Source organism: Phocoena sinus, chromosome 1 (assembly GCF_008692025.1).
Source record: "Phocoena sinus isolate mPhoSin1 chromosome 1, mPhoSin1.pri, whole genome shotgun sequence".
NCBI lineage: Eukaryota > Metazoa > Chordata > Mammalia > Artiodactyla > Phocoenidae > Phocoena > Phocoena sinus.
In genome coordinates, this window is record NC_045763.1 from 169,232,310 (window position 1) to 169,376,488 (window position 144,179).

The 144,179-nt window shown below is 38.4% G+C and overlaps 1 protein-coding gene and 1 long non-coding RNA gene across 4 annotated transcripts; one reads left to right on the top strand and one right to left on the bottom strand.

Moving 5' to 3' along the window:
• Positions 1-4,890: 4,890 nt before the first annotated feature.
• Positions 4,891-52,066, bottom strand: RRP15 (ribosomal RNA processing 15 homolog). 2 transcript variants are annotated; one of them, XM_032651003.1, is made up of 6 exons: positions 51,664-52,066; positions 38,819-39,093; positions 36,308-36,405; positions 33,700-33,901; positions 22,208-22,273; positions 4,908-5,408 (listed from the first exon to the last, which is right to left on the bottom strand). In XM_032651003.1, exons 1-6 carry the CDS (start codon positions 51,869-51,871, stop codon positions 5,265-5,267), a joined length of 993 nt encoding a protein of 330 aa, XP_032506894.1. In that variant the 5' UTR covers positions 51,872-52,066; the 3' UTR covers positions 4,908-5,264. The 2 variants fall into 2 exon arrangements, with proteins under 2 accessions (XP_032506905.1, XP_032506894.1); XM_032651014.1 differs by lacking the exon at positions 22,208-22,273 and having other exon boundaries at positions 4,891-5,408; positions 51,664-52,044.
• Positions 52,067-52,343: 277 nt separating this feature from the next.
• Positions 52,344-108,113, top strand: LOC116763388. 2 transcript variants are annotated; one of them, XR_004352500.1, is made up of 4 exons: positions 52,344-52,477; positions 53,246-53,310; positions 86,089-86,203; positions 107,338-108,113. It is a non-coding gene; the product is annotated as an uncharacterized LOC116763388 (long non-coding RNA). The 2 variants fall into 2 exon arrangements; XR_004352501.1 differs by lacking the exon at positions 86,089-86,203 and having other exon boundaries at positions 107,338-107,968.
• The last annotated feature ends 36,066 nt before the right edge of the window (positions 108,114-144,179 follow it).

Sequence of the window (144,179 nt, forward strand, 5' to 3'; positions counted from 1 at the left end):
ATCTATCCAGCTGGCCAAAATTCAGACTCCTGCTTTCTTGGGGAAGGAATGAGAGAGCTTTTTGTAAGCATGGAAGAGTTCTCTCTCCCTTTTCCAAAATTTGTTCTAACTGCCAATTCACCTCAAATAGTCTTCGTACTCATAGTATCTGCAGGACTCAACAGACTCACTACCTATCACAGATATACTGAGTGGAGACAAACATCAGTCATGTTGATCCTAACAGATAAATTTAAGGAAGGAGCAGTATGAACTCTGCTTCCTTCAACTGAAAACCGTTTCCAAGTAAAAATGAACTTATCATCAACAGAGTACCGACAAATTAACCTCTTCACACCCCTAGACAAGCTTCATTATTCTAGGACTCCTATTACTGTACAATTACTGTACAATTCTGTTACAATAGTTTTTTAATGTACAACTTAGATTCCACTATAATAGTTTTTTAAAAGGTTATCTTTTAACAAACATTTTTAAAGTCATGGCACATAACTGATTTATTTCAAGTTATCACTGTTAATCCAAACTGGCACACAATCCAAATCATACAGTGGGCACGTACTGCAGGAAGTCGACTTTAAAAAGGAACAGGAGATTTGACTTTTTGATTTTTTACAGGAGCAAAATTACCCCTTATTTTGCCATAAACAATATCACTCAAATGATTCTAGTACAGTTCCTGGAACAAGTGCTCAATTAATGCCAGATAAATGCTTCACTTAACCTTCTAATTCTAGTAGGAAAGCTAAGTCAAGAATCAATGGTAGGGCTTCCCTGGTGGCGCAGTAGTTAAGAATCTGCCTGCCAATGCAGGGGACACGGGTTCAAGCCCTGGTCTGGGAAGATTCCGCATGCCGCAGAGCAACTAAGCCCGTGCGTCACAACTACTGAGCCTGCGCTCTAGAGCCCGCAAGCCACAACTACTGAGCCCACGTGCCACAACTACTGAAGCCTGCGTGCCTAGAGCCTGTGCTCTGCAACAAGAGAAGCCATGACAATGAGAAGCCCACACACCACAACAAGTAGCCCCCCCGCTCGCCACAACTAGAGAGCCCGCGCACAGCAACGAAGACCCAACGCAGGCAAAAATAAAAAAACAAATAATTTATCAAAGAAAAGAATCAACGGTAGCTAAAGCTATAAGTTAAAAATGTACCATTTGCTATTTTATGCATTGCTGCGGACTGAATTTTTGATCCCCCACCTTCCACAATTCATATGTAGAAGCTCTATTCTTAATATGATAATATCGGAGGTGGAGCCCTTTAGGAGGCAATCAGGTCATGAGGCCCTTATAAAAGAGGCACTGAGAAAGACAATCTCTCTCTGCCTCAAGTAGACACAGCAAGAAGTCAGTTGTCTACAAACCAGGAAGAGGGTGCTCATCAGACATCAAATCTGCCAGCACCTTGATCTTGGACTTCCCAGCCTCCAGAACCATGAAAATAAATGTCTGTTGTTTTTCCCACCCAGTCTATGGTATCTGGTATAATGTCCTGGACTAAGACACACACACACACGCACACACACACACACACACACATTCACACTTCCTTAAGAAATTACAAATGTTAAAAAGTATCTACTGATTTTTCAAATGTATGTTTTAAAAGTGAAATTCACGTGGCACAAATATATCACTATACTAAGTGCAATAATGGTACTCTGTGATCATTAAAAAAACTGAAAAAATAAAACTTCCATCCCATTTCACTTATGACTCTCTTATATTATATAATTTTATATTAATATAATTTATATATATATTAAAATTAGTATAATATAATTTTATATTAATAAACATCTATAATAAAATAAAATAAGTAAATCTGTATAGGGAAGAAACAAGTTATCCAAAAGATGTAATATCAACTTACTTATCTGACTACCTCCTATCTCTTCTAAATATTTATGCTCTATGATGAGTCCTTTACAGGCAATTCTCTCAGGCCTTACAATTCCGTACAAGGTCCTCAGTTTGTCCATGTTTCTGTTCACACTTCAACCTTAGGACTTCTCTGCTGTTATAGGTTAACTGGGACATCTTTAGGTGTCTAGAAACTGCAATTAAATGGCTTTATGGTTAAGTACTGTATTTACATGTCCTAAAGACCAGCACGGGAGGAAGGATTAGTTTAGTTGGCAGCCACTGAATATTAAGTATGTTCATATGTGCAAAACACAGTGACTGAAAAGCCTTCAGAGGTTTTCCAAAATTTAAACATTCCCTTTCACCCACTTATTCATATTATGAAAGACAAAATATTTTAAAGGATTGGACTTACCCTCAAATAAATCTTCCAGAACTTCCTATGGAGTCATTTCAGGTTCTAAGTACTGAAAGCGAGCCTTTGAATTAGTCCATCCAAAGCGTTTCCAAGATATATTTTTCAACGAGTAGAATAATACTTAATCTATGTAGAAGTCTACTTAACTTGAAAATAAATTCAGTATTCTAAGTTAAAGTACTAAACTACTGTAATGATTCTAAGTTATTGTCAGTCTATAACAGGTATTAATTTTGTGAGATTTCAACGCCTAAAAGCAAAAAATAAGCAACACTAAACTATGCTAATACTGAGAACATTCACCCCAGCCATCTGAATATCCAGATAAGGGAATAAGATAATACCTAGGTACTGGTTACCTGGTTACTATTTTCCATTGTTCTTTTTAAACAAACAAAAATAAAATCTTTTTATTACTCTATTACCCTAAATAGTTACCAAAAATAAAATCCAAATATTGTTATTTTTAGATTACTATGGGGGGGAGGGGTATAGTCATGCTGTTCTTTCTCTTTTCCCTCCTTGAAGAACTCAAAGACAATATCAGAAGTTAGGTGCAGAATTATTTATCTGATTGATGTCAGAATTTAAATGTTGTAGGGGGACTTCCCAGGTGGCGAAGTGGTTAAGAATCCGCCTGCCAATGCAGGGGACACAGGTTCAAGCCCTGGTCCGGGAAGATCCCACATGCCGCAGAGCAACTAAGCCCGTGTGCCACAACTACTGAGCCTGCACTCTAGAGCCCGTGAGCCACAACTACTGAAGCCTGCACGCCTAGAGCCCGTGCTCCGCAAGAAGAGAAGCCACCACAATGAGAAGCCTACGCACCGCAACAAAGAGTAGCCCCTGCTCGCCACAACTAGAGAAAGCCCACACGCAGCAACGAAGACCCAACGCAGCCAAAAATAAATAAATTTTAAAAATAAATAAATAAATAAATGTTGTAGGTAAAATATTTAGGGTAGAGATGACAGAGCTAGATTATTTAAAACATCCATCTAAAGATACAGAGTTTTAAAAATAATATGCTCATCCTTAGATTCATATATGGTGGTATTTTGCTTAAATATTTGATTGCCAATATGCAGAAATATTAATACATATAAAACATCCTATCTTTATGACAAAAATTATTTCACGTGATTTACATATGCTTTACACCTTCTAACATAAGTGATTTTTTTTTCTTATAGCAGCAACTCAATTTTATTTTGGAATAAAATGATTTCTGAAAGAAGAAAATCTGCCAATATTCTCTTCCTTCCTTTCAGTTTGAAAATCTTGCTCAATTTTTCTAAATTAAACTAATGACTACATGATAAGTTTATGTTAAAAAACAACTTTTTTACTAAACAAGAAGTTATTTACCCATTTCTATCACCTGATGTCCTATTCAGAAGAATTTTTGCAAAGCTTTAATATGATTCAGAAACAGATTAATAGCAGGAAAAAAAAAGTAAAATCTTTAATTCTGAGAAGATAAAAGTTTTTAGGTGCTGCAAATTTGTTTCTCAAAATTATCTACGTGTGAGGTTGTACTGAAATATTTATCTGTGTTAAGTTATACTGAGATGTTTAGCATGCTCATGTTACTACAGAGGACTAGTTGTTCACATTTATTTATATTACACTGACAAAATAGCAGTTCTATAATTTAAGAAGACACTAAATTTCAAAAGTTTGGATATATACAAAAATGTACTTTGAGCTCTGCTGGTTTAATCATTTGATATCTTAGATGTATACCTTCCTTTAGGGTAACAAATACCAGGCCATGGACTAATTTAACTTTGGCTACATAATACCTGTAACACCCAAATGGGTTTGCAAATATAAACGTCTCTGCTCTAGCACAGTTTTGAGGGGAGGATTATCCTTCGATATATAACAGATGCAAGCATGTGCAATTTGGTAGTAGGAGGGAACTATTTTTACTATGGAAAGATGGAGTAAGGGATGGACCCTTTTAAAAAAGAACAGATCACTTTTATTAAATAATTCCCCTACAAAGTTTGCATCTTAGGCCCAGTTTCACAGAAATTTCGGAATGATATTAAATAGCCCTGCTTTCTCTTCTCTTTTTGTTTAACACCTAGATTCTGAAAGTCATCCAATTTAATAATCTTTAAGACAACTATAAGAAATCAAGTCTCAAATCAGATGCAGACTATCTGTTGTCTAACTACCATTTCACTGGTCAGCCAGTCCATAAAAAAAGAATTTACGCTAACTCAAATATTTAGGGAAAATAAGGGAAACTAGAACATGTCAAATATGCTTCCTAAGAAATTATGCCTCATTGCATAAGTTAAATATGAGAATTTCCACCTCAGTAAATCTCTCATACAAAAATAACCTAACACTTAAAATAAATCTAAGCCATTATTTATATATATTACTTAGCATATAAAAGGAAATAATATAAAAGTAGAAATTTGATGTTTCTTAAATCATAATTGCCAGAGTGTCTAAAAATAAAATCATCACCCCAAATCAGAAATGTTATAATTTAAAAATTTGCTACATAGTTTTTCTCAATAGCTCACCAAAAAAAACACACCGACGCTTCCCCACAAAAAATATACATATATAGGTCTGTAAGTTAGAGGCTGAAAAATATTAACTTCAAGGAGTTCATTTTAATTATGAATTGATATTGCATTTCTACAACCCTTGGTGATACTTAAATAAAACACCAATATCCAAAAGCAACAGGTAAGCCTATAATGTACTTGGCAAAATGCATATCTCAAGTAGAAATATTTCTACAAACGTTCTAAAGAACAATGCTTAAAATTATACAAGGTCTGAAATATCATTTTAACCAAGTTTACATGAAAAAGAGAAACACCGAAGTTGATAATAGTAAAAGTCTTTTGGCTCTCTTACAAATGGTATCTTTATAATTCCCCAACTTTCAGAGCACGAGTATTTTTCTAGGAAAAATAAAATGGAAACTGTGTTTCTTATATAGCTTTATGTGTCAGAGTCACTTCCAGACCCCAGTCTGTTGTCATCTGGTCCATCACTTCCTTTGTCCCAGTCTTTCATGGATGCTCCCATCATGAAATTATCACGTAGGATAGCCCATCCTGGGCCCTCTTCTGATTTTGCTTCAGTCTGTGGAAAATTATACGATCAAAATATTCAGAAGTCAATTTCATCATAAGGAAATTTTAAAATTCCAAGCTATAAAACAAACCTGTCAACACTTTTATAATAGGAGTGAAATCAAGACATAGACTGACTTTATTTATACACTGTGATCATATATGCACAAATATGTAGTACTATGTTAAAATATTTCAGCCTTATAAAAGAACCATGGAGCAGAATTAAACTTTTTTTTTTTGCAGTGGGGGTATAATACAGTAAAATCTAGGTTTGGTATCAATTTTTAAAATCTTCTGACAATCAAAACAGACTTACAAAATATCGTTTAACATTCAGTGATAACTTATTAGAAAATGTTTGGCAAATTATTTTAACACAAAGAGAAATTTAACAAAGGTTTTTAACCCAAAATAAATTAAAGGCGAGAAAATGAAACTAACCTGATACTGTGCTAGGTTTTAATAGATGCTATCTCATTTAACATTTGATAAAAATTTGAACCAGGGCTTCCCTGGTGGCGCAGTGGTTGAGAATCTGCCTGTTAATGCAGGGGACACAGGTTTGAGCCCTGGTCTGGGAGGATCCCACATGCCGCGGAGCAACTGGGCCCGTGAGCCACAACTAGTGGGCCTGCGTGTCTGGAGCCTGTGCTCCGCAACAAGAGAGGCCGCGATAGTGAGGGGCCCGTGCACCGCAATGAGGAGTGGCCCCCGCTCACCGCAACTAGAGAAAGCCCTCGCACAGAAACGAAGACCCAACACAGCAAAAATAATAAATTAATTAATAAAACTCATTCCAAATTTCAAAAAAAAAAAAAATTGAACCAAATGTTCTTTATTTAGGTTATAATCTCACTGCCTGGCCAAATCATGGACTCAAAAGACTAATCACATGCTAAAACCATAAATATCTGAAACAGGCAATAAACATAATAGGTAGTCAATTCATTTTGTTTATTCATAGGATTTATATAAAACTGTGTAAGAGAGGCTAAGAATTACAGCCTCTTATTTCATGCTACAACAGTACCACCTTGTGGCATTCATTAAGTAATGCAGGATGCTGAACTCTAAACTGGTTTCTTTCCTTCATTCCACAAATATTTACTGAGAACTGCATATCAAATACCTTTCTTAGTGTTAGAAACAGAGTGATGAACAAAACAAAGTCCCTGTCTTCATGGAGCTAACAGTCTGTGCTTTTCTACTTATGCCATTCACAGAAATACACAATGTGGGAAAAATCTCTCTAAATATACGAGAACCCATTTGGTTAGAAAATACTGTTACCTTATGGGAGCCATTAATCATATAAAAAGCAATTATTAAGGGAAAAGATGTTAAAGACGTTTACTGGGTTAAGAGATTACTTATCTAATTCTGCTGAAGCTATCTTTTATTTTAAAAAATATAGCCCTGAAACAGTCACACCATTAAAAAAAAAAAAAAAAAAGGACACTATTACAAACAGGAAAAATCTCCTATTGGCTTACTCCTCAGGGCTTGTCCCTCAGTAGAACCCAAAGACTGGACAGCATATAAATGTGACCAAAGATTTGCAGAAATGACTTCGTGAATCAAACAGTGCACTTTGTACTATAATTTAACCAGCATAAAGAAACAAAAACATCTGTGCTAGGTTACACCCAACAGTAAAACAGTTCCAATGCTTTTCATGCCACACTGATAGAGAGTAATGAAGTAGAAAGGCAATTTATAACGCTGCTCATGGAGGATGCTAACACCTCCCCATCCCTCATCTCTACAGTGTCAAACCTACATTCCTAAAAACGATTTCTGCTTCTGTCAGATTAAATTACCTAACTGGATAAAAGGCCATTTTCCCTGATTCAACTGAAGTTTTCTTTGCCAATCTCTTCACCTTACTTAAGAGAGACAGTTGCTCCCAATGAACAGAGATCCACTCAGAACCAATAACTGTAACACTTCTCCTGCCAAATTAATTATTCAAAGTTTTCAATTAAATTCTAAAAAGTGTATGCTTCCTGGTACAGGCATACACAAATTACTAACTAGTAAAGACAGCCTGACATTAATGTTTGTGTTTACATGCGAGTATGCACAACGTTAATGGTGAGGCTCCACGTTTAAATAACTACACCCAACATGCTATGAACACGTTACCAACCCAGAGCAGGCAGATCCCACGTGACCGACCTCAATGCAGACTGGCTTCTACATGAGAGTTCACCCTGACAGCCAACTTCTGCCGCATCACACAGTTGCAGGCACAAGAAAGGAGGGAAGGAAGAAGGGGAGACGAGGACAAAATCTTAAACAGGCAGTTCAGAAAGAAAGAAAGGAATAACAGTGGACCAAAGGAAAGGATTCATTAATTTAAATGGTGAGACCTACTGTCTCGATCAAGACGATCAAGTAACTGTATGTTTCAGGCAAAGAGAGCGATCACAGCATAAATTCAAAGCTCTTCTCAATTGTCCAACTGGAAGATAATGAAGTAAAGCTTTACTGGGGGTTCTTGGTGGTGGCGTTCTGGTTTTCAAGCACTCATACAGTCTGCTTCAGTCAGTCTCAAAGTGTGGCCCTCACACCAGCATCAGCATCACTTGTTAGGAATTCACAATCTCAGGCCCATAAATACAGAAACATTAAAAAAACAACAACCCCCAAAACTTGGGCCCTGTTCCGGACCTACTGAATCAGAAACTCTGGTTTAATCTGTTTTAATAAGCCAACCAGCGCTTCTGATGCTCACTAAAGCCTGACAACCACCAAATAAAAGGACAAATATTTCTTAGAGACAGTTTTCTTTCACTGCTGTAAGACTAAGTACACTTTACGGCTGAGAGAGAAAAGATTTCAGATTTTGGAATCCAATGTCAGACACAGCACTGGATGCTTGACAGACTGCCATCATTCAAGCTACATTACAGTGGCATTTTTATACCACAAAGCAACAATATGGAGAAAAAAACTGACAACATAAAATTTAGTACGAACAAGTGTGGGTTAATATAGTTTAAAAACAGGTATTTTCTATAGTATCTCTCAAGACGGCAGCTCAAGAAAAAAAACATCTCTCAAGATGACCCTTTAACTTCTAATGCCTCCACATGCTGAAGAAATATGCAGCAAGAAAGAAGGCAGGGGATCCGTGTGAAGGCGGCTGTTTGAGCATAGACGACTAGTCCTGCTCAACCGCGCAGCTGAAGCAACAAAGGAAAGGTGACTGTTGTTGTAAAGACATAATCCACTAGGGCAAGATCCAAAGAGAAAAACAGCCACAGAGCTTTAGACGGTGGAAGCAGATGGACTGGAGGCAACTGTCCTGGCAAAGCCAAGGAAGCTGCGACCGTCAGGCTGACAGCTAACCCAAATCACGCAGCAGAATGTTCAGGGGAAAAAACCCAAAACTTAGAAACGGGCAGTTCTGGGTACTTCTGGAAGTGAGGGTAAGAACAGAGGAACCAAAATAAAGAGAACTGGGTGACAGTTATCTTAAGAAACAATCAGGTCTCTAGAATCCGTTCCCCACCCCACACTCCCCTGGCAGAACATTTGAGGTTTAACCCTGGAGAGGTTATGAGCTAGCACAGATGAAGGCATAGGTGCAGTACCAAAACCAAGGGATTAGGTTACTTACACACACACACACATTCCACCCCCCAACAATGAGTCCCAGCCTTCTTCTCACATTGGGCTCCCAAAAGGCTGGTCAGCAGATCTTTTTTCTCCAGGCAGGAGATCAGGAACACTCTAGAAAATCTGACCAGTTAATAATAAATAACCCACCGAGAGAAGCCTACATTAAAGCTCACACGTCATGTGGACAATATGCACATACCCAGAGTTTCCAGTAACCTTTTTAGGATTATTTGTTCTAGTCATGAACAGACAACTAAGGTTTATAAGAAAGAAGACAGAGAATAACATAAACACAAACATTTAAAAAGCAACTTGCTTGGGAGACTGGATTGACATATATACACTAATATGTATAAAATAGATAATAAGAACCTGCTGCATAAAAAATAAATAAAATAAAATTCAATAAATAAATGAAAAATAAAAAGCAAATTGCAGGAAAAAGAAACTATTCAGGTAGACAGCAGAAGAAGAACTACAATCCTGCAGCCTGTGGAACAAAAACCACATTCACAGAAAGACAGACAAGACGAAAAGGCAGAGGGCTATGTACCAGATGAGGAACAAGATAAAACCCCAGGAAAACAACTGAATGAAGTGCAGATAGGCAACCTTCCAGAAAAAGAATTCAGAATAATGATAATGAAGATGATCCAGGACCTAAGAAAAAGAATGGAGGCAAAGATCGAGAAGATGCAAGAAATGTTTAACAAAGACCCAGAAGAATTAAAAAATACACAGAGATGAACAATACAATAACTGAAATGAAAAATACACTAGAAGGAATCAACAGCAGAATAACTGAGGCAGAAGAACGGATAAGTGACCTGGAAGACAGAATGGTGGAATTCACTGCTGTGGAACAGAATAGAGAAAAAAGAATGAAAAGAATTGAAGACAGCCTAAGAGACCTCTGGGACAACATTAAACGCAACAACATTTACATTACAGGGGTCCCAGAAGGAGAAGAGAGAGAGAAAGGACCAGAGAAAACATCTGAAGAGATTATAGTCGAAAACTTCCCTAACATGGGAAAGGAAATAGCCACCCAAGTCCAGGAAGCGCAGAGAGTCCCATACAAGATAAATCCAAGGAGAAACACGCCGAGACACACAGTAATCAAATTGGCAAAAATTAAAGACAAAGAAAAATTATTGAAAGCAGCAAGGAAAAAACGACAAATAACATACAAGGGATCTCCCATAAGGTTAACAGCTGATTTCTCAGCAGAAACTCTACAAACCAGAAGGGAGTGGCATGACATATTTAAAGTGATGAAAGGGAAGAACCTACAACCAAGCTTACTCTACCTGACAAGCATCTCATTCAGATTCAATGGAGAAGTCAAAAGCTTTACAGACAAGCGAAAGCTAAGAGAATTCAGCACCACCAAACCAGCTCTACAACAAATGCTAAAGGAACTTCTCTAAATGGGAAACACAACAGAAGAAAAGGACCTACAAAAACAAACCCAAAGCAATTAAGAAACGGTAATAGGAGCATACATATCGATAATTACCTTAAAGGTGAATGGATTTAAATGCTCCAACCAAAAGACACAGGCTCGCTGAATGGATACAAAAACAAGACCCGTATATATGCTGTCTATGACAGACCCACTTCAGACCTAGGGACACATACAGACTGAAAGTAAGGGGATGGAAAAAGGTATCCATGCAAATGGAAATCAAAAGAAAGCTGGAGTAGCAATACTCATACCAGATAAAATAGACTTTAAAATAAAGAATGTTACAAGAGACAAGGAAAGGACACTACATAATGATCAAGGGATCAATCCAAGAAGAAGACATACAATTATAACATATACATGCACCCAACATAGGAGCACCTCAATACATAAGGCACTGCTAACAGCTATAAAAGAGGGAAATTGACAGTAACACAGTAATAGTGGGGGACTTTTAACACCTCACTTACACCAATGGACAGATCATCCAAAATGAAAATAAATAAGGAAACACAAGCTTTAAATGATACATTAAACAGGATGGACTTAATTGATATTTACAGGACATTCTATACAAAAACAGCAGATTATACTTTCTTCTCAAGTGCACACGGAACATTCTCCAGGACAGATCACATCTTGGGTCACAAATCAAGCCTCAGGAAATTTAAGAAAATTGAAATCATATCAAGCATCTTTTCTGACCACAATGCTATGCGATTAGAAATCAATTACAGGGAAAAAAAATGTAAAAAACACAGACACATGGAGGCTAAACAATACGTTACTAAATAACCAAGAAATCACTGATGAAATCAAAGAGGGAATCAAAAAGTACCTAGAGGACAAATGAAAATGAAAACGCGACGAACCAAAACCTATGGGATTGCAGCAAGGAAGTTCTAAGAGGGAAGTTTACAGCAATACAATCCTACCTCAAGAAACAACAAACATCTCAAATAAACAACCTAAACCTTACACCTAAAGGAACTAGAGAAAGAAGAAACAAAACAAAACCCAAAGTTAGTAGAGGGAAAGAATCATAAAGACAAGAGCAGAATAAATGAAACAGAAACAAAGAAGACAATAGCAAAAATCGATAAAACTAAAAGCTGGTTCTTGGGAAAGATAAACAAAATCGATAAACCATTAGCCAGACTCATCAAGAAAAAGAGGGAGAGGACTCAAATCAATAAAATTAGAAATGAAAAAGGAGTAGTTACAACAGATACCGCAGAAATTGCAAAAGCATCCTAAAGAGACTACTACAAGCAACTCTATGCCAATAAAATGGACAACCTGGAAGAAATGAACAAAACTTTTAGAAAGGTATAACCTTCCAAAACTGAACAAGGAAGAAATAGAAAATATGAACAGACCAATCACAAGTAGTGAAACTGAAACTGTGATTTAAAAAATCTTCCAACAAACAAAAGTCCAGGACCACATGGCTTCACAGGTGAATTCCATCAAATATTTAGAGAAGAGCTAACACCCATCCTTCTCAAACTCTTCCAAAAAATTGCAGAGAAAGGAACACTCCCAAACTCATTCTATGAGGCCACCATCACCCTGATACCACAACTAGACAAAGATACTACAAAAAGAGAAAATTACAGACCAGTATCACTGATGAATACAGATACAAAAATCCTCAACAAAATACTAGCAACAGAATCCAACAACACATTAAAGGATCATACACCATGATCAAGTGGGATTTATCCCAGGGATGCAAGGATTCTTCAATATATGCAAATCAATCAATGTGATAACCATATAAGAAACTGAAAAAAAAAACCATATGATTCATCTCAATAGATGCAGAAAAAGTTTCTGACAAAATTCAACACCCATTTATGATAAAAACTCTCCAGAAAGTGGGCATAGAGGGAACCTACCTCAACATAATAAAGGCCATATACGACAGACCCATAGCAAACATCATTCTCAATGGTGAAAAACTGAAAGCATTTCCTCTAAGATCAGGAACAAGACAAGGATGTCCACTCTCACCACTATTATTCAACATAGCTGTGGAAGTCCTAGCCACGGCAATCATAGAAGTAAAAGAAATAAAAGGAATACAAATGGGAAAAGAAAAAAGTAAAAACTGTCACTGTTTTGCAGATTACATGATACTATACATAGAGAATCCTAAAGAGGGCACCAGAAAACTACTAGAGCTAATCAATGAATTTGGTAAAGTTGCAGGATACAAAATTAATGCAGAGAAATCTCTTGCATTCCTATACATTAACAACGAAAGATCAGAAACAGAAATTAAGGAAACAATCCCATTTACCATTGCAACATAAAGAATAAAATACCTAGGAATAAACCTATCTAAGGAGGTAAAAGACCTGTACTCAGAAAACTGTAAGACACTGATGAAAGAAATTAAGGATGATACAAACAGATGGAGAGATATACCATGTTCTTGGATGGAAGAATCAATACTGTGAAAATGACTTACTACCCAAAGCAATCTACAGATTCAGTGCAATCCCTATCAAATTACCAATGGCATTTTTTACAGAACTAGAACAAAAACTCTTAAAACTTGTTTGGAGACACAAAAGATCCCAAATAGCCACAGCAGTCTTGAGGGAAAAAAACGGAGCTGGAGGAATCAGACTCCCTGGCTTCAGACTATACTACAAAGCTACAGTAATCAAGAAAGTATGGTACTGGCACAAAAACAGAAATATAGATCAATGGAACACGATAGAAAGCACAGAGATAAACCCACGCACCTATCATCAACTAATCTATGACAAAGGAAGCAAGGATATACAATGGAGAAAAGACAGTCTCTTCAATAAGTGGTGCAGGGAAAACTGGACAGCTACATGTAAAAGAATGAAATTAGAACACTCCCTAACACCATACACAAAAATAAACTCAAAATGGATTAGAGACCTAAATGTAAGACCAGACACTATAAAACTCTTAGAGGAAAACATAGGAAGAACACTCTTTGATATAAATCACAGAAAGATCTTTTTTGATCCACCTCCTACAGTAATGGAAATAAAAACAAAAATAAACAAATGGGACCTAATGAAACTTAAAAGCTTTTGCAAAGCAAAGGAAACTACAAACAAGACGAAGACAACCCTCAGAATGGGAGAAAATATTTGCAAAGGAATCAATGGACAAAGGATTAATCTCCAAAATATATAAACAGCTAATGCAGCTCAATATTAAGAAAACAAACAACCCAATCCAAAAAAGGACCTAAATAGACATTTCTCCAAAGAAGACATACAGATGGCCAAGAAGCACATGAAAGCTGCTCAACATCACTAATTATTAGAGAAATGCAAATCAAAAACTACCATGAGGTATCACCTCACACCAGTTAGAATGGGCATCATCAGAAAATCTACAAACAACAAATGCTGGAGAGGATGTGGAGAAAAGGGAACCCTCTTGCACTGTTAGTGGGAATGTAAATTGATACAGCCACTATGGAGAACAGTATGGAGGTTCCTTATAAAACTAAAAATAGAACTACCATATGACCCAGTTAATCCCACTACTGGGCATATACTCAGAGGAAAACCATAATTCAAAAAGACACATGCACCCCAATGTTTCACTGCAGCACTATTTACAATAGCTAAGTCATGGAAGCAAGCTAAACGCCACCGACAGACGAATGGATAAAGAAGATGTGGTACATAGATAAAATGGAATATTACTCAGCCATAAAGGAACGAAATTGAGTCATTTGTAGAGACGTGGATGGATCTAGAGTCTGTCATATAGAGTGAAGTTAAGTCAGAAAGAGAAAAAACAAATATTGTATATTAATGCATATATGTGGAACCTAGAAAAATGGTACAGACGAACTGGTCTGCAGGGCAGAAATTGAGACACAGATGTAGGGAACAAACGTATGGGACACCAAGGGGGAAAGTGGTGGCGGGGGAGGGGTGGTGGTGGGATGAATTGGGAGATTGCAATTGACATATATACACTAATATGTATAAAATAGATAACTAATAAGAATCTGCAGTTTTAAAAAATAAATTAAATTAAATTAAAAAGAGAATATACTGAATAAACTTAGTCAGTTGCTTTTAGTGTCCTTTACAAAAACAAGAAGCTCTGGGGAAAACAAGATGTTTCTGCTAGGACAAAATGCATGACAGGACAATACTGCCTGGGTGTGGTTTGGTTTTTAGTGCCTGGGGCACAGTCCATATGAATAGTATTTCTCATAATCCTCCTGATATGATCACTGGAGAAGAGTGGGAATTGAGCTTTTTCACTTATTTCTTTTAAAAAAAAAGAAACTATTCAAATAAAGAAAATTTAGGGGAAAATACCATTAATATCCTGAAGAGTTAGAAGATTATATTGCATCCACAAAGAGAGAACAGTTACTATTTTAATATAAACATTAAGAGAATAACAAAGAGCTTGAAATTTAAAACACGATGGCAGAAATAAAAAAATTATTATAGGGGTGAGAAGATAAAGTTAAGGAAATCACGCAGAAAAGAGTAAAAAGAAAAACGTGATGGAAAACAGAAGAAAAAGTAAGATTATTGGAGAACCAGTCCAAGAGGTTAACATACAAATAACAGGTCTACAGACAGAGGTATGCAAAAATGGAGAGGAGGAAAAATTGATGAAATACTTCAAGAAAATTTCCCGAAAAGTGAAGGACACACATTTCCAGAGTGAAAGGAGCCCTCCTGAAAGTCCAAAACACTAAAGAAAAATTGAGCCACATCAAGGACACCATGTACAATTTCAGAAACAAAGGGGTGCTAAAAGAATGTGCTATAAGCTGCAGAAAGCAAACAAATAAATCACATACATACAGATGATCAGAAATCAGAATAAGATTCAGATTTTCCTACAGCACCACTGGAAGCAAAAAGCAACAGATGAATGCTTTCCAAATGCTAAAAGAAAAGAATTTCCAATTGAACATTTAATACCCAGATACACTGTTATTCAAGTGTGAGGACAGAATAGAGGCACTTTCAGACACATGAGGTACCCAAAACTTTACTTCCAATTAAGCCTTTCTCGAGAAAACTACTGAGAATGCCCTCCACAAAAAGGTGGAGTAAATCAAGAAGAGAAAGACCCAGGAAAGAAAAAATAAGGACATCCCAATGCAGGAAAGAGAAGGGCATGTCCAGGATGAGACCTGAATGGAGACTCCAGCACGGTGACTAGTCAGGCAGGGTGGAAAGCTCGCAGCAGTGACTCGGGAAAGGCTGCTGAGAGCTGTCATCACCAGCCAACTGCCACAGTCCCATCATTTTAACTGGACAAAACCCCTAGAGGGTATGCTTTTACCGAAACAGTGGGAGTAAACCAAGAAAGAAGAAGATATGAAGATCCAGGAAATAGGGAATCCCAATCAGCAGACATTCCAAGGATCAGAAGAAATTTACGTCCCAGGATGGACAACTGTGAAGCGGCCCAAGGGAGCAATCAACCCAGAAAAGGAAATAGAGGATTCTAGGAGAGAATGTCTCCAATAAAGTTTTTATAATAGATACATTACCTGAGGTAATTTCATTTTGAAAAACTAATAAATTGTGGACGTTAAATATGAAAATCAAGGCAATTATTCATTTCAGGAAAAACAAATAGAAGGAAGCATAAGTAAGGAATATTACAACCTTCAGCTGTAAATAATACTTGTACAGGCATAATAATATATGTTGAACCCTGAATTAGCAAAAAATTATAAACTAACTATATTGAAAGGACATCCGGGAGGAAACAGAATGTGTAAGAGGAATGAAATATTTGCCTACAATAAGAGAAAGCCAATAGGTAACACCTCAAATTGACAAATCAAAAGATCTGGCTCTGTGATAGTTGGGAATATGAGATGTGTAAGTACCAGCAGAACTAGCCACAGGAGCCAGCTGTCCTGGTTGCCCTGGGGGCAGAGCTGTGCAGAGTAGACAGAATGGGGCAGAAAACTGCTTTATTTGATAATGAACTTTTTGGCAAAATGTGGTCTTTTAAACTATATGCCTAAGTAAAAATTAATCTAAAAAGGAAAAAACAGGACAACAAGGAGAAAACCAACTATTCTTCAATCATTTCCACAAATCCCCAAGTTTTACAAGCCTCCTCCAACATCTTCCTAAAAAAATCTCCCCCAAGAAACCTTTCTGGTTTTATTAACCATAATGATTCTGCTTTCCTTTCTAACTTATTCAATGAAAAAAAGAATTATACTATGAAGCTATTATGTGCCAGACACTTTATATAATATTCCCTTGCTTCTAATTCTCCTAAGTTTCCTAGCCAGATTGCCATCATCCTTCTCATCTTTAATAAGGAAACTAAGGCTCAAAGAAGTGAAGCAACTTATTTAAGTCAGAGTTAATAAACAGCTGAGTCAATACTTAAATCCAGATCCATTTGATTCCAAAGCCCAAGTTCTTTCCATAATACTACACTGCTCTACAACTTAATCAATATGAACACAATATATTACTAAGTCATGTTACAACCTAAAAATTAACACAGTAGAGTGAGTACTAAAGTACACTGAAAACAACTGAATACACTTTCAGATAATTTCTATGAAAGTCAAAACTTGGGCAAATTATCTCACACAACAGATTTACATAATTTCAACTTACTGGATCTTTTCCATAAAGATGACTTAACCATTAAGTAGAAAACCTCTTAAATGCCTGGAGCACCCACAAAGAAAAGGTGGATCAGAGATTAATATAAGAAAAGGAGAAAGCTTGAAGCAAATTCCAAATGTGTCATTTGTTGGTAAAATTTTCCTAGGGTGATCCCTAGATAGATTTCATTAAATGTTAAGACATCACGAGAATTAAAGGTTTTTGTTTTATTTGTAAAATAGAAGTAGTGGCAATATGATGTATTATGTTTACAACAGGAATAAAAAACCAAGAGAGTTCTGGATGTGAATCATTGTTAACCACTGACTACAACACTACAAATGAGAAAGTTTAGATAGAGGTCCGAGACTTGAAAGAAATTAAATGTACTTCCCTTTCTTAACCTTGGTATAAATGTAATGTAAGAGACAGTTAATCATACTGTACATGTGAGGCACAGATATTTACCACCATCAGATGGAAGTTGTTTTGACATCTAAGTCTGGATGTCTTAACATCTAAGACGGGACTGATAAAAATTTAGCAACTTATGAAGTCTGTCAGGGTTACTGCAAGGCGGCAATGACTCAATGACCTAAAGCAACCTACAAGACAACTCTCTGTGCCTACATCAACTGAAAAATAAAACTGACTTAAATGCAAAAAACTTAATGAAAACCATATGACGCAAGGAAACAAAATAGTCCCCACCCTCACTGGCCTGGTTTTACACAAATATTTAATCAAGATCATACAGAAGCAGTCTGTGTTGATTTTGAAGATGAAGACAACCCTTAAAAATGTTAATCAGCTTCCATTTCAAGGTTCAAACATACACTGGCAGCTATTGAAAAGAAAACTGAAAACAGAGGTTTGGAATTATTCATTAGTCTAATACCAAATAATTAAGAGCTTAACCTCATTTTAGTTTTGAAGGGGGAAAATTAAAGTCAAATCCTAAAAAAATAAATATTATAATCATATCTAAATTTAGCAATCAGCAATAGCTGATTTCATTGCTTTCCCTAAGAAGAGCGTTCTGTTTCCATTTTAATTTATTTTCACCTAAACTAAAAAAGGTTCATACCACTGGTTAAATTCATCTTAATACCTTTGTTGTTGCAAATTTTTGTAAGCTATTTACAGCTGTAGTTAGTAATCTCCCCTACATTTGTGAAAGGAAAATCAAAATGGAGTCAGTATTGCTAAGAGAGCCCTCTAAAACACAGCCAAGGGGCCATTAAAGAAGTGTGGCTTACGCACATCTCAGCCTGGATGGAATCTCACCCTTTGACCTGATGAAGCCATCCAGAACATCTACCAGAAGTTTGGGACAGCATAGCCTATCTACTTATTGGACCCTACCCTAAAACAGCTCACGATTTCTTAAGGACAAAAATATTTTCTGACTTCAGTCAGAGTCAATCACAATTCTCGTCGGGTGACTTTTAACAACCTCATGGCTTTTCATCTTTATGATGAAACTTTCTCTTCCCTGGAACACTCTTCTGGGATCAACCGAATCGTCTGCATCTCCCAAACTGCAATTCTTAAGACCCCAAATAAACTCTTTTCTTATTTGCAGACTCCTGCTTCTTTTTTTTCTTTCTGGTTGACATATTAAATCCTATCTAAAAGTTCTGCCTTGAAAGGAAGGGTATATGAGAAATCCCTTTAGAATTTAAATAAGAGCACAAATGATTTTCTAATTGTGCAAGACATTGTAACATCCCTCTAAAGAATTGAAAATTCAATCATAAAGGACTGAAAATTTTCAATCTAGAATATACGAGAATTCCAATGAAGAACCTACTGGTTCAAGTTTATATGAAAGATCCCATATCTAAACAAACTCAAACTTTTCTCTGATTCGCACAGAATTCTTAATAAGCAATTCCTACTTGCCTTTATCAATTTTTGCCTTCTCTATTCCTTCACAAGCTTGTTTAACTCTTACTAGGATGGTATTCCAGGCAACAAGTCCACTGGGCTTCATTTTTGTTAACTTTTTGTTTAGTTTCCAGATTCTTGTATAGTTTACAAATTCAGATGGGTAATTTCTAAGATCCAAGCAAACTAAAAAAGCATTTAATAAGAGATCCCAGGAAAAAAGATCAAGATGCTGAAATCATGTCACCTTTAATTACAGTCCAAGCACATATTACATGTACAGAACTCTCTAAGAAAACCTAATGCTTCCTGGCTTTCCAAGAATTCAGGCCTAATATTCCTGGAAAACAAGCTTTTTTGATGCATTTTTTTTCATCCACTGTACTGTTTTTTGCTTTTATTTCATCTGCTGCCCTTCACTTTACTATGCACTTAACACTTATGTGCTTGTTCAAAGTGGTTCTATTTGGTTTCTTCTGTTCTAACTTGCTATCTACATACATCTAGCTCCACAAAATTAAGTCTTAGGAAACATAGGAAACATTCCTGCATCCCTGATTTTCTTCATTGTTTATATTCTCCTAAGAATTGTTAAAAGCTGACTATACTGCCTAAAAAGACAAACAGAACATCTCAAGGAGCCTTTTGACACAAGTGCTCTATACATTTTCATACTCAATTAGGATCATGAAATATTTAGAATACACTCTGCCAGTCAGTCTCTTAAAGCACATCCTTATTCTTATATCCACTACATTACACAGTACATTATGAGAATTGAGATTTATAAACAAATTAGCAGAGCTATGAATTTATCTAGAAAAGAGACACCAATGTTTTAATATCACAACTTTGTTAAAAGCTTAAATGAAAAAAAACATACATAAGCCCCTTATCCATGTGAGGACACAGCAAGAAGACATGTCTATGAACCAGGAAGCGGGTCCTCACCAGACACCAAATCTGCCAGTGCCCTGATCTTGGACTCCCAGCCTCCAGAACTTTGAGAAATGAATGTCTGTTGTTTAGGCCACCTAGTCTGTGACAATCTATTATAGCAACTTGAATGGGCTAAGACAGCATGTTACCTGACTATTCCCTCTTCTGAAATATGAGGGATGATAATAGTAAATACTCTCTCCCTCACATATCACATACACACACAGCCATAAAGGTCATTGATATAATTAAGGGCTGCTTTTGCCAACAAAAAACTCCTTGTCATTCTTTTAAATGTAATATGTGATTATTATCCCTCCATTCTTCTCCTTAATTTCTTGAAGTACCCAACCCCCAAGGTCCTTGCAGCAATGAAACGTACAGACTTCTTGCTAGTCCGACACTGCAGTTAGTTTATGAGACGGGGTATCAACAAGGAAAAAATTTTTTTCAAAATATGGAAAAGTTCTTTGTAAAACCATGAAAAGCTAGCTGTACAAACAAAACTAAGTTATATCTGGTAGATAATATGCATACTATCAATCAATCTAGTGAAGTCAACAAAAGATTTAAAAATAAATGGATTGTCTCACTAGAGTTCCTTGTACAAATGGGTGATTCCAAGTCTGGGACACAGGAAGTTCAAGGTTTGATCTGGGACATCTTGTTATCCCAGAAGGCAAGAAGTACTCAAAGAAAAATGGGGTCATGTCAAAAGGGCACAAGAGGCAGTTTGCACTGGTTCCCATTACCTCATTTGTGAATTTAAGCATCAAAAAGCATAATGTTTGTAAAATATTGAACAAATAAAAATTCTTATGTCCATGATACTAAACAAAAAACAACAAAAGGCGGGGGGAGAGAAGGCTCTCTTGCCAGCACTGGAGATGACTGCTAACCCAACTCCTCACTCCAGAAAGCAGTAATTAAAGGGAAGGGAACATTAGCCCCCATCTTTAGGAAATTAAATCCATCCCTAGAAAAATTAAATAAATAAAAAATAAATGAGAAAATCGCCATTCTGTAAACTCCAATGACATAACTGTTTTAGGCAAGGATCATCAATTGATGCTAAAAGGCAAAGGAAGGATGGAGAAAGGTATACTTGCTCCTTCCAAAGTTATTCATCCCAGAAATTACTTATAACTGTAGGGGGAAAATGCACTTTTAATAAGGGACTATTTATTACCACTTTAACCAAATGAAAAACTACCATCACTAATATGGATGTGATGCAATAGTAAGTACAGACCATCTAAGTATCACACCTATGAAACAGGCCAAAAGCGTTTAACCTAAATCCTAACCTTTAGTCCTAACTTCCAGCCTACTAAAAAAGGGGCAGAGAGGAACAAGTTAAAAGATATCATGACAAAACCATCAGGCAAATTCAGAATCTGGATTCATTCTTCAAGACAACTGGTTTGTCTCTTTATATATTCTTCTTAAAAAAAGGTGGGGTGGGGTGGGAGAGGACAAGGGACTGGTCAAGAAGAAAAGAGACCAGGATACAAGCAAATGTACGGTGTGAACCTCGACTGGATTCCAGTTCTCGAAGTTATAAAAGAATCCTTTGAATTCTGTGGTATGTGAATCACACAACAATAAACCTAATTTTTAAAAAAGAATCTCTGGGACAGTATAGAGACTACCTTCAAGTAATCAGCCCAAACAAACAAAAACTAGGTGGAGAGAGGATAGGCAGACAGCTATAAAATAAACACATGGACAAGTGCTAACAATTTTAGAAACTAGGTGACAGAAATACTGGTCTTTCACATGTTTTTCCTGTTTGAAAATTTTCTATAAAATAACTGAAAAAAAAAAGGATTCTAAAATTTCTATTAGGCAAACAATGATTAAATGATATCCAATAACTTTAAATTCCTTGATAAATGAATAGAAAGTCAATTCTAACAGTAAACTTATAAAGAATTTTCTTTCTTCTTTTTTTTTTTTTGGCCACACCGCGTGGCTTCCGGGATCTTAGGTCCCTCACCAGGGATTGACCCCGGGCCCACAGCAGTGAAAGCGCCGAGTCCTAACCACTGGACCACCAGAGAATTCCCCAAAGAATTTTCTAAATGAGTCTAATGAGTTTCATAATTCTGAAGTGTTTTACTGTAATATTTTATCTTACTTCCTCCTTAACCAGTTTTAAGGAATGAGGTTTTAAAGTGGGTCATCCCCCAAGTGCTACTACATAACCAGTGAAGGGGAGGTGAGACACAGAACTCAGCAAGCTGCCTTGCTTACCTCTCTGTCTAGTCTGGGCAGGCAACACTGGGGCTCGCCAGACAGCCCCCCTTCTTTCCAGCTCATCTAGGTGAGAGAATGGAGACAGTTTTCTGTTCTGCTTCTAAAAAAGTACCTCACTATTTTAAGCACATGGGCACTAATGGCTGAAAGACAGTTCTGGAGCAATAGAGACTAGGTTTTCATCCCGAGTCTGTCAATTATTATCAGTGTGTCCTGAGGCAAGTCATTTAATCTGACTTTGGGTTTCTCATCTTTAAATGAGAGTTCTAGTATTTCTTAAAATGATAATTATATAAAAACACTTTCCATAGTACCTGGCGCAAAGCGAACAATAATAAGGCCCCTCCCAGCCCATTTACCCTGTCCCCACCACTAATGCCCTGAGTCATCACGTACACACAGAGCCCCCGACTGAGGACATCTGTGATCTTCTAATGTTCTGCGCATTATTCACAAAGTTGAGGACATACAAATAGTAGGAAAGCACCCACTTAGAAACCAAATCCCCCTTGCTAAGGAAAATCTTGTTAAGTTACACAGTTCAACCACAGCTTGAAGTGTGGGGTAAGAGAAAGTGGACACATTTCTAGGTCCTCAAAATCTAGTTTTATTAGTTTGTAAGAAGTATGCATTACTAGGCCAGACACACCTAAATGAGAGAGAACCTTCCAAATCTAAACACAATTTTTATTCAATTATTAGATAATTTTTGGACGATCCAGTAATTCAGCAGTAGTAACAACAGTTTCCTTACAAACTAGCTTCCAACTTCAGATTCATCTTTAACTATTATCTGTTAGGAAAAAATAAGGACTATAAGAAACTCATTCTAATGACATGCTATTGCAAACATTTATATAGTGCTTACTAGATGCCAAGCTTTCTAATTCTAAGCACTTTACATATACTAAATCACTTGACTCTCACAGTGTCTCTGTGAGGTCATTATAACTCCTAGAATGACTGTCTTAAACAGAGAAGTATCCTAGGTTTGGTGTGGGTAAGCAACCCATCTGCAGTTAGTGGCAGACCAAGTATTCTGAACCCAGGCGGTCTGGTTCTCTAGTCTGTGTGTAAAATAATTCTTTTGATTTTTAAAAATGCACCATAAGTGCAAACACATGGGTGTAAGACACATCTTGTGCAGGACATTTAAATTTAAAAAAGAAATCAAAGAAAGAAAGAAAAAGCCTCAGTCTCACTGATGAAAATCCTATGCAAGCAGCCACTTCAGCCCCTTCAAATAGAACATTTCTTCAAAGCAGGCCAGAAGATGTACGGCACCGCTATTAATTTTTATTTTAACAGTAACTAAAGATTTCCACAGCAGCTCCATAATTATATTTTTCACTTATACCCATATTTCCCCCATGTCAAATGCTGTATGTTACCACACTGCCAAACGTAGGTTCACTTTGATTAAAACTGCTGTTCAAATCAGAAACCACCCTATGTTAAAATTAAACAGCATATTTTAAAAGTGAGTACAAAGAGAAACTGGCTTTAGGCTGTTCCCATCAAGAGCAAAGTGTACAATCATGCTCATTCTTACTTCAAACTTGGAGTCTCTCTTTTGTCTAAACTCTAATCTATTTAGGCATTTTCAGTAAACAAACATTAAGCTGAATTATTTACAAAGTGAGCATTCCACACATTCCTGTTAGAGCCGCTTTCATGTGAGAGTAAAACAGTGTTGCCCTGCAATGTAGGGGCAACTTAAGGACAGCATCTTTCTCCACCCCCTTGCCTGCCTTCCACATCCCCAACTCCTTTTAAAAACTGAGGCCTGGAAATGGCCAGGGGACCACCTAGGGACCTGTGTGAGGAGTCCCTCCATTCCTAGGCTTTCTCCCTTGGGAGGAGAATTCAGTAGGTCTATGAATCAACAGGAATGAACAATTTTAAAAGTACACAGCAATTCAGAGTCTAGGTCTAAGTTACCAAGATACCAAAGAAGCCAGGTATTTCAAAAGTATTCCCACCACTAAATACCTAGCTGTGAAGAAATCACATGGTTGTCATTTATGAGAAATGTATGAGAAACAGAGCCCCCTAACTTATCTCTATGCTTGACACTTAAAGCACTCATATCACAAAATCGGAAAAAAGTAAATACCTAGTCTTCTTCCAGTAACTTTCCCCCTTGCTTTTGATTGAAATTTGTTGTCCTGCAATCAGTAAGGAAATTACTTTCTAACAGAAACTAGCTAGCACTTTCTCTTACTACAAAATTATTATTGCGGTTTCGTTTTAACAAAAGCCCAAATTGATATATTGACAATTTCAAATAAATGAAAACACTGCAGAAAGTCTGTAATTTCAAGAGTGTTAATAACATATAGTCAATGATCTCCTAACAGCAGCCAATATACTCTCCTTAGAGACTTAACAGATTTAAATTGCATCACCTTTGCTTCTGTGCCACCTTTAAGGAAACAGGCGCTTAAGTTCCAAGAAATCTGACTGAATTTTAGTCAACTTTTCAAGAAAAGAGCAAAAGGAATAATCACAACTTTGAAAGGTAAGGAAAAAAATTAGCAGCTCTAATTATTAAAATCTTGATTATTCAACATACTGGGAAAACATCACTCTAGACTGGTATGTGTTCTGAATGGGGGAAGGAAGGTACCATTCCCTTAAGGATTAAAACTAATCTCTAACGAAAACTTTTCTTATACAAAATGTAAGTTTTTGTTGCTTCCTTAAACAGAGTGTCCTAAATACAATCTTATCTTAAAAAAAAAAAAAATTCACTCAAGGTCAACATCAAGGAAGCAGCCAACGTGCCCTGCCACATGTTGGTATGTGGCTGGTACATTCAGGGCTGCATTTATTTGGTCCAAGGGAGGGATTTACAGATTCTGGATTAGAGAATTCCCTCTGAATAGGTGACAATTAATTCTTTAAACCTAGAAATGTTTCCATTTCTAAAGTACACTATTCACCTTCCCCAACTGGGTAAACAGACTAACTGTCCTCTGTGTCCGGGACCCTGCAGAGACAGACAGACTCGTGAGCTCCTGCACTAAGCGGCCTTCACACACACTGCTCTTCGGGCCGCCTGTTCCTTTGTGTCAGGCTTCCCGCACCAACCCAGGGCCTCTGCCCGGCGCTTGACGTTTTTGACCTGATTTACTGTCATCCGTCTCATTTCTCATTACAACCTGGAGCAGACATTGCCTCCAAAAGTCTTTACCTCTCAGACATGTTCCACCTTTTACAGTCTTGATTTGGTGAAAGCTGTCACCATTTCTGAATCTCCCAAGCTGTCGTCCACCTCATGGTCACCCACAGTCCCTCCCTCTCCTTCATCCCTCTGAATCAGGTGAGTCCCAGACCCAGTCAACCTCAAAACTGCCTCTCAAATCTGGCTCCTCTTTTCTTCTCACCCCCATGCAACCTTAGCTCACCCGCTTTTAGTTCTCCCCTCCTGCTCTGATTACCACAATAGCCTCCCACTGGTTGGTCTTCTCACACTGGCTTTACATGCTCCAGCCTTCTTTTTCTTAAAAATAATCAAACCTGATCACATCACTTACCTGATGAAAAATTACAACTGGCTCCCAAATGCCTAAAGGATAAAGTCCAAATTCCTTAACTGAAGGTACGAGACTAAAAAATCTGATCCCAACTTACTCAGAATCCCCTTTTCTAGCTCCCCACCCATCAGCAAACACCCTATATTCCAACCCCTATGGAAGAAGAAAAGAGAAAAGAAAGAAAATTATAAAGAATGTGAAAAACTGGAAAACTCTTAGGCTTTTTTCCCTTACAGTAGTACAAAGATTGGCAGTTCTTTTCCTCCTAACCAACTGCTTAAGTGTGCCTTGAAAGGAAGTAAAAATGAGATGCACGGTCTCTTTTTTCCTTGAATTATTACTAGTGAAAATGTCCACTGATTATGGCTTCATTCTCTGATGCTTATTTCATTTAAGTGTTTTCAAAGACTGTCTCAGTATAGGCTGGTTTCAGCAACACTGAACACTTGTTCCAATTTGTGACTTTCTTTACAAAATTCTTTAGCTTGAAGGTAAACACTTCAACAGAAGTATCACTCACTGCTGCCTCCTTCCCTGTTATCATCTGAATTCACCATTATACAATGAAAAATGCTTCTTCAGTTACTCAAAGCACCTTTACCTACAGGCTAGGTTGGTTCAATGGATGAACTAGTGCCACCACTATGTTTGCTTCATGACATTTTAAAATCAAAGCTAAGGTTCTTATATTCTTCCAAAGCACATTCCTCTTGAGAGTCACATTTTCTATGAACATTCTCACATCATACTTTTTCCAACTTTAAAACTTTCTAATTTCATGAGCTAACAACTGTACCACCTGGAACACATACTAAAACAATTTTTCAAATGGTTTCTCTTCTCGTTTCTATTCGATGGACTGATTCATTCAAAGAACCAACCTCCACTGAATTTGACATTCAATACTTTACCCCAAATTTTTATTTTTTGGCTAAGAATCACTCTTTTCTTAGGCTTTCTCACTTCCACTAACAATGTTGCATTTCATAGCCCTATCTCACAAAACATAAATTAAATAAAAAATAAAAATAAACTAAGTCCCCTGTATTGATTTAACAAGATTTACTGTGACATGCATGACATGATAGGGAATAGAGAAAACAATGGGCATAAAAGTGGATACTGGGTAGTGAACTCACCAGTGACATACTTCTGTATATAAGCTTTACAATATGAGGAACTTTTTAAAAAAGGAAAAAGCAAAAAAAACCAGAGTGTTAAATTTGTGAATGCCAAGGTGTAATGTGTTTACATTTGTTAACGTGATACATATCCTCTGTACAAATGACCTGGCTTCACGTGATGAAAGAGATACACAATTATTTATTAAGAAAAAAAATTAAACCATACATATGTAACTGTAACTGAAGAAACAGCTCGTTTTTTTTAGAGATGAAAAATACTTAGAATAATAACTGCCCTAGGCATTAGAGTGAAGGCTTTTTTTGATTTACAAATATTAGCTGTTATTTCTTCTGAAACAAGCCCATCAAGTACCTTTTTGTCTTACTTCACAGTACCCAAGCTCAGCTCCAAGGAGTAAAGTACAGTAATTGGTGACTCAATTGTAATTTAATATATCAGTGTGACATCTTTTAAAATACTTGTAAGTCATTTCAAAATCTCTTTCCCTAAAAATGATCTTTAAAAAGCAATTACACCTTTTCTGCCCTAAGGAGGGGTTTATAACATATGAGTTCCCAAGTACTTTGCTCTAGAAATAATGACTACCTACAACAAAATTAGGAAAGAAAAAGATTTAAAAACTTCTAAGGGCAACAGCATTATCCAAGTCAGCAGGATCAGAGGAGGAAAAATGTCTTGATAAAGAGCTAACGATATGAAAGGCAATCTTGGAACATATGAAAAAGTACTCCAATCTAGGCACCAAAAGCCTTGAAGAAGATCATGGTTTTAAATGATATAAGCAGACTTTAAACAGCTGAAGTTGTAGCTCACAAAAACAGTAAATATAAAAACATAAAATGAAGTAAGTCAAATGTAGATGTATAGTACACAAATACATATCACCCTTAAAAAAGTTATAAATCATAGATATGTGACTTGTAAAGAAATGAATTAGTAATTCTCGTTATCTATCAGATTACATAACAAAAATTAACAGACTAGTCAAAATTTTTAAAAAGCTTATACTCTCTTTTCTTCTTTATTTTCTAAGAAACAATGCTAAACACACATGTGCCAGAGCATGAATCTAAATATCTAAAGACTCTCAAAGGAAGAGAGATAATCACGATTGTTTCCAAAGAAGATGCAAACCCATAGAAATAGAGGTGAATATATCTGCTTCACGTGGACGTTTCCCTCTTTATATGGCTAAAATTTTAGGAAGTATGCCTGTAATGTATTTTTCAAACAATTCACTTGAAAACATTAAAAATGTCAAAATTTAAAGGTTTATTGTTTGTGAAATACTTTATAATCAACTTAAGACTATGAGTAATTCCATTAAAGCAATAGGAAGCTACAATAGATGAACCTTTTTGCTTTTAAAATAAAAAGGAGGTCTTCCAATTAACCCCCAGACATGCATTTATCTCCAATTCTTACAGAAAAGCCTACAAAAATTAAAATAAAGGTATAAAAGTTATAAACATACAAGGAAACAATACAGAAGGGAAAACAATAGGAGACACAATACGCCAGCAAATTTTGGGGGGATGAAAACTAGATAGAGTAGTAGCAACCAATTAACAGAGAAAAATAAGCTGATGTTTAAGTGGCAAACAGTGGATCCATGCTCAGGAACTGGGGGCAGTGGGCGGAGGTAGGGGTAATGGGTGTGATAAAAACAGAAGAATGGCTGATAGTCCGTGTAAGCAGCAGTTATTAGACCTCTTGGCCCCCTCGCCTGCTTATGGAGGCAGGTGACTGACACTAGCATGGACAGTAGTTTACTCCCTGAAAATATTAAACCAGAGAGGTCCTGGACTCTGGAGCACCGGCTAACACAAAGAGCTTGTACTGGATAAGTCTACATACTGAATGCTGGAGCCCCAAACACTATTCCTACATTCTGCTCCAAGAATACTGGCAGCAAGTTCTTACCCCATACATAGGCAGAGGATTCTTAAGAGTCTTCTCTAGAAAAGATATAAAGTTCCAGAAGAAAGTCCTAAAGAAACTGACATTTGGACATTCCCCAACAAAAGCACCAACTCTCTTGATTCTTCTACAGCTGAGCTCACCAACCAGTAAAGCCTGGGCTCATGCTGGGATGCTCAATCCATTCTCTAGTACTTTACTCGTAAATATGAGTAGACACTGAGGATCGCCATGTACTAAGGAAGGCCTCCAACTGGAAAGACTGAGGCCAAAGCAAACAGCAAAAATGAGCTCAGAAGAGACTAAAACAACGCAGAGTAGAAGACAAATTTAAGATGCCTATAATTAATTCCCCAAAGAGAACAGATAGTGCATTCGTGAAACAATAATAGGATCCCAAGAATAAAACAAAAGAACAAAAACTGTTCTTCAAAATTAAAAAATATGAAGTCATGTATTTTTAAAACTCGATTTAAGGGCTAGAAATCAAAGAACTTTCCCCCAGAAAGGTGCCAGAGAGAGAGAAAATTAGAGGGGAAAAAAGTTATGAAAATAAGAGGATCAATCCAGAAGATCTAACAACCAATTAGCAGAAATTCCAGAAAGAGAACACAGAAAAAAAAAAAAGGCACAAAAATCATCAAAGATATTAAATCCAAGAAACCAAACAACGTGTCTAGAAGGGAGGAACGTGAACTTCTCACTGGGTTGAGAGAGCCGCCACGGGCTCAGCACAGGGAGTGAGCAAGCCGCCCGGCGCATTTCACTGCAGAGTTTCAGAACAGCAGAGATAGAGAGACGAGCCCAAAGGTTCCAAGGGGTAAAGAACCAGAAATCAAAACAGCACAGGGCCTCTCACTGGCAAAAAAAAAAAAAAAGAAAAAGAAAACGAAACAATAACTTCAAATTTCTGAGGGAAGATTATTTCTAAGACACATCTATACTATATTAGTTTCCCATGTCTGCCATAGTATCACTACCACCAAGTGGGTGGCTTAAAACAACAGCCATTTAGCATGCCACAGTTGAGAGTGTGGCCAGGCCCCCCTTCCTGAGGGCTGTGGGAGAGACGCGCTTCTGTGCTTCCTCCAGCTCCTGGGGGCTGTCGGCACTCTGACTCGTGGCTATCACTCCAGCCTCTGCCTCCGCTGTGACACTGCCCCTTCTGCTTCTGCCTGTCAGATCTCCCATGTGTCTCTTAACAAGGACACTTGTCACTGGACTTAGGGCCCATGCAGATAATTCAGTATGATCTCTTCATCTCAACATCCTGAACTTAATTACATCTGCAAAGACCCTTTTTCCAAATAAGGTACATCACAGCTTCCAGGTATCAGGATGTGGACTTATTTCGGGGGCCACCATTCAACCCACTACATATATCTAGCCAATGCATCAATTAAAAATGAGAATACCCAAATACGTTCCCAGAAAGCTACTGGTAAATGTAACCTCATCAAAATGAGGGAGAAAGCCAAGAGAAAATAAGACATTTAGTCCAAGAAACAGAGACCACTGCACAGGGAAGAGGCAAAGGGAATTCCCAGGACAGTGATAAAGCAAAGTCGAAAATAGACAATGCCTAGCAGGTAAAAAACAATCAGTCTGGACTGTAGCAGGGTGACCATGAAGAAAATAGTACTGGGAAGGGTTTAAGAGTTCTTTTGAAGAGTGTAGCAAGCCTTTGGTGCATAAAACAAAGCAAATGTTAATTCCAGGAAAACAAAAACTGTAAGGAAATAAAGAAAGAAAATAATATTATCATATATTACTTGGCTTAGCAGTGAATAATGTTTACATTGAATACTGATTTAGCCAAAAACATGAATATACTATATTGGAAGGACCGAGTATGAGATGTATGGGGTCGAAGGAATGTTAAGAATGCCAATTCTTTACCTTCCATAAAAGATAATATCTAATATTGATAACAAAACAGTATGAATATTATTTAATATATGGAGGTAAACACTAGAAGAAAGATCTATTACCTTGGGGCGAAGGGACGAGACAAGGGGTAGAGGGGGATGGGGAAGGGTATTTTATTTAGTCATAGTTCCCTTTTGGAGCAGTGTTCCTATTGCGTTGAAAATAAAATTTAAAAAAAATTAATGCAGCAAAAAAGAAAAGGTTCTGAGAAAAGTAACTTGTTCAGGGCCGTAATATAGCTAAGAAACGTTTGTCACAATGTCTCAAAGTTTCTAATATCTTGCAGGAGTATGGAAATTCTTGAAACAGGGTTCTTAAATCCCCAAGTCACATGTCTTCCTAAGGATTCAAAAACAGACAAACAGACAAACAAATAAACCAACCAACCACACACAACACCAAGAGCACTCCTGAGGTATACTGACAGTAATGGACCCGACCTCTATGTTAGATTATTACCACTCTACCCAGCTTTGCTTAATATAACACGACTGGCTCTTGTTTGTTTTGAACTTTAATGTCACAACCACCGGGTAAAGGGGCTGAAGATACGAAGGTCTTTCTAGATTGGTTTCCTGACAGATAGCTGCCAGTGAATCCAGTTTATATGTGGATGGACGCTAAAGATTTCACAATATTAGAAATAAGAGATTAAAAGCCTGTGTTCTGAATACCATTATGCTCAGAAAAGAGACACCAATGAGCAACTTCCATAAAATCTCTTCTGTCAGACTGTATGAGGAGAGAAGGAGCATTTGTTAGGCAAATGTGTAGCAGCAGTGGTGCTAGGATAAGGTGAAATAAGAGAAAAAGCTGAAATCTTATTCTCTACTTAATTAACGTTCTCCTTTATCCAGTCCATTAATACATGACTCATTTCCGAATGGTGTTTTGGCACACCAAACCGATTCCCACCTTGGCCTTCCCTCCTTCTCTTCAATTGCCTTAAAAGTCCACCTATTTCAAGTAACCTACATAGACTTAACTGTTCTATGTCCTAAATGAATAATATAGGTTACTTTGAAATTCTCCCCACAGATGGGAATAGCCACTTAATTTATAGTCTATTGTACATAGTGTAATTGATGATAATAGTCTAGACATACTAATTGAGAATTTGTATGTTGTCATGTTAATCTTATTTACTTGAGATCATGTGTCTGTCTGAATTGTAAGCCTTTAAAAGATACAAGGATAACACCTGGTACAAATAGGTACTTTACGTTTTTCCATAAGTATAAGATCAAAATGAAAACAAACATTTTTAAAAGAAAAAAATGTGCCAGGGTAGCATTTGTGTGGGATAGGTAGTTCTAGAAACAAATTACTTTTAAAGCAAAGCCACTTTGGTTTAAATCTCAAGGAATTTTTGACCTTGTCTCAGACTAATACCATGCCTGTGATCACTCAAGTAGAAAAAAAGAAGGTCAAGGGCAAAAGAGCAAATGGTAACAAAGAAAATGCAATAATTCCACTGAAAAGAACCCTTCATGTATTTTCATAACTCATGAAAAAACTAATCCCAAAGCAAAAACAAATGCTTCTATTAAAACTTACTTTGAAACCAACGAGGAAAAGGGAAAAAAAAGTCTTTCCTTTTCCATTGCCCCATTAGCTCTTTCTCATCCAATGCTGCTGGATCTTTCTCCAGTTCTTACAGTATAAAGTATCATTACATCACAAGTGAGAACAGGACACAGCCTGATAGACTTTTTAACTAAAAAGTACAAATCCCCATGCACAGTATTCATGTGTTCATAATTACTTCTGACAAACACTTTAAAAAGGCAGCACCAGTGAGCACCACATTTACATAAATATACAAAATTTGAGTCCTTTGATATTCAAGAGATCAGCAAAGTATAAACAGCTTAGAAAATTTTTGTCAAAATTAGGTAAAATGGGGCTTCCCTGGTGGTGCAGTGGTTGGGAGTCCGTCTGCCGATGCAGGGGACACGGGTTCGTGCCCCGGTCCCGGAGGATCCCGTGTGCCGCGGAGCGGCTGGGCCCGTGAGCCATGGCCGCCGAGCCTGCGTGTCCGGAGCCTGTGCTCCGCAACGGGAGGGGCCACAACAGTGAGAGGCCCGTGTACCGCAAAAAAAAAAAAAAAAAAAATTAGGTAACATGGCCACTTAATCAAGAAACTTGAAAAATACTTCAACACTAGGCTAGCATGAAATTCCTAAATGCTCTTCTTGCCAGAGTTCCTATTGTCTTCCCAAAATACAAACAAAAAACTTACGAAAGCAACTCTAGTTTCCTGATTGAAGTACTCTGTTAGCCATAGAAACCAAGTCATCAAACGCAACGATGTACTTTGCTTTAATTAAAAAAAAACACAGCCCTTCTGAGAGTAAAGCACATTTCAGAACCTTTCACCTGGTACAGTAAAAAGAAAGCTAGTGGGGTTCATAGGTCAAAAGGCTGGAGAAGCAGAGATTCATGCCAAAGATCATGAAAAGTATTTATGTTCTTCATCTCCCAAACAGCCAAGTATCATCAAAGCTGCCTCAGCACAAGGATGAATTCTCACCATATTTCCCAAAGCTCCAATTCTTCATTTTAGATGTTACACACCATCACAATTACCGCTGTGGGTAACAATCTCAATTGAAGCTGTATCCCTCACTTAGTCTTCTACAAAATGCACAAAACGCAGGGTTTCAGACAGGAGACTGCTCTGTCTCTAAAAAATTTACCTGAATTGTCTCTAAAAAATTTACCTGAATCTCCTGGTTCCTGAGTTCTAACATCTATAACTGGCAACTTCCATACTGAATAAGTCATCATGAAATTTAAGAATACAAACTTTTAAATTAGGCTGTGGGCCTGTAGACATTTTAATAAAATCTGAAAAAAAAAAAAAACCAACCCTATAATTTTATAGTATGCTTTTTCACCTCAAAACTCTAAGAGCTGACATCTGATGCACTGAATCCTATCTAACGGTCTTACCTGTTTGGCTTTCGAGTTCTTCCCAGTCAAACTTTTCTCATTTGTGCTTCCATCCATCCCTCTGAGAACACTGATGAAATCTTTCTTGGAAACAGTTGATATCAGCTTAGCACGCTTTCTAATAGAGCCTCCAGCTTCTTTAACTTTTTCATCAACGTTCTTCTGATGCTTTTGAACAGCATTAAATAATTGCACCACACCCCTATAGAACATAAATGACCAGAGCAATGTAGTTAAGTAACAATTACACTAGAACACAAACTCTGAGGACAGAAACAATGTATTTTCACTGCTCAGAAAAGAGGCACTAATTTAATAGGCACTCAAGTGAAAAGCGCTGAACAAATCTGAAAAGTGAACATACATTTCAATGAATGAATATAAACTTCTGAATAGAGAATATATGTGGATTGATTTGTGATTTTTTTTTTCAGCTTTAGTCTTTCTAAATCAACTTTTGCACAACTAGTACTAAGAATCAGAACTAAGATGTTTTAACACAAACATCTACTTCTCAAAATATAAAGGCTTTACAGTGTAAATGGAATGAGCACAGCCTTTATTTACAGTTAGCTGTCTAATCAGCTGATGCTAGGAAGGATTTTCTGGATCTCAATTTCATCTGTAAATGGGAAAAACAATACTCAAGAAGCTTAAAAAGTATTCAGCTATGTTACCTGCAACTCTTATAAGACTAACTTAAAAAACTATTTTTGAAGTACTTTGTGCTATAGTTAAACTCACCGAAAGATAAACTCTGAAGATTAAGAACTGTCATGTCCATTACAGTAGCCACGAGCCACACGTAGCTAGCGAACACACAAAATATGGCCAGTATGAACTGCAATGTGCTCCAAGTTTAAAATACACACTGGATTTTGAAGACTCAGTATGAAAAAGAGAATTTTTAAATCTCTTTAATAATTGTTTTATATTGATTACATGCTGAAATAATAATTTGACTATATTGAGTTAAATGTATTATTTAAATTAATTTCACCTCTTTCTTTATACTTTTTTCAATGTGGCTATAAGAAAATTTTAAATTACACACATGGATCACATTATATTTCTACTGGACAGCAATGATTTAGACCATTAACATCCCTTCCAGCTCTAAAATTCTATAACCTATTAATTTTCCTGCTCTAATCATCACTGGCAGACGCAATCCGCCACAGGCCCTGAGCATCCCTGCACGTTCTTGCTGGGTTCTTCAAGAATGCAAGGCCCCGACTGCTCTTTACCCAGGCCATTTCTCAGGGTTGTGTTTGCAGTACGCAACCTTGAAAGATGAGGTAACGTCTCCCCCCGGACAAAGAGCAGGCTTGTTACCATTCACCATAAAAGCAACAGACTCCCAGGTACAGAGTTCCTCTCCTGTAACACAACCCACCACAGGCACAGGCATCCATCTAGGGCACCTGCACTGCCCCCGTGGGACACAGGGAACCAGTGGGAACGTGAAGCTCTGGCTACTGCTTTTGCCGTGAGTAACAAAGTCCTTTGTCTCTGGCCCACAAGCCTCTTGTCTCCTGCCAGCATCGAAGAAACTTTACCAAGCTGGCTTATTTGTTTATAAGGAGGGTAAAATTCCATACCCTTCACAGCAGGGCTGGGACCAAAGTGAGGAGAGTGAGATGCCCAGGGTATAAAATTTAAGGAGGCACTTATTCTCTGGCACTAATCCTGCACTCTTCTAAGCTCTACACGGGTATTAATTATTTAATTCTCTGAGAAATCCTATAGGGTAGGTATAATATTCTCTCCTTTTTCTAAGGAAAAATAAACTGAGACAGAGAGAAAGTAAGTAAATGCCCAGGGACACCCAGCTAGTCAGCCAGTGTGCAGGGACAGGTCAGCAGTCTGGCTCTACTGCTCCCTCTCTTACCCATGCAGCCTCACTGTCTTACTGTACAACACCCAGATGGACTGCTGTAGGCAAACAGGACATTTAAGGGAATTCCACTAAATGTAATTGCTATATTCTTTAAGCAGCAACCCAACCGTTACCTCCACCGTGGAGCCTGCTGCAACTCCCCTACAGTCTCCCATCACATGCTCCTAACACATCAGACGTACCTTTATTTACAAAGAGACTAGAACTCCTATACGTAAGTGGGCAAAGACCATGCAGCAGCCACCAGATTCTATTTATCTTTGAACACAGAGGGCAACAAATGAATGTTTGGTGCCAATGATAAAAAAAAAAATGCTGAGTGAAAGGACAGCACGAAGCTGCTACAATGTACAATTTGTGACGTCATACAGTGCAAAATAACAAAAATAATCATCTAGTGCCGTAATTTAAGACAAGCATCCTAAGAGAAAGGCAGGAAGAGGTCTGATTATACTGTTCTTGTGACTATAAAATACATGACATGAAAGAGGTTCACACCAAATATCCACTTAGCACGTTACATTCTTGCCTCACGAGACCTCCAAAATCTGCGGTTGAATCCAGTATTAAATAGGCAAAGGCTCAGAGGCTCAGACATAAATCACTTGGCTCTGAGAAGGCAGACCTTAAGAATCAAAGCTAGTCCGAAATGGATCACTCCACAGCTTTAGAGTACTTATTTTTTAAAGGGCAAGAACACTGTCTTACCTCGTTGCAATTCTCTGAAGATTTCTCTCTGTTTCTTTGTCTTTGACAACATCTGGCTTTACTCTGCACATCATTTCCCATTCCCGCTTCTTATCAAGCTGTGTTATAAATATTGTTATGTGAAAGAATATTAGGCATTTTTGAAAGTGCAGCATACTTTGATATGATACTCTGTGAAAGGACAAAGGTAATAAATCATTCTGGCTTAGTTTGTCACAGGGACTTTCAAAAACCCACACTTTCAGGGGTTCGGCTCAGGGAGCCTGTGGTTAGCACTCCGAGTGTCATGTGAGAGGCACCAAGTGAGCTGACGGCAGGCTCTCTGACAGCAGGGGCCTGGAGAGCCGCCAGCCGGGCAGGACAAGGCAGGGTGTGCGCAGCCCCGTTCCCGCCCTGCCATCACCAGATCCTCGGAGGGGAGCATCAGCGAGGCTCCAAACTACCCTCTTCCGTAACCACAGGTTTAAATACCGTTTCTCTTTATTTTTAGAAACTGACTTCCTCAGCAGTCAGAACTATTAAGAATTTGTATCAGCTTTGAAAAGAATAGCGTCATATCCAGATATACCCTGTTTATACAGTGACTATTTTTCTTTTCTCTTATGGCACATCTGACCAATATCCTTGCCAAATATAGCATATCAGTCACAAACCACAACAAATTGATTCTTTGCTATAATGCAGAAATAGAAAGGGATCAGGAGATAAGGAAATCTCAAAGACAACACAATCTAATTCAAAACTGTTTTCCAGGGGTATCCTGGTCTCAGGTACCTGATTTGATACACGGCTTCTCCAGGTCCCCTCCTCAGGCCAACCTATCATCAATATCAAATATACTGAAATGATGAACTAATCACCAAGAAGCTGATGAACATCAAAACCAGTAAGAATCAGTGGAAAAAAAGTCTCCTTTTATCTTTTCCTTTTCTCCATTCATTTAGTCTCTCATTTTGTATTAATAAAAACATCTGATCACGGTAAAACCAAATCTTTGCTCTTGGTATCAAGATTACTCTGATTCCTTTTTAAAGGAGTAGATTCTTCCCCAAATCATGTAATTTATTTTAACTATCATGAAATTCATTATCAGACTATGCCAGAAATTAAAAAATCTTACTTTTAAAACAGTTGATTCTTAATTTTCTATTGTACCCAGGGGATAACAGGCATGCAGGATCCCAAAATATTTTTTAACTTTGAAATGTACTTTTATACTTATGATTAGAAATAAGTAGCTAATATTCTGGAAACCAGTAATATTTAACATAAAAAAAACGATAATTTACATAGACTCTACCCAGAAATATACACTCAGAGTGTTTGTGGCTGCTGTGTTGTGTTTCTGGTATCCACACGAGTGCTTTCATGCATTATGTGGACAGTACCATCTCTAGCACTCAAAGCTTTGGCCTAGAGCAGAGTTACAGACTCGTTTCTGTTGGCTTCAAAATGCTGTTCTCTCACTGGAACATGAGGACTACAGGTAATTAAGGATTAAAGCCTCTTCTAGCTTTTGCCAGATAGAAAACAAAGATTCAAATTTTCAGTTGAAAAGCTATCAGTAAGATTTAGAGATAAAACTGATCTTAGATAAAGTACAATGAGAATATCGAATTAATAAAAGAGCACGTTGTTTCTAAGAGCAACACTTGAAAAGTTCCATCTTTATATAGCCTCTTACAGAGAGCCAACCAGTATTAGGAACAAAGAAAACATTCATCTTGAAACAAGATAAGGGGATGGTGAACTTAAAAGGAAATAAATGCCATTGAAATCTATTTTTCTTTCATTTTTACCTATAACATAACTCTTGGAAATGAGTACTTTTATATTGTCAGTACGATTGTAGAAAGTTACTTTTCTCTCATTAAAAAATAATACCTATTTCAGTAACCAAATATTTTTAGACATAGAAATACCTCATCAGGGGATATCTCCTCTGTAATACACAACAGCAAACTTTTGTCCAACTTTTGGCCTTTCCCTTTCATTAGTAGGCGGCACTAGTCTAACTTCTTCCACCAGTGGTTTAACAAAAGGTACCAGGAACTCAAGTTTATCCAACAGTGAAACAGTTTGTTTTCAGAACTGCAACCAACCCCTGACAATGACATCATCAAAGATTTATACCATAAAACAGATTTTGAGCAAAAAGTAACTAACATGATTCTATTAGTTCAGAATTAATAAAGTTAGTATCTGGACAGCTAAGCTGAATAAGATATTCAAACCCAGGAGTCACTGTCACATGTATAACTACTTGATTTTGAAAGGATCCATTTCCTTGGCGTTTACATTTCTATTGCTTTGCTTAGATGAACAAAAAGTGAACATGCTTAACAGAATGATTCAGACTAGATTTCTGAACACAACCTTGGTTATGCACCCTCACATAAAACGCAAGTTACCAACTGTAATGTTAACTGGACAAACACTGCAGGGAACAATCTGGTGCAGATAAGAACTAGACTAGACAACCTAATCTACAGAACAACTGGTAGGACACACCTGTTTTCTTTTCTCTAGTCTCTCTTGCTTTAACTTCTCTTTTTCCTTTTCCAGCTCCTTGTTTTTGACCAGAATGGTGGGTTTACTTTTAGGAGTCTTCTTGTTAAGGATTTTAGCCATGGCATCTGCCCAGCCCACATTAGTTCCAACACTAGCTTCTACAGCATTTTCACTGCCATCGTCACAGGGCTCAGCTTCATCCTCATTGTCAGCTTCTACTGCTTCTTCACCAGAGGAAAAGCGATCCTTTTCCGATCCACAGCTTCCTACAGAACCTAAGAGTAGAAACAAATTAAACTTTAAAACCAGAGGCAGACCTTGGCAAGGCCATGGTAAGACCCCGGGGGCCCTTCCTAAGGCTAACGGTTCTCCATCAGTCTCCATTCTTGCAAGAGGAGACTTTTCCAAGTCCCACAGCTGCAGTAATAGCGGAGAATGGCAGGACCCTCCATCCTACTGCCATCCTCCCCCAGAGACCTGGCCCAGTCATGTGGACGGGGAGGCCGCAGTGGCTTCAGCACCCAGGACCCAGGGAGTAGAAAAAAATCTAACAGCCCCAACACGTCTTGTCATCAAGGTGGTGACAGACGCTGACACGGTGCCAGTGCAGAGTGTGTTCAAATCCCCAGGCTTTGTGTCATTAAACTACTTGAAGAGACTAATGAAGGTTACTTTAAAAACAAATAACAACAAAAACTTTAATCTGTCAAGAAAATGGTCTAGTGATCCCATGGCACAGAGAAGTCAGATTAAGTTCTCTGAGGGCTTTGGCCCAGATGTTTAAAATTCTGAATTTGTGTGCAGAAATATCTAAAAACCAACTTCCTTTTATAGAATCTACATATGACATTAATCAATTGGGGTGTTTTAACATTTCTGAAAAATAATCTAACGAAGTGATACGTGCCCAGGGTTTGACTGCACTGCTGGGTGACTGAGTGAAAATACCAAGTTCTGGGTTGAGGATACAAATTCGTATACTGTTGAATTTTCTCATGCGGAACCACTAAAACAAGCATATAGAGGTTACCAGCAAACTGTCATCATGTAAGATTCAAATGGCTGGGATCAGAGGAGTGGCCTAAACAACAATCCAGTTGGTGACCTTACTCAAAAATCAACTTGCCAAGAAGCTCTGGGTACTTTTAAGTTTTGCAGCCTACCTCAAATTCTGAAGCTCACTGTACTTTAACAACAAGAACACAAGCCCCAGCACAGTGTGTGGGTAACTATATGATCCAGAGCCTTCTGAAGAGCTTCTGCTTTGCTCTTCAGAAACCTATGGAACTATTAGGAAATACTTCAAAAGTAGTTTTATATCAGCTTATGGCTACGATCAAAGTGAAGGGAACTGAATGTGTAGTCAGCTCTTCAATTCTGAGTGATCCTCCCTAAACTCTTGACTTTAAGCCATGAATTAAGAGAACTGCTGAAAAGACGTGACTTTTAGCTAGTCATCATTATATTTGCTTTTTGGTATTACTTTTGCATAAACCTTTTTTTTTTTCCCGTCACGGGCCTCTCACTGTTGTAGCCTCTCCCATTGCGGAGCACAGGCTCCGGACGCGCAGGCTCAGTGGCCACGGCTCACGGGCCCAGCCGCTCCGCGGCATGTGGGATCTTCCCGGACCGCGGCACGAACCCGTGTCCCCTGCATCGGCAGGCGGGCTCTCAACAACTGCGCCACCAGGGAAGCCCCAATACCTTTATTTTTTAATTGTTGAGAATTCATGAAATAAAAGGATGGAAAACTAAACATTTAACATATTGAAACTAAACTTGTAACATATTAGAAAAAAGCAAATAAAAATATATAAAACATTTTATACACATATAAAAATGAGCCTCAAGCATAGGAGTAAAAAATGAAGTATCTTTGGGCTTCCCTGGTGGCGCAGTGGTTGAGAGTCTGCCTGCCGATGCAGGGGACACGGGTTCGTGCCCCGGTCCGGGAAGATCCCACATGCCGCGGAGCGGCTGGGCCCGTGAGCCATGGCCGCTGAGCCTGCGCGTCCGGAGCCTGTGCTCTGCAACGGGAGAGGCCACAACAGTGAGAGGCCCGCGTACCGCAAAAAAAAAAAAAAAAAAAAATGAAGTATCTTCAAAAAATTAACAGAACAATACATAAACTAGAGTTGAACACAGAGAGCAAAATAATACTTTATATTTTTAAAAGGCATGATCTTAAAACATAAAGTATGTTAATGGTATCAAAAAATATTAAAGGAAATGATAAAGCAAGAATCACTAATAATTCTACTGCCTTAATGTGCTGCATATTTCTTAATAAAGAGAAAGAATTTTTTTAAAGAGAAATTAATTTGCCACATATTTAATTTGAAGCTTCCTCTGTATCCTGTACGCTGGGCAAATTTAAGAAATCTGAGAAGATGACTAGGATTTGATATGCAAATCTAAGGTGATATAAGAAATCTTACTGCCTGCAATATAAGAAAAAGTATCTAAATTTTGCCAAACAAAAGCTGAAAGCACTATCGTTCAATGAAGATCTGAGTTACTGCTATATACCAGATTCCAGAGTCACATTATTTTTCCCCCAGAAGCATCTCCTAAGATCAGTGTTCCCTGGGAAGTGGGTTGAGAAACAAAGTTTGGAGAACATATTTAGCTGAAAAACATATATGTTAATATCGCATATGTTTATTCCTCAGTCAGCATCACTAGACAGGCACGAATAACAAAATAAACAATTCTTTGAAAAGTACTTCTTCTAAGTAAGCATTTATCCAAATGTAAAGAGGCACAACAGCTTAAAAGTTTGTGTCAATGAAGAATCTCTGAGTGATTAAAAGCAGAAGTCTTTACTAGCTCCTGGTAAAATGTCAAAACTACAACACTGACATCTAGTGTTTTGTCCTGATGAATTCACACACAAATTGCAGCGAATTTCAGTTTCACCTACACTGTAAAGGCAGCCAAAGGCTTTACGGTTGTGTAAGCCACTCCAATTTCTCCATTTCTAAACCCTGGCTATTTTTCTTTGGTGTGTTTCTTATCCAGCCTGACTACCACAACATGCATGTGTGATGGACACAATAAATCCATGACGTTTTATAACACCATTTCATACCACCTGCGCTTACCCCACCAATTAAAAAAAAAAATTCCAGAATAATTTACTGAAGTCATAATTTTTATTTTATTATTTTTTTAAGAAGCTCTAGCTCAGAAGTTTTTAGTCACGCATTCACTGCCGATGGAAATGATGATATTTTATATAAATTTAAAATGCCACTGTAATGAGGTCTTCCAGCATACTAAAAAACAGGATTTACTTCTAGGATACCAAAGATAATCACTATGCAAATCAGAAAATAGAACTGGTCCTTAAAAATTTACTGGAGGACGAGATTTTTTGAATTGACCATGAACTGATATTTAAAAGAAGTTAAGTGGATGTAGATAAGCAAAAAATTCCTTTGAAGTCGTGTGTGTTATTTTAAACATTAACTCTAATTCTGCATTCTATTTTAAAAATCTGGAAATTAAGGAAGGGCTACAAAGAATGCTTATTGGAAGTAATAACTCAAGGTTCCAACAGAACTTTCTGCATTCATGGAAATGTTCTATTATCAGAGCTGCCCACTAGCCACCAGCCACAAGAGCCTACTGAGTACTTCAAATGTGGCTAGTACAGCTGAGTTACTGAATTTTTAACTTTATTTAATTTTAATTATTTTAAATTTAAAGTGACTAGTGGCTATCATATTGGACAGGGCAGGGTTAGACCTCTGAGATAATGAGGTAGACACAGGCATTTCTCCATCTCTTGCTGCCTTTTCCCCAAACTTCCATCAGCCTTTCAAACTTGCCATCTGTCCCTGATCCCAGATATATGGTTAGCTGCTGGCAGAAAAGTGAGCTATTCACCTTAGGCTTTGGGATAAAGTTTTTAAAGAAGACTGGGATAAAGTTTTTAAAGAAGACTCGCAGTCCTTCAATATTTACCAAGAATCGTGAATGAAGACGAAGGAAGGTGAAAATGAAAAATCAAATTCTCCTCGAAGAAGCCAAATGTTTAGTAGGATATATAAATTAGTTAAAACCGATTGTAAAATTTGGTTTTACAATCTGTAAAATTTGTAAGTGTTCTTCTAAAAGAAAAACAATGAAGAAAAGGGTGATTGTTTAGGGGTATCTTTTACAAAGATGATTTCAAGTTGTTTCTTAAAAGTAAAGCAAGAGTTTGAATGACAAGAGAAGGAAAAAGGCCAAAGAAACAAGTTTCTACAATGAGGCCAACTGAAAGAGGCAGGGGGCAAGATCACTGAATCTAGAACCAAAAACATCCTAGATTTGAGTCAATGCTCTGCATTAAAATTAAAATTATTACTGTAATCATCATTATTATTGACATTCCAGGCAGAAGAAACCAGCATGTCCAAAAGCATGGGAATGTTGAAGAAGGTAAGATATTTATGAAATAACAAGAAGTTCACACTGGCTGAAACTGGAGATTTGGGGATTGGACGGTAAGAATTGGGTATGAAAAGCTGGTTGGTTTACATAAATAAGCTGGCCTGATTTATCATCCAAGAAATAAAATATACATCAAGCCCCAAGTTCTGCACTATAGGTGTGTACTTCCAGTAAGTGGCCAAACTGCTAGTGCTTTTTTCTCTTACCACCTACCTCAAGTCCTTACTTTTAAAAGTTTCTCTATTAGATTAAGAAGGTTGTTCTTTTAAAATACAAATATCATCTGGGAGCATTAAGGCTATTGGTTAACCTTGATATTACTTTATATCTTTAGAATTTACTCTAAATCAAACAGAACTCTCATAAAAATTTGACTGAGATCAGCTAGCAGTGGCTGAAGAGTAAACACAGAACTCAGGCTGCCTGATTCAATCTTATCTCCAGACAGAAATCTATGTGACTTTTCTGAAGGTTTTTATGTTCTCAACCTTAATTTCCTTGTCTGTACAAATGGCAATAAAATAGTATCTACTTCATCCGGTTTTGTGATAATTAAATGAGTTAATATATACAAAGTTCTTGAAGAATGCCTAGCCCATAGTAAATGTTTACATGTCAATTACACACCACACACAGGACACAAACAACGTGGCTGTGGAGAAGAGGGGAACAAAGAAGAAATAACTCTGGTGGCTGGCATCTACAGGACATGTGAGGTGCTGAATGGGAAGCTTTAGATGATCAGTTACAGCACAGGGGTTAAGAGCTCAGATTATAAAATTAGGCAGACTTGGCGCTATGTCCTGTTTCCACTTCTTCCTACCAGTGTAATCTTGGGCAGGTTACCTAATCCCTGTGTCTCTGTAAAATGGGAATAAAAACAGTACCTACCTCACTGGGTTGTTATGATGATTAAATAACACATGAAAAGCAGTTAGCACAGCCCTGGCACATAGTAGGCACTAAAGAGATGACAGTAACCAGAAGACAGACAAAGGTACTAAGAACCTGGGAGCCAGAGCAGGGGGGAATCCCAAAAGCTTTAAAAACGATGCCGAAAAACAGCGGGGAAGGGGGAATAAATTTTCCTTCCACTATAATTCTACCCCCAGTCTTGGATATCGCCTATAACCCATGCACCAGGCGTTCATGGTGAGAAGCCACCTTTGACTCTATTTCAGAAGTGGTCGATGTCTCCATCCTACAGCTTTCCGAGCACTCTAAAACGTGTTTAGGGCTAGGTGCTATTTAAAACACTTCTTATGCGTTATCATTTAATCCTCACAACACTCTTTGAGTTGCTATTATTATTCTATTTACAAAGGGAACGGTTCTCAAGCTTAAAAAAATGGCCAAAGTCACAAAGTTAATAAGGTAGGATGATAGGGCTGTTGATTTCTAAGGCACTACAAAGCTTTGAATCAAAGATTCAGCTCAGACTAATGCGTACTGAACTAAGGCAGAAAGTATTCACAAAATAGCTTAATAAAGCCTGAATTAAAAAGGAATTTCTCTCTAGGCCACAGGTAACAGAACAGCCATTGCTTGCGCCCATTCTCATTCCGCCCCTAGCTATGCAGAGCTCTACAAAACTACTGCTCCCCACTCCAGGTTTAAATCATCTGTTCCGATCGATCATGTCACGTGATCTTTCCTGCCCATCAGTACTTAATTTAGAATATTCAAAATTGATACTTGAAAACTTTTTTAAAAAGCATTTACCTCTAAAAAAAAAAAAAAAGGAAGTTACCCCAGGTTTCCATAAAAATAACCAAAAATAAAATGAAAGTTCTACCACAGGACAAACTATCGGATGTCATTACTGTGTGCTATCTGGGCAAGCCAGAGCATACAGAGCCTGGAAGTAGTCTGTTTCCTGAGTCTGTCCTATAAATTGCTAAACCACTCAAGTAGGACTATGATATACTTCATTTCTTAGGCATGTTCCTTTGCTATTTAAGTAACTTAAACGATGAAGGAGGCTATAAGCTACAGTTTGATGAAAAGCCCATTTATCTGCTAGGTTATTACATCTTGAATACTGTTTTGTAGTTTATCAAAAATGAAGGGGTAGCTCCTCGGATCTTCTAAACCGATTGTTATCAAGTCTTGTGTTAGAAGTGTATGGCCACTTTTCAAGTATGTAACCAGATAATTCAGAAAAAAATGAAATTACCATTCCTCCCTACTAGTTTATAGGCATATGGACACATTCTGTGAGGGAGGGGTCAATCACTTCATGGCACTGGACCAAGGCTTTTTTCACTTGGGTTGATTCACTGACTACAGAGCTTTTTTTTTTTTTAATAAAGACTATTAGTTTAAGAAGCAAGTAGGTATTGTGTCTAAACCTCCAACAGTGCATAAATTCCATAAATCTGAGTAGGTCAATGATAACTCAGAGGTAGAGGTTATCATACTCTTCTTTATAATACGTGGTATCATCACCAGTGTTCTCATTTTTTTCACGATTTACTGACTGGGAAGGCTAGGTGTACCTGTGTTTTTTATTTAGACTACAAACTTAAGAGCCAAGTATATATTGTATCTAAACCTCCAACAAGGTATCAGTTCAATAAATCTGAGTAGTTCCAGGTTAACTCACTTAGGGGTGGCATCCTCTCCTTTATAATGCTTGACATTTATGTGTTACTCAAACGTTGACTACAGCATTTTACCTTTCAAATACCTCTGATTCGTGATCATCCGCAATTTTACTATGACCAGATTTCAAACCCTACTGAAGAGTATTACAATTTACCAAAACTTCAGCCTGAATCATTTTGCTATCATTCAAGTTTATATTACATACAACTTCTGTTAATTTTTAACTTCAGCTAAAAATACCTGGTACATGAGAAAAGAGTGTAAAAATCACATTAAGAGAGTTTTCCAATTTATAATAAATGGATATTGAGTACTACACCATGTTTCAGGATTTATGTCAAGTTCTGAGACACAGCTGTAACCAAAGCTTTCAAGGTCTCTCCCCACTGAACTAGGAAACTTCTGCAAAGTCTGACAAATAATACTTAAGAGGTTTACACTCATAAAAGCACAATTTTCTACCTTTCTTAAACAATGTGTCAAAAGAAATTAAAGCCAGAAGATAAAAAATAAAGTTAAAACAACACATGGGTTATACCTGTGTGTTTTCTATGGACTTTAAGTAGCATCTTGCTAAAGGAAGTTGCTTTCAAATGTTGATATAAGGCACATCCCTATCAATTTTTATGAACCAATTAAAATTCAAAGATAAGTCTCTAGTCTCTAATTCAATTTCCTAATAAAATGAGCTGGTACACTTTAATAATAAGTCTATAATTTGCTGATTCCTCATGTGTCTGCAGTCAGCTTCAATCGCCTGCCTTTATAATCTCTCAGAATCCATTCTCTATAAATTTTTGATAACTTAATAGTTCTGCCAAGGCCACATGTACACAAATATCTGAACCAGAAAAGCTGTTTCCATGGTTCACTTTTTTCCAGAAATACCTGACTTCACAAGGGGAAAAAAATCAACTTCTTATATTAAATAGCAAATTCTGAGTTAAACCAAAGGAAAACGTCCCATCCAAAGGACCTACATTACTGAATTTATTAAATAAAAGGCCCTTTATTATTTATGTCTATTGAAGAGACACATTCTAAATCCTGAAAGAAACAGCAGAGGGAGACAACTAAGTAGAAATCTAAAGGACACAGAGAAGCTGGTTATGAGAAAGTGAAGAAAAAATAGCAGCTACTAGGACAGCATAAGCATGGCTAGGAGGGAGGAGAGCAAATGTGTTCACGGAACGAGGAGTTCAGAAACTGTGACACTAGCGAGCTGGGGGGCGACAAGATGTGAGCCTTGAGGAGTAAGCAGCCCTCAGATCGTGGAGGCTGGGTATGCAGACTACCACCAGTTCACAATGATATAGTCCATCCTCCTCATTCACTGGCTTCTGTATTTGGGAAAATGAAATTATGAATTCAGCCTTGCAAATATATATATATATTTTAACATCTTTATTGGGGTATAATTGCTTTACAATGGTGTGTTAGTTTCTGCTTTATAACAAAGTGAATCAGTTATACATATACATATGTTCCCGTATCTCTTCCCTCTTGCGTCTCCCTCCCTCCCACCCTCCCCATCCCACCCCCCCCATCCCATCCCTCCAGGCGGTCACAAAGCACCGAGCTCATCTCCCTGTGCTATGCGGCTGCTTCCCACTAGCTATCTACCTTACGTTTGGTAGTGTATATATGTCCACGCCTCTCTCTCGCTTTGTCACAGCTCACCCTTCCCCCTCGCCATATCCTCAAGCCCGTTCTCTAGGTCTGTGTCTTTATTCCTGTCTTACCCCTAGGTTCTTCATGACATTTTTTGAAGGTCTGTGTCTTTATTCCTGTCCAGCCTTGCAAATATTGTGAGGTATCTATGGAACAACTAAGCATAGACAACCCATAGCTGTCAAAATCACTATTATTAATCCTGAATTTTACCAAAAATACATGACTAAATGATTAGATTATGGAGTAAGAAGGACAGAATTAAGAGACAACATCCTGCAACTATGGACTGAACAGTTTTCCATTGGGAGGCACAATGGAAACAGTATCTCCAAGCCTCTGTCTCCGCATCTGTAAAACAGAAACGCCATCAGCTACCTTGCAGGTTTACCAGAGGAAATTCTCATCTTTTTTCTGGAGAAAGCTCCAGCTTATAAACATCACAGTTATCAAGGGCTGGAAGGCTTATTGGGTGGTCAAGAGATGGGACTAGCAGTTTTGTTAGATCAGAAAAAATGTCATGATCATTAATCCAAATATTTATCAGTAGGTGCCTTGTGCCAAACATTAAATGCTTTACGTATATGAGCTCATTGAATCTTTGCAAAAATCCTGAGGAGACACTTATCACGTCCATTTTAGGGATGAGGAAACTGAGGCAGGTCACAGTAAATAAGCAGTACAAACACAGGTGCCTCTTATACAACTGAGTAAAAGTGATCATTCATTTCTAGAGATAATACATGGATATTAGGAGAAAAGAAGGAAGGCTGAAATAAGTGAGGAAGGAACGAAGACTACACAGTTAAAAACAGCGGAAGGAATGCTACAGAAATCTGACCACAAAAACACCCCTTAGTGATGGAACCTCCCTGAGTGGAAAAAAAATCTGTCTCAACACCAAGGTTTCCTCATACCCAATCTTTCTTAAGATTCTATGCCCTTGCTCTTTTACTTTCCGGAGAGCTTTTTTTTTTTTTTTTATCATCTCTATCCTCCTGGTTCCTCAACCGTATCAGCGGAGTCAGGGGTCAGAGTAAAGGCTCTAGAGCAAACTTCAGTAATGGTCGTGTCATTTACCAACTTGTTTATCAGCTTGTGCACTGGGGGAGCAAGATAAAACCTCTCTTGTGTCTCAGTTTCTTATAAGTAAAATGAGGATAATAATAACCCTGTCTCACACGGTTGTTGTCAGAATTAAAGTGATACACAGGGAGCTTAGAACAGTACCTAAGCTAATATTATTGTTATTATTACCTAATTCCTCTAACAGTATAGTACACCCAAAATTTATGGTGCTACAAGTTTATTTGGAAGTTGGTTATCTGGAAAATTGAATGCTTTCCTTCTGAAACACAGTTCAAGTGGGGACCGTCTCTCTGTCTTCCCTGTACTTTGCTAGTGCAATCCCTAAACGAGTTTTGCAATTGCCTGATTGTTCTGGCTCTCTATGGCAGTCACCATACAGTTAGCAGTGATGTTTATAAAGATGTGTCACCCTCTTGCTTAAAAGGTCTCAAGTGCTCTGTACTGCCTACAAATAGAGAATCCTATTTCCTTCATATGGTAAACAAGGTCCTTTACAATCTGGCTTCATCCTCTGTTCCTAGTCTCAGTGACTCCTCTGAAGAGCTAGAGCCACAGCCAACAATTATCTCAACCTAACCAGCCATGTGTTTTAAGAAGCTGCATGCCACTGTGTATGTGCTTTTCCTGTGTCTGAGAAAACTGTCCTCTCCACCCCCAGACTTAGAAAACTAAGGCTTCGATGAAATGACACCTTACTTATCCATATTTATTCAGCAAGAAAATGTACTTAGTACCAAAATGTGTAAGGAAGGCCCTATGAAAATAAAGATACATAAGACATCGTTCCAGCACTTGAACTTATATCCAAAAGGAGAGAGACACGTTAAAATAAAATAATAATACAGTACATTGTAAGTAATATGTATAAGATAGAAGGAAGCAACGCCTAGGCTGGGTTCTATGATATGGATTTCTCTGTCTCCATCCTTACCATTTTTAACTGGACCAGGATCATGGTAACTATAACCTTTATAATGAGCTCTTAATAATACTCAATACATTGTATTACAGTCCTGTGTTTAATATCTATCTTCCCAAAGACTAATTCTAGGGCAGGAATTTACTCATCCTTTGTATCCTCAACACCCAGAGGGTGACCAGAATACAGAAGAACACAATTGTTCATTGAACTGAATTGAATAATAAGGTCTCTATATTAGCCAAAAGCCTTCTTAACCCAAAATGTAATTGAACTATAATAGCAAGAGAACCCTAGAACCTAATCATATTTACAATAATGCACTGAGAAGTCAGGACAGCTCTAACTTGAAATTATCCAGTACTTGAATAGAGAAATCTACTTTCCACCTAAATCTGTAAGCAATACTGATATTCTGCTCCAAATGCAGTAGTATTTCTTTCTCTGACAACCCCACAGGAACCAGTCTATTGAGTTCAAAAAATATTGGGAGGGCTTCCCTTGGTAGCGCAGTGGTTGAGAGTCCGCCTGCCAATGCAGGGGACACGGGTTCGTGCCCCGTTCCGGGAAGACCCCACATGCCGCGGAGCGGCTGGGCCCGTGAGCCATGGCTGCTGAGCCTGTGTGTCCGGAGCCTGTGCTCCTCAACGGGAGAGGCCACAACAGTGAGAGGCCCGCGTACAGCAAAAAATATATATATATATATATTGGGAGGTGTTCCAATCCCTGTTCAATGAATTGTCTGTTTTCCTTAACTCCTTTGGCAGGAGATAAGGATTCCAATTACCTAGGGACTCCAGTAGTATATGAGTTTCTTCTTCTTAGTCCTGGAAGTCGAGGTTTATTCACTTATTTACTTAAATAGCTGCGAAGGATCCACAACACGGCAGGCACTGTCTTAGGCACTGGGTACAGAGCAGTCTCTCCTCTTATGGAACTTACATTCCAGCTGGGAGAGACACACAGCAAATATACAATATGTCAGAGGGTTTGAGAAATGCTGAGGAAAATAAAGCAGGGTAGTAACTCAAAAAGTGAAGGCAGGGAGACACGGAGAAGAGTAGTGGTGTACATTAGATAGGGCGGTCAGGGACGAGTCTCGCAGACAAGGCATTGAATCAGAGACTGAAGGAGTGAGCGAGAGAGAGAGCCACGCAAGCATCTGAAAAGTATTCTAGGCAGTGAAACCAGCAAATGCAGAACCCATGGTGTGAGAGTTATGTTTAATATGTATAACAAACCACAGGATTTCAATGTGGCTAGTAAGGGGCAGCGCAGAGGGGCAGATGATGAGAGAGATGCCTGAACTAGATCATACACAGGCTAAGGACTTTGGATGTTATTCTGAGATGGGTAGCCACTGGCTCATCTTGAGCAGATAACTGACATGATCTGAGGTACATTATAAAAGAATAGGTCTGGCTGTTACAAAGCTCTAGACAGTACAAAGGAGCAATCACTGGCAGTAGTAAGTCAGGGGTCGTCTGAGACCCCTTTAACCTAAGAAGCTAGTGCCAAGAACGATGGTAAAGAGTAGAAGCATGGACACATCATGGTTGAAAGCCTTAAAATATATTTCCTTCCTTTCAATAGCAAACGTCTCTGAGAGAGAGAGTTATCAACTGCTACTTTTAGCTACTCTACTTTAACCACCTACTCTTCTTTCATTTACTATCTCATCTCTTAACTCCCCAACAGATGCACGCATCTACCGCACAAGAAAATTCAAGTATACCATCCGTCTTCCTCTTTCAGCCTTTTGCTCCTGGCTCCATATGAGAACTAACTCATTCTTGTAATTCCAAACATCCCCCTTCCTTTCGTCCCTTGCTACTGTAAGCTTCGTTTTGCTGCTATAAGGAGCAGTTTCATCTGTTTTAATTAATTACAGTGACGATAAAAATGTCTAATAAAAGAACTTGGAAGCTTTAACACGCAACAGGGACCCTTCCCTGAACACCACTTTCCCAAGCCTTCTCAAGGAGCCAAAGTCGCCCCTTCGCCGTCCTGAGGAGACGAAATTCGGGCGGCTAGCGGCAAATGCATTCGCATCCCCTGCTTCCCGCAAACTCATGCCGGCCTTTCCTCTGAGCAGCCAAACTCAGCCCTAGTACGTTACCTTCATTATCGGTAGCATCTTTGTCCTTATCTTCCAGCTCCGATGCTGCAGCCGGGGATATCATTTTCATCTTCCCCTTCTTCTTTAGTGAATTTTTCAGCTTTTTCCCCGCACTCACACGTGACTCTCGAACGGCCGCGGCCATGATTCCTAACCGGAAGCGTTCCGTGAGCGTTGCGTCCGGCTGTAACACAAGGGACTTCGGCATCTAGTTCCGGTGATACAAGGTTCCGGGGCGGTGCCATTTAGCCGGGAGTTCTCGGGCTGGAGGCTCACAATATGGATTGGAAAGAGGACTAATTGGTTGTCTTTACGTGCTGTCTGCTCCAGTAAAAAACAATAATAATAATAAAAATCAGTGAATATACGTTCTCGGCCGACTCCTCTGCCAGCTCGCCCTTGTCCTGGTCCGCCGCCCTACTCTGACCCCAACCCGACCCGGTCCACTTTCATTTCCTCCCCACGGCTGTTTCCGTATCTGCTGCCGTATTTCATGTTGGTTTATGGTGTTGGACTAACGTCCGGAACGGGCCTACTAAACGCACTAGAAGGGAGGAAGCGAGGACAATCGCGTGAGGGGTCGAAATCTCGCTCTGATTAACTCCTGAGTGCCTTCCAATTGCAAACCGAATAGAATCTCGCTTTCTTCCCTTGGGTCGCAGGTGTGAAGGGTTCCAGCCCCCACCCCTCCCTCCCACCTAGCTCCGCCCCGCCCGCTCAAGGCGTCAGACCGCGCGGTGGAGACCGAGAAAACGGCAGCTCTGCCCTCCGCGGACTGCTCCTGCCTCCCTCCCGGGGCCAGCTTCTCCCTGAGGTCAGCCTTTGACACCAGCTTTCCCAGCCCTGCTTTCCCTCGAAGCTGCTCCCACAAGCTGCCCCTATTTCCTTTCCCTAACTTGTCGGCTCCTGGATAATAAGAACCATATATCATTCACTACCCTACCCCGGAGGCCAGCAACTGAGCCTGGCACGTGATAGGAACCCAAACATATTTTTGGAAGAAATGAATGAATGACGGGATACAACCATTCACAAAGTTAATGAGTCAAACGGATAATGTAGCAAACTCTTACATCGTGTTCCATCGGCCAGGCGTATTCTAAAGACTTTCCCTAAGCTTAGCATTTTCCTGGAAGAGCATTTTTTGTTTTTCTTTAAAACCCAAAATTTCTAAAGGGGGAGGGGGCACACTTCTTCTTTGGGTGCTGTTATCTCTCTGCTCCTTTTATCTGCTATTACTATCTTCTTTAGAGTTCTCTACACGTCTTACTAGCCAATCCCTTGTTATTCCAATCCTCTGTTAAAGTTAACAATTCTGTATGTTAAACTTTCCGAATCAAATTACTAAGTGGTTTCCATCTCCTGATTGGCCTTAACTGATACAAAGATCAGTGTTGTGATGGAAATATTATCAGTACCCAAATACTGTCCCCACCAGCCTGCAGCACCGTTAAACCGTTCCGTTAAGGTTTAGTCATTTTTAGAAGAGTGGGGGTATTCAGAGTAGAGTTCCTTGTTAAAAATGCAAATATTTATAGGGCGATAACAGATAAAACAATTTCTTCTGGATGATTTGTTGCAGCTTGGCTGATGTGAGAGCATTGAAGAGCTTTGAACTACTGGACATGGAACAGATGAGAAGGAGAGGTAATTGCACGGTGTATCCAGAGCAGGGGGTGCTGGGTCTGCAAGGTCTGCATGCTCTGGAAAGATATTCTGGGTTAAGTAATAATTCTTGGGTTCTCTACAGAGAAAGGAATCTATAAAAGGAGAGTGTAAAGAGAAAGAAGATATCTCAGAATCATAGGGAATATCATCAGTGTTGCTATGTGGGAAGGCATAAGAAAGAGGGATGAGGATAGAGAGTTACGAGAAGAGCAGTGCTAGGTCTCTAAACACTAGTGGGACACATTCTCCAAAAGAAGTGATTGTCATCAAATGTGGACTCACAGGAAAAGAAATCATAACTATTTAATTGATTTGTCACTTTAACAAGAGATGTAAAGGAAAACTTAAAAAAAGAAAAAAAAAAGAAATGATATACTATATTCCTGAAAGACAGGTCAAATTTTCTAAAGCAATTTATTTATTCCAACAAAAGTGCCATTGGAAAGTTTGGGGAGAAGAAAGGAAAAGAGCAAAGTCTTGATAAAATAATTCTAAGGTTCAAAATAAGTAAATGATAATATTTTTTAAAAAGAGGAGTCTTGAGACAAGGCTTGCCTGTTCAGATATTAGAATATACTATACATAAAGCTACAATAATTAAAATGTACAGATCAAAAGAAAAAATAAGTGACAATGAAACAAATTCTAGAATATGTAAAAACTTAAAATATTATGCAGGAACTATCAGGAGGAAAAGAGAGAAGAGAAAAATTATTTTAGTAAAATTAACTGTTTAGTGAGAAAAGAAATTAGAGGCTCACATCTTACCCTAAAATTAATTCCAGAATTAAATATGAAATAAATTCAAGGAAAATAAAAGAAGTGAAAGTCTGATTTATTGGATTGTAGAAACAACTTTCCAAGTTTAAAATCAATGGAAGTAATTCTGAAAAAGAGAACAATAGATGTAATTATATAAAAACCAAAAACTGTGTATCTAAGAAAATGACCAAAATATAAAGGTAAATAGAATGTGAATAAGACAGAAAATCGATTTTGAGATGACTACATGAAGAATTCATATGACTTTCACATCTGGTCAAGGTGGAGTAACAGGGAGCAAATTTATCCTCCCACCTGAAACAAAAAATAGACAAAATAAACAGAGCAACATTTTTCAAGAACCAGACATTAGATAATGAAGGATAATGACCAATGAGAGGTGGGAAACAAGCTAGGTGATCCCATGATCTCCTCAGCATACTGCTTGGAGAAAGTTTCCAGACCTGGGCACAGAGAGAGGGGAGCGAAGCTGAGCCTGGAAGACTTTTCAAGTTGGAAAGATACAGCTGAGAGTCAGGGAAGACCAAGGCAACTAGAATTAGCAGGATAGAGTACCAGAGAGAAGAGAGACAACTCAGGAGATCTGTGAAGAGGCTCCCTCAGGGATTTAGGTCAGTACTGGTCAACACATACATGTGAGAAACTACCCAAGAACCACCCAAAAGAGTTAGAGTCAACAGCTACTTTATGCTCACGTGGGACTGGGAATAGTGCCTATTCCCACCAGCCAGACTGGCAAAATCTCACAACTCACAGGGTATTGGTTAGAGCATCTATTAAAAACTTAAGGGTATGAGATTTTATCTTATTTGCAAGGTAACAAGAAGCCTGCCAAAATTTCATGAATGCTGGTAGAAAACACAAGACTTCTGGGTAAGAGTGGAAGGGCACATTGTTTATTATTCAGAGCAATAGCAGTAGCAAGAGTATCAGCGATTTTTTAGACAATTCTCCGAGCCCCACCGCAGAGTGACTCAAAAAGAGCTAGATAACATTTGCACATGCAATGGGTTGACTTACAGGAGAGGGGCTTGAGCTATTTACAATAGCATCAAAACCCACAAAATACTTAGGGGTAAAAGATGTGAAAGACCTATCTGCTGAAGACTACAAAGCATTGCTGAGCCAAAATTAAAGAAGATCCAAATAAATGGAGAGGTCTACCATGTTCATGGATCAGAAGATGCAACATTATTATCAGTTCTTCCCAAATTGATCTATAGATTCAATGAAATCCCAATCAAAATTCCAACAGACTTTTTTTGTAGAAATTGAAAATCCGATTCTAAAATTCACATGAAAATTCAAAAAACCTAGAATAGCAAAAAAACAAATGAAAAAGGACAAAGTTGAAGAGTTAGCACTATATAATTTCAAGACATTATAAGCCTACAGTTATTAAAATGGTATAGTATGGCCATCAAGTAGACAAATAGATCAACTGAACAAAATAGAAAGTCAGGAAATAAAAGCACACACATATATATATACTTATTTATATACTGATTCTATATATATATATGTATACATATACTGATTTCTATATATATATACTGATTCTATATATATATACTGATATATATATAAAGAAGAAAGATCTAAAATCAATAATCTAAGTTTCTACTTTAGGAAACTAGAAGGAGAAAAGCAAATTAAATCAAAGTAAGCAGAAGAAAAGAAATAATAAGCGTTAGAGCAGAAATCAATGAAATTGAAGGGAGGATCTCAATAGAGAAAATCGATGAAACCAAAAGCTGCTTCTTTGAAAAGATCAATAAAATGGATAAGCCTCTAGCCAGGCTAAGAATAAAAGAACTTCAAGAAGTTCAAAAATTACAAATATTAGAAACAAAAGACAGGACATCACTACAGATCGTATGGATGTAAAAAGTATAATAAAGGAGTACTATGAACAACTCTATGTCCACAAATTTGATAACCTAGATTAAATGGACCAATTTCTTAAAAGATACATTTTCCCCAGATTCACACAAGAAGAAATAGACAATCTGAATAAGGCTGTATCTCTCAAACAAATGGAATAAATAATTAATAACCACCCCAAACAGAAAACACCAGGCCCAGCTGCATTCACTGTTAGGGACTGAATTGTGTCCCCAAAGTTCATAAGTTGAAACTCTAACTGCCAATGTGATTATATTTGGAGATAGAGTCTTCAGAGATAACTGAAGTTAAATCAGGGCCTATGGGTGGGCCTCAATCCAACAGGACTGGTGTCATTAAAAGAAGAGGAAAAGATACCAACGATGCATATACACAGAAAAGGTGGCCACTTATAAACCAAAGAGAGAAGCCTCAGGAGAAACCACCCCTGCTGGCACCTTGAAGCCTCTAGAACTATGAGAAGATAAGCATATGTTATTTAAGCCACCCAGTCCGTGGTGTTTTGCTACAGCAGCCCTAGAAAACTAATACTGCCGCCCTATACATGTCCTTCATTTTAGTAAGATAAATTGGATCATTGTTTAGGTCAGTTTATAATATAATAAGTCAGGTTTTCTGTTCTTTACATCCAAAAAACATTGCACTGGATACACTACATGACCTTGGTCAAGTTGCTTTACCTTCAAAAGGGTAAAGGTGTTTCCATTTCCTCATATTAAAAATAAGGGAGCTGCACTAAATAAACTCTAAAAATCTTTTCAGCTTACATTTCTATGCCATTATAGAATAAATTTCCAGGTAGACATTGTTTTCCCAAACCATCCCCCCTTCATTCAAAATCTAAGGTTCAAGACTGATATGCAAACTTTTCCTAAGTGATTTAAATAGCAGTAATCTAAATTAATAGTAACAATACTAATGATGATGATGATGATGGTGATAATGTCTGGCTCTGAACTCTGTGTTTTTTTAAAGTAGTAACAGAGTGGAAAGAATATAAAGATGAACGTAAATTCTCCTGTGTAGAAAGGTTCTGAACACAACAAAGTAGAGAAACTTCCTTTGCGGGAAAAGAGGACTCGCAGAATTTAGATGCCAATGAGTGTGTGGTTCTGTGTCTCCTCTGGAGATTGACTAGAAATTCCTAGGAATGATCTTTCATGTGTCACCTTAAGGCTTCTGAAATCCATTAAGGAGCAGCTAACTAGATCTCCATTCCCTCTCCAACCAGGTAGCTTTGCTCTCTAAAGGAAAAGTGGAACTACCAACAAAACCCCAGCATTTCAGACTCCTGTTCATACGGCTGTTTCTGCATCTTATCATCTTTATTTTAAGGACACATGTTTCTGAATGCTTTGGAACATCCTTAAAAAGAGGATAGCTTTCCTCTTTATCTTTACTCTCCTCTGGCACTGGACTTCCGCCGGTGATATAATTAAGACCCAGGCAGTGGCCTCATTATTCCTAACCAGACTGAGGCAATGTTTGACTGCCTCTTTAGAAACATCCCTGTAAACAACAAAGGGACAGCTTACATCATCCAGTTGGTGTTAAGCAACGAAGCAGGAGAATACTGGCAAGACTAACAGGCTTTATTTCATTTGAACAAATGACTCTTGGACTCCTGGTCTCAGAGCCTCCCTTAGTGACACAGGTACTATCATGCATCAGGAAGACATAGTCCACCTTGCATAAAACCTTTCCATTAAACACTCACCTCCTTATGGGAATTAACCGTCTCTTAGGCAGTATTCATCAGCCATGGCAAGATTTGCCCTGGATTTTTGAATGATCAAGCAACCAAAAGAGAAAAGTGGGCTACCTCGATCCTTCCAGATTTTCAGATTCTCATTTCTACTAGTACAAAGTGCATCCCGAATTGTATACAAGGAGCTGCCACTTCTTTCTCATGGTGACAGTTGAACCCAATCTGTGTGTCCTTAGTAGACCAGCGATACAGATGGAAGAGGTCTTAAGAGCTCGGCCTTCTTATTTCAACCTTCTGAAATTGAATGGCTTCATCATCCAAGACAAGAGATTATTTGTCCAGTGGTAAGGTCCCAGGGTCCAGCCTTCCTAGACATGCCATCCATTCACTCATTCATTCATCAAATATTTATTGAGCTCTTACTATGTGCCAGGTTCTGTTTTAGGCACTAGGGATTCCTAACAAAACAGACAAAGTCCTTGCTCTTATTGAGGCTTACATTCTATGTGAGTGAGACAACAATAAATAAGTAAATAAAAATAAAATGAATAGCTGCAGATAATAGTGTTAGAAAGGTAATAAAACAGGGTCATGTAATAGAGAATGATTTGGAATAGGGTGATGGCTGGAGTGGGGTACCTTAGATGGAGGTCAGAGAAACTCTAAGGGTGACATTTGAGCTGGGATATGAATGGTGCGACTGAGATGGCCATGTGACAATCTGGGGGAAAATTTTTCAGGAGAAGCCAGGTTCCTTTGAGGAACAAAAGCCAGCATGAATAAAGCATAGTGAGCAGGGGAGGTTGTAGGACATGCTGAGATAAGAGGGTTAAGAAGGGCCAGGTTAAATATGTCGTTGTAGGTCATGGCAAGGACATTCAACTTTGTGCCAAGAGAAATGGGGAGCCATGGTACTGTTTTTTTTTTTTTTTTTTTTTAAACATCTTTATTGGGGTATAATTGCTTTACAATGGTGTGTTAGTTTCTGCTTTATAACAAAGTGAATCAGCTATACATATACATATGTTCCCATATGTCTTCCCTCTTGCGTCTCCCTCCCTCCCACTCTCCCCATCCCACCCTTCCAGGCTGTCACAAAGCACCGAGCTAATATCCCTGTGCCTTGCGGCTGCTTCCCCCCAGCTATCTACCTTACTACGTTTGTTAGTGTGTATATGTCCATGACTCTCTCTCGCCCTGTCAAATCTCACCCCTCCCCCTCCCCATACCCTCAAGTCCGTTCTCCAGTAGGTCTGCGTCTTTATTCCTATCTTACCCCTAGGTTCTTCATGACATTTTTTTCCCTTAAATTCCATATATATGTGTTAGCATACGGTATTTGTCTTTTCTTTCTGACTTACTTCACTCTGTATGACAGACTCTAGGTCTATCCATCTCATTACAAATAGCTCAATTTCATTTCTTTTTAAGGCTGAGTAATATTCCATTGTGTATATGTGCCACATCTTCTTTATCCATTCATCCGATGATGGGCGCTTAGGTTGTTTCCATGTCCTGGCTATTGTAAATAGAGCTGCAATGAACATTTTGGTACATGACTCTTTTGAATTTTGGTTTTCTCAGGGTATATGCCAAGTAGTGGGATTGCTGGGTCATATGGTAATTCTATTTGTAGTTTTTTAAGGAACCTCCATACTGTTCTCCACAGTGGCTGAACCAATTCACATTCCCACCAGCAGTGCAAGAGTGTCCCCTTTTCTCCACACCCTCTCCAGCATTTATTGTTTCTAGATTTTTGATGATGGCCATTCTGACTGGTGTGAGATGATATCTCATTGTAGTTTTGATTTGCAAAACTGATGATTAATGATGTTGAGCATTCTTTCATGTGTTTGTTGGCATTCTGTATATCTTCTTTGGAGAAATGTCTATTTAGGTCTTCTGCCCATTTTTGGATGGGGTTGTTTGTTTTTTTTGTTATTGAGCTGCACGAGCTGCTTGTAAATTTTGGAGATTAATCCTTTGTCAGTTGCTTCATTTGCAAATGTTTTCTCCCATTCTGAGGTTGTCCTTTTGGTCTTGGTTATGGTTTCCTTTGCTGTGCAAAAGCTTTGAAGTTTCATTAGGTCCCATTTGTTTATTTTGTTTTTATTTCCATTACTCTAGGAGGTGGGTCAGAAAGGATCTTGCTGTGATTTATGTCATAGAGTGTTCTTCCTATGTTTTCTTCTAAGAGTTTGATAGTTTCTGGCCTTACATTTAGGTCTTTAATCCATTTTGAGCTTATTTTTGTGTATGGTGTTAGGGAGTGATCTAATCTCATACTTTTACATGTACCTGTCCAGTTTTCCCAGCACCATTTATTGAAGAGGCTGTCCTTTCTCCACTGTACATTCCTGCCTCCTTTATCAAAGATAAGGTGTCCATATGTGCGTGGGTTTATCTCTGGGCTTTCTATCCTGTTCCACTGATCTGTCTTTCTGTTTTTGTGCCAGTACCATACTGTCTTGATTACTGTTGCTTTGTAATATAGTCTGAAGTCAGGGAGCCTTATTCCTCCAGCTCCTTTTTCGTTCTCAAGATTGCTTTGGCTATTCGGGGTCTTTTGTGTTTCCATACAAATTGCGAAATTTTTTGTTCTAGTTCTGTGAAAAATGCCAGTGGTAGTTTGATAGGGATTGCATTGAATCTGTAGATTGCTTTGGGTAGTAGAGTCATTTTCACAATGTTGATTCTTCCCATCCAAGAACATGGTATATCTCTCCATCTATTTGTATCATCTTTAATTTCTTTCATCAGTGTCTTATAATTTTCTGCATACAGGTCTTTCGTATCCTTAGGTAGGTTTATTCCTAGATATTTTATTCTTTTTGTTGCAATGGTAAATGGGAGTGTTTTCTTGATTTCACTTTCAGATTTTTCATCATTAGTATATAGGAATGCCAGAGATTTCTGTGCATTAATTTTGTATCCTGCTACTTTACCAAATTCATTGATTAGCTCTAGTAGTTTTCTGGTAGCATCTTTAGGATTCTCTATGTATAGTATCATGTCATCTGCAAACAGTGACAGCTTTACTTCTTCTTTTCCGATTTGGATTCCTTTTATTTCCTTTTCTTCTCTGATTGCTGTGGCTAAAACTTCCAAAACTATGTTGAATAAGAGTGGTGAGAGTGGGCAACCTTGTCTTGTTCCTGATCTTAGTGGAAATGCTTTCAGTTTTTCACCATTGAGGATGATGTTTGCTGTGGGCTTGTCATATATGGCTTTTATTATGTTTAGGAAAGTTCCCTCTATGCCTACTTTCTGGAGGGTTTTTATCATAAATGGGTGTTGAATTTTGTCGAAAGCTTTCTCTGCATCTATTGAGATGATCATATGGTTTTTCTCCTTCAATTTGTTAATATGGTTTATCACATTGATAGATTTGCGTATATTGAAGAATCCTTGCATTCCTGGAATAAACCCCACTTGATCATGGTGTATGATCCTTTTAATGTGCTGTTGGATTCTGTTTGCTAGTATTTTGTTGAGGATTTTTGCATCTATGTTCATCAGTGATATTGGCCTGTAGTTTTCTTTCTTTGTGACATCCTTGTCTGGTTTTGGTATCAAGGTGATGGTGGCTTCGTAGAAGGAATTTGGGAGTGTTCCTCCCTCTGCTATATTTTGGAAGAGTTTGAGAAGGATAGGTGTTAGCTCTTCTCTAAACGTTTGATAGAATTCACCTGTGAAGCCATCTGGTCCTGGGCTTTTGTTTGTTGGAAGATTTTTAATCACAGTTTCAATTTCAGTGCTTGTGATTGGTCTGTTCATATTTTCTATTTCTTCCTGATTCAGTCTTGGCAGGTTGTGCATTTCTAAGAATTTGTCCATTTCTTCCAGATTGTCCATTTTATTGGCATAGAGTTGCTTGTAGTAATCTCTCATGATTTTTTTTATTTCTGCAGTGTCAGTTGTTACTTCTCCTTTTTCATTTCTAATTCTATTGATTTGAGTCTTCTCCCTTTTTTTCTTGATGAGTCTGGCTAGTGGTTTATCTATTTTGTTTATCTTCTCAAAGAACCAGCTTTTAGTTTTATTGATCTTTGCTATTGTTTCCTTCATTTCTTTTTCATTTATTTCTGATCTGATTTTTATGATTTCTTTCCTTCTGCTAGCTTTGGGGTTTTTTTGTTCTTCTTTCTCTAATTGCTTGAGGTGCAAGGTTAGGTTGTTTATTCGAGATGTTTCCTGCTTCTTAAGGTGGGCTTGTATTGCTATAAACTTCCCCCTTAGAACTGCTTTTGCTGCATCCCATAGGTTTTGGGTCGTTGTGTCTCCATTGTCATTTGTTTCTAGGTATTTTTTTATTTCCTCTTTGATTTCTTCAGTGATCACTTCATTATTAAGTAGTGTATTGTTTAGCCTCCATGTGTTTGTATTTTTTACAGATCTTTTCCTGTAATTGATATCTAGTCTCATGGCGTTGTGGTCGGAAAAGATACTTGATACAATTTCAGTTTTCTTAAATTTACCAAGGCTTGATTTGTGACCCAAGATATGATCTATCCTGGAGAATGTTCCATGAGCACTTGAGAAAAATGTGTATTCTGTTGTTTTTGGATGGAGTGTCCTATAAATATCAATTAATTCCATCTTGTTTAATGTATCATTTAAAGCTTGTGTTTCCTTATTTATTTTCATTTTGGATGATCTGTCCATGGGTGAAAGTGGGGTGTTAAAGTCCCCTACTATGAATGTGTTACTGTTGATCTCCCCTTTTATGGTTGTTAGTATTTGCCTTATGTATTGAGGTGCTCCTATGTTGGGTGCATAAATATTTACAATTGTTATATCTTCTTCTTGGATCGATCCCTTGATCATTATGTAGTGTCCTTCTTTGTCCCTTTTAATAGTCCTTATTTTAAAGTCTGTTTTGTCTGATATGAGAATTGCTACTCCAGCTTTCTTTTGGTTTCCATTTGCATGGAATATCTTTTTCCATCCCCTTACTTTCAGTCTGTATGTGTCTCTAGTTCTGAAGTGGGTCTCTTGTAGACAGCATATATAAGGGTCTTGTTTTTGTATCCATTCAGCCAATCTGTGTCTTTTGGTGGGAGCATTTAGTCCATTTACATTTAAGGTAATTATCGATATGTATGTTCCTATTTCCATTTTATATATTGTTTTGGGTTCGCTACTATAGGTCATTTCCTTCTCTTGTGTTTCGTGTCTAGAGAAGTTCCTTTAGCATTTGTTGTAAAGCTGGTTTGGTGGTGCTGAACTCTCTCAGCTTTTGCTTGTCTGTAAAGGTTTTAATTTCTCCATCAAATGTGAATGAGATCCTTGCTGGGTAGAGTAGTCTTGGTTGCAGGCTATTCTCCTTCAGCACTTTCAGTATGTCCTGCCACTCCCTTCTGGCTTGTAGGGTTTCTGCTGAGAGATCAGCTGTTAACCTTATGGGGATTCCCTTGTGTGTTATTTGTTGTTTTTCCCTTGCTGCTTTTAATATGCTTTCTTTGTATTTAATTTTTGACAGTTTGATTAATATGTGTCTTGGCATGTTTCTCCTTGTATTTATCCTGTATGGGACCCTCTGTGCTTCCTGGACTTGATTAACTATTTCCTTTCCCATATTAGGGAAGTTTTCAACTATAATCTCTTCAAATATTTTCTCAGTCCCTTTCTTTTTCTCTTCTTCTTCTGGAACCCCTATAATTCGAATGTTGGTGCGTTTCATGTTGTCCCAGAGGTCTCTGAGACTGTCCTCAGTTCTTTTCATTCTTTTTTCTTTATTCTGCTCTGCAGTAGTTATTTCCACTACTTTATCTTCCAGGTCACTTATCCGTTCTTCTGCCTCAGTTATTCTGCTATTGATCCTATCTAGAGTGATTTTAATTTCATTTATTGCATTGTTCATCGTTGCTTGTTTCATCTTTAGTTCTTGTAGGTCCTTGTTAACTGTTTCTTGCATTTTGTCCATTCTACTTCCAAGATTTCGGATCATCCTTACTATCATTATTCTGAATTCTTTTTCAGGTAGATTGCCTATTTCCTCTTCATTTGTTAGGTCTGGTGGGTTTTTATCTTGCTCCTTCATCTGCTGTGTGTTTTTCTGTCTTCTCATTTTGCTTATCTTACTGTGTTTGGGGTCTCCTTTTTGCAGGCTGCACTTTCGTAGTTCCCGTTGTTTTTGATGTCTGTCTCCAGTGGCTAAGGTTGTTTCAGTGGGTTGTGTAGGCTTCCTGGTGGAGGGGACTAGTGCCTGTGTTGTGCTGGATGAGGCTGGATCTTGTCTCTCTAGTGGGCAGGTTCACGTCTGGTGGTGTGTTTTGGGGTGTCTGTGGCCTTATTATGATTTTAGGCAGCCTCTCTGCTAATGGGTGGGGTTGTGTTCCTGTTTTGATAGTTGTTTGGCATAGATTGTCCAGCACTGTGGCTTGCTAGTCGTTGAGTGAAGCTGGGTGCTGGTGTTAAGATGGAGGTCTCTGGGATATTTCCACCGTTTAATATTATGTGGAGCTGGGAGGTCTCTTGTTGACCAGTGTCCTGAAGTTGGCTCTCCTACCTCAGAGGCAGAGCCCTGACTCCTGGCTGGAGCACCAAGAGCCTTTCATCCACACAGCTCAGAATAAAAGGGAGAAAAAGTAGGGAGAATTGGTAGAAGTATGAGTAAAGAAAGAAGAAAAGGAGGAAAGGAAGGAAGGAAGAAAGAAGCAAAGAAGGAAAGAAAGGAGGGAGGGAGGGAGGGAGGGAGGGAGGAAGGAAGGAAGGAGGGAAAGAAGGAAAAAAGACAGAAAGAAAGATGATACAGTAAAAATAAAATAAAGTATAATATAGTTATTGAATTAAAAAATATTTAGAAAAAAAAAAAAAAAAGGGACGGATAGAACCTTAGGACAAATGTTGGAAGCAAAGCTATACAGAGAAAATCTTACACAGAAGCATACACATACACCTTCACAAAAAGAGGTAAAGGGGGAAAAATCATAAATCCTGCTCCCTGAGACCACCTCCTCAATTTGGGGTGATTCGTTGTCTAAAGGAGGGAAGGAAGGAAGGAAAGAAAGAAAGAACGAAGGTAAAGTATAATAAAGTTATTACAATTAAACTTAATTATTAAGAAAAAGAATTTTTTAAAAAAAGTCATGGACGGATAGAGCCCTAGGACAAATGGTGGAAGCAAGAGTATACAGACAGGATCTCACACAGAAGCATACACGTACACATTCACAAAAAGAGGAAAAGGGAAAAAAATCATAGATCTCGCTCCTAAATTCCACCTCTTCAATTTGGGATCATTCCTTGTCTATTCAGGTATTCCACAGATGCAGGGTATATCAAGTTGATTGTGGAGCTTTAATCCGCTGCTTCTGTGGCTGCTGGGAGAGATTTCCCTTTCTCTTCTTTGTTCTCACAGCTCACAGGAGCTCAGCTTTGGATTTGGCCCTGCCTCTGCGTGTAGGTCGCTGGAGGGCGTCTGTTTTTTCGCTCAGACAGGACGGGGTTAAAGGAGCAGCTGATTCGGGGCCTCCGGCTCACTCAGGCCGGGGGTTGGGGGATGGGGGAAGGAGGGGCACTGCGTGTGGGGCGGGCCTGCGGCGGCAGAGGCAGCGTGACGTTGCGGCAGAGGCCGGCGTGACGTTGCACCAGCCTGAGGCCCGCCGTGCGTTGTCCCGGGGAAGTTGTCCCTGGATCCCGGGAACCTGGCAGTGGCGGGCTGCACAGGCTCCGCGGAAGAGGGGCGCGGAGAGTGACCTGTGCTCGCAGACAGGCCCCTTGGTGGCGGCAGCAGCAGCCTTAGCGTCTCCCGCCCGGCTCTTGGGTCCGCGGTTTTAGCCGCGGCTCGCGCCCGTCTCTGGGGTTCGCGCTTTTAGCCGCGGCTCGCGCCCGTCTCTGGAGTTCCTTTAAGCAGCGCTCTTAAACCCCTCTCCTCGCGCACCAGGAAACAAAGAGGGAAGAAAAAGTCTCTTGCCTCTTCGGCGGGTGCAGGCTTTTCCCCGAACTCCCTCCCGGCTAGTCGTGGTGCACTAACCCCTTCAGGCTATGTTCAAGCTGCCAACCCCAGTCCTCTCCCTGAGCTCCGTCCAAAACCAAAACCCGAGCCTCAGCTCGCAGCCCCGCCCGCCCCGGTGGGTGAGCAGCAAGCCTCTCGGGTTGGTGAGTGCCGGTCGGCACCGATCGTCTGTTCAGGAATCTCCCTGCTTTGCCCTCCGCACCCGTCGCTGTGCACTACTCCGCGGTCCCGAAACTCCCCCCCCTCCGCCTCCCGCAGTCTCCGCCCGCGGAGGGGCTTCCTAGTGTGTGGAAACTTTTCCTCCTTCACAGCTCCCTCCCACTGGTGCAGGTGCCGTCCTTATTCTTTTGTCTCTGTTTTTTCTTTTGCCCTACCCAGTTACGTGGGGAGTTTCTTGCCTTTTGGGAGGTCTGAGATCTTCTTCCAGCCTTCAGTAGGAGTTCTGTAGGAGTTGTTCCACGTGTGGATGTATTTCTGGTGTATCCGTGGGGAGGAAGGCGATCTCCGCGTCTTACTCTTCCGCCATCTTCAAGGTCCCCCCCATGGTACTGTTTTAAACAGAGTAATAACAGGATCAGAACTCATTTCTCAAAGACCCTTTTAGTTCTGTTGGAGAACTTGTGGGTCAGAGTGTCAATGCACAGACCAGTTAGGAGGCTACTGTAAAATTCTATGTGAGAGATAATGGTGGCTCAGACTGGGGTGGAGATAAATAAAAATTGACATATTAAGGGTATATGTTAGACATGGAAAGAGTTGTTAATGGTTTGGATATAGGATGTGAGAGAAAAAGAATTAGAAATTATGCCTAGATTTTTGATTTAATGGCTAGGTGGATCATGGTGCCATTTGCTGATATGGGGAAGACTGGGAAGAACAGCTTAGTGGGAAAAATCTATTGTTTCTACTTTGACTTATTAGGTGTAAGATCTTAACATCTAAATCAAGATGTTGAATAAGTACTTGGGTCTCAAGAGAGAAGCCAGGGATAGAGATACAAGGTATAAAATTTGATAGCATATGACATCATTTTGGTGGGTTTTAACACCCAGGTATTAAAACCTGGAGCAGGTTTTCCAGGCAGAAGAGAAAAAGGAGGCTACAGTCCAGGTGGCAGGAACTCCAATATTTAGAGATGAGTAGACAATGCATGAAAATGGATAGCCAGAAAGTAGAAAGAATTAGGAAATTAAGAAAGCAAGAGAGAGAAGTGTTTCAAAAAGGAGGCAAGCATCATCTTTGTTAAATACTATTGTCAGGCCAAGATAGGTGAGGATAAGATTGTATTCATAGGGTGTTTTCAAAGTAGAAATCTCCACTCTGATCTCATCTATCTTAGAAGTTTGTGAGTGGTCACGGTGGGAACGCCGCACAGGGGAACATTTTCATCATCTCATTCAGGCTGAGAGGGAGGGATGGTGACCCTTCCACAGAGGAGAGCCAATGCTGAGGTTCAGGAAGGCTCAGCCAAATACAAACCACGGTCCTCACACCCCTCCCCCTGCCACACCTCCTCTTCCCTGGGATTCCCCAGCACGTACTAAGACCTGCTTACTCCCAGAGGACACTGGGTAGGGCACCTGTCCTGAGTCTGGTCAGCACTAGTGGTCTGTCATCCTTCCTGTTCGCAGACTGAGGCTCCCCTACTGGTCCTATTTGGCAGACGTGATAGTCTTTAAAGTCTATGCTGACATGACCAGAGGCTTTGCCACCAAGGCCAGCAGCCAGCTGGGCACGTATACCTCCTTTGGCTTATAAAGAGCTCTCTCTTTGCTTGGCTGTGCCAGGAACTTGAAACCCAGCTTTGCGGAGCCCCATGCAGCCCTCGGCTCAAGCAGCCCTGAGTTCTCTGGTGAGCTGCAGCCTGAATCCTGAGCTGCTTTGTGGTGAGAGAGGAGACTTCCTTTGAGTAAAACAGATCAGGTGGCCTGGACCATTTGGTCAGGCTTCTCGCATGGCCATGGGAGGCTACGATTTCCAGTGCACTATTTACTGAGCACTTGTTATGTACCAGGCAACCTAACAGGTGTTTAAGAGCCCCATTTTACAGATGAGGACACTGTGGCTCAAAAAGATCATGTGAAATACCCAGAATCAAGATTTCAACTCTATCAGTTATTATGTATTTTGAGTCTCTGTTACTTGGTATGTACACATGCAGGATTGTTAATGTCTTCCTGGTGGATTAATCCTCTTATCACCACATAATATCTGTTTGCCTCTAGTGATTTTCTTTGCTCTGAAGCCCACTTTATCTGATATTCATACAGTCTTTCTTCTTCTTCTGTCATGTCTTCCATCATATCCACTCTACTATTGAACCTATCCAGCCAGGCTTTTATTTTGGCGATTGTATTTTCCAGTTTTATAAATACCATTCTGTCCTTTTAAAAAGTAACTTACAGTTGTTTCCTGAGATTTTCTAGTTTTTCATTTGTTTCAAGAAATTCATAGTTACTGTTGAGGCATTTTAAGATGGCTTTTGTTTACATCTTTGTCATAGTTTTAACATCTGATTCATCGTGGTCTCAGAGTCTATTGATTGTCTCCTTGCATTTAAGGTGCAAATTTTCCTGGTTGTTACTATAACAAGTGATTGTACTTAAACGTATATAGTAACAACCAAGAGAAGTAGAACTCGTTCATGTTGCTTAGTAGTTTCCAAATGCAGGTGTCAGCTCAGCTCTCTGTTGGGCACTGCTGATACCAGGGAAGGGAGGAGTGGAGATCTGACACGAGCTTTGTGGCTGCGGGGGCCCTACTGACACGAGGCTGCACCTCCGCCCCCCTCATTATGCCTTGTTCTGCCTCTTTGCTGCCAGATGGGGTTGGAGGTGCAGCTGTCTGCTGGGCTCTGCTGACACTGTCCTGGTGAGGGAACCAGAGCACCACTTGGCAGAGTGGAGGACGAAAGGCAGTTCCTCACTCAGCCTCTGACACCACTTGGCAGGCATCAAAAAGCCCTGCCTACTTCCATCAGGCAGTGGGAAGAAAATCAGCTCCCTATTCTTTGGACACCACTGGGCAGGAAGAGTGGTGCGCTATTGCCTCCTTCCATGGGGCAGATAGGAGTGGACTGAGGTGGGAGATCCACTTCCTACTGAGAGATAATTCCTATTCCAGAATAACTAAATCCAAATCTCCAGGGATGGGACATCAGCCCTGGTATTTTCAACAGGCATTCCAGTTCATTCTGATACACAGTGAAGGTGAGAGCCGTGAGTCTATGTGGCTGCTGAGGTCACCAAGGATGAGAACGGTGCTAAAATCCATAATGAATAAGGTGCTGAGATTGGAGGATCACAAAACAAGTTGAGTGGGAGCAGACGTTTCAGGAAGATGTGGTTTTAAAAAAGGAGAAGCAAGATGGGCAAAGAGGAACAGGAAGAATACTTTGGCTACTTCATGTGCAACGGGAAAAAAAAAAAAAAGAGGCCTCCCTATGAGAGATTTCTAAGGTCAGTGAAGTTTCAGTTGAACAGGCTATGAAAGGAATCCTGAGGGAAGAGGTTGAAGATGTAGGGAATTTGCTGATGACAGGGTCTGGCTGATGTAGGGCGGAGTAGAAGGGTTTGAGAGGACGGGGGAGTAGAGCGAGTGGATCAGATCGGAGGTTTTCCAAGCAGCATAGGACAAGTGTCTGGGTGAAAATGGATGATCCAGAGGTTTCAGATGGTGAATTGGGGGAAGAAGGGAAATGCAGTAATGATGGAGTTCATCCGATCGTCAGCCAGTGAAAGGAGCAAAATTCAGATACAGCTCAGAGTCTTTCTTTGGTATCTGTCTGTGGGCTCGCTGAACAACTATGAAATCCTGTAGCAATCTAGGCAAGGGGTGATCTTACCTGGGAAAAGTGGTCCGCTGGCTTGAAGGTGACCCTTTTTCACAGTCATGGCATTCCTCTGTTGCTGGAGTAACTCCCCGTTCCCAGTCCACAGGATATTTCCCTTCTCCCCTCTGTTACTTAAAGGTATTTCCCTCCCTTCCCAACAGCCCTGGGATATATAATCTCTTAGTTTGAATTCATGATTTTACAAGACTTGAAGAGTAACAAATTTCATACAGCTTATTATCACCCTATAAGTCTCAGGTTCAATAAATTACAAAGGCCTGGTTATCTGTTTTGCAACTAAAAGAAGGGAGGAGTCTAGAGAGAAAAACTTAATGTCTCAAAATTATTATCCGGGCTCACCATACAGAAAATATTTCGTTTCAGGCAAATTTAATTGGGAACCTTCCTTCCTATAAGGCATCACTCATAGCACCTACTGGGATCTGAAATTTTTCTTATGTATTTGTTTATTTTATCAGTCACAAAAATATTTGTATGCCAGACACTATCGTAGGTGCTTAAGATACAGCTAAGAACGAGACAAAGTAGGACATTTCTTCTTATGGAGATTATATTCTTATGCGACTGAGTGAACAAAAATCCCATCAACCAGTCAAGAAATAAACAAGGAAAATGTCAGCTAAAGATCCTCTTTGTGGATCTTTGATGGAACTCTTACCATGTTATGGTAAATGCTGCAATTTGTCCCCTTCCTAGAGCTTTAGGTGTTGCCTCAAATGAATAGGTCTAGGCAAATCTTGCCCATTTCCTCCTCTTTTATGCCTATTAAGGTATTATGTTATTATTATTAAGGTATTATTATTAAGGCATTACATGCACTAAAATTGACCAATTTTAAAAGTGTAGTTTGATGAGTGCTTGTACAGAATCACGTCACCACAATAATTAAGATACGGCATCATCTCCTCACCCTAAAGTGTTCTCGAGTCCCTTTGTATTAGAGCCCTTCAATCTACCACCAGCCCCCTAACAAACAACTGAGGCTCCTTTCTGACACTCTAGTTTTGCCTTTTCTACAATTTCGTATGAATAGAATTGTACAGTGCGTAGTCTTTTGTATTTAAGGTCTGTCTATTTTTATCGATTCTCTAATTGTAATTTCATTAGCACCACCCCACTGATTCAGGAAAGTTGACCATATTCAGCTTTATCTGTAAAGATACAATGTTTGTAAACTAGCTGTTTTAAAGCCACCACCCCCCATTTTTGTTATCGCACAATAAAACACTTCAGGCAAATATTCATATAATGCCAAGTGCTATGAGATGGATGGTAGGAATTTTATGGCTGCTATTCTTAATCTTCCAACTTGCCCTACAGGGTCACACACACAAAAGAATAAGAGAGCATTTGAATGCTGTAACATAATATCCACCTCTCCTGTGCTTAGCAAAAAGCATGTAAATTTTTGGCATAACAAGCCAAAGTCATCAATACGTGGATAAAATTTTGAGAAAAATACAAGTTAAAACTGGGGTGACTTCTCAACTCGCGTAGATTTGCTAAATATATCTATAGTTTCAAAATGGAATTGGTTGTATTGTTTACAACAAAATTAATCAAATTTTACTGTAAGAATTTTGGAAAAGATGCATACAAAGAAAAAAATTTACATTTATGTTTAAATATAATTTGGATCAGAGTTGTATATACTACTTTTCCACTAAATATTATGCCATAAGGATTTTTGTCACCAGATTTTCTGCTGTTTCACTGCACTAACTACCACCAGCACTGAATATGCTTTCCTCTCAGTACCTGGAAGGGATGCTAAGCACAGAGCACTGATGCTGTTACCCTACAGAGTTTTTCGGTGTTTATTTCTTAGTGAATTTAGGGGTATTGGTTACACTTGCTGGGTTCAAAATATGGGCTCCGCATGTGGCACAATGCACCACTCAGACCTCAGGCTTCTTTGTCTTAGAAAGCAGGGATTCTGTTTTCTGAATCTCTGATTCACAGATGGGTGATAAGAATCTTGACATTTAGACAATGGAGAGATTTGTCTAGCCTTTCACTCTTGTTCTGAACACTTGCTGCCCAGCCCTGTGAGAAGAACATTTCTATTTTCAGAATGATCCTGGACCTGGCCAGTAAAGGATCCCAATATGCAGTGAGTCTGGAGAGGGAGCTCTCAAGTTGAGAAAGAGATTAGGGATGAATCGCCAAAAGACAACCTCCCCTTTCTTAGCAAGGAAATTTGTCTTTCTGTTGCCTCTCATGGTCATATGAAGTCATGGAGGATTAAAAGAAAGCATGTGATCTTGTGGATTGTTTTTATTTTGTTTCTGTTTTATTTTTTTTATTGAAGTATAGTTGATTTACAGTGTTGTGTTAATTACTGCTGTACAGCAAAGTGATTCAGTTATACATATATATATATATATATATATATATATATATATATATATATATACGTTCTTTTTTTTGGTATTCTTTTCCATTATGGTTTATCATAGGATATTGAATGTAGTTCTCTGCACTATACAGTAGGACCTTGTTTATCCATTCTGTATAGAAAAGCTTACGTCTGCTGACCCCAACCTCCCACTCCATCCCTCCCCCAACCCCCTCCCCCTTGGCAACCACCAATCTGTTCTCTATGTCCGTGATTCTGTTTCTGTTTCATAGATAGGTTCATTTGTGTCATATTTTAGATTCCACATACAAGTGATATCATATGGTATTTGTCTTTCTCTTTCTGACTTACTTCACTTGGTATGATAATCTCTAGTTGCATCCATGTTGCTGCAGATGGCATTATTTCATTCATTTTTAGGGCTGAGTAATATTCCATTGTATATACATACCACATCTTCAGTATCCATTCATCTGTCGATGGACATGTAGGTTGTTTCCATGTCTTGGCTATTGTGAATAGTGCTGCTATGAACATAGCATGAATCTTTTTGAATTATAGCTTTCTCTGGATATATGCCCCTTTTTCTTTTAATCATAGAATTTTAATGCCTGACAAGGCCGTAGATGTATGAGAGCAGGTGGGTTGAGACCGATATGCCCAAAGCCACACAGGAAGAGGAGCTGTCCAACGCTCACAGGCCTGACTCCCAGCTCTGTGTTCTTTCTTCGGCATCACGTTGCCTCTCCGTGGAAAACGAGGTTGTCCTTTTCAGGCTCTATTGAAATATTAACTTTCCAGCGTTTTGGATTCCACTACCTTGGGGAGTTGTTGTGGTATTAAATACACAGAACTTTCCTTTTAAAAAAAAATTGGGGATAGTCATGTGTTTGATGAAGCCTAATCTTAGCCGCTATCACAACAAATGAAAAATGGCCGTTATTACCACAAACACTTTCAAGTTAAGCTAGAGCACATTGCCTACTTGCTTTTCTAATTTTCTTCAAGCTTTGTTCATTTTGTCATTTCCAGTGGACTCATTCATATGAAAGTAGAAAACATGAAATTAATTTTCTTAAGATGGAAACTAGACTTTGGCATTTGGCAACAACAACAGCATCAAACTCAGCGCACTAGGGCCTTGTCTTTGCACAGGAGACAAGGGAAATGTGTGGAGAATGTGAGGGTTTGCAATAGAATTTGTAGCTAGCTTCACCTCCAGAGAAGGTGTCTCCATGGAGCTAGAGGTCCTCCAGTGACCTGAGACCAGATTTCGAGGTCCTGATCCAGATGTGTGCATACGGCTGTAGGTTGAAGTGCATACCATGGCTTTGCCTCTATGTATATTTACCCACAGATCTTTGGGGGAGGATTTTTTAATAAATTGCTCCTGGAATATTGTTGGCTTTAAGGAAACCTTGGTGTCTTTACTGAAGAAGAGAGTTTTCCTCTCAGTGTCAATATTATTTCCTTGCCATTGAATACGGCTCACAGTGGTAAAACTAGATATTTAGAATGGCTTTGGATCAGAAGCAGGTCCCAGATGGCTACCTGTCCATTCAGGTTCTTTAATGTGAGCAATATTAATAGAATCCCTGGAGCTGGAATCTCACATTTAGAAAACCCGTCAGTAATATTCTTGTTACACTTTGACTATCAATTGATGATCTGTGTCTCACTCACAGGAAAACCAACAGAAATGAAATTGTATATTTTTTATTTTGTAATGGCCCAATTATGTTCAGCCTCACCTAGTAACGGGTCTCTCTAATTAGTGGATAGAAGTTGCAGGGAAGCTATGACCTTTGGTTCCTCCTTTTACTAAGGGAAAAGGACTTATACTGTGTGAGGGGGGTCATGATGAGATTGTTCCTGAAATCCACTAAGTAGGGTAATAAATATATTCTGACTACTGTTGATTTTTCTGTGAGATAACCAGAAGACCATTCTGCTAACTTCAGCAAGCTCAGAGTGTGGTAGACTCATCAATGCTCCTTTTCTGGTCCTTTATACTTGGGATTCCTCCCTGAGTTTCCTTGTAAAATGGGGATCAGTGGAAGGATGGGAACTGCTTTGACAAGCTTCTAGTAATTTCCTGCCTCCAGGAAAAACAGGTAGATAATCAAAATGGGCCTGTGTGGCCTGAGCTTCTCTTCAAAAGGAAATGCAAACAATGTTCTTCACAGACAGTTCCAATGTCAACCTTCATAAGAAGTAAAGAGTTAGAAATTATAGTGATAAGCAATGAGTAATAAGCAAAGAGGTCTCCTGAATCAGAAAAAAAGATGGAACCAATTGAAATCAGATGGGTATCAACAAGAAGACCTGCTCTGCTGGTTCTTCCCCAGACCTTGAGTAGGGTCAAATAGAGCAGTGAAAAAGGTCAGAAAAAAGATGCCTGGCAAGATTATGAATACCATTCACATTCTACTTCCTAATATCTCTTGAATCTACCCAGTTCGGTCTATCCTACTGCCACTATCTTGGTCAAAACCTCCATTTTCCCTCCAGTGGACTTCTTGCCATGGCCTCCCAGTTGGTCTCCCTGCATGGATTCAGCAGGAAATGATTTCTTCATACTGTAAGTCAGGTCGCAGTGATCTCCTATACTTCCTTATGGGACCTGCAAGGCCCTCCAATGGCCCAGCAGCCCAGTGGTTCTCAATCTCAGAAGTTTTTCCCCCAGGGGGCCTTTGGCAGTATCTGGAGACATTTTTGGTCATCCCACTGGGGCATATTGTTGGCGTATAGTGATTGTTCTGCTAACCATCCACAAGGCACAGGACAGAACTCCACATCAAAGAATTTTCTGGCCCCAAATGTCAATATCGCGGAGGTTGCCAGCCCAGGCCTAGCCCCTGCCCACCCCTCATCTTGGACCACTCTCTTCCTGACCTGTGCTTCCGGCGTGGTGGATTTCTTTGTTTCACAAAATTTCCATCTCATCTCCCATTTTCAGTCCCTCGTGTATGTTATTTTCGCTGAAGGATATACTCCCTCCCCTACAACTCTACCCTCTCATTACCTAAACGTTATTTTGAGTCCCTTCCACAAGGAAACCTTGTCCAACATCCACCCAGTCTCTTATACACTAACAAGCACGTTTAGGGTCATTTCCAAACCTGGGTGGAGCTGATAATGAAATCCTCGGTATCGGCAGCTGGCCAGTGAGAGAGGACGTGATGGACATGGGTTTCGCAGGGCATGGAGCAGACATGGCCGAGTGCTGACCCTTCCCTGCTTAAGTTTTCTATTTGAAATGATTGTTAACTGACAGACATTTTACTGAAATAAATTCCAAGCACCATCTATGCTCCAGCGATTGTGTCAGGTAAAGAAGGGCGAGAAGAATACCAAGATGAACATAACATGCTCTCACATCGTGTATTGTTCAAAGTGCGTACCAATTGCGAAGAGCAGATGAGGCAGTGACTAATCTGATCTCTATTGGTGTTCATAATCATACAATAAATTTTCACTGAGTATCTACTAAACGCCAAGCATCGTGCAAGGTGCAGGGCATACTAAAGGCAAATAGCAAACCGTTTTTACTCTTAAGGTATTTCCTATCCAGTGGAAATAATAGCTAATTTTACTGGACTTCACAATTCCTTCACATGTATTGTATCTCATTCCTTCCCTCACACTTTCCGCATGAATCTGATGTTATAATTATGCCAAATTAACAGAGGAGGAAGCTGAGCTTTGGAGAAGACAGTTAAATAGAATGAAATATTTTGAGTGAAGGGCCCACGTCTGCCTTATTTATTGTTGTAACTCCAGTGGCCAGCTCAGAGTGGGTGGTCATTATGTATTTGTTGAATGAATGAGTAAACTTCCTTGCCAAAGGTCACAGCTTAGTAAGTGATGCACTAGGATTCCCTGCCTTCCAAATTCATACTCATTCTTCCACATCAGATCCTTGAAACGGTTTCATGTCTGCCTTTAATTAATGTCCGTTTGTCTACTAGGTGTTTAATCCATGAGGTATAAGAAGGAGACATAGGGCTTCCCTGGTGGCGCAGTGGTTGAGAGTCCGCCTGCCGATGCAGGGGACACGGGTTCGTGCCCCGGTCTGGGAAGATCCCACATGCCGCGGAGCGGCTGGGCCCGTGAGCCATGGCCGCTGAGCCTGCGCGTCCGGAGCCTGTCCTCCGCAACGGGAGAGGCCACAACAGTGAGAGGCCCGCGTAACGCATAAAAAAAAAAAAAAAAAAAAAAAAAAAAAAAAAAAAAAGAAGGAGACATGTAAGAGGAAAGGGGAAAGAGACATGAAGGCAAAGCAAAAGGGATGCTCATGGTTCATTGTTTCTCTCTCTCCCTTCAGCTAGTTAGAAGCCCCTGGAATAACAGGCTAGTGCTTTAATGAATCCCTTTGACCCCCCCTGTTAATGGCAAAGAGTATTCAATTTTACACAGAAGTTATAACAGAGGAAAACTTCCACAGCAGATGCAGTCCTTTAAAATTATGTTTCATTTTCACAACTATAGACATAAATTTAAGTAAATGAGATCTCTCCTGTTAGTTGTGAAGGTTTTGATGGTTTGATAAATCCCGTGATACGCCTTGGGTGTTAACTATAGTTGACTTTTGGAAGTTCGGTCAGGAAAGTTAGTGAAGGGGAAATTATACAACAAGGTGGGTTTTTTTCCCCTTAAATTGTTGAATACATGTTCTTTTGGAAACAAAAACACTAATTCAAAAAGATATATGCACCCCAATGTTCATAGCAGCGTTATTTACAATTGCCAAGATATGGAAGCAACCTAAGTGTCCATTATTAGATGAATGGATAAAGAAGATGTGGTACATACACACGCGCACACACACACACACACACACACACACACACACAAACACACACACACAATGGAATATTACTCAGCCATAAAACACACCCTTTTGCCATTTACAGCAGCATGGATGGACTTGGAGGGCATTATACTAACTGAAGTAAGTCAGACAGAGAAAGACAAATACTGTATGATATCACTTATATATGGAATCTAAAAAATACAACAAACTAGTGAATAAAACAAGAAAGAAGCAGACTCGCAGATATAAAGAACAAACTAGTGGTTACCAGTTGGGGGGCGGGCAGTGGATTGGGGAGTATAAACTACTGGGTATAAGATAGGCCGCAGGATGTATTGTACAACATGGGGAATATAACCATATAAGTGTGATACTTGGTAAACTTTTAGAAGGTGAAAGGGAGCTAGGCCCAAGCCATGACGGTTTTTAGAGGAAAATATGGAAGAAGAGAGCTGAGGACCTTTTTTTTTTTTTTTTTTAAATTTGAGGATGTAAGGAGGAATTATTAGAAGTTCAAAATCAATTCTGAGGAACTAGAGCATAATCAAGGCTGGCTACTGACATCATTGACCAAGAGGCGGGTCCAATTTGAGAGAGGACATCAAGACTTCTGCATGGTGATTCTCTGCATTCCATGTAATCAGTGCCAGTCAGTCTGAGAGTCTGTTCAGGAGACTATGAGAGATACCAGAACAGGTTCTGGTTCAGGGACTGCTAGGAGAAAATGGGAAGAGGAAGTAGGTCAAGTTCCTATCCACCTCTGTATGAGTCTCCTAGGGCTGCCACAAAGTACCACATACCAGTTGGCTTAAAATAGCAGAAATGTATCCTTTCATCATACTGGAGACTAGAAATTTGAGGTTTTAGCAGGGTTGGTTCCTTCTGTATACTCTGAGGCAGACAGATGTTCCATGCCCCTCTCCTAGCTTCTGGTGGTTGCCCGCCATCCTTGGAGTTCCCTGGCTTGAATATACATCACTCCAGTCTCTGCCTGCATCATTGTATGTCATTCTCTCTCTGTCTATGAATCTCTCTCTCTTTATAAGGACAGCAGTTATTAGATTTAGGGTGCACTCTAATACAGTACAACCTCATCTTAACTCGATCGCATCTGCCAAATAAGCTCACATTACAGGGACCAAAGATCAGGACTTCAGCGTATCTTTCTGGGGAAGACAGTGAAACTCACGGCAACCTCCTTCCCTCTCTTTTCTTTTCTTTTTTTTTTTTTTAAAGAAGATGTTGGGGGTAGGAGTTTATTAATTAATTAATTAATTTTTGCTGTGTTGGGTCTTCGTTTCTGTGCGAGGGCTTTCTCCAGTTGTGACAAGCGGGGGCCACTCACCATCGCGGCCTCTCTCGTCGCGGAGCACAGGCTCCAGATGCACAGGCTCAGCAGTTGTGGCTCACGGGCCCAGTTGCTCCGCGGCATGTGGGATCCTCCCAGACCAGAGCTCGAACCCGTGTCCCCTGCATTAGCAGGCAGATTCTCAACCACTGCGCCACCAGGGAATCCCCCTCCTTCCCTCTCTTATGCTAGGGTGTCTCCCACTTGTCTTCACCCAGCTGCCACTCATTCCTGATATGTCACAACCCTAGCTGTCACAAGACTTGAGCATCTGTTTGAGCTGTCTCTCACATAGTAGACCCTGTCTGGATCAGTGTTCTCCTGCAGCAGGCTGGATTTGTGATTTGGACTGCTGGCCCTTTCTTTGCTCTGGAGGTGGGAGTGGGTGGGGTGAGGGGATGGGGGGAGCAGTGTCACACTTGTCTCATCGTTCCCAGCTCCCTCCCAGGTAGCATTGATTGCATCCGGGCATCTGGGCTGTGTCTGTCATCAGCAGTGAGGCTTCAGCTTGTCTCTGAACAATGAGTTTGCCATTTATGAAGAGTTTGCAGTCGTTTTGCATCCTCCTTTTCATGTCTTTCTTTGTTCTCTGTTACACTCAAATTCTGACAAAAGAAAGGACAAAAATAGGGACTCACAACTAAACACCGATACAGTTATGTGTGAAATCTTTGTTGCAATTTCCCGTATAAAACATTTTTCTCTCTCAGTAATACTTTGCAGTACCATGAGATTCTGAAGGGAGGGAGAAATGTTTTGCTGTTGATTGCTATATAACTTGGAAGCTATCACTATTCTTTAGAGTACAGAGGTGACAATCTCTGACATTAATGCACAGTTCCAAGAGGGACTGTATACTGGGATTCATATTTTCAATATAATTGAAGGAGGGGATCCTACCGTAATAGAAGCTGTAGATATCAGTAACTATACAAGTCCCACAAATCCAATGCTCTTTTAAATTAATTTAATTTAATAAAGCCATAATTTCCAGTTTCCTATGTAATCTGAACTTAATTTTTTTAGAATAATAAAGTCCAGAGCTTGAAGAAAAAAAAATTTTTTTTGCTGAGATGGGAATAGTAAGAACTAAAAGAGAAGAAAATTATGCCTTCCAAACGCTATCTCAATAGCAAGAAGCAGATAAAAGGCTTTCTGTTTTGCTAGCATCTTCTTATTGTTACTACAGCTAAAATTTTTTTTTTTTTTTTTTTTTTTTTTTGCGGTAGGCGGGCCTCTCACTGTTGTGGCCTCTCCCGCTGCGGAGCACAGGCTCCGGATGCGCAGGCTCAGCGGTCATGGCTCTCGGGGCCAGCCGCTCCGCGGCATGTGGGATCTTCCCAGACCGGGGCACGAACCCGCATCTTCTGCATCGGCAGGCGGACTCTCAACCACTGCGCCACCAGGGAAGCCCTACAGCTAAAATATTTTTAAAGAGAGGGTTATTGATACGAAAAATTTTTGAACACCAAATAAATTTCTAGTCATCACAAAGGCTTTTCTTTAACTGTCTTTTCTAAAATAGAAATGTTTAAAGGCAACAACAACAACAGGAAAATCACCTTAAAATGGACATGGAAAGCATCAGACTCCATAAAAATATTCCCATCTTGCCTGCTTCCTTATTTGTATTGTGTTACATTTCCTGCAAAACGATCTTGTTATTGTTTCAGTGTACAGAAATGCAAATTTATTTGCCTGACCAAGTGCAGATACTAAGCCATTGAGGAGAAAGATGGGGTTGTTTCCAAATTAAGGACTTAACAGTTTTCTGTCCCTGAAGACCCTCCCAGGATGCCATGAAATGCACAGCCACGTCTGAAATCTGAAAAAGTGTCCTGTGACCCTGTGGTCAGTTCTGCTATGGAAAGAGGTCTTTCCTCCCTCTCTTGGGGGAGGCCATTGCCGGCCTCACTCTCGAATTCTTTATTTGCACATGCTAGCCTTTTTATTGCAAATAGGGCTCTAAATCTTACTTTGGAAATGGATCTTACACCGTGTGCAGGTGGCTGCGTGGTAGAAGCTATCAATAATGTTAGTTATGAAAACCTGATCATAAGTGTTTTTAGTCCATTAGCCATTTCACTTTATTTATGTCCCCTTTCAGGCAGGATTTGAAGGCAATATTCAAAAGATGAAGTTTGGATGAAGAGCAACACAAGAGGATATAAAACACTGTCACATCTTTTCATGCTAGAAAATATTTCTTCCTTATATTATTATTTTTTTTAAACAGCTCCTAAAAATAAGTAACCTCTGGGGGAATGAGGAAGGCAGGAAGAGGAACTGGGCCAAGCACAGATATATTTAACACCTATTTAACCATCTATCTATCTATCCATCCATCTCTCCCTTTTCTATCATTACATTTAATTACCTTTAACGCACATTACCAAATTTTAAAAATTACTTATCACACCCCCAATGTACCTACAGGCAAATTGGACCCATTTTGCTTCATTTCAGCTCCTAACAGAAATTCAGCTCATGATTTATGAATAAAGTCCTATTTGCTCTTATGTGCTGCTTTATTTTCCAAAGAGCCTGCAGTCTAAACAGTTACACCTGCAAGGAGAGAATGTTTCTGTGCCTTTTCCTGGCGGACAGTGGCCACCAACTGTTGAGATTGCTGGTGTGTGGTTACCAGTTTAATGCATCCCCGAAGCCACTGCCTGATCCTCCCGCAGAGAGAAGCACATGCAAACGTCAGCCCACGGACCTCGCTCCAAGCTTCACCCCAGCGTAGGTAACACGGCCTTAGCGATCACTTCCAGAGATTCGCTCCCATTTCACAAAAAAATGCCCAAGGAGAGCAGGAGAAGAAACCAGACTGGCGAGGAAAAGGGTGTCTTGAATCATCTAACTTCCTGTTATATTAAAACGCATCATGAGGGCTTCCCTGGTGGCGCAGTGGTTGAGAGTCCGCCTGCCGATGCAGGAGACACGGGTTCGTGCCCCGGTCCGGGAAGATTCCACATGCTGCGGAGCGGCTGGGCCCGTGAGCCATGGCCGCTGAGCCTGCGCGTCCGGAGCCTGTGCTCCGCAACAGGAGAGGCCACAACAGTGAGAAGCACGAGTACCGCATAAAAAACAAAAACAAAAACAAAAAACCGCATCATGTTATAAAAGCAAAGGAGAATGCATTTTTTTCCCAGGAAGTTAATAGGCATTTGGGGGTCTTTTAAGAAAAGAATCAAATGTTTAGTCTAACGTCCCAAACCAGTAAAAGAGGTGTTGTAACTCATTGTTGGGCCCCATGCTTCATTTGAGCTCTGCACACTTAATGGTGAGTCCCTGACTCTCATGTTAATTTTCATGAATGACGATGCGTAAGTGATGTTTTAAATCCCCGTGCAGACCCAAATGAAGGTGAACCCTAGCAACCTGAGTTACCTAGTCCTTCTCTGTGGACTCATTCCTAATTGAATGTTAAGATCAAAGTTTAAGTTTATAAGAAAGAAAAAACAAGTGCAGATAAATAGTTATTATCTGACATCCTTATGAAAATTCATGACCTGCCGTTTTATCAGAGACCTTCTAAGAATTCTAATTGTGAAGTCTGCGGAGCTATTAAATGGCTAGTACACTTCAGTCTCTCGATAAGAAGTGAGTTAAATAATTGTCCTGTTTAACTTGTGCTTGTTAACCTTTAAGGTCAACTAGTTTGAACATACATTTAATGAAATCCTGGAGCCAGAATTTATGATACCGCTGCTGAATGTTAAATTGGACAATTTACATAAGCAGGACATTAACCTTCTGAGCACTAAATAGCATTTTAGCACTTAGCCACTGGGGGCAATAAGAAACATGTTCTATATATTTGTGATAAGCTTGCCTGGAAACTCTCATGATGACCAATTGGCCTACCAAGTTTAGCAGCATAATTAAATGAATGGACTCAGCCTAAGTAAATGATCAGTGCTGTGTACAGTATATCATTATAGTCCAAAGGAAGAAAAAAAGATATGAATAATTTAATAATACATTACTAATTTATCAATGCTAAGTGACTTCGAGGTGGCTCTTTGCAGTTCATTGTTTTCAATTCGATATTTGATTGACTGCTCATGTGATTCAAACTGAATGTATTTCATTTCTTACCAGAAATATATAGAAGCAGTAGATTTGATTTGATTTTTTTTGAGCTGAGATGTGTGGGGTTTTCTGCTTTGGTGAGATTACAAAATACCTACTACTGTGCACTGATTAGCAGGTAAACTAGGCATTTGTCACAATCAGATGTGTGTAGTCCCTACTCCTTGGTAGCCTTCCTGAGGGGAGGGCACTAACCCCCCCCCCCCCGCTTGCAACACAGCAGCAATTATCATCATGGTTTGGAAGGGTCAAGCACCAAGGAAAGCAATTTGCGCTTCACCCAGGAATGTTCCTGCTGATTGTGGACAGTCAATCCACTGGGCTGGCTCTCCAGGAGTTGCTTTCTGTAAACTCAGTCTAATACTCGGGCGTCCTGCTGGCCAAGCGTGTATTTGGGGAAACAGTACGTTACCCTGCGGTCAGCTGGGGCCCCTGCCCCTTGGACTTCTAGGGTAAACCTGGATCCCGATCCATGTCTCTGACAGTCCAAGACTCTTGCTTATATTTCTGAGAGGTCCTGGGTTTTTACTTCCTGTGCCTCTCTCTCTTAACCTCACTCTCATTCTCCCTGTCTCTATTGTCTTGAGAGACCCTGTGTGTGTTGTCCTCAGCTTTTTAAGTAGCTTCCTCTAGACACTACTCATGTCCGCCATTCTGTGATTCTAATGACAAGCAGTCTGGTGAGGCCACGTTGCTGAGCGCCCTGTCTTTCGCTGGTCTCAACCTTTATCCCTTCCTCTCTCCTTTTCACCTTCTTCTTTAAAGGAACAAAATTGTTTCTCTCCATATTGCCGAGGTCCCTCTTAGGTTTACCTTCTACCCCAAAGAAACAACCATTTCTGCAAACAAACATTTTCCCCTTTCTAAAGGAGAAATCATAAATATTTTCACGTCTAGTTGCAAAAGAATGGGAATATAGTACAAAGTGAAGCGAATATTTGGCAAATATCTGGTTGATCTGCTTGACGTGGCAAGTCAGGCTAGACGTGGCAAGTCCTCCCTTTCTGAAGACATGGCTTCCTAATCTGAGCCACAGCCTGCTTCGGCAACAGCAAACAATAATAATTCCTGGCATTTTTACACTTCAGAGAATGCTCTGCTGTATATGATCTCATCTCATCCTTGAGAATCTGAGAGGCTGTTATACCAATTTCCCATACATGAAATTGTAGCTAAAAGATTTAAGTCCCTTACACAAACCCTGCCCTGCTAGTTGGTGACAGAACCAAATTAAAATTTTTTTTGTCTGTTTCCAAGTCCAGTGCTTCTAGGTTGGTATGACCCATGTGTTCCAGTCATTGTTCAGATCCACAAACATAGATTGCACACCTGTTATTATTTATTAATGTTAAAATACTTCTAAGTAATTTATGTACATGATAAAAGATAGAACAATACAAATAATTATGTAGTAAAAAGTAGACTTTCTCTTTTCTCTGAATCACAGTTAACCCTCTCCAGAGACGATACCAGGATCTTGTAGATCTTTCCAGTGATATTCTATTTTGCATGAATTTGTATGTCTGTCTTTTAAGACCTGTTTCGTAACTTACTGGTCATACTAGTCAGAGCCTTGATTTTTCATGTAACAGTATGTCTTGGTGACTGATCTGTATTAGCACACATTAATCTATTTAATTTCTTTTAAGGTTGCACAGTACTCTATTGTATGTGTTTGTCACAATTTATTTATTCTTCTGGTTCCAGCTAAATTTTGTGTCTTTTCCTATTACACACAATTTTAAAATCTTTGTAATACATTTTTATGTTTGAATTCAAGTATATCTGGAAGATTAATTTCTTATTTGAAAAGAATCATTTCTGATACTATTCCTGGCCATGCACAGGTTACTCAGCTTGGCGCCAAACTACCCCATTACAGAAAGCAGGCTTTCCTATTAATGTGTGTTCTATTTTGCTCTCAGTTGATTTAACTTCATTCCATCTTTCTAAAGTAAGCTATCTCTGGGTTTGAGAACCAGAATTAGGAATATAGCAGAACATTAGGAAGTTAATTGAGACAGAGTATCTGGCCAAGGTAGAGTCAAGTGGACATAGTAAAGGGTTTAGACTCTGAAATAATACAGACCTGTGTTCAAGTGGTAGCTCGACTCATTACTAGCTGTATAATGTGGGCAAGTTACCTAGGCTCTAAGTCTGTTTTTTGCATTCTTCTCTATGTGGCTAATAATAGCACCGACATTCATATAACTGTAGCAGTATGAAATTGCATAATACTTGTAAACGCACAGTTTCTGGCTCACAGTAAGCAGTCAAAAAATCTTAACTATTGTGGGCTATTAATATTGTTTAAACTTAATTGTTTAAACTTAATTAATATTGTTTAAATAATTGACTAGATAGCTGAGTCAATCCCAGACAAAATTTGATTGTTCATTTTTAATTTAGAACTGTTTACATCAAGCTATTACTTGGTCAGAATAACAGCCAGACAATTCTTTTGACCTAACATTGTTTAGAACTGTCTTATAAGTAGATATGGTCCAAGCTTTAGCAACTACTATATACACACTGTTGGATGAGAAAAGTATTACTGTTCAGATAAGTGTTTTCAACTGAGACCTTATACTAAAATATTTTATAGGCATGATGTCTTATTTCTCTTCTCTGTTGCTAGTTTGCTTTTATTATTAATTTTATATTGTTCTGTAATGTGAAAGGACTCAAGTATGGGATTAACAGACACATACCAACGTATATAAAATAGATTAACAGCAAGGATTTACTGTATAGCAAAGGAACAATATTAAATATCTTGTGATAATCTATAATGGAAAAGAATAGAAAAAAGAATATATATATGTGTGTTTGTATATGTGTGTGTGTGTGTATAGAACTGAATCACTTTGCTGTACCCCGAAACTAACACAATATTGGAAATCAACTATACTTCAACTAAAAACAAGTAGAATTCAACGGAAAGCAGTTTAGCTATATAAACCAAATATTACATGTGCATATTTTTGAACCCAGCAATTCTACTTCTAGAAATTTATGTAACAGAGATATTTGGAAAAATCTACAAATACTGTTCCTCATATTTTTGTTCTATTGCTTCTACTAATAAAAAAGTAATAGAGTAAGAAAAAAAAAAAGAACTCAGAAAGAATGCTTGGCCTTCACTACTTTGGAAACTGCCAGGTCCATGTTTTTTATATAGTTAGAGAAAAGTAAAGGAAAGATAGAATCAAGTTGCTGGTCATCCAGATGCCTAGCCTGACTGTGGAAAGATGGAATCCTTCCTCTCGAATCCCCTATGAGGATCACTCTGATCAAAAACCTGCCAAGATATTTAATTCCCACTTGGACTGTACGAGCCCTGCTCAAACTCTGCAAGTTCGCCTTTAGACATTCCATGACATTTCAGTGCAGTGAAAATGAAGTACTTGGATTTGAAGTCAGAGGACCTGAGTTTGTGTCTTATTTGGCTGCTTTTGCAGCCTGAATGGGCAGTTGCTGAAGTCAGCTTCTTTGTCAAGTTTTATAAAACTACTGACCCTACCTACCTCACAGGAGCAAATGAGGTGATGGAAGTTTCTGTGAATAACAGAACATGGGGAACATTTTAGCAATTATTGTTATTATGATTATCATTGAGACTGGAAATAATGTCAAAGAGTCAGAGATAGTGTCTGAGGCCAGCAAAAGGAGTCATTTCTGGATAGCTGGCCCTTTTGTAATACTTTCCATTCTGTTCAGCATACCCTTCATCAGTATTTTCAGACCTCCTAGAGCTTTTCTGTTGGCAGAACTTCTGTCTTACTCCAAGGTCCAGCTTGACATTTCTATGTATGTGTGTGTGTGGACAATATTGCTGAATGGTTTTCTCACCTTTGTTACCCCTCAGGTAGTATACTTTGAGTTGACACAGCGGAAACTATGAAAAGTCGGTTTCTTGTCTTTTAGATCTTTCCATCATCTCCCTCCTAGCCTGTCTCCCAAGGGCCTCCAACAAATCACCGTGTGTTCTGGAAATGCAAAACCACTGGAATAATCGCCATATCAAGATGAAATGAGAAAGGTAACTTGCTGCAGAGAAACCCTATATACTTTATTCTCTCAAAACTAAACAGATGTGGTTTATGGATTAGCTGATAGTTTGGGTTAGTTAAACCGACAATCCTCTCTTATGTGTTTGATACTCAAGAGTTAAAGGTGTCACTGATTCTTTTTTTCTCCTAATTCTTCTAAAATGCTCAGTGGTTTCGAGGAATTTCTGGCCAACAGATGTAGTAAGAAAGTATTTCCATCTTTGCTTCTGCCTCTCCTTTGTGGCACACCTTCCCTTGAGAATATATCAATACATTAACATTTTTTGGATGATTAGGTATGGAGAATAACTATTTTTTTTACTATATTATATTTTGTTTTTAAAATTTTCATTGAAATATAGTTGATTTACAATGTTGTGTTAGTTTCAGGTGTACAGCAAAGTGATTCAGTTATACATATACCTATATACCTATTCTTTTTTAGATTCTTTTCCATTATAGGTTATTACAAGATATTTAGTATGGTTCCCTGTGCTGTATAGTAAGTAGGTCCTTGTCGGTTATCAATTTTATGTACAGTAGTGTGTATATTTTAATCCCAAATTCCTAATTTATCCCCCCCACCCTTTCCCCTTTGGTAACCATAAGTTTGTGTTCTATGTCTGTGAGTCTAGGGAAACAGGTAGACTTTGGTACCTAAATATCTATTTTGGAATCTGTAGCGCCCCCTAATGGTTGCCATGTTTATCCACTTAGAGTCGGCTTTTTCTCTTCAAACATACTACTTGCCAGACACTAGAAGACCAGTAGTTTGGGGACATTTTTCAAAGGATGCAAATGATTTTATGGCCTTCTTATTGGCGAGTATAATTTTAGCTAGAGCATCTTTTCAATAAACATTTGATGCCTTCATAAGCATATTTCCTCGTCTCCTATTTACTGTTCTTCCATGTTTCCTATACTTTCTTTCTTTTCTTGGCTTGGAATAAATTATTTATTTGAGCACCTTACACTATTCCCAATCAACATCTGGCTAGAAATCTATACAGACAGATTTTTTCATCTGTAAAGACAAACTCAAAGAATTTGGAAATGAAAATGTTGGTGTAGCCATCTGAAAAGCTTTGAAACATTCTTTCAACTTTAGGGCAACCATCCCCCACTTTGCAAGGAACATGCTTCCTGTTAACTGGAAGGAAAAGAAATTTCTCTGATATATTTTCCACTCAGCCCTCTTCTAGGTAATTCCCTTCATTGCTTTGGTAAGTCAATCACACTAACAGGTACCAGTGATTCTGTGCCTGCCTTGGGCTAAATGGAACAGGTGAAAAAACCCTTTCAGGTTGTCAGGTATTAATGTAAAATACCCCTAGACCTCACTGCTTATTCATCTTCATCTAGTTGACTAATGCTTTTCCCATGTTGTTACATGTTGGTAAATTAAAGAAACCTTCCAGACGGTTCTGTCAACAGTTTACTGAAATGTACCTCATTAGCGAAGTTGAGCTGTCACATGAGTGTAATTTAATCCTATTGAATTATCACTCAAAAATGCCTAAGTGCTCGGTTTTTGTACACCAGATAGAACGCTTGCTACTAACACTGTCACGTTTCCAGTTGATGAGAGAGGAAACAAGCAAAAAATATGCAGCATCTCCTCTGTCCCCCTGCCCCTCCTTCGCCAGTATAGTGATACTAATGTCAACTCCTGAGCAGAATATTACGTTTCACTGTAGATCAGAAACATCCCCATGGATCATCTTCTTTTCAAATCTAGAAAGTAACGCTTGCATGCTGACTGCTACCTCCTTTATTTCCTTGTCCACTAACAAAAGGACTCATTGATACAGAGGCTAATCTGAAGGAGTTCAGTTTTCAGAGTCTATGTACAGCATTTCTTTAACGTTAGGGGAGCTTTTTATTGTAAGACATTATTTGTGGCCGGATGAAGGCAGTATCATGTTTCATCGATGGCAAAACAGCACATGAAATTAATTACTTTGCCTTAGTTGTATCTTTATTGTGATTATTACATTATTCCGAGGTGAACTGTGTCAAGGGAAGGATAAGAACTGATTATAAGAGTTTGGGGTTTGGGGGAGTTTGGGGTTAGTAGATGCAAACTATTACATTTAGAATGGATAAAAAACAATGTCCTACTGTAGAGCACAGGGAACTATATCCAATCTCCTGGGATAAACCATAATGGACAAGAATATAAAATAAGAATGTATATATGTGTATAATTGAGTCACTGCTGTACAGCAGAAATTAGCACAACATTGTAAATCAACTATACTTCAATAATAAAAAAAAAGAACTGATTATAAGAAACCATGCAGGGTTAACATTTTGTGACGCTCTCCTTTGCAGAACACATTTGTAACTGTTTCCTTGGTTATTCAGGTCGTTGTCACAGTGTGGTCAAGGTGTGAGTTTTTCATTGTTGTGATTTGCCTAGTTGATCAGCCTAACCTGTAGAAATTGAGGACAGTCTCTTTAATAGATAAAGACGAACAGCCAAGACATATATAAGCAGGTCTAAATAAATTAGCCTGACATATCACACATATCCTGATGAGGTATCTGTCATAATCAAAAATGCTTCCTATGGGACGTGTCCTGTACTCTGCATCTTACATGGATTAGTTTTTTCATTTCTCTTAACAACGCTCAGTGTTTGGCTTTATTCTGATCACCATCTTATAGTTAAAGAAGAGGCAACTTATTGAAGTAGAAGCTAAGGTTATCCAGCTCACAAATGGCAGAACGAAAATGTGAACTCCAAACCCACGCACTTAGCATCTAGGCAGCATTGCAGTAGCAGCTATGAAAGCACAGAGTCAGAGCCTGATCATAAGTTCTGGATGCTCTAACTTGTCACGATGGTTCTCCAAAAGAATGTAGTTCTGTTGCTTGCATTTGGCCTCCTGGTTCTGGGAAAGAGAAGCTGCAGAGTTCTGCAGTTGTTTTCCTATTCTGTCAGAGCAGATTAGCTATGGCCCTAGAGTGGGACTTTTGTGCACTGTGATGCAGGTCACAGGACAATGAAACAAGACCCTGTAGCTTGCAGAGGCCTGGCTAGTGCCCCCGTGACAGCGTGCTCAACCTTATCTGCTTGCTGTGCTTTTGTGGTCATGAAGATTATAAATTATATGGCTGCTTTCTTAGCCCTCTTACCTTCCTCCAGCCTCTTTCCACCAACCCTCCATGTACCTGTCAGGCTTCACCAAAGATGCACTAAATTCTAAGTGGTGGAAAACTGACTCTGCATAACGGTGGGTGAAAAGGACCAGGGAGCCTTATATTCCTATTCAGATGGCAGCCAACTTTGCCTGAGAAATAAAAAGGGAAATTCCTGGGAGAAAAATCGCAGAAAGAACACATATTTTCATATTCATTTTTTCCTCTAAAAGTAGAGCAAAGGGACCAAAATCAATCTAATGCATGTGTATTTTTTCTGTTATTTCTACTGGTGGAATAAAACCCATAAGCAACCTCTGAGATCGCTATACACACAGAACTGTTATTGATTTCCACAGCTATTTTATATGGGAGACACAAATGCAGGATGGCTTTCGGGGATTTTACTAGATCTGGGAAACCTCATTTGGGAAGCAGAAAAGAAGTTGGAGAAAAGTTGGGTCAGGAATACGGACCCACCACTATTCACTCATGTCACAAAATATTTGGGAAATTAAATAAGAAGATCTCAGAATTCCCTTTCAAGTCTAAAATTTTAAGTCAGCCCCGCCATCTTATGATTATTTGGGAGTAAATATAATCTCACCTACCCACCACTGACACCATATCTTAGTCTTCTCAAAGTGTGGTCCCCAGACCAGCAGAATCAGCATCACTCATTACAAATGCAAAGGCTTAGCATCACCCTGTTACCAAGTCCAAGCTCACACTGCTCACCACATGACAGTCCAATAAATCAAGAGAAGAGTTTTTGGGATAAGGCACAGTGACTTTATTTGGAAAACCAGCAGACTGAGAAGATGGTGGACTAGTGTCCCAAAGAATCATCCTCCCCGTGTCAGAATTCAGGCTTCTTTTATACTAAAAGGGGAGGGGGATGCAGTCCCTTGTTTTAGCCAGATTCCGGAGATGTGTTAATTTCTTTTTTCCTGCAGCCATTCATGGTGGGCCTGGGCAGGATGTTTCCTGTGAGCCAAACAAGGTATTTTAACTTAACGCTCATTACTTGGGAGGCAGGGTTCCTGGAGATGGGCCATTATGTATAATTTAAGCTTATAGGAAACATCCCTTTAGTGCTTAACTTGAATACAAAAGTTAGCTTAACAGAATACAAAAGTTCTTCCTTATTACAACCTAACATCTACTGTATTAATGCCTCTGGTGGTGGGGGTCCAGTAATATGTGGATTAACACACCTTCCAGGTGATTCTCATGCATGGCCAAGTTTGAGACCCACTGACATAATACTTACATTATGGTTCATTTATACATATGTTCCTCCATGTATTCTATGATAAACTTCTTGGAGCAGAAACGTATTGGTTTTGCTCTAACTTTAGCTCATCGATTAGGAGTGAGGCACAGCCTCTGCTTTCCTGGAGATTATAATCAAGTAAGGAACATAAAACTAGCAACCCTCAATGTGTGAAAGAGATGGGTTTCTCTCTACTCGTCATTTGGAGAATCATGAGTGTGGGAATGACAGACACATATTTGATGCCCTGCTTTTCCCCATCCACGAAGGCACAAATGAGCCGCTTACTTTTGCTGGACCAGCTTTAATATATCTTTGTAAATTAAAAATCTAAGTGGTAATGTTTGATAACAGTACAAAATGCAACTTAAAGTTCGTGCCTAAAGATCACCTGGCATGGAAATATATTGGATTCTCTAGAAAATGATCGTCATGCTGACATCACCTTTTTGGACACATCAGCACACTTTTGAGACAGGAAAAAGGGCTGAGTACAATGTACCAAGCCTTTTGATAAAGTTATCATGAGCTCCATAAGTGAGGAAGACGTTGCTAACCTTCTCCAAGGAAGAACTCAGAGTGAAGAGTCCCCACTGAACGAAGGATGTTTCATCGTCGCTCCTTGCCTCAAAACACATTGAGCCAAGGCACAGTTAGTTTGAAAATGGTTGCAATTTTCAGATTTTGCCTTCTCCTCACGCTTTCAATAAAAGTGAGCCTGCCCTTTCTATGAACTTGTCAACAAAGAAGTAAGAACTAATGATAACATGCCTTCTAGATGACTTAAGAGTTAGTGCATCAATGTGGTTCCCTTCAGCAACTCTTCTTTGTCTTATTATTTTTCTTAATAAACCACACACACACAAATTACATGCACACAGCCATTCATTCGTTCGTCATTCATTTATGAAGTGGTCATGCCTATTTCCCATTCCAAACCTTTTTATCCTACCATGTCTGGTTGGTCAATCATAACAATCTTTTGCCTGTCTTCCCGCCTTCTGTTTCTCCATCTTCAGAGTTCACCTCCTCTTTACTAATCGCATTTTTCTTATTTGCCCTCAGGGTCCCTCACATTTATTGCATTAGAAGACGAAGGGCGTAGTAGCCCTATTCACATGGGTGAGAAGTGTTGGAAGAGATTAGAAGGTGGATAGAAAGGACTGTTTGGACTTAATGTATTTGAGGTGCCTGTGGGACAAACATGTGGAAATTATTTCCAATATGCATGGGTCCAGGGCTCAGAAGGAAGATGCGGTGTGATGAATTAAGGATACACATGGTAGTTTAAAGTCCAGATGTAGATGAGATCACTGCAGAGATTAAGTAAAGGGAAATGAGATTTGAGCACAGAGTAGGTTCCCAGTAAATGTTTGCTGTTTGTGGCGTTTTACTGGGAAATTTACTACTAGTATGTGTGTCATGATCCTTTCAGGTTGTCATGACCTGACCCTTTGAGGTTACGAAACTTGCTCGTTCCTGGTGTTCATTACGGATTCTAACTCTCCACTTCAAAAGTTCCTTTAAAGAGAGATAGTCCTAGAAATTTTGGTTAATCAAATGGCAGCTCAGTGGATGGAACACTTCCAAAATAAATACTGAAAATAGGTTTTAACCCTCACCCCTCTTAAGGCTCAGAAAAGAAGTCTGCTTTTTGTAGAAGGAAAATCCAATAGGAGCTATAGTCAGAGAAGAAATGCTAGCAGGGACTTCAGAGATCAAAGCTGAAGCGCTTATTTCCTATGAGAGGAGACTGAGGCAAAGAACGGTTAAGAAGCTAACGCAAGGCCCCCTGCTTAAAACTGGCAGAAATCTCAACCCATGTCATCTGAACAACAGATTTAGAGAAAGACTCTTTACTATACGTCCTGATAATGCTGGGAATGCTCCCTGGGGCTTAAAGGGTCAAAATAATGACCTATTTCACAATTTCAAATTAAAACTTAAAAATTTCAGTTACATTTTTACTTAATTGAAAAAGGAAGGCAAGGTCTGGTATAAGGTAACTTCTTAAGTTTCATTGTTTTTGTTTTCTTCAGCTGTTTTTTGGGTTTTTTGTTTGTTTGTTTTAAGAGGGGAATGTGGATTGGAACAGATAACATTAGGTCACTTTTAGCTTCAAAATGTGGCATTCTATAATTCCTAAAAATCATGATATACTTGTGTAAGGAAGGATGAGAATGTCAGTAAATCAAATAATAACACTCATGCTAACATTTCATAATTATAAAAATATTCACAATTCTTGATCAATACAATCAATTGTAAAGTGAAGATTTTGCTTGCCTTGTTCTAGTTTGTCTGATAATCTGTATACACAGCTCTTTTTTTAAAAAAAATTGAATTATCGTAGATATGGGTGATTTCTACAGTCTAAAGAGCCATACTATAACATTCAAAGGAAAACTTTAGACTATTATTTCAGAAGAACGGGCAAAAGTAATAGTTTCTTCTTTCTTCATACTCTATACATTTTTTTCCTCCATGTTAATGAATGTTTTAAGTGTGAAAGCCCAAGCTTCGCAAGTACCTAATTCTTCCTTTAAAAAGAACCGACACTACCTTTTTCCTGACTTCCCACCACATAAATTGGTAGTGGTGGAGGAGAGGGGAAGAGTGAGTTTTAGAAATTAAAGAAATGATCATCTCTAATATTCTCTTCCAGTCCTGCAGGTGACTCACTGCAGCTAATAGCAGTAAAACATCTTTTATGTGTAGCCGAATTCAAGAATCTGCCGATTACTTATGGATCTGACATTAGTTTGTTATTTATTATTCATTCAACAGACATTTTTCAACCTCGACTTCTGTGCTGGGTAATCAGGTAAAAAAATATATGATGTAACACCAAACAGTTGCTTTTGTTGAACTGAGGGAGGAAACTCTTCCATTAGGCAGAACTTTTCAAAAGCAACTTAGAGCACGATATGGAGTAATTATGGAAGTTCGTAGCAGGAAAAAGAGATAACGCAATTCCTTCATCATTGCTCTAATCAATTCAACTTGTGAAACCACTAGGAATCCCTAAATCTTTTGACAGATTCACAAATATGCAAACAGAGTCACAATGATAAGATGAGAGAGAAAGTTTTACTGTTGGGTATGAACATCAAACAATATTTTTATGAATTACAGAGATTTATTTAAGAGTTCCTTCTCTTTCCCCCATAAAATACATACAAAACATTTCTGAAAATCAGCAAACAATCAAAGTGACCCAAAGTTTTTGATTTCCTTGCTTGCCATCCAAAAATGACCGTGAGGCTGTAACAAGATAGAACAGTAGATTAGAAGTAGGCTTGGTAGATAAGACAAAGCAACCCTAGAAGAAAATCCTGAACCACATATTCAGTGTGGTTGAGTATGTTAAGGACAGTCAATTCTAGACGTGTATCACAAGGATGTTTCTGGGGTTAATGTTAAATCTTTTAGAAAATTCAGAGTAAAAAATCTTTAAAGGTGGAGATAATACAGCATGGTGTGCAGAATAAAGATTGTGGTTAAAAGACCCAGGTTTAAATCCTCCTATTAAACTTAGTTTTCTCATTTTTAAAATAGGCATAATAATTCCTACCATGCAGGATTGTTATAAAAAGAAATAGGCAACAAGTAAATGGTCACTTATAATAGTGGTTCTCAATAGGAGATGACTTTGTGCCCTCTTTCCTGTCTCCCACCTCAGGGGACATTTGGCAAAGTCTAGCGACATTTTTGGTTATCACAACTAGAGAAGGGGTATTATTGGTATCTAGTGTTCAGAGGCCAAGGATATTGCTGGGCACCCTATAAAGCACAAGACAGGCCCTACAACAAAGAATTATCTGGCCCAAGTATCCATAGTGTGAAGGTTGAAAAATCCTAGTAAGTACAGAGCATAGCAGGTGGGTAGGAAATCATGGTTATTACCATTACCTACAATACTTCAGTACTAGATCTTACATAAAAAAGAAGCATTGTGTATGTGGGGTGAATAGACTAAATATTTTTCTAGCCCTTATGAATGAACTCCAAGATCTCCCTGGAGATGTACATAATCCATTGTACAGCTTGAATACTATTCTCAATTAGCTCTAGTGATATCCAAAATGGATCTAGGTTGAGACAGGCTTCTATGAATGTATAAAGGAATTTCCTGTCAGTGTTACTGTTTGTCAAATAGCCAGCCTCTTGACAGGCAAAACAACTAAAACTTAAGACGGGCATAGGCTGGAAAGGTAATTTAAAATTGTTTGTCAAGGTTGATTTTCCAATATGTTCTGTCTTAGATCCATCTCTGTTATGATTACTTGGTTATTTCTTCCCACTCTTTCCTCCCTTACCATGAGCTGAATTTGGGTGTTCTCCTCACAACTCCCTTACCAGGACAATTAGACTTTGGGTCAGTGGGACACAGCATGCTATCTATAGAATACATTCGAAAGCCCATGGTCCGTGAAAGTCTTAAATTTTTATTTCTGTGCTTTCCTGTAAATATAACAACATTCCTCTATCTTCTCTACTATGGAAATATCCTATGATGTTCCTCTGTAGGAATTTTTTCCATGGTAACTTTGAAAAAAATCACAAAGTACTTAGAGATTTTTTTTGACATACCAATAAAACAACCTAAAAAATGCAATCCATTACATCAGATTCTGACATTTTCTAAGAAGGCTCTGTATTCAATTAAATCTAGTTTCTCACACATGGTTTTAGGATTTTTTTTTTTTTGGATTTGACGTCCTCATGTACAAGTTTCCGTCTTCATTTTGTCATGTAACAATTCTGAACACTCTTTTTTTTAACTTCTTTCCCAGCGTGCCTTCACCATCCATGAGACGGTTCATCACTTCTGTCTCACTGTGGTGATTGTACTTTTCCACTTTTCTCATTTGGCTCATGTACATGTTTGATTACTCTTTCATATTCAGTGTCGGTTATTTATTTACACAAGAGTTAAAACATCGGCTGTTTTATTACTCTTTGTATTTCTACAAAGTGTCTAATGCAATGCAGGCACACCATAAGCCTCCCAATAAATGAGGATTCAACGAATAAAGACCTACTCACATGCAACCAAGTTATGATGTAAGCACTGTTGATTCCCAAAGAGTGATTTGTTTACACAGTCTTATCAATGCTGCCTTGGTTCTTTCTGCTTTATGTTTAAAACATCATGAACATGTTACAGGTGAAATTTATCTGTAAATAGTACCAGATGTTACAGTAGATCTAAGCTTTATAGCCACAAGAAGGATTTTAAGAAATATTGGTAAGAGTTTGTATCTATTTTGAACACCTTAAAGTCCCTGAATAGGATACAACATTGTATCCTTGATAAGTATGAAATGAAATGAAGTTAGGCAAAATCTTAATTATAAATAAAGTCCCCACACTGATGCAGTTCATTTTTTATTAGTTACCTATCAAATGGCACTGGACTAAAAATTCCTTACTGAATATTTAGTTTTATAACATGCTGTCAAAACAAGGGATTTTGATATGTCAATATGACTTTTAAATAAATATTATTAATTGAAACTGAGAAAGCATTTCAGCCTTGCCTTCAATCCAACAAATATTTATGGAATACCTATTATGTGTTAGATGCTATTCTAGGTACTGGGCATATAGCAGTGACCATACCTTTTGTCCTTAAAACTTACACGTGCAATCTGTATTCATTTGCAACTGGAGGTGTATGGAGAGAATAGTAGTTTGCTTCTTAAATAAGTTAATAAATATGCTGTTTGCATTTTCTGACGTATTTACTTACTTGATGATCTGGATTTCACATGAAAGAATCAACATAGTAAGGAAAGAAGGCATGAATTCTTTTTGTATTCTTTCCAAATGTTCGAGACTGAATAGTTTCAAAGCTGTTACCTAGAATGCGTCAATAATGGTTTGGTGAATTCCCAATTAGGATGACTTTTTATTTTACTTTCTAATTTACTGTTTTACTTACACATAATCACTGTTCATTGTCTTACAGAAATATACTTACAGATAGCTATCTAGTTACATATTTAGGTGTGTTCAAATTTTAATATTTTATTTTAAAATAAACAGAGAATTTGAGGATAGGGAAAAATAAGCAGAAAAAAAAACAAACTTACCTCTGGTCATTAGTGTAAATCCAGTTGTCTGTACTTTACAGGGAATTAGTCGCTTTTTAGAAAGAGCTTTTAATTGCTTAATCTAAGTAATGTGGGCAATGGCATACGTGTTTTATTTTAGAGTCTATCTAGCCCACTCAGAAAATGTAATGGACCTAATTTTCATTTAGTATAGGTCTGTGCAGTTCCTAAAACATCTAAATGGCTATTAATTTAATCAGGTAATTTAACTATAGCTCTAGAAAAGGCCACCAGCTAGTTGTCACGCAATGATTATGAGGATGACATTTCTATCCCATGATGCCAACGGCAGACTTTGATACATAATTTTCTTTTTGAAGGTTAAACTCAGATAACCTGCCTTTGGCATTTAATTAGCTACATATTAAACACTTTTTTAATAATAAAATGATTAAAAATTTTATTGCTTCTCAAATGAGGCCCTTTTCGATAGATTTAATGACTTGGTTAGAGCTCTATAGTTTGTGAACCAAACCTTACTTAGGCCAGTATGTAGTAATGATATGCTTTACAGCTTACAAAATCTGTATTTTATTCAAATGATGGCCATAATCATTTTGGATAAAACTTATAATGCTTTTTTCTGTATTTGTAAGTCTAACTGTTAAACGTCATTGGAAAGTAACCAGAAACCCCTTGATTCAAAATTTCCAGAAATTATCAAGTTCAAGATGAACAAAGAGACCATGAAATCTGTTTAATGCGCTGAATCTTATATGCTAATTGTTTACATTTCAAAAAGATCACTTGTCACCATTGAATATCTGCCAAAAATAATACAACTATTGTAGAAATGATGGAGAAGTGTGAGTAGACTGCAAATCCCCATCCATATTTTCACTTAATATTAGCTCTATCTTCAGTGAAAACGGTCATCAGGAGACTCCTCATTGTTCATTCTTAGTGCGAATTGGGAGAAGGGGGAGTTAAAATATCTGTAAAATAGGTTGAAGAGTCCGAAAGCTATCACGCAAGAACAGGGTGTAACTACAGTCTGAATAAAAGCGACCGTTGTCTTTTTATTCATTTTTAAAGTTTTTTATTTAATTTCGAATTTATTTTATTATTTATATATGCATAGGTTTTAAGTGCTCAGTCCAATGACATTTGACAAAAGTGTACAGCAGTATGACCACCACCTCAATCAAGCTATGGGACAATTCAATTATCACTCACACTTCCTCATGCCTCTTTCTAGTCAGCTGCCCAGCTGTTTTGAATTCTGTCACCATAACTTAGTTTTGCTTGTTTTAGAGCATCATGTAGATGTAATTATATGGGGGACATACTTCTTTTGCTTGTCACATTATTTTTGAGCTATACAGTATTCAAGATTTTGCTCCTCTTAGTAGCTTGTTCCTCTTTATGGCCGTGTTCACACTCCATTGTGTGAGTACATCACAACTGTTTATCCATTCACCTGTTGATGTATGTTTGGGTTGTTTCTAGCTGTTTACTATTATTAAGTAAGCCATGAACATTTTAAAATAATTTTTGAACATGTTTTTATTATTATTGACTAAATATCCAAGAGTAGCACTGCTGGGTCATTATAATACGTGTATCTTTAACTTGAGGAGAAACTTTAACTGAGGACACTTTTGATGTAGTTGTCAATGGACCTGCATCTACTCCCTTCAGCATAAAAAGATAAAAGGATATAATGAATACTATTCAGTGCAAAGTATAATGTGAGGTTGTTTAGAATTTTAATTGTGATTATCTTCTGTCTGTAGATGTAGTAACTTTCTCTTTGGCGGTTTGACAGAATGGTCCCCCTCTTATTCCATATCAACAGATTACCGCTTTTATTTCGCGTTTAGGTAAATGTGGACTTGTGTTTTGGGATTTTGGTTGTTAGAGAAAATAAGGGAAAAAACATAAACACAAATTATTAATCAAATTAAGATGACTGATATAGAAGAGGCTACCTGTTATTTTGCCAGGTGTATATCTCTTTTTACATTAATGAACTTTCTAAGTAATCAAGCTATGTGGATGGCAATAATTTTGGTCATTAAGATTTTAGTCAGCAACAAATAAGCACATTCTACTATTACTCCACGTTACTCACTTTTAACTTTTTATGGAGCATTTTGTTAATTATAGTACAGAAATTTTGAGAACATCTGTGAACTATAGAAATATCCTTTGATCTTGTGAAAAGAAATTTATTACAGTTTGACTCTATCAGCTTAGAATACATTCCTGTTTACATAGAACCTTTATCTTTAAGCTAATTGTATACAATCGTATACAATTATGGTGTCTCGGTAGAAACTAACAATTTTGAGTCAAATAAAATGGTCTGGAGGCACTTTATTTTAACTTTACTTAATGAGTTGCCACCTCTTTTTGATGATCTAGAGCTTCACTGCCCAGTAAGGTAGCCACTGGCTACATGTGGTTATTGAGCACTTGAAGTGTGGCTAATCAGGATGGAGACTTAGTACCAAAGATAAAAAAATCTCATTAATAATTGGTATATTGATTATGTATTGAAATGATAATACTTGGGATATGTGGGTTAAACAAAATATGATATTAAAATGAATTTCACCTGCTTCTTTTTGTTCTTTTCAACATGGCTATTGGAAAATTTTAAGTTACATATGTGGCTCCCATTTTATTTCTATCGGACAGAGTTCATCAAGATGTATATTCTCCTGCTATAGAAAATATAGAGCAAATATCGCTACATGCTAATTATCTGTTTTCATGGATATGAACTGAGAGTGGTTTCAATAGGTAACTGATCCACAGAGTCCCCTAAAATGGAGCTCTGATGAGTAAGAGAATGGCTAGGAGGAGAAATCTTAGCTCGCCCGAAATACCTAAGCTCTGTAGATGGCAGAAGACCAATTCTCCCCAGCAACTTGATAGACCCTCCCCATGCTGAAGTTCCAGATTGTTGAAAGGCATTTATACCAGTTTTTACGAGAGTGAATTGAGGGTGAATGGCTAAAGTGAACGGCATTCCATCCTGGATCCTCTATTCTCATTTCAAACCTTGATGATCACCATTCTGCCTATGCATCATTTGCATTTATCCTCATGCAGTCTCAACACAGAAGACAAGGATGAACTCAAGTGGAGAACTAACCTACCCTGAGGCAACTAGAGACTTAAAATTTGAAAGTAAAACTCCACTGAATTTTTGTTCATGTTCTGTGCGTAACTTAAGAATGCAGTAGAGAATTGAAGCATAGATCCATCCCTAAAAAAGAATAAACAAAAAAAAATTTGTAGACAAATGACTGAATGGCCAAATTAGGCATTTGATTTGAGGCATTCGTAGAATTCCCCCTTGTGTGTTTGGATGCTACCAAAAGGCAGGCTGTATGGGGTAATGGAAACATGAATGTTTGGGGAAAAGACCAAGGAAGGTTGTCTGGCTTCTGGGAAAATTCCATCTACCCTCAGGAGTACTTGGGGCATGGTCCTCATTGATAACTTCTAAAAGTGAGTCTATAGAGGGTATAATTGAAAGAGTTATGAAAAAAGAAAGAAAACAATTTCACCCTATTGACAAAAGGACTACAACCTTAATTTGCTCACCCGTGTATAGGATGCTACATCAAATGGAAATCTACCTGCCACCCCTCTAAGTTACTCTGTTTAGAAAGACCTCTGCTTGCTTAGACTTCCTTCTATAAATGTAATGCTTGCTGAAATGTCAAATTGAGACTTAGACTACCTATACATATTTTACCCACCAAATAGAAGCTATCTGTGCTTCCTCAAACAAGCTCTATCAATGCATTTGAATCATGTTATGTTTTCATAACACCAAACGATTCACTGATGTGTGAAAAGACCAGTAAATCGGCAAGTTGCTTGTTCTGTGTAAATCCAATGAGCTCACGTATTTGAGTAATTAGACTGGAGGTGCAGCTGTTTGGTGCCATGAAGTTTCTAGTCCTTGGTGAGACAGAGATCCAGGAGCTGTTATTTCTTATTGAAGAAATGCTCATGAATGTGACACCGAATTTCTGAACTATGCAATCCAGAGCTCTTTGTATATCCTTATCAATCATAGCTTATATGAATAACCATTGAATTATCAGAGACGTAGGCAGTCTTCTTTAAGTATAAAAAGGCACTATGATACAGCATTTAAGAGCAAAGATGCTGGAGCTAAACTGGGCGCTGCTACCTACAAGCTGTGTGTCCCTAGGTACTCACCATTCTCTGCCTGTTTCTTCATCTTTAAAATGGAATAATTATAGCGCTTAATTCATGGAGTTATTCTGAAAATTAATGAATTAATAATTTTTAAATGCCTTGAAAAGTGCTTGACATATCTAAGCTGTTAATTATTACATATTTTATATTGCAATTGAGGAAGTCTCACTAGTTCAATGGAAGTTATGGCTGCATCCGTTTAGGAAGATGTCACCTAAGGTTCTATGGCCTTGGTCACAAAGAACTGAAGCTGATTTCCTACAGCCCTTCAACAAACTGCTAAGATGAGTTCTATCTCTTCTTCATGGGAAAGCATTTTGAAACAGGGACCTAGAGGCAAGTGGAGCCCCTTCTACTTACCAACTACACATTTTTCTTTTACGTGGAGATAATTATGTAAAAAACAGTGCAAGCTAGCCATCCACTGGCATCCATTTCTGCAACCCAAGCTTTAGCACAATCTTTGGCACAGAGCTAAGACACCCAGTAAATAATCATAATCACATCCAAAGTTTGCTATGGACTGAAATATTTGTCTTCCCCCAAATTCATATATTGAAGCTCTAACCCACAATTGATGGAATTTGGAAGTGGGGCCTTTGGGAGATAATTAGCTTTCCATGAGGTCATGAATGTGGGAACCTCATTATGGGAATTAGTGCGCTTATAGAAGAGGAAGAGAACAAAGTCCACTCCTCACCATGTGAGGATACAGCAAGTCTGGCAAACCAGGAAGAAGAGCTTACCAAACACTGAATCTGCCCTTGACCTTGGACTCCCCAGCCTCCAGAACTGTGAGAAATAATGTTTGTTATTTAAGCCACTCTGTCTACGGTATTTTGGTATAGTAGCCCAAACTGACTATGACAACAGCTAACATTTGTTAAGCATTCTTGCCAGACACTGTTCTAAACATTCTATATATATTAATTTTTAATCCTCATAATTCCATGAAATATATACTATCATTATCTTATTACCCCTATGTTGAAGATGGACACCAAGGCACAAAGAGGTTATATACCTAAGATGACCCAGCTAGAGAATGGTCACACTGATATTAAGACATGAGCAGTCTGGTGTGGAGCCTGCACTTTCGATCACTACATTATACTGCAATAAATATCTTCTAAATGAATGAATCAGTGCACACTCAGGTCACGATTTTCCATCACAATTTTATTGTTAATGTTTCGTTCAAATAAAGAGCAAAGATTTCCCTGGAGGAGAAATTTGAAACAATACTGAGATATGATAGAACAAATATGCATAAAGTATGGGTTCAACACATATAGGCAGTTGTGAACAACATTCACCACGTCTCCAGGGAAGGGTGAATATGAAGTCCACGGTAATTCAGTCCAGGGACCAAGGGGCAGGGAAATGTAAGCGTTACCTTGGAGAATGGCTCATGATCTAGAGAGTTAGGATAGTAGATGTTACATGCATCAATTCAGGCTCCAGACTTCCAGGGACCTCTTACACCTAAGATACCTAAGGCACGTGACCTAACAGCTTTCAACTTCAGTTTCTTCCTCTGAAATATGGGGATAATATTAATCCCTACCTCTTGGGGTTGTTGTGAGAACTGAATGAATTGGATGTGTGCAAAGCAAGGAATACGGTGCCTGATCCACAGCGAGTCCTCAATAAGTGTCTGGTGTGTTGTTAGTGCTGGGGCTCTAAATCTCATCTCTGTAAGCTCCTGAGAGCTTTTTGTTGAGTCGTTTTGGCCTCTTGCTTCTGGTTTTCTCTCTGGAGAATTGTCAGGGTGCCCTTGTGATTTAGTCAGGCTTGAAGAAGAAGTTTACTAAAACCACAGATGCTCCTGATCAGGCTGGCTCTGTCGGTCATGGGTTTCTTGCTCAGAGCAGGGAGACTTCTCTCCAGCTTTCTCTTGGCTTGGATCAAGTTGCTTCAACAGACCAGCATCTCTCTTTCAATCCAGATCTACTTGCCTACAAGCTATAAATCAGCTTTGGAAAACATGTTTTTCTACAAGTCCAGACGTAAAAAAATAGACCTGATTTCCTCATAGTGCCTGCACTGCCTCCCTCTGAGACAAAGCCAGGTTGATTTGTTTTTTCCAGAGCAACATGAGTGCCATTAGTGCAATTGTATCAGTAAACTTCTTTTGTCAACAGACATTCCCAGCTAGGGACTTGGGCATTGATAAGATACAAGCCAAATGTGTATTTAATCATTAGATCTATATTTTTTTTTATTTATTTATTTAACATCTTTATTGGAGTATAATTGCTTTACAATGGTGTGTTAGTTTCTGCTGCGAAACAAAGTGAATCAGCTATACGTAAACATATATCCCCATATCTCCTCCCTCTGCATCTCCCTCCCACCCTCCCTATCCCACCCCTCTAGGTGGTCACAAGCACCAAGCTGATCTCCCTGTGCTATGTGGCTGCTTCCCACTAGCTATCTATTTTACGTTTGGTAGTGTATATATGTCAATGCCACTCTCTCACTTCATCCCAGCTTACCCTTCCCCCTCCCCATGTCCTCAAGTCCATTCTCTACATCTGTGTCTTTATTCCTGTCCTGCCCCTAGGTTCTTCAGAACCACTTTTTTTTTAGATTCCATATATATGTGTTAGCATACGATATTTGTTTTTCTCTTTCTGACTTACTTCATTCTGTATGACAGACTCTAGGTCCATCCACCTCACTACAAATAACTCAATTTTGTTTCTTTTTATGGCTGAGTAATATTCCATTGCATCTATGTGCCACATCTTCTTTATCCGTTCATCTGTCGATGGACACTTAGGTTGCTTCCATGTCCTGGCTATTGTAAATAGTGCTGCAATGAACATTGTGGTACATGACTCGTTTTGAATTATGGTTTTCTCAGGGTATATGCCCAGTAGTGGGATTGCTGGGTTGTATGGTAGTTCTATTTTTAGTTTTTTAAGCAACCTCCATACTGTTCTCCATAGTGGCTGTATCAATTTACATTCCCACCAACAGTGCAAGAGGATTTCCTTTTCACCACACCCTCTCCAGCATTTATTGCTTTTAGATTTTTTGATGATGGCCATTCTGACTGGTGTGAGATGATACCTCATTGTAGTTTTGATTGGATTTCTCTAATGATTAGTGATGTTGAGCATCCTTTCATGTGTTTGTTGACAATCTTTATATCTTCTTTGGAGAAATGTCTACTTAGGTCTTCTGTCCATTTTTGTATTGGGTTGTTTGTTCTTTTGATATTGAGCTGCATGAGCTGCTTGTATATTTTGGAGATTAATCCTTTGTCAGTTGCTTTGTTTGCAAATATTTTCTCCTATTCTGAGGGCTGTCTTTTCGTCCTGTTTATGGTTTCCTTCTCTGTGCAAAAGCTTTTAAGTTTCATTAGGTCCCATTTGTTTATTTTCGTTTTTCTTTCCATTTCTCTAGGAGGTGGGTCAAAAAGGATCTTGCTGTGATTTATGTCATAGAGTGTTCTGCCTATGTTTTCCTCTAAGACTTTTACAGTGTCTGGCCTGACATTTAGGTCTTTAATCCATTTTGAGTTTATTTTTGTGTATGGTGTTAGGGAGTGTTCTAATTTCATTCTTTAACATGTAGCTGTCCAGTTTTCCCAGCACCACTTATTGAAGAGGCTGTCTTTTCTCCATTGTATATTCTTGCCTCCCTTATTAAAGATAAGGTGACCATATGTGCATGGGTTTACCTCTGGGCTTTCTATCCTGTTCCATTGATCTATATCTCTGTTTTTGTGCCAGTACCATACTTTCTTGATTACTCTAGCTTTGTACTATAGTCTGAAGTCAGGGAGCCTGATTCCTCCAGCTCTGTTTTTCTTTGTCAAGATTGCTTTGGGGGCTTCCCTGATGGCACAGAGGTTGAGAGTCCGCCTGCTGATGCAGGGGACATGGGTTCGTGCCCCGGTCCGGGAAGATCCCACATGCCGCGGAGCGGCTGGGCCCGTGAGCCATGGCCACTGAGCCTGCGCGTCCGGAGCCTATGCTCCACAGCAGGAGAGGCCACAGCAGTGAGAGGCCCGCGTACCACAAAAAAAAAAAAAAAAAAAAAAAAAAAAATCACTTTGGGGAACTTGGACGTATATATGTCTTAGGCTCCATACACAGGGATTTTACTAAGAAGGGAGAAAGCTTTTTCTCAAAAGATGGTCTTGTGCTAAAAAAAAAAACCCCAAATTTCTTCCTCCTTTAAATTTCTAAAATGCTATAATTCTTCAGAAGGATACTAGACCCTCGATACTGTGTAAAAGCATAAAACTTTGTCATAGAGAGACCTGGTTTCACGTCTTGGTTCATTTGCCTACTAGCTGTGTAAATTTGGACACATGTGATGCATTCTTTCCAAGCAACTCCCTGCAGCATCCCTGTTCTTCATCTGGAAAGTGGGGATAAAAATACCAATTCCGTACGAGGTTTTATAAAGGATGAAAGGAAACAATCCATATAAATTCCTTATCATGGGCCTTATATATAATAAGAGCTCAATAAATGGTAGCAATGATCACTGTCACTGACAATTTGTTTTTAGTGTTCCTGTTGGTGACATACTACTTGAATAGTTTTGGCTGAGTATGACACCTCCTGTTCCTATGATTTTGCAGATTTGAAATTGATAAGAAAAGCAAGATGATTTATTATGTATATAATATAACTTATTGCCTTGTGCTTGAAACTTCATTAAAGTAGAGCTCTCTGTACGTAATTGGAAGGTAGCTAACAACACACAAGAAAATAATGATGGTAAAGATAATTCTTGTTATTGACCGAGCTCCCACTATGTTCCAAGGACTATTCCAGGTATTTTATGTACAACACTCTATTAGAAATATGTTCTTATTTTTAATTTACAGATGAAGAAACTGAAGCTTGAAGAATTTGCTTGCCCATAACTGGCTTATAAGAAGAGCCAGTATTCTAAACTTCTGCTATCTGAGTCAGATATGGACTTGATAAATCTAAAGATAGGAATCCTATGTTAATTATTATTTTTGTCTCCTCGAGTTTTTATTGTGAGAATAAGAAAGTGAATGAAAAATAATAAAGATAATGGGGTAGAAAATGTTTAGGATATGAGCAACAAGATTTCTAACCTATTATTAAATTTAAAAACACACACACAAAAAAACCTTTCCAAGCAAAATTGGTGGTCTTCGGAAGAAACAGGTGGAATAATTTGAAATTGTTCAATTTTGAAATTGCCATCCCTAAGAGATTTTTTTATCCTTTACTCTCAAATAGGCATACTCTTCTAAGGGCTGGCTTATTCTTTTTTTTTTTATTATTTCAAATTTTTATAAATTTTATTGGAGAAAAAAATCAGATGAGGAAATAGAAAGTAACTGGGCGATAGACGGTGGGGCGCAAAGGCTACTTTAATTGTGTGGCCAGGGAAAGCTTTTCTGAGTTTATGACATTGAGGCTGAGAAAGACAGAGTCATGGAAATACCCAGGGAAAAGGCTGGGGGCAAGGGAGTAGCAAACGCTAAGACAGCCAGGAGGCCTGTCTGACAGGGCTTGCTTATTCTTACAGCTTATTGGTCAGCATTTACTAATGTCTTAATGGAGAAGTTTTGGGCAGTTTAGGAAATGACATGATAAAGGGGGTTATGGTGGTGAGGAAGAGATTGTAATTTTTGGTAATTTTCTACTTGTCTTCTTTCTCCAGGCTTTTAGGTGAGTCATTAGCTTTGTCCAAGGAGACGACTGCTGTTTGTAATCCTACTTTTTTTTTTTAATGCTGTTTTTTATTCTAATATATATATATATATTTTAACTAGACCTTTGGTTTTTTTTCTTTCTTTCTTTTTTTGGCCATGCAGCATGTAGGATCTTAATTCCCCAACCAGAGATCGAACCCATGCCCCCTGTATTGGGAGCATGGAGTCTTAACCACTGGACCGCCAGGGAAGTCCCTGTAACCCTACTTTGTCAGTGAACTTACCTTCAGCTGAAAAAGTGGGCAGCATTTTCCTTCCTTAATACAGCTGTAGGGTGTCCCTGTTTCTCTTGCCTCTGGCTGTTTCTTTTGCTATATCCTCACCTAGTAAGATTTATTTGAATTGAATATTCATATCACTCTTACCTAAACCAACTTTCTTCCCTCCTTTTTGCTTTCCTGCTGTGGAGATGTTCTATTCATGCCAGTTTTATGATTTGGGGGAGGAGTTTTTCTTTTTAAGTCTCTTTTACCCTCTGAAGGTCTCCAGAGGGTAGAGCGAAGACTGCTGATACTGGCCGTGTATCTCAGTTGGAGTGAAAAGCTAAGGATGGGGGGCAAAGGGGAGATATTCTACTTGCCTGTGATTTCACAGGACCCATTTCTGTACTTTGCTGAACAGGAAGGAAGCCTCCCAATGCTATCAGATCAACAGATACACATTTTTTTTGTTTTTTTCCAGACCAAATGCTCACTGGAGGGGAGTGATATGCTGACCAAAGACATCCCCAAACATGAAGCTGTCCTGCTGGGACTGTCCTGCCAGTGGTTGTTTTCCTTCCTGCCATCTCAAATACTCCCAACCCCAAAGCAAAGAGCCCCTCTGCACAAAGGGTGAGATTGCGTCCCAGCTGTGGCCATAACAGGGACATCGATCCTCATCTGTTCCCCACCACTGAATTCTCCACTGCAGGTTAGAAACAAGCAATGCAGCCTCCGCTACCAGCGACACCGGCGGGACCTGGCTTTTAGAAGTAAGATTGAATGGCTATTAGAAGAGGTGACGGCTATAACCTAACACTGTACAGAGAGACCAAGGTAATGAAGTAACACAGGTTTGTAGAATGTGGAGACCTGGAAGGCTCTTTAGACATCATTCTGGCCAACCCCTTTGCTTTACAGGTGAAGAAAACCAGGACCGAAGAGGTTAATTGACTCATCCAAGGTCGTAGTGTGAATTATTGTCCTTTGGTTGTTCAGGTCACCCTTAAACAAAAATTTTTTTCCCAAGGTTTCTAAGAGTTCAGAGTTCGTAGTCCATCAGCTTTAATAGTTTAAATGCTTCCCTTTAGAACTCATTCATCGGCGGTGAATCATGGGGACCTATCATGAACATGCCCCACATGTTATAGGTGATTAAAGAAGGGGAAAGAGGTTTCTGCACCTAATATCTTACAATTGAATTGGAGACTTAAGAAATATAAATAGCAAGAGGAAAAATGAAATTCTTATGTATGTAAAAAAAAAAGAAATACTTGATGTATGCATGTAAATGCTGTGCATAAAGAGAATTCTATGGAGTAGGTGTCCTATGCTTTATCTTAAAGAAACTAAAGACCATGTGTTTGTATTAATATTTAGAGAGCCATTAATTTACTATTGGGATTACAAAGTAAAAGTGATAAATAACAATTTATATTTTGTGTTCTATAATGTCCACGTATAAAGTTTCCTGGGCATTTCAGCAGCCACCAACATCACTGAAAATATGTTTATGTCCCACGAAAAAAATTCCATTTGAATCTTGGCTGTTTGAAACATAGCTTCCTCTCTTCATCCTTATTGCCGCATTTCTAGTATAAAGTGGTCAGATTAGATGATCTTTAAGGTTCTTACACATTTCCACTTTCCTTGATTAGCGAGTGACTAAGAACAAAAGGCAGGATACTCCAGATGTTCTAGTAGGTTTACATTTGCATCTGAGAAAAGTCTTGAAGTACCTCAATAGGTTTAAATTATTTTTTGAGTGGTGAAATACCACTGAAAATTTTCTATGAAATTCTCCCAGGAAAATAACTGGTTTTAGAGTTCTGCACCGTTGATCTTGTATTTCCAGGACAGATTTGGGATAATTATCGTGCTTTCCACTGGGTAGAACAATATTTTAGGATCAGAACAATCAAACTCAAATTATACAGGTACAACCGTTTAACAAATGTGACACATATTTTACAATTCATATCCAACTGATGAGTCCCTTTGGTCTACCCATCAAAACAATTGTCAGAGGTAAACAGGCACTCATTTTCCATGTGAATTTTTCCACGTTGCTGCTGGTAAACCGTTTCTGAGGGTATAATAGCAATAGCTGCCCCTGAAAGCCTCGAGCCCCAAATGATCATTTAAATGGTTCTTGCGCACAACTCGTGTTTACGGGTGCCGGGTCCCAGTGTTTCAGATACATAGAAACAGCCTTTGCCAGTGCAGCTTTAGCCAGTAAGAATAGCTAATATTGATACTTACTGAGTGCTAACTATGACTATACTGAAAGTTTTGCATATATTATCTTATTTAATACTCCCAATAATCTGAAGACGCAGGTACTGTTATTATCCCCATTACACAGATAAAGAAACTGAATATTAGAAGGTTAAATAGTTTGCCTAAAATACATCTAGGAAACAGTAAAGCTGAGATCTGAAGCCAGATGTACTGACCTCACAGACAATACGCTAATCACTATACAGTATTACCATGTGGCTTGCAATAGTCTAGAAGACAAATGATTTTTAAGTTGCTCTGATAAATACCCTTTATGTGGAAAATGATGGTGTGCAGACTGAGTAGTGTGTATGATGGTGGTGGAGGTTAGAGGTGTGGGGACCATTAATTTTTATTGACTTTAGTTAATTGCATTTAATTCGAATCTTTCAACGATTTTGGCCAACTGCACGTTGTGCCTGTCTGGGTCTGCAGTATCACTGACAGCAGAGATGTGGGTACCAGGCTAAGTAGGCATCCTTCCTCCAGAACCTTCACTGGCAGACACTAGCATGCATCATCCATCCCGGGTCTGAACAGCAAGTTCAGAAGCCATCTCATTATTTAAATTTCTGATCTGCAGTGTTGTATGAAATACCGTGAAGAACCCCGTGCTTCAGGATCTGTGGAATAGCCACACATTTCCCAGCTTAAATCTAAAGCAGTGGTGCTGATAATTTATATGAACGCATCTCCCCTTTCTCCATGTGGTTAAAGATAATGAAATAGAGAACCGCGCTCTCCGAGAATGTGACAGGCCAATTTACGATTCCAATTCTCCGCTTGGTCATCTAAAATATACTATTTTAGCAGCTTTCTGCCTTTAACAGGTATTTCTTGAAAGCAATTCCTACTTGCATGACTGTTCCGTAAATGTTTGGCTTGAAAGAAAAGGAAATGTGTCCTTCAAACAAGTGTGTTTCTTTCAGGGCTACTAATGTATATGAATTTCTCCGTGGTGACTACCCAGTTGTTTTCTGTTATCATCTTCTCAGCGTTCAATTCATTACCCCTGTTCATTATTCAATTTGTTGGGCTTTGAGCACCTGAATAATTGAAAGCTATGCAAGTATTATAAATTATAGTGTCCACGTTCATAATCCCCATTTTAGAGTTTATAGCTTCACTGTAAAAATTCACTGTGTTGGAACCTTACATACAAGGTCTTATACTGAAAACAAATTAATTTATAAATACATTTTTTTCTTCCCTAAACTCAATATTTAACAAATCTTACGTTTTTCCAGTTACGATTTTTAGGGCTTTGACTGCCACAGCAAGACCAATGAAAAAGAATGTTTTACATGTTCATTCATTCATTTTTGTAACAAATATTTATGGAGTGACTATACCTTTGACAGTGTGAGGCTGGGGCTAGGTCAGCCTATTCTCTTTGAGAAGAATGAGAGAGAAAGCAGGCTTTGCAGCCCTTTAAGTTATGGCCTCCACCTCCTGATGGCACTCAAAAATCAAAACAAACCAAAAAAAACCTAAACCAAATCCTCAGCAGCCCTTCCTCTGTAGTCTCTGCCCCTGGGTCCTTCCTGGTCCACCTAGGGCACTGAGGGCTGGAAGATTCTGTAGCCTCCTTGAGGCAGGTAGCCCAGTTCTTTGCTCTGCAAATAAATATGGGAATAAAGTTTTTCAATGAGAGTAAGAAGGAGAGAAGAGAAGATGGGTGAAGTTTAAGAGACTGATGACCCAGCTAGTGAGTGCCTGAGCTGGAAGGCAGGCTGCAGACTCACGTCTTGTGGATGCAAATCTAGTGTGGTGGGTTTTGTTTGTTTGTTCTTTGTGGTACGCGGGCCTCTCACTGTTGTGGCCTCTCCCGTTGCGGAGCACAGGCTCCGGACGCGCAGGCTCAGCGGCCATGGCTCAGGGCCCAGCCGCTCCGCGGCATGTGGGATCTTCTCGGACCGGGGCACGAACCCGTGTCTCCTGCATCGGCAGGCGGACTCTCAACCACTGTGCCACCAGGGAAGCCCTAGTGTGGTTTTTAATTTCATCAGCACTGCCTCTGCATCGCTAGATTGGTTGATTGATTGGCTTTACCATAATAAAAATAGTTTTACTGGGGTTTTTTTCTCCATAATTATACCAGCAATCCCCACCCTTCTCTTTGTAAAAGCTGAAGCAATGGATTAAGGTAGAAAGTTGAAGGTGAAAATCATCTGGAAACAAATTTGATGGGCATTAGTTCAACAAGTATTTCTGAAGCATATATTCTGTACCACTTGGGCCTTGGTAAATAGGGATAACTATTACAGATGTGGTTCCTGCCCTTAGTTAACATAAAATTGGTGAAAGATACAAAAAATAGGCAAGAAAGCAAATGAATGTATATTATTTTTCTGATGGCTAAGAGCAGAGAATCATGATGGCAAATCAACAGGGAAGGTACTACTTATGTCAAGCTATTAGAAATTATCTCTCCTGGGAAGTGGTATTGTAGAGTATGGCCTTCCAAACTGTATTCTATGGCTCTGTTTATGCATTGTTATTTTTGACAAAAACAAGATCATATATGCATATTGTTTTGCAACTTGCCTTTTCAATATAACCGTGTTAATCTTCCATGTAAATAAGTATAGACTGAGTGTATTATATTGTATGAATATATCATAATTTAAGAAAATCAATCCTCTATTGATGAATATTGATTTTTTTTTGCTTTCATATGCATTGCAAGGATGGACTTCCTTTAACATATCCCTTGAGGCGTATTTACCATTATTTCTTAACATAAATATATAGGAACAGAATTTCTGAGTCAAAGAGTATACACACTAAAAGTTTTGATACATGTTGTCAAAATACTCTATGAAAACTTGTACCAATGTATACTCCCTGGAGCATCATGTTCAAATAGGAGACAGAAGAGAAGAATGATTCGAGAGGGCAGCTTTGGAGTTAGATCGCCTGGGTACAAGTATCAGGTCCTGCACAGGTGAACTGTGTCTGACTTTCGACAAGTTGTGACACCCACCCAATATCTCAGTTTTCTCATCTAGAGTGTGGGCATAATAACTTATGGGATTGTTGTGAAGATTAAATGAGATAACTCATGTTCATCATTTAACAAAGTACATGGCACATAATAAACGCTCAATAAAAACATGAGGTATTACCATTATTTACCCTGTGCACTTGTGAGTACTGGCTATTATCATTTTTATAAATTTTTAACATTTTAATTATAAAAATTATAATTATACCATGCTTATGGTAAAGAATGTCTCCAACCACAAGGAAGGATATTGACATAATCACTCCTCCAACTGCTATTCCACTTCCCAGAGATAACCACTTAAAACTTTTTAAATTGCCACTATGACTGAGTTAAATGCCTACATCTGACAGTCACAAATGTCGATTTTAGACGAAATCTCCAGATAGACCACTATCAAAGAAGAGAATTTCACTCCTCTCCTATGTCTACCTGATTTTTGTCAGTTTATTTTCCAGTTCTTTGATTTCCCAGTTCATCTAAAAAGAGTATTTCAAATGGAGTGCAACATTTACACTTCTGTATTCATATTTGCCTCCATAAAATCCACTAAATTCGATAAACCTGTTACTGCAGTGGAGCATCTAGCAATTGTAGTCTATAGTCGGTCTGGTTTGGTGGGACAGTTCTGGTTTACATTTTTTGTTCCAGTATAGTTTCTAATAGTGCCCGTGTTTGCTTTTAAAACTATGTTACTTGGATGGTAACTTAGGTGTTCGCCCAATTTATAGAAAGAATTTGAGCAGCCTTTTGAGCTTGCTGGCAGAAGGAGGTGTTTGATGGCTTCCTGGCCACTGTGTCGTCATATTTTACTCAGTGGCTAAAGAGAGTATGTTGCCTTTGCTTTTTAAAGTTTCATATCTATTCTTGTGGGCTCTGGGATTCATGTCCCTTTGCCATGTTTGATTTAAATGGTGCCCCTCATGTCAACATATCATTTCTATTCAGGGCACTGTTTTCCTTAACAATTTTGAGATGGCAAAGAGAAAAAGAATCTAATTAGGATATTTATCCCACGGTAGATTAACTACTACCTTGTTAATGTTATTTTCTTATTCCTTTAAAAACTATCTCAGATTTACAGAAAGGTGAAGAGAATGATAACAATTTAAAAATCTCACGTTCTCAACATCCAGCTTAAAAAGTAAAACATTACCAATACATTTGGCTTCCCCAGTGTTCCGTGTTCCTGTGTACTCTTCTTGACTGCAATATCCTTTTCTTACCCCAAGGCAACCACTCCACTGAACGTAATGTTTCTCATTTCCATGCATTTAAAAACATAATTTCAATGTGTAGTGTATAATAAAATAGACAGTATTGCTTTCATGCTTTAAAACTTTATATAAATGATGTACAATTTAGTTTTTTTTTTTTCCCTCAACATCCTATTTGGTAGAGTAACCTGTATAGGGATAGTTGATACTTTTTCACTAGTCTACAATATTGCCTCCTATGAATATACCACTACTTACCCATTCTGCTTTCCTTTGTTCTTACAAACCGTGTTCTGCAGCTTGTCATTGAAGATTCTTGACCAAAAGTGTAAAAAACAGATTGCCATCCAAGTGGTTGTAACCATTCATATTCCCACCAGCAGTGAAGAAAAGATTTAAGACCATTGTAAAACTATTTATCTAACTCAGGAAATCGGGCAACCAACTAAATATTATACATCTATTGTAAATAAGGTGCTTGTCCTAGACGTTGAAGATAGATACAAAGATATACAAGAGAGTCTGAGTAGAATATATATGCACAGTGAAATTCTTTGCAGACAAATGCCTACTACACGCCATGTACCGCCCTAGGCAGTAGGAATACCAAAGTGATCAGGAAGGTAAGATTTGGTCAGAAAGGTAAGAACAGAGGTGGAGAGGAATCAGACAACATCTCAGGGAGAAATGCTGCGAGTGACCTGAATATCCCCTTTATTCTCCTTCCTTCTGAACCTTCTGTACAGTGGGGGTTATATACCACATTGCTGAATTTTCCAACTTGCTAAGGAAGACAACTCAGAAATGAAAATATTTCGTAAATGTTAATAGACGGCTTGATGATGCAAAGATTTTATTATTGCTGGTAAATTCCAATACCTGAGGCAAAATGTATACTTAAGTAAATAGGCTTTTCACAATTCTAAACGCACTTGAGAAAATTACAGCTTTCTGTGTATAGACTTTGGTTTGCTCAAGAACAAGAATTGTTATAAGAAGATATAAAAGCTACTTATTTTTTTGTGGGACTTCTGCATAAATCTTATATCTCTAACATGATCTAGTGACATAAATTTTAGCAGCTTGTTTCTGTTTCACCTGCTGTGGAACCAGTGCTGTCCTACAGCAATATCCAGGGGTGGAATTGAGCTATTTGCTGGTGTCATAAATAAGTAAGGATGTCATGGCTGTTTTCATTTGACTGAGCAGTAATGGAGTTAATTATACTATCTGTCTTTGTTTTTGATCTGTGTTTCCAAAGTCATCTAAGCTTTGGGGAGTTCTATTTTAACTCTTCCCTTTTCTGATTGGATTTCATAGGCTTTGGGATTTCACAGCTATCGATTACTACTCCCTTTTAATTTCCACTTTTCATTCACAACTGTGCAGATTGTGTTTCATATGGACTCTTCTTCAAAGAAATAAGAGAACTGGCATTATTTTGTACTTGATATGTAACTTTTAATTTGAGCATTTTATACAAGTTATCTCTGGAGAAGGACGGATTTTCACCTAATTTTGTAGTTGAGACAGACTCAAGAGAAATAAGTAACTTCTGAAGTGTAAGCTAGTAAGCCAGCGAGATAGGAATGGATTTAGAATTTTCTTGAGTATTTTTGCTGAGATTAGGAATCATTGTTGAAATGAAAAAGGATTTCTATGAGTTTTTCTGCCAGGCTATTACTTATCAAGTTGAGAGAGACAAAGTAGATAAATACACACATACATACAAATATGTAAATAGTTGGAGACCCCAGATTAATTTTTCATCTTTATTGATATTATTTATCTTAACTACATAATCTGAAATACTTGGATTACTTAATCACTGTAGATACTTTAGCTTTAATTAATTATCCTTTTAATTTTTTGTTTATTTATATATTCTCTCATTTAATTGGCAACTAAGCTCCCAAAGAAGAAAACTGAGGGGAAAATTATATTCACATTTTATTCAATACATATAACAATACATATTAAAATATTTAAAAATAAGGAGATTTTTAATTTTTTGCCTTTATAAATTGCTGGACAGTTTAGATATCAGATACATAGGAAAGCAGCACATGCTATTCTCAAATATATACATACACGCATGTATACATACATAATATACATTGAAATAATAAAATGAATTTCTAATTTTTTGGTTTAATTTTATTTAAACTGTGATCTTGCTTTTTAATAGATCTACCTCTTCTTTGATAATGTTCCCTTGGTAATGAACAGCTTCATACAATAGCTTTCTGATCCATCTTATAAGTTTGAATTTGTTTTCCAAATGATTTAAACAATCTCTAGCTGCTTATTTTTATTTAAATTAAAAGTAAAGAAATCCTGACATAAAATTATTTTATCTTGTCTTTTGTCTCCTGCACAAATGACTTTTACTATTAATCATAGTATTTCTATGATTGCCATCATTTTTTTTTTTTTCTTTTTTGGCCACGGGGCATACAGGATCTTTGTTCAATCCCTGACCAGAGATCAAACCCGTGCCTCCTGTAATGGAAGCATGCAGTCTTAACCACTGGACCACCAGGGAGGTCCCTTACCATCACTTTTATGAAGAACTTATGAGTCAGTTATTTTTAAAATGAAAAGAAGTAGGTTCAATGCCAGAGAAATACACTAAAAATGGTGCTGAGAGTCATGGAGGGATTTTGTTGAAATGCAGGTGAGAAGTTGAGTAGGAATCAACTATGAGGCATAAAAAGATGTTTTAAATTTTGGCCTGAGATTTTCCATAAGGAATTCATATAATTCTTCTTCTTGGCAGGAGTGTGGAGAGGTTGGGGTAGGATTAGTTGTCAAGGATTTTCTATAGACCTGCAGAGGGTAAATTTTCTATCTCTGGGTATTGAGGTATGACCCCAACAGTATTCTTTTATCTTTTAGGGTTTGGGTAGGAATTTTTGTTGGTGACTGTTAAGTTAACCCTGACCTCATCACACCTACCCAAGTACTGCTATGGCAAAATCACTTCGCAAACTGATAGGCAAGTAACTTGGGAGAGATTCAAAGAAAACCTTCTGATATTAAAAAAAGAAAAAGGTGGGAGGGCAGGTTAAATCTGCATTTTGTGCTGATTGAATGTCTTGATTTTAACGCAATCACAATTAAATTCTGAACTTGCTGTTCAGAAGTAAAGAAAAAAAATTCCACTGACCCTGACACCTCCAAAAGAGTAGAATTGAAAAGAAGAAACAAAGCAACACACTCAGGCCCTTTAGTGGCTGCTAAGTTTCAGTCTCAGCTTTCTCTGTGCCCTAACGTGGAGAAGAGGTGTGTGTCTCTTGTCTTTAACAATCATGGGATTCAACATAAGTCGCTGTGAAGTTTGACACATCTTTGGAACGTAGGAAAAAAATGTACAAACTAGAATCCCAGCTTGTTAATTTTCTGAGTTGTTTAGGAAGTAACTTACAAGGGAAATAGATTTTCTTCATGGATTTTATGAATGCTACCAAAATTCTGTACTTAAAAGTGAATGTAACTGAGCAACATGCTCTTCCTAAGGAAGGTCAAATGTTCTTCCCTTTGAAATCTTTCAGGCTCCCGAACCAGTTTACATATTGAGTTTCCCAGAACTCTTTTCAGCTACCTGGAGCGGTTGAGCATGAAGAACACCATTCTCAATGTCTTTAGCTACAAATTGGTAAGCAAATAGGTTCCAGAGGCCTGGTGAGGAGGGGCACTCCCCTTCCATCCAGTCTGTTTATTACTGAGGAAGTTCTGATCAAGTTTATGGTGTTAAAGACTCCAACATATCAACTCTATTGAAGAGCAGGACAAGCCATTGTAAATATGAACCATCAAAGCATTAGCCATTTCAATGAAATGAAGCAAATCAATCGTTTTTTAGAAAGGTGCCTTTCAGATCTCCTCTCTCAGGTTCTGAGTTGCTGTATCAAGTTCACATTAAAACAACTTGTGCTAATGGGATTTTAGCTCAGGATCTTGGAAGGTCAGTGACTTGGCCAATAAACCATGATTTCCTGAATCTGTAGCAAAACAATCACCTCACTGCTTTAAAACCATTGAAAACAATTCAGGGACATATTAGCATTAGGACAAAAATGAAATAGCTAAAATAATTGCAGTTACTTGGGTTGTGAATTTGCTTCTATCAATCAGCTGCCTTTTATTTAATATAAATAATTGTTTTTTTTACCCTAAATGTGTTATACTTTATTAAAATTGGTATATGTATCAGATGCATGTAGACAAAGAAGTATTATCTTTTGAAATCAAAACATCTTTGGTTAATCTCTTGGAATTCTGTGTTCTGGAAAATAATTTCAGCTGCAAAGAGGATGCTGAATGTAATTTTTGTGTAAACCAGTAAGGCAGTCATTACTGTATCACAGTCTGATTATTTCTTTTAACACATTAATTGAGCACCTTGTGTGCAGCAAACACTGAACTACATATTCTCACATGCTCTCTTATTGACTGTGAATATCATCAGCCTTGGTACACTGTGGGCTTCTAATGATCAGGGATCTTGTTTCATAAATCTTTGCTTATCCTTAGGACCTAGCAACGTGCCTGGGATATGGTCCTCAAAATCTTTGTGTTAGATGGACATAAATATACGTACTTAGCTTTAAAAAAATTAACTTCTGGCTGAGAATTTGAATTCAAAATAGTTAACCCTTTGGAGAAAGCAAAAACAGTTACATTATGGAATTTTTTTCCCATGTGGTCATACCAAAATTCTGTAGTGTGTTAGAAGTAAATGCTATGTTTAAATTGAGAATGGACTGAAATGAAGGGAGCATGTTTTGCCAAAGCATTCTATTTGTACTTAAAAAGTTATTCAGTATTAAAAATTAACCAGCATTTAGGTAGAAGGTTGGGATATTTATTTGAAGTGAGCTATATATTAACTAAAACTAGATCATGAGAAACAGAACACTTTACCCATAGTCGAAGAATTCATTCTCTTTAAATTGGTTAGATATTCGTTTTGTGTACAATCTACCAATAAAGATAGGTATGTAGGTAAGTAGGTAGATAGATGTATAGACAGATAGATGCATACGTACATACACAGACAAATAGAATTTTTTTTTTTATTAGGAGCCAAACACTAGGCTAGCTACTGCAAAGCATAGGCTAGAATTTGAAGAAGACAAACTTTCTGCCACCAGTGCATTCACAATCTTCTTTATTTGGAGATGGACAGTAAACATAATTATTTTTTTTAATTTATCGGCCGCACCACGTGGCATGTGGGATGTGGGATCTTAGTTCCCTGACCAGGGATGGAACCTGCACCCCCTGCATTGGAAGTGCAGAGTCTTAACCACTAGACCACTAGGGAAGTCCCTGTAAACATAATTTTAATACAAGTAGATGACTTGCGCTTTTTTTTTCTTTCATTTTTCTTTATTTATTTTTTTTACAGTCCCGGTCTTTTATTTTCTTTACAGCCATCATGCTATGAATTCATAGGGAATGGGCTCCATCCAACAGTTCAGCCTCCGTTCCATTGGTTCTCACGAAGTGTGCTTCTCTGGGTGGAGCAGGCTGGAGCTTCAGCTGAACCCAAGTACCTTTCTCTTTGGCTTCCTTCTTTTTCTGATCATTTTCCTTCACACGTTTTGGGAATCTGTCTCAGCTCTTAGAGTGCTTAATATGCTCAATCTGCACATTAGTCTTGGCAAGAATTTTGCCAGGTATGTTCGTGGTGAAATGGTGGTAAAGATGGGAAGCAGAAGAAATGGAGGGATTTGAGAAGGTAGTTATGAAAGAAAGAGGTTCAAGAAGGATTTCCAGATTTCTGAGATGGGCAATTAAGAGGAGATGGAGGGCTTCCCTGGTGGCGCAGTGGTTGAGAGTCCGCCTGCCGATGCAGGGGACATGGGTTCGTGCCCCGGTCCTGGAGGATCCCACATGCCGCAGAGCAGCTGGGCCCGTGAGCCATGGCCGCTGAGCCTGCGCGTCCGGAGCCTGTGCTCCGCAACGGGAGAGGCCACAACCGTGAGAGGCCCGCGTAACACACAAAAAAAAGAGGAGATGGAATTGTAGTCCACAGATATAGTAACAAAGAGAAAGAACTTTTTTAGTAGGGAGGAAAGTAGTCCAAAAGTTGTGGTAGAAAAAAAAAGAATGGATTAATTTAATTTTGGATCTTTGACTTTAAAAAGTCTCTGAGATATTCAAGTAAAAATATTCAGTAGTTAGTAGATTAAAATCAAAATTTGGAATAGAGAGGGAGATTGGAAGTCACCTGGCATTCTCTAAATCCTGACTCTACTACTTCAGCTCCAGAATGTTTTGTGAAACTTAAGTCATCCAGGAAGTCTGTATTTTTTAAAATTGTTTTCCCCCAAATCTTTATCTATTTAGTGACTATGTTTTAGAAAACATCTTTCTTAGTGTAGATTGATGTGCAATTTTTTAAGATATTGCTTTATTAAAAAAAAATTATACTGGCTCAGAGCAGGAAATGTAATCAGCAACTTCTGAGTTGGTATTCTAGCTTTCCTACTTCCTAGCTGTGTGATCATGGGCAACCCATTTCACCTCTCTGAATCTTTCCTTACCTGTAAAGTGAAGATATCATTGCTGAATGAAAGCACTGTCATGAAGATTAGATGATATATAAAATGGCTGGCAGAAGAGGTGATGCTGCAATAACTTTAAAATGGCTATAGTAATGTTAATAGGATAAATATTGTTGACTGGTAGTACATAGTAGACGGTATAATTGGCCCTTCTACTAAATTTCTCTCATTTATTGCTTACAAAAACCCTGGGAGGTAAATATTATAATTCCCATTTTATAGCAAGATAAAAACTCAGAGGTCAATAGTCAAAAAGCTGCAGAGTCAAGATTTGAAGCCAGGTTTTTAAAATCTTATTTCTGGTATTTTACTTGCTCCCTTAGTGCTTCAGAGATTATGGATTAAAAATTCTTGTCTGTTTCCCAAGAACCTTCAGTTTTGTACCATATAGAAGTATGATCTGTAAGTACAGATGAGCAGATTCAGGACAAGGCAGAATATTTATTCAGCTCTATTATGTGCCAGACACCGTAGCATGCAGTGAGAATACAAATAGTTCTTGCTTTGCTATTGATATCTTGGCACAACAAGCATTTTTACAGATAACTATAATGCAGTGTCTGTGTCTCTATTAAATTTGGAAGGCCATAGTTGACATGAGACATCTCCTCTTTCTGACAGTTTCTTATCCGACATTAGAAATAACACTATATCTGAGAGCTTATAGTAATTGGTGAATTGTATTTTAGTGGTATTACTAAAATGGTATGTTAGTAATTGTATTTTAGAAAAACGATCTGACCACTTTAGAAGACCTAGATTTTTATAAATTCTGATTTAGTAAGTACAAAATATATACATGTTTTAAAATATTTTATTTGTTTATTTATTTTGGCCGTGTTGCACAGCATGTGGGATCTTAGCTCCTTACCAGGGATAGATCCCGCACACCCTGCAGTGCAAGCGTGGAGTCTTAACCACTGGACCACCAGGGAAGTCCTAGTAAGTACAAGATATTTTGAAAAATTAAATAACTACCCTGATGGCCTGAATTCAAATTCCAGAACTGTTTCTGGAATACTTCAGATACGTCATCTTAGGAGGTTACTTTACTTTTCTGTTGTTCAGTTTTCTTATTCATAAAATAAGTTTGTTGGAAAAATCAAGTATTAGGAAGAGATGGTGTAATAGTAAAAGCTTGGGCTCCCGAGTAAATCTGGCTGAGTTTGGGTCCTAAACATATTGTATGCTAGCTGTGTGACTTTAAGCAACTTACCTAACTTCTCTGTGCTTCAGTTTCCTCATTTGTAAAATGAGGATAATGATAACCTCCTTCAATTGTGCTAGTACAATTTACTGAGTAGTTTGACATTTCCTAATTTGAAATACCATCTTTATTATATATTAAATTCTTACGTAAGGTAGATAAATAGGGGGTTTTCTAATGCATTCATTGTTTAGTCTCTATAACATCCAACTAGTATATTTTGTTAATTGCTTTAGCTTTATAAGACATAATCTTGAATACATAAAAATCAGTTCTCCCCCCCATCATTCTCTATCTCTATACACACACACACACACACACACACACACACATACACGCACACACGAGCATTCACACACAGAGGTTTTGCTAGCTCATTCTTCCTCATGGTAAACTTAAATTCATTTTGTAAAGACGCAAAATAAAATCCTGTTGAAGGGGCTTCCCTGGTGGCGCAGTGGTTGAGAATCTGCCTGCCAATGCAGGGGATACGGGTTCGAGCCCTGGTCTGGGAAGATCCCACATGCCACGGAGCAACTGGGCCCGTGAGCCACAACTACTGAGCCTGCGCGTCTGGAGCCTGTGCTCCACAACAAGAGAGGCTGCGACAGTGAGAGGCCTGCGCACCGCAATGAAGAGTGGCCCCCGCTTGCCACAACTAGGGAAAGCCCTCGCACAGAAACGAAGACCCAACACAGCCAAAAATAAATAAATAAATAAATTTAAAAAAAAAAAAAAAAAAAAAAAATAGTATAAAAAAAATCCTGTTGAAGTTTATAGAAATTGTATCAACCCACAAATTAATTCAAGAAATACTTTTAGATCTCACTAGCTAGAAATAAGTCAATTATTTTCTAATCTTCTTTCATATTCCATAGGAAATTTTTGTGCTTTTCTTCACAAAAGCTTGTAGCTTGCTTGCTGTATTAATTTCTGATTCTTTAATATATATTTGTTGTTAACGTGAATGGAAGAATAATTTTTCCATTGTTTTTCTGATTAGTGCTCTTCTCTGGAAATGTTACTGATTTTGATATTTATTTTGCAACTAGTCAACTTTCTGAATTATCTTGTTATATCTAATAGTCTTTTAGTGGAGCTTATCTGATGATCAGCTGGATTTTTCATTACAACTTCTTAAAAAAAGATCTGAAATTATATTTTATCATAGATTGTTGCCTTAAATGTTGTTAAGTTCCTCTGATATATATAGGTTTAAAAAATAAAGGCAAAGAAATATCTTACTATAAAAAGCTTCAGGGGCTTCCCTGGTGGCGCAGTGGTTGAGAGTCCGCCTGCCGATGCAGGGGACACGGGTTCGTGCCCCGGTCCGGGAAGATCCCACATGCCGCGGAGCGGCTGGGCCCGTGAACCGTGGCCGCTGAGCCTGCTCATCCGGAACCTGTGCTCCACAACGGGAGAGGCCACAACAGTGAGAGGCCCGCGTACCGCAAAAAAAAAAAAAAAAAAAAAAAAAAAAAAGCTTCAGAAATTTGTATTAAAGTGTTGAATGAAACAATTTATAGTTAGCAAATTCAGTAGAAAATTTAATTCTACTCTTTCTTATAATTGAATATTTCATACTCAATAATGCATTTTTTCTAAATTCTGGAATATTATACTTCTTTACCTTCCATGTTTTATTCCTTATAACTCCTTAAAATATAGGGAAATTAAAAGTCCACTGAATGGTGTCCATTATCACCTACTCCTGTAAGATCAGCTATAGACAGCGAGCGGCTGCAATACTTGTCAAGTTTGATCGCTTTGAAGTCTGAACACAGGATTCATTTAATGGCACTCTCTTATTTGTACCAAGAAATAATGCTGACCTAGGAAACAATTTGTTTTGAAACAGGTTAATGGCAGGAACGTTAAATTTGGTCCCTAAAAGTCTGAAAAAAAATCCATAAGTAGAAAGGAAAATTCATTTAAACTGAAAATATAACATTTTTATTAGCTAAGAGAAAAAAGCGAACATCATTTTCCTGTATTATTGATACAGACATTCTAAACATTACCTTGCCAGCAAACTAAATTGGAATTTCTGACATAGTTCTCTTTGGAAAACTTTCTTACTTGGGGATTTTATTAAGCCGAATTATGACTGAACATTAACAAAAATTACAAATAATGTTTATTTTTGTAGACTTTGAATGTAAGGTATCAGTGAAGCATCCACTGAGTATCTAAGTCCTAACATTTTAAGATTTCGGATTGTGTACTCAAGTGGTTGAGCCAGACAATCTTTTATTTATATACATAGAAGGAGAAGGGCTATAGTATTTCTGCCGGTAGGTTCCAAAGAAGTGAGTAAACTTTCATTTTGTGAGAAAAGGAGAAGGCAGGAAAGATTTTGAACGCCAAAGCTGCTATGAAGAAAGAAAAGGCAGGCTAAAGGAATAGATAGAAAAAGTCATAGGAGATATTGGAAAAGACTTCTGATTTTTTAAAATTTTTATTGAAATATAGTTGATTTATATGTTGTGAAGACTTCTGCTATTGATGTCATCAGAAATTCATTTCGTCACTAAAGCACAAAAAAACACATAGGAGTTACAGCAGCTGAAGTAACAGAATTTTATTTACAAAGGTAATTTCTTGGCTTTTATATTTTGTTAAACCTTCAAAATCATAGTATCATAAAATATCAACTTAGCAAATTCTTATATGAAGTGAACAGGTATTTTATTTATTTATTTATTTTTTTTTTTTTTGCGGTACGCGGACCTCTCACTGTTGTGGCCTCTCCCGTTGCAGAGCACAGGCTCCGGACGCGCAGGCTCAGCGGCCATGGCTCACGGGCCCAGCCGCTCCGTGGCATGTGGGATCTTCCTGGACCGGGGAGCGAACCCATGTCCCCTGCAACGGCAGGCGGACTCTCAACCACTGCGCCACCAGGGAAGCCCCTGAACAGGTATTTTTTAGATTGTAAATATATTTGGTAATGGACTGCATAAGAAATTAATTGTACGACAACATAACATTAAACAAATCTCACGCAATAAGCTCTGTTATTCCACCAGAGAAAAGCCTAGTTTATTGTTATATTTGACCTGATATATCCTATTTGAATTGTGGCCCCCAACACTGGACAATAAGTAGTTTGAGGACACTTCTATATACTCAATTACCTAGCATAGTATTTTATATATAATAGATACTGAATAAATATTTTTGATTCAGAGAATGATACTTCCACTGGATACTTCCAAGATCTTAGACATTTTAAAATTAAAAATCTAGTTCGCAACTTAAATCACATGAGTTGAAGCCAATATTGTCTAAATTCTTTAATTAAAAATATTTTGTTACAAATGTTACTCATTCTATGAAATTCTTTGCTAAATGATACATATGCTAGCTACTATTATTCCAAAGACATATGCTACTTAATATTATTTCTAAGACATGAAGTTGTTTCAAAAATGTGTTTTTGAATGACAATATACTTTTGCACCTCATTATATTTAAAATGAGTATCATTTTGTAATAAAATTTAAATAAACTGGTCTGTAAAAATAAAGAAAGCCCTAAGAAAAAGGGCTTTGCAATCCTAAGATCCATTAAATATTTTGGCTTTAGACAAATCCTCCAAAACTGCAGTAGAAGTTATAAAACAAATGTTTACCGAGTGTAAATGATCTCTCAGTCTTTCACAGTCATTCTTTTTTATATGGAATAAAAGGTTCTTTAAATTCTATAGTGCTTTACAGTTTTCAAGTTTCACACACATGATTTCATATAATCCCATAATCACCCTTTCTTTTCTCGCCCCCTGCCCCGTGCCTATCTTGCACCTCCCCCCTTCCCTCTCCCCACCGGTAACCACTAGTTTTTGTTCCCTATATTATCCACACTCATTCTCAATCACTCACTCCTCCTCAGCCTTTTTATCTATTCCAAACACAAATTATTTTGATTTCGAGGGGAGTCACTCCGCCTATTTATAGAACACATCCATGTTGCAAAGGCAGCACTTCAGTGTTTGAGGCTGGTAGGGCTGGTGGAAGTCAACGAGACCTACAAAAATACTCATAGGCTCAGATACACTTGCAGCTATTGTCCACTAGGGATATAGGGCGATAATAGCACAGTATCTTGGATGAGTTATGAAAACTAACTCCCAGTTTTGATCTTGTTTGCTAATACGCCCTCAAGTCAGTAATTCAGCCCATCTTAAATTATTTCCTTATCTAGATGGTAGAGCTGGCAAATATAACAGGAGGAACACCTGAAAAATGACTTTTAAAAATCAAGTTACTTCTGTAGCTGCAGCTGGTGCTTGGATCAGTACAAATGAAATTTTAGTGGCCGGTGTAAAATGCTGAAGGTCTTTAAATTTACATCTATTCTTTTTTAAAAAGTCCCTGACTTAAAAAAAAAAAAATCTCTTCTCTCCTTTTTTTCCTGAAAGAAATATGAAAAGATGTGTCTTAGTAGTTTCAGTCTACTTGACTGTAAAAAAAAAAAAAAAAAAAAGACTTCGAGACTTGGCTGTTTGCCAATAAATCATTCCTCTCCATTATTGGCTACTGTCTATTTTATGAGCTTTGACTAAGCCACAAATACTGTAACAACATAAAAGCCTAATTTAGTAGAAGACACTAATGAGAGAAATGTCTCCTACATTCTCCAGGTAATGAAGTACACTTTCAGGTAATGTTATGGTGTTTGCATTTTTTTATTTTCACAAATATCCAATCATCTTGAATGTATTAATTGAGATCCCAGAGTAGTAAATGTACAATTATCTGACATACATACCCAGCTAACAAGTATAAAATATTTGCACTAGGCGCCATCCATCAGATTTATGTTATTTTCCATGTTCATTATGATTGTAGGCTCAAATGGCAGTGGTCATTACCCTGGTGAAGATACTGGTATGCAAGCAGTTGTGTGGGAATGAAAGCTTTTAGATTCATCTGGTTGCAACATAGTATTAATAGAGAATTTAAACTATTATTTGTCACTTGAAAAAATACATGAACAATTCTTATCACTTAGAATATTAAGAAAAATGAATGTAACAGATGAATTACTTTTATCAACAGAAGAGGGTAAGAACACGCTGTTTACAGTTCTAGCTGAATGGTCCTTTCTACCAGGAACACCTTCCTGAACATCCCTGCTTGGCTGATGGTCCCTCTTCTGTCTTTTATAACCTATTACCCTTTGTAAACCTTTTCAAGGCTCTGATTCATTTTATGAAAATTTTCTATTTTTCTAACCCACTGGCCTATATTTATCATCTTTGTATGCCCAGTGCCTAGAAAACTACTTGATGCATAGGTACTCAACAAATATTTTATTGGACTCACCAGAGGAGTAATTTTTATGTATAATGTCTATTAAACCAAAAGTATTACTTGAAGATACATAAATTTAAATAGGCTTTTTGGAGTCTATAAAATATAAGCACCTCTAAACCACTTTCCGCCCAATTTTTTTGGCACTATATGATGAAATTTTTAAAAATACTATATTGCAGGTGTCAGTAAGCTTTTTCTATAAAGGGCCAGATAGTACATATTTTCAGATATCTGAATTTCCAGATGATCTGGCCAGATAGTCTCTATCACAACTAATCAACTATTCTTTCTTAGCTTGAAAGCAGTCACAGAAAATACATAAATGAATGAGCATGGCTATGTTCCAATAAAACTTTATTTTGGCATACTGAATTTGAATCTCATGTAATATTCATGTGTCATGAAAGACTTCTCTTCTTTTTTAACCACGTAAAAATATAAAATTCATTCCCAGCTCATGGACTGTACAAAAAAACAAGCGGTTGACCCCTGCCATATAGTATGGAATTATATATTGCTGCCATTCTCACCTGGTCCAACTAATGAATATTGGACTCTGATGTCTGTGTGGAAGTTGAATTTGAGAAATCAAGACTAAAAGCAGGAGGTTGTAGTAATCCTCATCAGACACAATAATTGCCTGAACTAGTAGGAAGAACAAATAAGAATTTGAGCCCAGAAATATTTAGGAAGTTTATATCACTGGCCCTTTATAATCAACTCTTTGGCGAGAAAGCAAAGTTCTAACTTTGGTGTCTTTTGGATGGTGGTACCATGAAAATTGGGAACACAGGAGAAGGTGCAGTTCTGGGGAAGGATTAGGCCCATATTGGACATAATGAATTTTAGGTGCTTGAGTGGTAGCTAGATGAAATATCCAAAAGGGGACTTGAATAAACGATCTGGACCCTAAAGAGAGTTACGTCTAAAAGTGTGAATCTGTTAATCATCTGCATACAAATAGTTACTGAAACCATGACAAGTGGGTAAATCTGATTGCTCAGGATAAAATATAACAAGTCAGTTACGCCTTGGGATAGATGTAGGAACACCAATATTTAAAGGTAGGAGAAGGAAGAGGAGATCGTGAGTATGAGGAAGAAATGGCCAGGGATGGGAGGACAGCCAGCAGAATGAAGAGTTTGGATGCTGAGAAAATAGAAGTAGGTATCAAATGCCATAGAGAAGTATAATAAGATGGCAACTTGGTTTTGAGAATAAGAAGGTGACTGGCATTTTAGCAAGTGCAACCTGGGGATAGAAGTCATACAGGCAGTTGGTTGATATGCATTGAGAATGTGAAATTAAAACTACACTGGAGAGGAATTTTGATGCGAAAGGAAGGTTGGACTGAAGATAGAGAGCTCTGAGGTAAAGGTCAGTTCTTTCTTTTTTGTCCGGGGGAAGCTTGACTATGCTTACGAGTTGAGTACAATAAGCCGGAAGAGAGAGAGGAAGAGGAGAAGATGCAAGAGAGAGTAAGCGAGGAGGTGACTGAGGGAGCAAAATCACGGTGTTGGTAGAAGGAGGAATTAAGGGTACAGATTGAGGCTGAATGGGGGAGATCATCTTTCCTTGAAAACTGAAAGAGAGGAAGTTAGAAATGAGCGTGGGTGGAAAGAAACCAGTAAACAGGGAGTAGCAGTTGAGAGATAATGCCTTAATTTTATGTATAAAAAAGGAGGCATAATTATCTCTTGAAGACTGGAAGGAGGCAGGAGTTGAAAAGAGAGTTTGAGGGTGGTGTTGAAGGTTTGAAAATATGTTGAGGGGAATGGGAGTAGATTGACCATGGACAAGAAAAAAATAGACCCCAATGTTCGTAGCAGCTCTATTCACAATAGCCAAGACATGGAAGCAACCTAAGTGTCCATCGACAGATGAATGGATAAAGATGTGGTATATATATATATATATATATATATATATATATATATATGATGGAATATAACTTCTGTGCGTCTGCTTCTTTTTTGTATTTAACTCTCTCTTAATTGGAAAAGAGCAGCTTCCTGTTGTACACGACCTGACTCAAGTCCACCTCTCACTACTCAGAAGAATGGACATTTCTTGGATAGCAACAGCAAGCTTCCTTTATATGCAGCAATCCCAGGTTCTAAATCTAATGCTTTTGTCTTTACCTTTAGAGTAAAAAGACGTCGTCTTCTGGGTACACTGGTGTCCTCAGTGGGCTTATTGTTCAGAATATAAACTGCAGGCTAGATAATAGAAGAAAGAGCAAATAAAGAAAGTAGTGAAATGGGGGCTGAAATGTCACTGTAGGGGAAGAGTGAGGGGAAACAGAGACTCTGGAAAGAGGATGGGGCCAGTGAATGGGGTGTGAGGAGGAAGGAGAGGATTGGGAGATGGTCTTTGACAGGATGACCCATCATCTTCAGCTGTAAATATAATCATCGTTGGAGTATAAATTGCCTTGCCTCACCCCACCCTGATTCTTCAAAGTCTTTTAACTGTATGAGCCTTGATTCTTTTTTTTAATTTAATTTTTTTTTTTGCAGTAGGTCCTCGTTGGTTACCTATTTTATTTTATTTTTATTTTATATATATTTTTTTGCGGTACGCGGGCCTCTCACTGTTGTGGCCTCTCCCGTTGTGGAGCACAGGCTCCGGATGCGCAGGCTCAGTGGCCATGGCTCACGGGCCTAGCCGCTCTGTGGCATGTGGGATCTTCCCGGACCGGGACACGAACCCACGTCCCCTGCATCGGCAGGTGGACTCTCAACCACTGCGCCACCAGGGAAGCCAATGGTTACCTATTTTAAATATAGCAGTGTGTACAAATCAATCCCAAACTCCAAATCTATCCCTCTCCCCTACCCTTCCCCATGCTAACCATAAGTTCATTCCCTAAGTCTGTGAGTCTGTTTCTGTTTTGTAAATTTGTTCATTTGTATCATTTTTTTCTTAGATTTCGCATATGAGCGGTATCGTTTATCTGTCTTTCCATGTCTGACTTACTTCACTTAATATGATAATCTCCAGGTCCATCCATGTTGTTGCAAATGGCATTATTTCGTTCTTTTTCATGGCTGAGTAATATTCCATTGTATATATGTATCACGTCTCCTTTATCCATTCATCTTTTTGTGGACTTTAGGTTGCTTTCATGCCTTGCCTATTGTAAACAGTGCTGCAATGAACATTAGGATGTATGTATTCTTTTGAACCATGGTTTTGTCCACATATATGACCAGGAGTGTGGTTGCTGGATCATATGGTAGCTCTATTTTTAGTTTTTTAAGGAACTTCCATACTGTTCTCCATAGTGGCTGTATCAGTTTACATTCCTACCAACAGTGCAAGAGGGTTCCCTTTTCTCCACACCCTCTCCAGCATTTATTGTTTGTAGATTTTTTTTTTTTCTTTTTGTGGTACGCGGGCCTCTCACTGCTGTGGCCTCTCCCGTTGTGGAGCACAGGCTCTGGACGCGCAAGCTCAGCGGCCATGGCTTACGGGCCCAGCCGCTCCGCAGCATGTGGGATCTTCCCGGACCGGGGCACGAACCCGTGTCCCCTGCATCAGCAGGCGGACTCTCAACCACTGCGCCACCAGGGAAGCCCCACTGCTGCAATTTTTACGTCAAAGAGTGTTCTGCCTATGTTTTCCTCTAAGAGTTTTATAGTATCTGGTCTTGATTCTTGATTTAACAACTGGCAACAGCATCTTCTGATGCCCCATCCTGACAGATAAGAAATATAATTCCATAACTTTCATCTTTCCTTTCTTCTGATTTTAGACTATACTTTTTGGTACTTCTATCAGTTACTCTTTCTACTTTAAGTAATAAACTCCTTTTTTTTTTTTTAATTGTGTCAGGTTTGGATAGTATTTTTTGACTTTTTATGAACGAAGGTGAAGGAAACCCTGCTCCTGCACGATCCTTCACCTCACTTTCCCATCCCCACCTCTCAACCTCTCCCAGCTTACCCTGACTTTTATATTGTCCAAGTTTGTTTTATAGAAGTGTGCCTGCAAAATCTATTTTAGGTCTCTCAGGTGGTCCTTACCTTTGGTCAACTTTGGCTGAGAATAGAATTCTAGACTGAAAAGCATTTTCCTTAGAATTTGAAGTATTTTTCCAGTGTTTTCTATCTAAATACAATATTGCTAATAAAAACTCTGTTGCTAATTCAATTCTTGTTTCTTTGTAGATAATCCACTTTTTGGTGGGTATTATGAAATTTCATATGTGGGTGTAAATATATGTATATAAAACAATATATATGTGCATACATATATATAGTTATCCCCCGTTAGGTATTTGATGGACTTTTTCAATGTGAAAATCATGTTTTTCTTCAACTCATGGAAAATTTTACTTACTTATTCATTTGTTATTTAGTTTTTTCTGTCCTATTTTCTGTTTTCCTTTTTGAACCTCCTTTTAAATGAGTCTCAGACTTCCTTGGTTGCTTTTCCACAGCTCTTAACTTTTTTTTTTTAAGTCTTTATTGAATTTGTTACAATATTGCTTCTGTTTCATGTGGGTTTTTTTTTTTTTTTTTGGCCACGAGGCATGTGGGATCCCAGATCCCTGTCTAGGGATGGAACCTGCACCCCCCCGCATTGAAAGGCAAAGTCCCAACCATTGGACCACCAGGGAAGTTCCATAGCTCTTAACTTTTATGTACATCATTTTCACCTCATCAGCTCCGAGGGCACAGATATTTTGTTGTGTTCACAGCAACATCCCCAGCCCTTGCTTGACTCCAAGCAGTTGCATGATAAATACTTGTTCCGTGCATGAGTGAATGAAAGAATTTTTCCCTCCCTTGTCTCTATGCTGTACATTCTGGAATTTTTTTTAGCCTCAACCTCCAGTTTTCTAATTGTATTTTGATTTCAGTCATCATATTTTTAATTCACAAGAGCTCATTCATTTTCTTTCAGTGGTCTTTTCTCAAAGAAGCGTGTTCTTTTATAATTCGCGGCGTTGCCTCAGCTCTCTCTGAAGATGCTAATTGGAAATTTGTAAACATTCTCTTCTTTTCCCTGAATTACATGTTTCCTTTAGCATCTATTTATACCGTTAGATTTCCTCAAATCATTGAGTTGCTTTGACTCTCAGTACTTTTGAATGAAGGCGTGGTTTTATAAATAGAGGGAGTTTGAGTGGATTTCCTCTGATTCTTTGTAGTTGTTTTCCCTCCAAATATGTTTTGAGAAAGATTTGGCTGAGTGCAAAGTTGCTTAGATGGTGAATGATGATAGAAATCTAAAACCAGTTGTGTACGAGAACAGGGCTTTTCAAACTTTACTGTGTACGCATATTACCTGGGGGATACTGTTAAAATGCAGATTCTAATTCTGTAGGTCTGAGGGGAAGCCTGAGATACTGCATCTCTAAAAAGCTCCCAGATGCCTATGCTGTTGCTCTGGAGACCACATTTGGAGTAGTATGGCCCTAGCATCCTCTAGCTTCTTTCCTACATTTAAGGATTTTCTTAAAACAATTATGCCCAGGTATGTAGAGGAGGATCTACTTAGTTTTTGGTTTTTTTTTTTTTTTTGCGTTACGTGGGCCTCTCACTGTTGTGGCCTCTCCCGTTGCAGAGCACAGGCTCCGGAGGCGCAAGCTCAGTGGCCATGGCTCACGGGCCCAGCCGCTCCGCGGCATGTGGGATCTTCCTGGACCGGGGCACGAACCCGCGTCCCCCGCATCGGCAGGCAGACTCTCAACCACTGCGCCACCAGGGAAGCCCTACTTAGTTTTAATTCATTTTAAAATGTGGGGATTATTTTAGATAATCCTGGATATATTCCACAGGAATAATGTCATGATGGTCATGGCTGAAAATACCAGCACCAGTGGGAAAACAAGGTTGTTTTAGATCAGCAAGTACGTATTATGAAGACATTTGCTCCATGGACATCAAGTATGATCAATCCTGTCAACAAATCCTTGTCTCTGAAGCTGGAAAACTGGTTGACAGAATCAAGGAAAGCTGCTTCTCTTATAGCAAAAACGAACGATGTCTGCACTGATTTGGAAACTCACCATTTTACATAACAAGAATACAAGTAAACGCAGCATACGTCTATGGAAAAATCACAGGGCAAGTGACTATAGGGTTAAAGCTGAGTTTGTGGGCAGCTAAAGTACATGCCACTTTTGAGAATAAAAATAGTGTGTACCTTATTAAAAGCCGCCTGACAGGGTCAGCAGCCTAGTCACAGAATACTTACCAAGAACAATTTCAATTTTAATAGCTTTTACTATGTATTTCATAAGCATGCCCATTGAAATTGAGTCATCAAAGCCTCCCAGTTCCTCCAAGACAGATTTTAGCCTGAGAGCTTGGAGTAATTATCCCACTGGATGTTAGCCTGTGTAGCTATTTCAGCCTCGTTCATCATTTCAAACAGCTACATACTCTGCTTGCTAATTTCTTCTGATGGATTAGCTGCTCTCACTTGTCTATCTTTTTTTATTTCTGGGGGGTGAAATATTGCCTTCTTCCCATGTTTTAATAAGCTGAGCAGCCATGCACCACTGCACGGCTCCTGACTGCTATTTCTTTCAGCTCAAAGAATGATCTTCTGGGTGAAGAGCTGGGTGTAAATGTGAAGGTGAAAACTTGGCCATTACTACCTGCAGCCTGAAACCGGTTGCTTCCAAAAGGACTGAAAACACCGTTTGGAGCCGAGCTGGTCTGCACTGACCTGTGTATAGTACATTTTAGGCTGTTCTCCCACCACTGAATGACTGTATTACTTACCTTCTGCTTCTTTTGGGTCTGATCACTATTCCCACCCCCAGCCCCTGTATCTCACCTCTGCTCTGCCTGTGTGCCTTCCATTAGAAAACCACAATGCACAGAACTATTCATTGCAGGATATAACTTCCTCCGTTCTTCACAATAATGACCCTGTTGGAGCTTTTGAATTCCGGGGTTCAGTGATTTCTTTATTCTCTGACCTCCCAGGGAGAACACACAATTTCACATCCTGGGATATCACTCCTTCTTAGGGAGGTGGTTAAAAAATAAAAAAAGCAGGGGTCCTGGTAACAAATCAACCCAGGTTTTAATCCTGTCTCTGCCACTCAGAGGCTTTGTGACCTGGAGTAAGATAGTCAACCTCTCTGAGCTTCAGTTTTCTCATCTTCATAATAGGGATAAATATATTTTTCTTTCTAGGATATGGTAGCAGAAATTAACAAGTGAGGCCTCCTACCCTATAGGAGGCATCTCAGCACATGGAACTTACTACACTTCCTTTATCCTAGTAATTTAACAAATGGGCTTTTCCCCCTTGCACTTGGTGTTATTGTCAATTAGGGCTGTGACAGCTTTGCAGTGGATCCTAAAACACCAGACAGAATGAAGGCAGAAGCAGGTGAGGCCTGCTTGTGAAATTCACAAGCCTCGTCTCCCGATCACCCATCTTCACTGAAAAGGCATCTGAAGCTCTGCAGTGTGTATAGTCTAGGAGACTCCACTGAACACTCTCCCGTTATCCCATTTGGGTATCTTGACACCAGTTTGAAAGACACATATTTTCCCTGGATTGAAAACAGTTAACTGACCCTGTAACCCAAGGTAAAGAGGACAGCAGATGGACTGCTTCTTCAGGTAAAGTCTTCAAACTGACAAAGGCCATGGTAATGGGGGCTCAATCTTCCAACCTTTAGGAAAGGCCAGTCTTCCGAGGGCTGCCAATTTAAGGAAAAGCTTTACTCTCGGCCGCAGAACTATCCTGTATTTGCTGATAAATTTGAGATGGATACTTTTTATCCAACTCAGGAGGAAGTGTGAAGGACAGTAATTGGTAATTCTTAGAGACAGTGGTGCAGCTCTCAAGAGATTTTTGGGGGAATGTGATATCATTTGGAATTATATTAATAAGAGCACTACCTGGGATCAGAAACTTGGAACTGGTAGAAGTTTTTTTTTTTTTTTTTCCTTCAGAAACATAAAGTATCCATATTCTTCATTTACACATAAATTATGTAAGTGAGTAAAATCCTCATCATTAGAGAATGACCTTGATGTTAGGACACATTGATATTATAGGTGATATTCTTCTTTGAAATTCTGCAAATTTTTGACATTAGTTATGGTTCAGTGCCAGAATCAAGATCATTAGTGCAGAGTCAAATACATTTGTATTCACGAGGTAGTAATTAAAATGACGTTTCCAACTATTTATATATTTCATCCAATGAGATTACATATATATGTGTATTTCTTTTTCAATTTGTCATTATCTCCTTTCCCCACTTTTTGACACTGGCTAAAGTGAAATGGAGAATGTGTATCAATACTGGCAAAGAAAGGACACAGTCCAAAGACCATATGCTAGGGAAACTCACCCAACCCATGGAGCCTTTGTTCACTTCACTGAGGAAAAATCCCATAATATGTGTTCACTCTTTACTTTTATTTTCTTTCTCAACCTAACCACCCACCCTCCACTGATGAAACAAACAATTTCAAAACAATTTTATTATCTTAAGTGAAGAAATAAAACTTAGTGTCAGACAAAATCTTTCCAAAAGGAAGTCAACTTACTTATTCTATAGAGCCTGAATTTCATAGCAGAGAAAAATGGTTAGTACATATGTTTCCCTTTATTGTGAGGCTGGTGGTTTAATAACTTAAATGAGAACCTATCAGTAGTAGAAAACTATCTCATAAAATATTGAAGCTGTGTCTCATCATCTTAACATATATGAGGTGTTGTTATAAAAGATTGAGATTTTTAAAGCAAATTTATCTGATCCTATATAACCCAATGTGTGTTATCCTTAAAAGTGGCAATTCCATCATCTCTGTCTCCTGTGACTCTTCCTCAGATCCTGCTTGACCAGCTAGCTTGAGTAAGAACCCAATCTGTTTTTTCTGTCCAGAGAAACTGTGATTAAACACTGCTTCTCATTCCCTTTTCTCTGCCCTCATTGTTAACTTTATAAGAATATAAATATATATTTTTCTTTTTACAAATAAGCCAATGGAGATAGTTTAGTATTACTAACATAATATTTATAGGCTTAAAACAAATGTACTCGTGGGTGATTAAATGTCATTAATGTTACAGACTTTACAAAACCATAGTGGTTCTCAGGCAATACAAAGTAGAGAAGGAATTGTTTGTTTGTTTAAACTGTCAAAAAGGAAACTGAGAGTCATCCTAGACTCAACTTGTGTCCTTGACTCCTGCTTTTCTTCCCACCCCACCTCTCATTTTTAGTCTACTTAATAAATGGCATTAAAAAAAAAGTGGTCTCTGATTCTGAGGATGCCTACAAAAGGCAAACATCACAGACATGTGGAGTACCTGCATCCTTGACCCGAAAGGACAAGTAAACATTAGAAGGATGCTCTTCATGTATACGTCCTGAAATGTGAAGTAAATGAGTCACATTAACTCAATACCTTATAAACTCAGTATTAAAGTCCATAAAGCTTCACTGACAAACACTAATGCTTAATATGAGGCTGAAAGATGCAAGTTCATACAAATGGTTAGAAATTAAGAAAGAAGAATAAACAGAATTGGAATGAATGACTGTACTAGTTGTTCTTCTCTGATTCAGACATTATGGTTTGTGTTATAAATCGGTTTTATCATAAAGGAGGAAATAGTCATATTACAGAAGAGCTTGAAAAGAAAGGTAAATAAAATGTTCACTCACTGGGGAACCCAGATATAGCATAATAACTATGAGAGTTGCAAGTTTTCTTTCAGTGTTTTATGTGCACGTATATTGGTTTTTATTCAACAATTTAAACGAAACTTTGCCTACCATTTGATGACTTTGTTTTTTCACTTAAGCATTCTCCTTGTTTTTACATAATCATCCTAGTCATTAGTATAGATTAATGTGGTACATTCTTTGGAGAGATGTTGCACAAGTTAGTTATCCTTTCTATTAGTGGGCATTACAGCTTTTTTTCAGCTTTTAAGATTATGAATAATTCTGTGATAAATTCCTTTGTGTATAGTTTTTTCTCCCAAATTGAATATTATTTCTTAGAATAAATTTTGAGAAAGGGTATTTCTTTCCTAAATGATAAAGCAGAGAGATTTTTAACCCATTCTAGTTGTAGAAAATCTTGAAAATACAGAAAGATATGAAGATGAAAATAATAATTATGTACAATCCTACAAACTAGAAACATAAACACTAGTAGCTTTGTAGTATGTTTACTCCAATGGTCTTTACCCTATGTGAGTGCCCTCCCCCCATACATGGTTTGTAAAATTGAAACCTTATCGTGTATAAGAATCGAGTTCTGCTTTTCTTCATTTCACATTGAGTAATCATTTTTTCCGGTCATTGGTCTCCTGAATATGATTTTTAATGGATATATGATTATTCATTAGTCATTTCCTTATTGTTGAATTTTTAGTTGTATCCAAAATTTTGCTGTTATGAATAATATGTCTTTGTATCTTTGTATGTAGCTCTGATTTTTTTTTTTTCCTTTAGGATAGGGTACAAGAAGTCATACTATTGGGTCAAAGGCTGTGCCTTTTTAGAAATTCATATCGCACACTTGCTTTTCAGATAAGTTATATCAAAGTACACTCTTACTGGCAGTGTATGAAGTTACATGTCTCATTGAACCTTCCTTAACATTTAATAATATTATCAGATTTTACTATTTTTAATTATAGAAGTGTAGAATGACAGCTCATTTTAAAAGTTTTCACTCATTTTATTACTAGTGAAGCTTTGTTTTACCATGTACTTATTTTCCCAAATTGTTTTGCAGAATAAGGATTTTTTCAAAAAAATATACATGCCTACTATAAGAAACCCAGTTACGAAGGTAAAAATAATTATTGCTAAAAAATGTCTCACCACTCAGATATAATAATCAGATTATATTAAGTGATCATCATTCCAGACAACCCAACGCAAGTATACATTTCTTTAAAAAAAACATTTTATAGAGTTATGATTGACATATAAAACACTCTATATATTCAATGTCTAAACTTGATGGTTAAACACAAGAATCCATCACCACCATCAAGGCCACAGATGTAGTCATCATCTCCCAAAGTTTCCTCCTGCCCTTTATGATTAGTGTGTGTGGTGTGGGGTGGTGTGTGTTGTAAGAACACTTAACATAAGATTTACCCCCTTAGATTTTAAATATAGGATGCAGCATTGTTAGCTATATAGGCTCTATGCTGTATAGTACATCTCCAGAACCCATTTATTGTGTACCTGAAACTTCATACCCTTTGACCATCACCTCCCTATTTCTCCCTCCCTTTACCCCCTCGTAACCACCAACTTACTCTCTGCTTTTATGAGTTTGACTATATTCTCTTCCACATCTTAATTGACTAAATATCATTGTCCAAAAGTGTTTGTTTGTTTTAAAGTCATAGGCAAGGGTGGCCCCAGAAGTTGGAGCAATGAGGCAGCAAACACCTGGGTAACAAACTGCCACCCCTCATTCATAAACATGACTTCCCTCATTTCCAAGACCCCCAGTTTCCTCCGCGGTTGGTCCTTCTATTCTCATTCTGGAGACCTTGCCTTGAAAGCATGGGATATTCCTAAGCATGTACATTAAGCATGTAATTTACTAGGTCTAAAGCATTGTAATGTCACCCTATGAAAACTTGTCCACCTGAAACAGAGTTGTATCATTTCCCTATATCCCGTCCTTTCAAAACATGGAGGAGTTCAACATATATGTTTTTCTCTGTGTTCATATTAATTTATATAATTGCAATAATATCTGCCATTTGTATAGAAGTTTAAAATGATTTCACTTCTGTTCTCATTTTTGATTCCTAATATACTATCATTTACATGATATCATTACATACATAATTTAAGATGACTGAATCAATCGTCCAAGTTCCCATAAACCTACCTCTTTTGTCCTAATTTTGATCTTGTGCTACAATACATCAACCTATCTGGATTCGAAGAGTATTTATTTTCTATGTAACTTTAAGATAGATTGCAAACTCCTCACAGACTTTGTCTGCTGTGTTAGTTTTATACTGCACCTTGGACACTTTATAAAAATTTATACATAGGGCTTCACTGGTAGCACAGTGGTTGAGAGTCCGCCTGCCGATGCAGGGGACGCGGGTTCGTGCCCCGGTCCGGGAAGATCCCACATGCCGCGGAGCAGCTGCGCCCGGGAGCCATGGCCACTGAGCCTGCTCGTCCGGAGCCTGTGCTCCACAGCGGGAGAGGCCACAACAGTGAGAGGCCTGCGTACCGCAAAAAAAAAAAAGATACATAAAATATTGTGTTGTATTAACAGTGGTGATAGAATTGCTTCGAGTCTGATAAGACAGGGAATTAATCAATCATTTATTGATTATGAAATATTTTCCATTTAATTCTTTAAATTTCAGAATATGGAAGAAATTAAGGCAAATATGTTGCCCTAGATTGGAAGATAATTCGTTTTCAGAATCATCTCACAATTCATAGGTATTTGGGCTGGAAATAGAAAAGGAAGGGAAGAGGAGAGACTGAGATTATCATTGACTTTGAAATTAAGCGAGTTTTTTCTTTTTTTCCTTTTAAAATATAACACATAATACTGCCTCCAAAAAGCACACTAAGAATTCATGGATTTGCCCATTCTATTTACTTGCAAACTCATTCCTTTTTGTTTCAGGATTCCTGAGGTCCTTTCATTGCTACAGGTGTTAGGAATCAAACAGTGGTTTGATTCAAATGAATTCCGTATAAAATATGTCATATTTGAAAACCTTAGTATTATAAGGTTTATTTTCAGAGAATTTTAATAAGTACCATAATTCAATGGTAGTTTTTCCAAGAGCTTGGCTCTTGGGTTAAGAATATAAAATTGCTGCTTAATTATTGTGAAATAAGCTTCAGAAAGCTAACAAGAATACTATTCTGAGTATTTCCAAAACATATTCAGTGATATGGGACTACCCTAAAAGAAAGTGATGTCCATTAGCAAAGTCAAAAGGCAGGTGAGGGCTTCCCTGGTGGCGCAGTGGTTGAGAGTCCGCCTGCTGATGCAGGGGACACGGGTTCGTGCCCCGGTCCGGGAAGATCCCACATGCCACAGAGCGGCTGGGTCCGTGAGCCATGGCCGCTGAGCCTGCGCGTCTGGAGCCTGTGCTCCGCAGCGGGAGAGGCCACAACAGTGAGAGGTCCGTGTACCGCAAAAAAAAAAAAAAAAAAAAAAGCAATTGACTGTACTTTACATTTGTTTACTTAACATTGAAGCTGCTTCAGATTATCTCATATCACCAGTAATATGAAAAACAAAGCATCATATTCCATTCCGAAATCGCATGGGAGCCAGTTAAAAGAATTTCATCATATTATTTTCACTCAAACTTTCCTATCTTTAGTGAACAAGCACATATGTTTTGGTATGTACTACAAACATTCGCATAAATACCATCTTTAGCCAAGAGATCTTGATAACGGCTGGTAATTTTTAGCTCATGTCAAATTGTTTCAAGTTAAATGTTATTTACTGATGGGGAATAGAGGAAAAAAAGGAGACTAATATTGAGGACACTGTGAAGAATAAAAACGTAATAATGTTAGGTTTAGGACTTTCATATTTTTTGGTCTTCAAGATCTTTTACCAATGCTAATTAATTAGTTTTCATAGTACCCAGGGAGCTAAATATTATCATCTCAATTTTAAATAAAATTGAAGAATAAAGGTTTAGTGGTTTCCCTCAGGCTACAGAGGGATTAGAATTTCTTTTTTACAAGGAAAATGAAAATGTTTAATAACAATGTTAAATAAGATAGAGGACATGGAAGTGCTTATTTACAACACCAGACACATAGCAATAAATGTGTGTTGAATTTTTTAATTGTTATACTACAGGAGAAAAAAATGTTCAATATATCTGCTTCCCTTAACCTGAAATTTGTATGATTTATATGATTTTTACATCTATATATGCTTAGTTACTGATTAGAAGAACTAGAAAAATTCTTGAATGCATGAACTTGTTTATTCTTTTCTCTTTATTTTTAAATTTTCTTTATCTTTTTGGCCATGCAGCCTGTGGGATCTTAGTTCCCTGACCAGGGATCGAACTGGTGCCCCCTGCATTGGCAGCGTGGGGTCCTAATCCCTGCACTGCAAGGGAAGTCCCTTTTTCTCTTTAGAAAGAGTTAGCCTCTTTCTTTGAGACAAGAAGGCAGTTATGTTTTTCAACATCTCCATGAAATGAGATTATACATTATCTTTAGTACCTAATGACACCCATGTTGATAGCAAACTGTGTGGTAAATTTAATCAGGCCAATAAAGAATTCAGCCCATCATTAATAGACTTTATAGCTCTCATAACGCCACATATATGTCCTGGTTGGATTTTTTTCTTCTTAATCCAATTGGCTGAAATTTGATCTAAATTTATTAGGGATTTTAGTGTCATGGTCAAATATTCTCCATGTCAGATTGTTCTTCCTTATGTCTAACCTACATTCTTTATGATACACTACTTGATTGTTAAAATATTGTTGTTTGTTCTGGTCTCTGTTGAGTATGCGCTCAGGATCAGGACTCAGGGGATCCTGAGTGTTACAGTGAAGAGCTGTCAATCTAACTGCAGAACTCAGGTAATTTTCATTCTTACCCTCCTTGGAGTTTAATAGTGTGGTACTCTTCTGACTCTTTCCTGCCTTCTTTCATGGTAAAGGAAGATTGCTTTCAGCTGTGTTACTGTATGAAAGAAATGAAAACATATCCATTCTTTGGATAGTTTCAAACCCAAACTCATCTCCCCTCCTTACCTGTTCAGGTACGTTATTTGGTTGACATATTTATACAACTTACAAATTCTCCTTAGGATGTTTGGATCCACTTTTGCATGAACATATGATAACAGCAGAATGCAACTAGATTAATTAATGGTGGAGTTCCAGGGTTTAAGATAGGGTACCGGGATGAACCTGGATCCCTCCCTGGAACAGTCAGCCAAGTATCAAAATGGAGTCATCAGGAAGTGAGGGAACCAAGCCCAGAGAAGCAGCTCCCTGGGGCCAGGAGGAGAGGAAACTGCAGAGCGGGCCACCCCACAATGGGGCAAAAAGGCGGCAGAGGAGGTGAGGCTGCAGTTAAGGCAAGGAGCATAAGCCCTGACTTTCCCCCAAATTTCTCATTGTTATTATTGTTGACATTCTCAGAAAACTCAGAGAGGGACTCCAGTTTGAAATTTTTCTAATATTTAGTAAATAATTCTGGCAAGCTACTTCATCTTTCTGTGCCTCAATTTCCTCAACTGAAAATAGTGAACAATAATACCAATCCCATAGTTGTTACGAAGGATAAATGAAGTTAAAACATTAAAGAGGGCTTCCCTGGTGGCGCAGTGGTTGAGAGTCCGCCTGCCGATGCAGGGCACACGGGTTCGTGCCCCGGTCCGGGAAGATCCCACATGCCGCGGAGCGGCTGGGTCCGTGGTCCATGGCCGCTGAGCCTGCGCGTCCAGAGCCTGTGCTCCGCAACGGGAGAGGCCACAACAATGAGAGGCCCGCGTACCACAAAAGAAACAAAAAACAAAGCATTTGATATAATTGTTTTTGTTAGTAATTCATGAAAGTGATAGAAATGTAGTAGTGGTGTTGATATATGGACTCATATTCCATGTTTGCAATTGTACATATCACGTATCTCATCATCACAAAACTAGATGTAAAGAATAATGGAGGTTTGCAAATGTGAACATTTGCTTCTTCATTTTACACTTGCAAAGAAGAATAGTTAAAGAAATAAAGGAGAAATAAAGTCTCTCTCTCTCTCTCTCTCCCACTAATTATAAAAAAATAGATCCCATGGACTTATCGACCATATTGGTTGAATGGAGTCATAGAACCAATTATCCAGATAGTTAAGGACACAAACTGTCCACACTCAATAAGAATATATATTTCTAAATTCTTAGTCAATTATCTGACCATCTTGACAAAATGGTCTATTAAATAATCTGGATTAAAAAATTGAGAATATACTGTATACATATAAGTCATATACACATACAGAGATCATATTTATATATATAGATCTGTATGCATATATACAGAAATGTATCTTCCAAAGGCAATAATATATTCAAAATAATTGAGACACATTTTTAGTCATTTCAATAATATGAGTAGTTGTTTCAATTTATTGCTTCATTTTGCTAGAGAAGACTTGGTTATATGATCAAGTTACTAACATCTTAGTAGGTGACCCTGGCAGATGCACTTACATGATTGTTTTTGCAATATGTTAAACATTTTTACCAAATGGAAGGCAGAGTAATGGAGCCAGAGAGATAAAGTAAAAGGTAAGGGAAACCTTTAATCTGCTATGGGTAAAGCCTGTTTACATAAACATTCATGTCCAAGAGCTATCTAAATTTCACCCTCACTGCTGTTTCTTATTCAATATGGATCACAGACAAACTGGGAAACACTATGGTCAAATTTTCCCTCTCTTAAAAACAGCACATCTTTTGTCTTTTAGTGCAAGCACATGGATATCTTAACCATAAAATCACCAAATTCTGTCGATATTTAATTTTCTTTTAGAATGTGGTATATCAGTTCTGACATAAAAGAATAATGTTACATAGTATAAACTTATATTAATATGTATATAAGGAAAAATATTCAATGGGGACTATAGTTTTTGCATGCAAAGTATTCCAAGGGTTAAATCAATAGCATGGCGGCTTCAAATCCTTACTGAAAATATGCCCCTTATTAGGGAAAAAAAAAAGAAAAAATGCTGGGGGTTCACTTGATTGACAACCTTTCCAAATAGAAGTGTTGCTATAATTAAGTAATAATGTATGAGTGAGTGTACATTATGACAAATTGGAAGCCTGGTTGATTAGATTGAACATATAAGCCATCAGTATAATTATCATATTTTAGTCATTTTTCTCCATTTTTTATAACAGCATTGTCTTCAGCCTCATTTGGTGCTTATTAGATTGATATTCTAAGAGGAATTGTACAACATAAAACATGTCCTTAAACAGGATGAACTTTAGATAAGGGCTTTACTTATGTCTATAAACATTTATAATGATTGCTGTTACGTTTCTACTTTCTTCTACTATTTCACTTTCTGTAACAATGAAAAAAATTTCAAGATAAAATGGATAAACTTGAGCATATCTGTCTCTGTGAAACACCACTATATTTCAATAAAATATTTATTAAGACTGCCTTCAAAATGTAGGGCTTTTTCCTTCCATTGCCTGTTCTGTCTGTACAGATCATTTAAATAGATAACTCAGTCCTTTAGGGTAAACACTTTGCTTCTGTTATATTGTGAATAATCACAAACGTTGAATCTGCGAGCCACACAGGAAAGGAATTTTGTATGGGAGGAGGAGAGTGGAAGTGATGGGCTAGCTTCTGCTTCCCAAGGCCTGCTCATGTAAACAATGAGGAAGGAATCCTAAGAAAAAGGCAGGACACCAATTCGTACCCAAGTTTTCAATACAAAGCCTGTAAACTGGTCATTCTGATGCTGTGATGTGGAAATTTAGGAAAGGCATTAAGAGACTTGAATATTAATATTCATTTCTCATCTCCAAATCAGGATGCTAGCTCGACAGTCCCAGCAATTCATCCACCCTCCTAACATGGAAAGGAAGGACTCACCAGACTCTCGGCTCTCTATTTTTGTCCTCAGGAACCTCAACAAGTTAAAGTAGTTTGAAATACAGGGTTTAGAGTGTATGCGAACGTGCACACCTAGAACTTT

Excerpts from the sequence above, each read along its gene's own strand:
- RRP15 (XM_032651003.1), bottom strand. The coding sequence starts at position 51,871 with ATGCCGAAGTCCCTTGTGTTACAGCCGGACGCAACGCTCACGGAACGC. Across the intron at positions 33,902-36,307 it reads CTTCAGAGAATTGCAACGAG|GGGTGTGGTGCAATTATTTA; the intron begins GTAAGACAGTGT and ends TATGTTCTATAG. Across the intron at positions 5,409-22,207 it reads TGCCCAGACTAGACAGAGAG|ACTGAAGCAAAATCAGAAGA; the intron begins GTAAGCAAGGCA and ends AATTTTCCACAG.